Genomic DNA, 144,179 nt, shown 5'->3' with positions numbered 1-144,179 from the left:
GTCTCTTAATCTGTGCACCCCTCTCTCTCAAACCACATCTCTCGGTTATCGTGGCGTAAGACGACCCCCGAGGCCGCGGAGTCGTAACAATTTGGCGTCAACGAGGTCGTTTCACTTCCCATCACAAGGAAGTTGTGTCGGGAAATGTTCGTCCACGTCCAGCAGATGGTTTTGGTGTGTGGTGAGTGAGCCAGTGGCACTTGACGTGGTATCAGCTCAACACAAAGTGTTGCGGTGAGACTAGTTTTATTTTTGTTATTCTTGGTGTTTGCTCTAGGTGTCAGAGTTAACTCTGTGGCCTAGGGCTGACGACGTTTAGAGTTACTTCTATGAAGCCAACGGAACCCATGTTAAGAGGTAATGGTGGCCATAACAATTTAGTTCCAGTGACATGTCCGTTCTGTAATTTGTCTGGTCACGATCTGCTGTGTGCCAGAGGTGTAGCAGCTATTTGTTATATGTAGGCGAATTGATCATATGGTTGTTAGCTGTGCTCAGTATAGATGATTCGTCGAAAGAATGCTTAGATTTTTATGTGTAGGGTGGTTAAACGTGAGGTTGTCGTCCTTAAAGAAAGAAAGAAAGAAAGAAAGGCAGAAGTGCACTACTGGTCATTAAAATTGCTACACCACGAAGATGACGTGCTACAGACGCGAAATATAACCGACAGGAAGACGATACTGTGATATGCAGTTGATTAGCTTTTCAGAGCATTCACACAAGGTTGGCGCCGGTGGCGTCACCTACAACGTGCAGACATGAGGAAAGTTTCCAACCGATTTCTCATACACGAACAGCAGTTGACCAACGTTGCCTAATGAAACGTTGTCGTGATGCCTCGTGCAAGGAGGAGAAGTGCGTACCATCACGTTTCCGACTTTGATAAAGGTCGGATTGTAGCCCATCGTGATTGCGGTTTATCGTATCGCGACATTGCTGTTCGCGTTGGTCGAGATCCAATGACTATTAGCAGAATATGGAATCGGTGGGTTCAGGAGGGAAATACGGAACGCCGTGTTGGATCCCAACGGCCTCGTATCACTAGCAGTCGAAATGAAAGGAATCTTATCCACATGGCTGCAACGGATCGTGCAGCCACGTCTCGATCCGTGAGTCAACAGATGGGGACGTTTGAAACACAACAACCATCTGCACGAACAGTTCGACGACGTTTGCAGCAGCATGGATTATCAGCTCGAAGACCACGCTGCATCACAGACAGGAGCGCCTGCGATGGTGTACTCAACGACGAACCTGGGTGCAAGAATGGCAAAACGTCAATTTTTGCGGATGAATCCAGGTTTGGCGACATCGCGGTCAACGCACATTGGAAGCGTGTATTCGTCATCGCCATACTGGCGTATCACTCGGTGTGATGGTATGGGGTGCCTTTGGTTACACAACTCGGTAAACCTCTTGTTCGCACTGATGGTTCTTTGAACAGTGGACGTTACATTTCAGATGTGTTACGACCCGGGGCTCTACCCTTCATTCGATCCCTACGAAACCCTACATTTCAGCAGGATAATGCACGACCGCATGTTGCAGGTCTTGTAAGACCCTTTGTGGATACAGAAAATGTTCGACTGCTGCCCTGGCCAGCACATTCTCCAGATCTCTCACCAATGGAAAACGTCTGGCCAATGGTGGCCGTGCAACTGGCTCGTCACAATACGCCAGTCACTGCTCTTGATGAACTGTGGTATCGTGTTGAAGCTGCATGGGCAGCTGTTCCTCTACACGCCATCCATGCTCTGTTTGACTCAATGCCAGGCGTATCAAGGCCGTTATTACGGCCAGAGGTGGTTGTTCTGGGTACTGATTTCTCAGGATCTATGCACCCAAACTGCGTGAAAATGTAATCACATGTCAGTTCTAGTATGATATATTTGTCCAATGAATACCCGTTTATCATCTGCATTTCTTCTTCGTGTAACAATGTTAATGGCCAGTAGTGTAAAATGGTTGAAACACGTGCTGCTACTACGACGGGAACAGTCGTTGCTCTAACAGCCAGTGCACACGATAATGCAGGAATTGAAACACCGAAGGAGAGAGATTTCGAACTTAATCGCGAGTTAGATGTTGGGAGAGAGAGAGTAAGGTTCAGCCACAACAGGAGTCACATGAAAGTATGTCTGAACTGAGAGTGCTTCTGTTCCATATGACTCAGCTCTGGTCCCTTTAACGTCACCGCCCATTAATTGGGATTTAATTAATTTACTTGCAATTAGTATGGAACGCAATTTTGAGTTGTGAGCTATTTTTATATTATAATAAAAAATCTATGACATCAACGTTAAAAGAAACTGTGACCTATTCCATTACATGGCTGACTTAATTCCGAACGTTTACGAAAATTAATGCAGTTTCTTCTGAAAGAAGCAACGGCCCACAGTTTTGGCTTGGAGAGGAAATCTTTTGGTAATCTTTTACTGACCGTGAATGTAAATATCTTCTTTCCGGAACTTAGTATTAAATTGATTATCGCACTTCCTAATATTAAAATGATTGCAGTTTCTATCGTATTTCACAATTGAAAGACTACGGCGCATGAAATGGTGCACGCAAACTACAACAACTAAAAGAAATTTTTCCATGTTTAAGAAAACAAACAAAATTACGAACCTGCAAAGGCAGGACAGGTTTGTAAATGAAGTATGGTTAAACTTTAACCGTAAATTTAAAGAAATAGAAGGCAACTTACACGGTTCCACACAGCAAACATTTGACGCCTAATATTTAAAATAAAAGATCCTCTGCATGGAACGCGTGAATTCAGATGCACACACTTTATATTCTGAATACCATTCCAATTGCAAATAATGCTAACAGTCAAAGAAAGATTCATGACCATTTCATCAAATCCGCAGAATTAATTTCGTAACATGAATCAAGCTAACCATCAGAGAGAAGCACAATGGGAAGAGAGTAAAGAGCAAAAGAAGAGAGCAAAAGAGAGCAGTGCCCTTTTTTCACTGCTGTTTGTCCTGTTTACACATTACGATATTTGTATGATTATCGATACATTGTCCAGAGGTGTCTGGCGTAGTTACAGTACTTTGGGTAAATTTCGTGTACAAGTTTGTCACGTTACAAAATGCACCCAAAATGTTGAGATCACCCTGCTATGACTGTTGGTTATCAACATTTAACTAAAGTCACTTCATTTGTTGTTTACTTAGTCCAAGGACATTAGTTCATAGTTTTACATTTACATAAATACATTTTCATTCACTTCAGAAAAAAGTCGATTATTTGAGTACCTTTAAACACTTTAATGTTGCTCTTGCTATTTGACTGAGGCCTATGTTCTTGCTTGTACCTCGACTGCAAATATTTGTCCACTGATTCGGGCGCGGTCCCAGGAGAAACGGGGTAAAAAAAACGAGGTTCAACTGGCTCAAATGGCTCCAAGCACTATGGGACTTAACATCTGAGGTCATCAGTCCCCTAAACTCAGAACTACGTAAATCTAACTAAACTAAGGACATCACACACATCCATGCCCGAGGCAGGATTCGAACCTGCGACCGTAGCAGCAGCGCGATTCCGGACTGAAGCGCCTAGAACCGCTCGGCTACAGCTGCGGGGAAAAAAAGATTTGGGGTGGACGTAGACGTACTATACTCAGTCTAAAATGTTGCAGAAATTCATAAGCATTTTGTCATGTCATTCTGAAAACAGATTAAATTGTGCAGTCCATAAAATGTTCACGATAACACATGTCAAACAGGATTGTTACATAAAATGTTCAGTTTTTAAATAATTCTTTCGTGTAAGCGGCCTGTATCATACAGTATTTCATTTAAAAGTCTTTCTTTATGTGAGTTTGTTATAAATGTTGTTTCTCACAATTAAAAATCATAAGTCCTTACAAAATTGAGTTCGATTAAGAATTTTTCACTGTTTTAAAATGTAGAATACAATGATTTGTAGATGCGATGATAGATGTTGCGACGGACTGCAAGAACGACGTTTCTTACTGGTAGATGGTTGTCGATGCCAGGACCCTCAGATGCGAGAAGGAACAAGGAATACATGCCACGATTTACAGGTGGTTAGGCCTTGGTCTTCCGTAGGCCAGGCATCTCACGTACAGGGTACATAGAATAAAATCGACTGAGCATTAATGTACAAGCATACAATTACTCCGTTTGGCTGAAAATGGCTCTGAGCACTATGGGACTTAACTTCTGAGGTCATCAGTCCCCTAGAACTTAGAACTACTTAAACCTAAGGACATCACACACATCCATGCCCGAGGCAGGATTCGAACCTGCGATTGTAGCGGTCGCGCGGTTCCAGACTGTAGCGCCTAGAACCCCTCGGCCACCCGGGCCGGCCCGTTTGACTGAAAGAGGGTGTATTAGTACATATATTCCTCTATGGATGCAGATAATGATTGTATATTCTGTTGTGGTGGAAGTTTACAGTGCGTTCTGTCCATTTTTCTTTTTTTTTTTTTTTTTTTTTAAGTCTTCTTTGCCGCATTGAAGTTTTGCTTTCTGTGCCGTTGTCTAGCTTATCGTTTCTTTTCGATTACAGCATAGTTGTTACTTGTTTGCAATGAACATTGCAATCTAGTTATTGGAATATTACGCTTTCACTATTTGCGCTAAAAGAGCGTTCATAGCGTAGCGGTGACAAGTCTCCATGTTTTTAAATGCTGCAAGTGCTGGGCGATCACGTGGCTCACACTGCAGCGACAATGCAGATCTTCGAGCAGAATATTGTCGAGATGCATTGTACGTTGCACGCAGTGTACACTCGGTTCGTAACAGTGCGAGTTCCATAGAACAGCTGCTTCTACTGCACAGGATGCTGTTCTACACATTATGCTGCACCTGCACACGTAATTGAACACTTCACTGAATGCGTCAACTTTATTATGTACTTTTCAACACTAGTATCTTTACTGTTCTCACAGACTAGCTCCGTTGCACAGTTTTGTTTATTTGCACACAAAGTTCACATTCTGAGGCTTTCTCTGAAAGTCTTTAATAGCACTGGCTTTGGCATTCGCTTCGTTTCTACTCTGCAACTACATACAGTCTTATGAGTCAAATTACGCAGATACTGCAGCTATGCGTTTCATCTAAGTTCGAAATAGCTTGTTTGTTCGCTGTATGGAAAATCGCTTGATACAGCATCCCTTTACACTACTTGTTTATTATTTACATTCGACCATGGCTGTACATGAACATTAATTATATCAGTATTTGCAAATATCTTTGCAAATTCGCAGTTCCAACTCCGATTCCATTATTTCATCCTTGTGCTTAGTTCGTTTATTTCTTTATTTCAAGGAAAATCCTGTTCAAGGACCATTGTCAATCTTGGGCCATACTGAAAGCAAAACAAGCAAAAAAGCTCTAAAATGTCCGAGGACATCGTAAGTGCCAAAATAAGCACATAGTTCAACTGTACGATAGATGACATGAGCCCTTTACCTGCTGCCTAATGCATTGACACAGGACATAATCATACAGAAAATATGTCCTTTAGTATTTATGTGCATGAGTAGGTCTACAAACAGTATTATGCAGAACTTTTATCTTGAACTTGTGGGACATGTACTTCTGACATTAATAGTACACAATTATTTACAACTAATCAGATATTTTGGAGTCAAAGTACACACATCAAAAAAGTTTTGGATCACTTCGGTCCCGAGAGTTCCGGAACCTGTACAGAAAATTGCAATAGAGATCAACATAAACATCATTTCCACCCTTTTTATTGCTCATCTAACAACACATTGCATTTTGTACCACTATACAGCGAGACCTTCAGAGGAGGTGGCCCAGATTGCTGTACACGCCGGTACCTCTAATACCCAGTAGCACGTCCTCTTTCATTGATACATGCCTGTATTCGTTTTGGCATACTATCTACAACTTCATCAAAGCACTCTTGGTCCAGTTTGTCTCACTCCTCAACGGCTATTCGGCGTAGATCCCTCAGAGTGGTTGGTGGATCACGTCGTCCATAAACAGCTCAAAAATGGTTCAAATGGCTCTAAGCACTATGGCACTTAACATCTGAGGTCATCAGTTCCCTAGACTTAGAACTACTTAAACCTAACTAACCTAAGAACATCACACATATCCATGCCCGAGGCAGGATTCGAACCTGCGACCTTAGCAACAACGCGGTTCCGGAATGAAGCATCCAGAACCGCTTGGTCACAGTGACTGGACATAAAGAGCCCTTTTCAATCCATCCCAGGCATGTTCGATAGCGTTCATGTCTGGAGAACATGCTGGCCATTCTAGTCGAGCTATGTCGTTATCCTGAAGGAAATCATTTACAAGATGTACACGATGGGGGTGCCAATTGTCGTCCATGAAGACGAATGACTCGCCAATTTGCTGCCAATATGGTTGCACAATCGGTCGGAGGATGGCGTTCACGTATCGTTCAGCCGTTACGGCGTCTTCCATGACCGCCAGTAGCTTAACGTTGGCCCCACATAATGCCATCCCCAAAACAGCTGGGAACCTCCATCTTGCTGCACTCGCTGGACAGTGTGTCTAAGGCGTTCAGCCTTACCGGGCTGCCTCCAAAAAGTCTCGGACGATTGTCTGGTTGAAGGCATACGCGACACTCATCGGTGAAGAGAATGTGATGTCAATCCTGAGCGGTCCATTCGGCATGTTGTTGGGTCCATCTGTACCGCGCTGCATTGCGTCGTGGTTGCAAAGATGGACCTCGCCACGGACGTCGGGAGTGAAGTTGCGCATAATGCAGCCTATTGCTCACAGTTTGTGTCGTAACACGACGTCCTGTGGCTCCACGAAAAGCATTATGCAACATGGTGGTGTTGCTGTCAAGGTTCCCGAGCCATAATCCGTAGGTATCGGTCATCCACTGCAGTAGTAGCCCTTGGGGGCCTGAACGATGCATGTCATCAACAGTTCCTGTCTCTCTTTATCTCCTCCAGGACCAAACAACATCACTTTGGTTCACTCCGAGACACCTGGACACTTCCCTTGTTCAGATCCCTTCGTGGCACAAAGTAATAATGCGGACGCGATCGAACCGCGGTATTGACCGTCTAGGCGTGGTTGAACTACAGAGAACACGAGCCGTGTACCTCCTCCCTAATGGAATGACTGGAACTGATAAGCTGTCGGACCCCCTCCGCCCAATAGTCGCTGCTCATGCATGGTTGTTTACATCTTTGGACGGGTTTAAAAATGGTTCAAATGGCTCTGAGCACTATGGGACTTAACATCTGAGGTCATCAGTCCCCTAGAAACAACTACTTAAACCTAAGTAACCTAAGGACATCACGCACATCCATGCATGAGGCAGGATTAGAACCTGCGACCGTAGCGGTCGCGCGGTTCCAGACTGAAGCGCCTAGAACCGCTCGGCCACATCGGCCGGCGGGCGGGTTTAGTGACATCTCTGAACAGTCAATGTGACTGTGTCTGTGATACAATACCCACAGTCAAAGTCGATCTTGAGGCATTCTGGGAATGTGTGTATAAATGAATGATCTTAAAACAAACTATCTACAAATTCTGTTCAGAAGACTATACTACTATTTACCGTTTATTACGTGAGTTGTCTTTATATGACAGGTTTTGGCTTTGCAAGTAAAATGGAGTTAGCGATATGATATGCTAATTTTGGCAGTAATAAATTTTCGTGAGGATACTCGACAGCGGCATCTGATCAATCCAATTGAGACTCTGAAGTGTTTAGAGCTGATCAACAACGCTATGAGAGGCAAAAGGTTAGCTGGCGCTCTTATGTTAGATAGTGGTTACTAACTGACCAGAATTGCTGAGCTGGATGCTTTCATTGCCAGGAAGATCTTAAGTTTTGTGTTAAATATCTCATTGGTGGACTATAGTATGTTTGCCCTGTACAGAATACTACTTACAGAAGTGACCGAAACGGAGTACTTATGTTCTTTATCGCAGCTGATAATCTGTGATGCGAAACAGCAGTACGCGAAGGTGAGTCGCGGGCAGCTATCGTGCAAAGCAGAAGATCAAAGCCCCAGGATACTCCAGGAAGCATTTATACTGCTGTCAAAGTACAACCATCGGATGTGAGAGGCAATAATGCTGCCATATCTATGAGAAGTTCAGGAGGACTGTGTACAGAAGGGACGTGTGACCCATTTTCATCCCACTCAAATGCTTAAGATCATGAGTCCTGGACATGAAGTTTCTGACACGTGCTGACCATAAACTTGTAACCTGGGAAAATTTCATTGATCTCAATAAATTTTAGACAAGCTGGAGGAATATCACTACCAGATAATACACTACTGGACATTAAAATTGCTACATCAAGAAGAAATGCAGATGATAAACGGGTATTAATTGGAAAAATATATTATACTAGAACTAACATGTGATTACATTTTCACGCAATTTGGATGTATATATTCGGAGAAATCAGTACCCAGAACAACCACCTCTGGCCGTAATAACGGCCTTGATACGCCTGGGCAAGGAGTCAAAAAGAGCTTGGATGGCGTGTACAGGTAGAGCTGCCCATGCAGCTTCAACACGATACCACAGTTCATCACGAGTAGTGATTGGCGTATTGTGACGTGCCAGTGGCTCAGCCACCATTGACCAGACGTTTGCAATTGGTGAGAGATCTGGAGAATGTGCTGGCCAGGGCAGCAGTCGAACATTTTCTTTGTCCACAAAGCCCCGTACAGGACCTGCAACATGAGGTCGTGCATTATCCTGCTGAAATGTAGGGTTTCGCATAGATCGAATGAAGGGTAGAGCCACGAGTCTTAACACATCTGAAATGCAACGCCCTCTGTTCAAAGTGCCATCAATGCGAACAAGAGGTGACCGAGACGTGTAACCAATGGCACCCCATACCATCACGCCGGGTGATACGTCAGTATGACGATGACGAATACACGCTTCCAATGTGCGTTGACCGCGATGACGCCAATCACGGATGCGACCATCATGATGCTGTAAACAGAACCTGGATTCATCCGCAAAAATGACGTTTTGCCATTCTTGCACCCAGGTTCGTCGTTGAGTACACCATCGCAGGCGCTCCTGTCTGTGATGCAGCGTGGTCTCCGAGCTGATAGTCCATGCTGTTGTGAACGTCGTCGAACTGTTCGTGCAGATGGTTGTTGTCTTGCAAACGTCTGCATCTGTTGACTCAGGGATCGAGACGTGGCTGCACGATCTGTACAGCAATGCGGATAAGATGCCTCTCATCTCGACTGCTAGTAATACGAGGCCGTTGGGATCCAGCACGGCGTTCCGTATTACCCTCCTGAACCAATCGATTCCATATTCTGCTAACAGTCATTGGATCTCGACCAACGCGAGCAGCAATGTCGCGATACGATAAACCGCAATCGCGATAGGCTACAATCCGACCTTTATCGAAGTCGGAAACGTGATGGTACGCATTTCTCTTCCTTATGCGATGCATAACAACAGCGTTCGCCAGGCAACGCCGGTCACCTGCTGTTTGTGTATGAGAAATCGGTTGGAAACTTTCCTCATATCAACACGTTGTAGGTGTCCCCACCGGCGCCAGCCTTGTTTGAATGGTCTGAAAAGCTAATCAATTGCATATCACAGCATCTTCTTCCTGTCGGTTAAATTTCGCGTCTGTAGCACGTCATCTTCGGGGTGTAGCAATTTTAATGGCAGTCAAAAGCAATCAAGTCACAGACATACTCTTGTGAATAAGAGGGGTCAGGGAAGCTGGCATGCAACTGGAAGCCTATGATAGTGTAGATCAATGGGTGGCACATGAGGATGCAGATCCCAAGTCAAGGGCACACACGCAGATGACGGATGTGAGCAGGGGACGTCTGACTGCGACGCACATAAAACACGAGACAAGTGATCCCAGAGTTCTGCGATACATAAGTGAGGACGAAAAAGCCGCAATACTAAAACAGTATCACAGTTCCCCAGTGGGAGGGCGCCGAGGCAAAGGGAGAACCTCTGATGTATAAGAATTACTGAGTATGAAGTGGCATAAAAAGGATACACCGTAGAGGAGAATATCCAGAAATGGGACAGCTGTCAGAAGAACAAACTCACTTGCCATCACATAAATGTGCCTACAGAGACCAGTAAGACTCTGAAAGATGCATTCGACATGTGTGATGTTCAACTCGTGGGGCGTTTGAAACAGATGGATCGAGGGAACGGGTCGATGCTTACATTTGAGGATGTGCGACTAAGTTAAAATGACAAAATCTGTTGAACGGCAGGATGATGACACAGTAGCTGGAAGGTAGCCACTGTACATGATTGCTAGCAGCATCTAACGTCGCAAGAAGACCGGAATCCGGATGGCCGTGTTGCACTGCCGAGAGGGAAGACCATCATGTTTGGGGGTGTGGGTCTGTCGCATCGTATTAGGGTGCGTCCACACCACTCGTGTACTTGTGAGACCTGCGATCCTCACGAGTAATGTGGACGGAGGTAGGCTCCTAGGGCTCGCCGCGGAACAGGCTTGCGAGCCGCCCGAGCTTATGGCTTGTCTGGCTGCGGCTGTTGTCGGCACATCAAACGGATGCGCGGCGACCTGCGCGAGTGGTGTGGACGGCAACAAAGCACTTACCAGTTGGCTCGCTGCACTCTTTCAGTTTGGTCTTGTTGGTATTATTCATTTTTCTGTGCTGTGGGCATCGGTTTTTCTTTTGAAATGGAGTGGGCCGACGATTTTGTCATTAAATTCATAAATACTTATAAACAATACCCTGTGGTGTGGGATGCAACAAACTCTCAATAAGAAATAAAATTAAAAAAGAAGTGAAGCGTGGGATTCCATCGCGACAGAACTCGGCGTGGATGTGCCGAATCAAAAAAATTAATAAATGACCAGCTTATTAGCCACCTACAGGAAAGTCTGATCCTGGGAAGTATGGCGCTGGGATTGAGGAAGTGAACGCTCCGAACTGGTTCGCTTCCAAAGTATTTGAATTTCTGCACTGCAAATATCAGGCACGGAAGACTATCAACACAGATGAAAGTAAAATATCTTTATTTTTGGAAATGTATAAACAAACTATTAACAAACTTAATGGGGTTCAGTCCCATTTTGTTTCTGTCCCACGGTTATCTAACTTTTTATCTTTCTCAGCTTACATTTGGGTCCCTGCTCATTTGTTAATTATAAATTTTTTGGTGTTATTCCCTTATATATCATTTCTTAAGATATTTTTTCATATTTATTTTAGCTTACTACCATTTCTGTTAGGAATATACCTAGCAATTGACTATAGTTTTCAAACTTAAAAATTAAAAAAAGTTCTAATTGTGATAAAATTATAAGGTTTATGGCAAAATGAGTACTGAACGTCACATAGGGGAAAGGAGGAAATGGAGTAACAGGATTGGAATACATACTGGGGCAACGCTGGGTACTCAGCTAGTAATAAATTAATAATAATGAATAACATTTATTTTTCTAACACAGTATATTGAAACACATGTACATTTATATGTATTTTATTTGTATATTATGTTATTTGAGGAAATAAAAATAATGAAATAGGAATTAATAAAGGTAAAACTTCACATATATAGGTAGTTGAAATGTGTGCAGTCAGGCAGGCACTAGTACGTACGTAGCTAGTAACTGAAAATTCTTTAATAAGTTATTGGCAATCATCTTGCCATGGCAATCTTCCCTCTTCGGAAATGAAATAAGCAGAGAATTCATCTCTAATGTCTTGGGCAGTCTGCTTTGAACATCGTGTAAGCGTTGTAGCAGGAGTGATCTCATTTCTCCATGTTCCTGGCTTTAAATGCCCGTTCTCCTCATGATCCACTGTTCCTACAGGGGTATAAATTTGTCTGGAAACAGTTTCTGCAAGAAATTATGGAGGTATATACAAGTCATAATAACACTTTGGGCTATCTCAGGCTGTAGTAATATAGGCTTTCTTAGTATCCGGAATACGGAAGAAAGTATTCCGAACGCATTTTCCACAGTCCGCCGTGCTCTTGAAAGTCTGTAGTTATTCTTTTCACTGACCTCCGTGGTTGTCCACTATACGGCTTCATGATATGATTGTTGAGGGGAAACGCGTCGTCTGCGACAATAACATAGGGTACTTTTTTCTGTCTACCTGGGAGGGCACGATTGTCCGGAAAAACGATGGTACCATTACTCAAATTCTTAAAAAAAGATGTATTTCGAAAAACAACACAGTCTGAATTTCGACCTTGGCAGCCGACATCAGCATACAAAAAACAATAGTCAGCATCCACTAGACCAAAAAGAACAATACTGAAAAACGTCTTATAATTGAAAAAATCGCTTCCAGAATTAACTGGGCTTTGGATTGCGCATTGTTTGCCATCCACTGCACCGAGGCAAAGAGGAAGGTTCCAATTTCTGTCATATTCCTCTCCTACTAGTAACCACTCTTGTTGTATCTGTCGCATCTGCAAAAAATTAAATAGAAACTTGTGGTGTCACCGCCAGACACCACACTTGCTAGGTGGTAGCCTTTAAATCGGCCGCGGTCCGCTAGTATACGTCGGACCCGCGTGTCGCCACTGTCAGTGATTGCAGACCGAGCGCCGCCACACGGCAGGTCTAGAGAGACGTCCTAGCACTCGCCCCAGTTCTACAGCCGACTTTGCTAGCGATGGTTCACTGACAAATTACGCTCTCATTTGCCGAGACGATAGTTAGCATAGCCTTCAGCTACGTCATTTGCTACGACCTAGCAAGGTGCCATTATCATTTGCTATTTATCTTGTGATGCATGTACCGTCAGACCGATGTTCACCAATTATGAATTTAAGTTAAGTATTCCAGTAATTACTTACGTTCTTTGCTACTATAAATTCCCTTAACTGTTCCAGACCTCTCGCCAGCCTGCGTGAGCTTAAACGCGTGCCTTTCGGCTACCCGTCATTGTGGATTGGCTGTCTTGCCAGTCCACAACAAAACTAATAACTCCTAATAATACAAATAATTATTAATAGCATTGACAATAATGGACATTCTAATAATTATGAACATTAATAATAATTATAATCAATATTGCGTAATAATGAGCAGGTAGTCATTATAACGCATATTCTGCATTTCACTTATCAAATTGACATTGTTCCCAATTTTTTACGATTATTATCGTATATCCCCCTATTGCTACATCCATTCTTTTATTTTTTATTTTACTTGCTTTGTTATTGTTGATATCAATATGTTGTCGTCGCTTTGTTTTAGGAGGAATTTAAGGAGGATTTGGAGGAACAGAGGGTTGCGGGCATGGATACACAGGGAGCACTTGCGAAGAAATTAGTAGTCAAGATGTCGATCATCAAACAACGCAAGGCAACAAACTACCACCCACACCAAACAAACGCACGAAGGTATTTGCATCACCTTTTTTACAAAAAAAAAAAAAAAAAAAAGAGCCGAAGATCCTCGTATACGAGAGGCATATAATGCACTACAAACCTACAAACTGCTTTATCTAAAACTAGATACGAGTTTGACGCCTATGGAGAGTACATAGCGAACGTTCTACGGTCCATGGACAGCAGAACAAGTGCTTTTGTTAAAACAGAGTTTTTCGAGACTTTTTCAGAGCAGAAAGCGGCTGTTTCGAAGATTCTAGACCAAGTTCAACGAACAGCGACTACAGTTCCTCGTCGCATTTACCGATTCCTTCAACTCAACAAGTTCATGCCCATTAGCAGATGAAAAGCAACTTCCAACAGACATCTACTTCTACTTTGACAACACCGAACAAGACTCGCCACATTTTCTGGATGTGCTTGATTTATAATAATTAAAAGTAATAATCTTTGCGTTTAATTGTTTCTCATTCTTTAAATCTAAATGTTTTTACTTCTTTTGCTTATTACCTGATGAATAAAAGTGGATTAATAACAAAATTTGTATAATTTATTAACTTACCTTAACAGACTCCTTCAAGCTGGCAGTAAGAGCTGCACATACTTCAGGAACAATGTTTGATATCACTTGCTTGGAGACTTTAAATAAAAAACTGATGCTGGTGTAGGAATCGCCAGTTGCTAGGTTTCTAGTAAGTGCCAACCGCTCAGCAACTGGTATAGCTTTCCGAAATTTGCTTTTAGCCTTTGATATTTTCGGTCCTACCAAATTTATCAGATATTCAAAATCTGATATGGACATACGGAAAAAGTCTTGAAATGTACGTTTTCAACATCCAAGTCATCCATCAAATCACTTCGTCTCTTTCTGCTTCTGAAAACTGTGGTCACCCACCACCTGCGTTTTCTTGGGACTTTGTAGCGTCTTCTTCTATCCTCTTCCTCAGCTAAAAGGCGCATCACAAGGAAGCTGGCACTTGCTATAACCACTTCGTCCATTTTTAAATTAGGAAACTGGCACTGGTCACGACTGGGAGTACGGTACGGATCCTCAAGAGCCAAAGCCTGGCAAGCAACTGGAGTAGTGTGGACGAAGATAGAAGCAGCACGAGCGCAAGTCAGACAAGTCTGACAAGTCTCCCGAGAGGCGAGTATGACGATCACAAGTCTGGCGAGCACGACTAGTGTAGACGCACCTTTACACCGACAGCAACAAACTGAGGAACATGCATCACAGTTACATAATGAACTGTTACAAATCGGGTACTTCGAGGATAGTTTCGAGACAGACGCTATGTAGTGTGCATTCCACTGACCCAAATCCACTGCCACTGGTTTCACTCGTATCAAATGGGAGCTCTGTTGCGGGGTTTTGGGATGGTCGAACCCGGGACTCCAGATGGCCGAGCTGAAGCCGGGACCCACCGCAGTCTTTCGTTAGGAGGCCGAGCAAGTTCAATAGTGTCAAGGGGCAGTGCAGAGTGATACTGCGGTATTTGGAAGCATTTCTTTTTCATGTAGTTTACAGTGCTTCGCTGGGTGCAGTGGAGCGTTGATGTGTCGCCCACGCGCGAGTCCAGCCGGCTCAGCAACTCTCGGTATACCGACACCGCTGCTGCCGTCTGCAAGGCCGCTCAGCTGGAATTCCGCAGCTCTCGCCCGGTCGCCCTCGCCGAGGCGTAGCGGCTGGTGCCGCGCCGCTGCCCGCTATTCCTGAGACTGCTGCAGTCCCCGGTCCGCGCCGCCCTCCGCCCCGTTTGGCCTGCTCAGTCCGACCATGGGACAAGTGGTTGTACTGGTCACCCATGGCCCTCAGTCGCTGCTGCTCCCTGGATTAGGACAGGACAGGACTCGAACCCGCGCCCTCCTGGATGCCTTGCTGCAACTTGCCACTAGTGGTGCTTGCTTGATGGCAACTCCCGCAGCGCACGCCTCGCCCGGACCCCGGTACGCCAGGTCGGAAGCGAATGTGTCCCGTCCTGGACTCGCTGCCACTGCCCTCCTTCAGGCAGACCGTGCAAGTACCCGGCTGCCGTTCCGTCCCGCCCCAGTGTTGTGTCCCCGGAGGCGGAATACAGCCCGAACAAGTACATAGAAACAAAGTACAGATTTACATAGAATATTTACAACATTGCTGCCACACTGGCCCCTATAACTGTGAACCAGCACAGGTCCGACCCGACTCCCGTCTGACCTGCCACACATTGTCCCACGGTAAAAGTACCTCACTATTTACACTGCCTTTCCCCTCGGCTCTGACGTAGTATCAGAGAGAGTGGCTATGGCAGAGATAAATTCCCAAACGTCAGCCATCTACAAGTCTCTACTTGGCTCTGGTCTAGTTCCTCGCCTCATATCGCAATAACTTCAAGCAACGCTGCCGTTTGCTGCCTCATTGTTGCTTCACACAAAGTAATTCGTGCGCGCAATAGGGCTGTCGCAGCACCGCGCCCGCGATTGCCATGTTTGCATTTCCTGGCCTACTATCTGACGACTGTTTCAACGCTGTGCCAGCGGCCCCAGATTCCATCGTCCAACCGCGCGTTCACTGACTTTAAAAACAGTTTCCTCTTTCCTACGACTAAGACTAATACTAGCACAGTAGCTCATTAGAGGACAAGGTGGAGGTCTGTTGTGTTTTCTGATGAAAGATGGTTTGCGTGGTGCCAGTGATGGCTGTGTGTTGATTAGAACGGGGCCAGTTGAGAACCTGTGTGCTAGATATACTGGACCTACACCTGGAGTTATGATCTGGAGTGCTATTTCGTATGACAGCAGGGGCACTGTTGTGGTAATCCCACGCGTCCCGACTGCAAAACGGTACGTCAACCTGGTGATTCGACATGTTGTGCTGCCATTTATGAGCAGCACTGAGTGGGTGTTTTCCAACAGGATAAGGCATGCTGACATAACGATGTTGTAACCCAACATGCTCTGTACGGTGTCGACATGTTGCATTTGCCTGCTCGATCACCAGATCACTCTCCAATCGATCACTTCAATCTGCTATGTCAGTACCCGAGCTGGCTCGGATGTGCCAGCCGCCGGCTTCCCTCCTGGCGCCTGAATTCAACTGTGCCACTGTGATACAGAGAACAGTTGTTGCATTCTGCTCTGCTGATTTTTTATAATATCCTGTTTGCACTGGTCTTTGGTGCTGACCACATGTGAACACAACACTGTCTTCAGTCAACATCCTTACTGCAAACCGTGCCATGGTCAAAGAAAACCACAGCTGATAGACCACCGGGTTCACTCCTGCTTTTTCCTGTCGCTCAGCCAGAGATGCATGGTTCCGACCGAAAGCGAGCTTACCAAGCTATTAACTCCGTCCTTGATCGTTAAATTCGATATATTCTTTATCAGTCACACTTTAGCGCTATTGCTCTTCCGCTACTACATATTTAGTCACAAATTTACGCCCTTATTCCTGGGAACATGTAAGAGCATAGATTTAGTTCCTCGTTTGCATGAGTTGCCACCTGTCACTTTACAAGAATAATTAATTCTGACGAAATGTGCGCACCGTTCGCCCATTCCTGTCGTCAGTACGACATGGAGTACAGTTCTTGGTTGTAGAGTTATTATTTTTGCTTAGATTCCCTTTTACGTCGCGCTGGCAACACTCAGCTAATCATCGATGTCACATGCAGCTTCTACTCGCGTTCCTTCCGGCGCTTATATGATGCTGATAAAATAACACCTGGTTGATGTCGACTACTCGTCAGTAGCTGTGCTGATTATTCTATGATGTGATCATAGCTAACACTTGGTTCAAGAATCATGAAAGAAGGTTGTATACACGGAAGAACCCTGGAGATACGAGGATTCAGATAGATTATATAATGGAAGACAGAGATTCAGGAACCAGATTTTAAATTGTAAGACATTTCCAGGGGCAGATGTGGACTCTGACCACAATCTATTGGTTATGAACTGTAGATTAAAACTGAAGAAACTGCAAAAAGGTGGGAATTTAAGGAGATGGGACCTGGATAAACTGAAAGAACCAGAGGTTGTACAGAGTTTCAGGGAGAGCATAAGGGAACAATTGACAGGAATGGGGGAAAGAAATACAATAGAAGAAAAATGGGTAGCTTTGAGAAATGAAATAATGAAGGCAGCAGAGGATCAAGTACGTAAAAAGACGAGGGCTAGTAGAAATCCTTGGGTAACAGAAGAGATACTGAATTTAATTGATGAAAGGAGAAATACATAAATGCAACAAGTGAAGCAGGCAAAAAGGAATACAAATGTCTCAAAACTGAGATCGGCAGGAAGTGCAAAATGGCTAAGCAGGGATAGCTAGAGGACAAATGTAAGGATGTAGAGGCTTATCTCACTAGGCCTACAGGAAAATTAAAGAGACCTTTGGAGAAAAGAGAACCACTTGCATGAATATCAAGAGCTCAGATGGAAACCCAGTTCTAAGCAAAGAAGGGAAACCAGAAAGGTGGAAGGAGTATACAGAGGGTCTACACAGGGGCGATGTTGTTGAGGACAATATTATGGAAATGGAAGAGGAGGTAGATGAAGATGAAATGGGAGATATGATACTGCGTGAAGAGTTTGACAGAGCACTGAAAGACCTAAGTCGAAACAAGGCCCCGGGAGTAGACAATATTCCATTAGAACTACTGACAGCCTTGGGAGAGCCAGTCCTGACAAAACTCTACCATCTGGTGAGCAAGATGTATGAGAGAGGCGAAATTCTCTCAGACTTTAAGAAGAATATAACAATTCCAATCCCAAAGAAAGCAGGTGTTGACAGATGTGAAAATTACCGAACTATCAGTTTATTAAGTCACGGCTGAAAAATACTAACGCGAATTCTTTACAAACAAACGGAAAAACTGGTAGAAGCCGACCTCGGGGAAGATCAGTTTGGATTCCGTAGAAATGTTGGAACACGTGAGGCAATACTGACCCTACGACTTATCTTGGAGAATAGATTAAGGAAAGGCAAACCTACGTTTCCAGCATTTGTAGACTTAGAGAAAGCTTTTGACAATGTTGACTGGAATACTCTCTTTAAAATTCTGAAGGTGTCAATCTGTATATTGAGCAAGCAGTAAAGGAAACAAAAGAAAAGTTAGGGGTAGGTATTGAAATCCATGGAGAAGAAATTAAAACTTTTGAGGTTCGCCGATGACATTGTAATTCTGTCAGAGACAGCAAAGGACTTGGAAGAGCAGTTGAACGGAATGGACAGTGTCTTGAAAGGAGGGTATAAGATGAACATCAACAAAAGCAAAACGAGGATAATGGAATGTAGTCGAATTAAATCGGGTGCTGCTGAGGGAATTAGATTAGGAAATGAAACACTTAAAGTAGTAAAGGTGTTTTGCTATTTGGGGAGCAAAATAACTGATGATGGTCGAAGCAGAGAGGATATAAAATGTAGACTGGCAATGGCAAGGAAAGCGTTCCTGATGAAGAGAAATTTGTTAACATCGATTTTAGATTTAAGTGTCAGGAAGTCGTTTCTGAAAGTATTTGTATGGAGTGTAGCCAAGCATGGAAGTGAAAAATGGACGATAAACAGTTTAGACAAGAAGAAAATAGAATATTTCGAAATGTGGTGCTACAGAAGAATGCTGAAGATTAGATGGGTAGATCACATAACTAATGGGGAGGTATTGAATAGAATTGAGAAGAGAAGTTTGTGGCACAACTTGACTAGAAGAAGGAATCGGTTAGCAGGACATGTTCTGAGGCATCGAGGGATCACCAAATCAGTACTGGAGGGCGGCGTGGAGGGTAAAAATCATAGAGGGAGACCAAGAGATAAATACACTAAGCAGATTCAGAAGGATGTAGGTTGCAGTAAGTACTGGGAGATGAAGAAGCTTGCACAGGATAGAGTAGCATGGAGAGCTGCATCAAACTAGTCTCAGGACTGAAGACCACAACAACAACAGTGCTTATATTTTGTTTTATTCGTTAGTGTTTCATTATTTTGATATTTCATTATATTGTGATACATTTCCCACTTTCTGTGGCTCCCGCATTTTATTACGTCCCTATCGAACGAATCTCTTCCGATTCCATGCATTTGATGTGCAGTTGATGCAGAAACATCTCATTAAATTTGCACCGCCGCCCTTTGTGCGATTCCGGGCTGTTCCTTTAAAGATACTGTTGTTTTGCATTCTTGGGACACTGGGAAGGGTGTAAGCAGAACTGATTATCTTGGCTATGTCACTGGTTGCTAACACAAAGGAATAAGACCTGCAGCACCCCTGTGATTGAGCTTTACGTTTTACAGTAGGATCACCCATCCTCGTGTGTAGAGGAATAGCCTTTCAGAAGAATGTTCTTCCTCCTCGCCTGACCTGATGATTTCAAGCTGCACCCCATATTCTGTAAGTTCGTCGCTGAATTGTGGTAATTGAACTGATGTTACTGAAAACCCATGTTGTTTCTGATTCACGACAGTGGTAGCTGTTATGACTTACGCGGTGTTCACCAGTCGAGTTCAAAAACCCACTTTACGAAGAAGCTGTCCATTGTGCCCTCGTAATTTACACCTTTACTGGAATGTGCCGATAACAGCAAAATTACGCAATGTGCAGTATGAAGATTGCCTGTGAAACTATGGTTTGGATGAAAAATGACCAATTCCGAGCCTGTTCGTAAATCAATTTCCACAAAGAAACACCTAACCTAACCTTGTCCTACACTTGGTGCCTAATCGGTTATCTTTACCTCCAGTAAAATTTATGTTAATTGCTAAATACAGCCGGCCGGAGTGGCCGAGCGGTTCTACGCGCTACGGTCGCAGGTTCGAATCCTGTCTCGGGCATGGATGTGTGTGATGTCTTAGGTTAGTTAGGTTTAAGTAGTTCTGTTCTAGGGGACTGATGACCTCAGCAGTTAAGTTCCATAGTGCTCAGAGCCATCTGAACCATTTTGCTGAATACATATCTGTCTATCTTACTGAAGAGCCACTGCCACGCAGCCAGGGCTACTCAATAGGGATGTGATCCTTTCATGGCGTATAACTGTTATTTTGAAATCTGTGCACAGATTCTATTTTGGTTGGGTTCTAGCTTCCCTAAAGTGCAAAGAGTAACACGTAGAAAATCAATCGGAGGGAATTCCCCACCTCTAAATGTAAACTCCAATCGTGAAACAAAATGATGTAATTAAACAAGGAAATTATCGTTATTACAGTAAAGTGGAAAAGAATTATCTTAGTGCTTTATGAACTGCTCAGTTGGAGGCGTTAAAATAGGTTAACCAAATGTTTGCCTTATGAACTAGCAATGTTGCTAATATTTATTATTTCTACAATAATAAAGATCAATATAATGTGTTTCTACTCTTGTGTGTCTATGTGTCTCCTTAGTGACAGATTTTGTAGTGAATATGAAAGAGATAACAATATCCTGCCTATTAACTGAAAAATGTTTTCTAGCATAACTTAGCTTCCTGTGGCGTACAGAATATCCAAGAGCTGGACTGTCATGATGTCAGCGTATATTTTTGAGCTCTATCCTTGTGCAAGTACCATAACGCTTCAGTTAAACTATGACACATGAATTATGCAACTTCACTGCAGCAGTTCCATTTGAAATGTGAGCTGCAACTTTTCTTAACTTTCGTGCTGCATAAAAATAATCATAAGTAATGTTGTCAGTCTCAAGGCATGATTTCAGTGATACCAATCTGTTACTGGTGTCACAACTTTCCAGTGAATAAGGGGGGCTTGTTCATTCTGTCAACATTCCCCGAGTGAACATCAGTTTGTTAGCAGACGTTTTATATTACTCTGTTATGTGTAGAAAGATAAAAGAGAACTGTTTTCACAGTAAGTAGCAACCGATGGTGCTGTGAATATTATACCAACCAGTCACACAGCTCTGTTAATGATGCTTATGTAGGCAAAACATAAACCAACTTAGTATTTATAGGTTGTATTATGTAAAAAGAAAAAAAACGAAGCGAGAGAACAAGTACGGAAGTTGTTCGCACCATTTCCCACAAATAAATAATATACCACCCCCTATGAAGCTGTCATTATTACAATAAGTGCGTACAGATTTTGCCACTTTTGGCTCTGTATAAATGTCGTTCCAAGAGAAATGTTGTTTATATAACACACAAAGAGTTCAAGAACTTAACATAATTTTCTCATAGGTGTCAGAAGTTCTCTTGGTCAGAAGAATTTTTGTATCTGTAAACGAGATGTGTTTTCCTAATTAGTCTATACATTTAGTAATAAGATGTTTAAACACAATTCTTTGGCTCCGGAAGTTAGATAACTGACATTAATCCAATTACTTTTACAAAGACTGTGATAATAACACAGCTACATACACTTCAAACAAACAGACGATACGTTCGAAGCAGTTTATATTGCAGATGCAAAATATCAACCCACGGTTTCAAAGTACGTTTACATTGTATCTATATAACGTAGTTCCAAACAAAATAAATGAGATTTTGAGGTGTCTGATAACCCCATACGTTTCTTCCTTAACCATTAAGCGTAGTACCGTATGGTTACTGTTCTACAGTTCTGTAACCTTCCAGGAAAGGCCAAGTCACAATACCATGCATTACTGAACATCTGTCTTTTTTGAAGGTTCCAGCTGAGTACCGATGTGAAGAAAACGACCTGGTTTAGCTATGAATGATGCAGTGTTAACACAGGACCCTCCAATAGTCTGTAAGTCCTCCATGGAGCACACTCTTTTGAAAACAGTGTGAATCACACTCTTCTGGAAGGAGCAGAGGATACTGGCGGATACAACTTCGGGCAATACCGTAAAAATTTATTGCAATTTTTTTCTTAATGTTAAGACTGTTCTTGCGTTAAAGACTCATCGTGCTGGCAAAGCAAGGCCACCCAGTCACCAGCTAATAACAAGCACGTAAAGCGTCACGTGAGCTGCTGAGGTCGTGAGTCGCCTCCGAACTGGCAAGATGTTTCCTCTCCCCGCTCTTCCGTAACATTATCATAACTCTTCGTCCCGGTCACCGCCTGGCTATTTTCATCAGAGCAGCCCTGTGTAACCCGTACCTCGAAATACACTGAAGTGCCAAATAAACTGGCATAGGCACGCATTTTCAAATACAAAGGTACGTAAACAGGCAGAATACGGTGCTGCGGTCGGCAACGCCTGTATAAGACAAGTGTCTGGCGCATTTAGATCAGTTACTGCTGCTACAACGGCAGGTTATCAAGATTTAAATGAGTTTCAACGTGGTGTTATAGTCGGAGCACGAGCGATGGGACAGAGTGTCTCCGAGGTAGTAAGGAAGTGGGGATTCTCCCGTAGGACCAATTCACAAGTGTACCGCGAATACCAGGAATCCGGTAAAATATGATATCTCCGACATCGCTGCGGCCGGAAAAAAGATCCCGCAAAAACGGGACCAACGACGACTGAAGAGAATCGTCCAACGTGACAGAAGTACAAACCCTCGGAAAATTACTGCATATTTCAATGCTGGGCCATCAACAACTGTCAGCGTGCGAACCACTCAACGAAAGTTGATCGACATGGGCTTTCGGAGCTGAAGGCCCACTCGTGTACCCTTCATGACTGCACGACACAAAGCTTTACGCCTCGCCCGGGCCTGCCAACACCGACATTGGACGGTTGATGATGGAAATATGTTGCCTGGTCGGTCGAGTCACGTTTAAAATTGTATCAAGCGGATGGACGTATACTGGTATAGAGAATCTATAGACCCTGCATATCTGCAGGTTATTGTTCAAGCAGGTGGAGGCTCTGCAATGGTGTCGGGCGTGTGCGGTTGGAGTGATATGGGATCACTGATGTGCCTAGATACGACTCTGACAGGTGACACGTACGTAAGCATCCTGTCTGATCACCTGCATCCACTCGTTTCCATTGTGCATTCCGACGGACTTGTGCAATTCCAGCAGGACAATGCGACACCCCACACGTTCAGAATTGCTACCGAGTGGCTACAGAAACACTCTTCTGATTTTAAATACTTCCGCTGGCCACCAAACTACGAACATTATTGAGCATATCTGTGATCCTTGCAACGTGCTGTACAGAAGAGACCTCAACCCCTCGTACTCTTACGGATTTATGGACAGCCCTGCAGGATTCATGGCGTCAGTTCCCTCCAGCAATACTTCAGAGATTAGTCGAGTACATGCGTAGTGTTGCGGCACTTCAGCGAGCTCGCGGGGCCCTATACGATATTAAGCAGGTGTACCAGTTTCTTTGGCTCTTCAATGTATAACTCTTTTAATCAAATTTCCCGTTTTCTATAAAATTCTACCGCCCACGTGACAAGTCCTGACCATGCAACTCTTCAGAATAGCCTTTCAAATATGAAAGGTGCAGGAAAATAAAGGGCTCCTCGCCTTTCTGTCATTTCCTCATCTCGAATAATGTTTCCTCTTGTAATTGATCGTGCCATGTTACCGTCAGAACTAAGGGCAATATTTTCTGCTTCTCTGCTGAACACCATCCATTACAGTTTTTTGCCACACAAGCAGATTTAAAATCAACATGTCTTCTTTTACCTGTTTCCTCAGTTTTCTCTAACTTTATTTAACACAAAATACATTCAGCGGTTACATAACGTACTTTTGCAGTTTTTTAAAATGTAATTAAAATGATGCTAAAATGTACTGTGAGTTGTTAATTCCTTTATTCTTGCAATTTTCGTTTTTTCGTTAATTATTCACCTGAAATATCTAATCAGAATCTTTAAGTCTGAATCTCAGTTTTATCCATTATGTAAGTGTTACTCAGAACCTATTATCATTTTTATGAAGAATTCAGTGGCTTGAAAAGTACGTTTTCCGATTTTTCATACGACAGGAGAGTCCTTAATGTTACATGAACTTCCTCACTGACAGGACCTGAGTGCAAATCACCACCATAAAAACTCGTTAACACAACAGGTTCCAAGACTCTGACTCGAGCTAGCAAACATTTTGGCTGGTTTTGTTATCTGCTCTGGCTGAACGGACCGGGAGATATATAACGGTATTTGTAGCACAACAGATGGCATAGTGAGAAAGGAAAGTCCTTCGTAAATGAGTGCTGGATGCCAGTTCTTACAAAATCCTTGAGGATTAATAGATTAATAACTGAGAAAGATTAGCTATCAACTGAAATGATAATATTAGTCCACGTAAATCCCAGTTTTATCCGCTCTTTATGTGTACACATCGGCAGAAAGAACACATTAAATCTATTTACAAATACAAAAGAAAGGGGAATACAAGCAGTTAACGGCACCTTAAATCTGCTTGACAGATCGCAAGGAATTGATTCGGTAAGAGTGACGATTATCACATCAGGCCCACCCCTTGAACGCATAAACACGATTGGATGTGTGATAACTGCTCCGATCATACTAGGAAACAAGGTACTGATTTCACACGCAAACATCTTAACTCGCTCAGTTCAAATGGCTCTGAGCACTATGGGACTTAACATCTATGGTCATCAGTCCCCTAGAACTTAGAACTACTTAAACCTAACTAACCTAAGGACATCACACAACACCCAGTCATCACGAGGCAGAGAAAATCTCTCACCCCGCCGGGAATCGAACCCGGGCGTGGGAAGCGAGAACGCTACCGCACGACCACTAGCTGCGGACTAACTCGCTCAGTCATGCGCCCTCTAATACAAGATGTAATATCAATTCACGCTGTCAAATGAAGTTTAGAAGGAACTAAACAAAACCATGTAAACATCCTCCTCCCGTGATACCCCACGCCAGTTAAACTCACCAGAATGGTGCCTCATAACGGCAAGATATGCAACCATTGTTGGCTCCTGACAGCAACATCTCATCTCAGGAACTTATCTACGTATACACTAATTCTTGAATGTGTTCTTGTTTTTCTCCTTAGGAGGCCTCCAGTTTTGTTGCATAAAAGAGACATAAAATTATCTTATCAAGATTCCTAATATTTTAGTATCGCAAGACACATCGGGAACATGTTTTCCAGGTTATTTTCACTTTGTGGCACCCCTCTTCGCCATTCGCAATACTGAACAGTGTGTCTTTTCAAGTCCTGCAAGTTAGTTCGAGTACATGGTGCCCAAGAATAAGTTTTTGACGACTCCCAACCGTCCCTCTGAACTAGTATGAATTCGTCTGACGAAATTACCAGTTCGATTAAGACACATAATTTTGGCGGGTCGATGCCAAGACGATACAGAAGCATTCCGGGATCTATTAGGGTGAGGCCAGACCCCAAATTATTCAAACATACAGAACTTAGTTTCATTGTTCCATATAACTATTCAGACTTTCCTGGACACATTGGGCCATTGATGTTGCAATAAATCCATGTATATGTATTTTAATATGTTTTTTTTTTAAATTTTGCTTGACATCACAAGATGTCTGCATTAATGTTCCCATCCTTTCAGATTTATACTCAAATCTCAGAAGCTATACGATCTAGAAGTCTGCAGTTTTGCTTTGTTATCTTTGGATTTGTTTACCACAAATTGGCTGCATTGGTTATTAAATATTCTTTGGCCATGTGCTCAAAAATCTTTGAAAACGAAGCATATGTTTTGTTATTTTTTCGTCTGCTATGCTTTTAGTGTATTTGTTGTGTGTTGCAGCTGCCATTTTACAAAGATTACACCAAAAGGTGTCTTCAAGAGATGCCAGAAGAAAGGAAACAAGTGTAACAAAACTACACTAGTGTGTTTAGTAATTGTGTAGTGCAAAGTGATAATTGTAGTGGCGAGAAGAATACTGACACTCCTCTCAGTCCACTTGTAAGGCGTCCGGATTTTACGGACCTTACATGAGCTTGATCCATAACGACAGCACAATACAGTATGACATCATCAGAAAATAATAATTATATTACATCAACAAAAGCGATTGCAGTAATCTCATGTACCGAAAACTAACAAAACAATACCTACCAATATATGGACAGGGGCATGCATAAATAAGTTAAAGTGAAACACATTTTAGAGACGATCCGAACAGGTGGTTAATGGCATTGGAAAACCCCCACTTAACAAAAGAACGGCGAGCTTCAGCGCAGAAAGGGATAAGGCCAGAACAACACATTATTCCTTTTAACATAAATACAGCTGGGACCGAGGGTAAGTGGTTGGACAGCTTTAACGCTTTAACGCTAGGCGACGACCTGGCAAGAAAAATAAAACACACCTATAACGAGACGGCGACGCATAAGCCGTACCGGGCGACGCAGATGTGACACAGTGGGGCGATCCCCATTATATAAAATCATTTTCACAACTAAAATTTCAAAAAAAAAAAAAAAAATCTCTCTCGTCTCGCGACGGACCGCCAAAGTGCGTGGAAAATAGCTAGGACTTTGAGAGCTTTGCTTCTGTGAAGTGTGGACGATATGCTTCACGTATCGTGGCGACAGATAGCAAAGAGGTACTTCACTATTCCTGCGGGAATTTCTGAGGGTAAAGAAATTGTGTACGTCGCTCCAACCCTTAGTGAGTACGCAATAGCCATTATTTCGAGTAGGGAAAAATTAACGTTCTATGGAACGCAGGAAAGTTGAGACTGAATGAATTCAGCCATGCCAGAGTAGGGAATAAGCGTTTCACACCCAGCATGGAAACAACGCCGTTGCATATCCTGCTTGGTAAAGTACCATTGTGCATTAGGCCACAGTGAGCGTTGAGTCGAGATATTGCTCACTCTAACTTGCATATGCTTTGACCACTGAATATCAAAAGCTAGGATACTAACCTACTCTCACATTGACTACATGAGTTTTCCATTGGTTTAAAAAGTAAAATTATTCTCCACCAACTCAGTGGATTAACAAGCTACGCCATCGTAGACGTAAGTTAGCTGATGAAGATTTTTAATCATTCTTTCCTGTGATAAAATTTTTCATATGTAGAGAAAACGATTTTAATAATCGTCATTTCAATATTTTGTTATTGTCAAAGTATTTGAGCATGATTGGGTTGTTTATCACTTGACACCTGAAAGCATGTAGATAAAATATATGTAGAATGAAAAAGGGAATAGCTGTTTTGTCTTTGTAGAATAGATCCCAAATTTTCGCTTTTATTAATTCATGCATTCTAGTTAAGTGACAGCAGCATTTCTAATTATTTTTGTTATGATCCGCACCTAATAATAGCTGACTTACAGGGCCAGGTTCATATTCATATAGAATGTCTGTTTAACACCCTGGGCCTGAGAAGACAGTTCAGATGTTTTGTCCATTTGTGTGTCTCACACACTGAAAAGAAAATTACACGCTCAGAGTATAGGAGGTACATACATATCCAAGACACAGTGATGTAAATATAATTGTAGATATAAATATTTTAATATGTGTAGAAACAGATTCTAGCATGGACGTTATGTAGGGGGGAAATAGTGCTTTCTGAACATGTGACTGATAGGAATGGATTAGTCTGTAAACTGAAAATTGTATGCACGAACTGCAGTGCTGATAGATCTCACTCCAGCCAAATGATCAAATAACAAACTATCTAAAGCCGATGTTTGATTATTGTGTGGTGTTAGGTAAACAGAAAAATGTTGTAATCGTGATACACTACATTTGATCTTGTGAATCAATCAAACACACCCACAGAATGCGAGAAGTGCTTCAGAATTATTGGCAAATGCATAGACTTTGTTGCAACAGAATGTGTGAGATCTGCAGCCATGGAAACAGTCAATGAGAATGACAGTGTCACAGACATTAGTGTAGCATTTGATAGGCCATGGCAGAAAGGGAGGCACAGTACCAAAATTGAATTTGCTGCTGCAGCAATTGTTGGTAATGGTAAGGTATTAGATTTTCCATTTTTTACCTAATACTGTCAGGAACGCACCTTAGTAGGTGATAATGAAGAGGAAAAGAGCGTCTGTAGGCAGTCGCATACAATGAACTATGAGGGGTCAAGTGGCAGTATGGAGGTAGCACCTGCCTTCGCCATTTTCCACCACTAACAGTCTGGCTAGCTGTTCGATGTATGAAATATCTGGGAGATGGAGACTTCCAACACTCTTTTAAGAAGAAAACACTATGATGAAGATAATACAAAGCTTGAATACGTAGGCCTTGTAAAGCAAAGCTGTCCTTCGCATGAGAAGAGCAGTGTGGCCTACATACTTTCACAGGCTGTCCACAGATACTAATCTTGCACATAAATTGTGCTCACCTGCACCAGATACAGGGTGCAAGTATAGAGAAGCAGTGGTAGCTGGTGAAGCATATGCACTCAAATACAAACACTCAGTGCCTAAACCACTATATCCAGAGACTTAGCAAATCAAGACTTGCTAACGAACTGCCTCCATGTGAAGATACAAAATGTTAACAAGGCATTTAACAATGTTGCGTGGACTCGGAATCCAAAAAGTATAAAGTCTTTACAGGCATATAAAACTTATCATTCGGCATCTGTGGTGCTATGATATCCTTCACTGAAAGGGATTCTGGAAGAATAAAAGTTCTGGGTCACCTGGGAATAGGTATTGGGCAGAAACTATGGACCGATTAAGAGTGTGGAAGGCTTAAATTTCTGCTCTGCAAATGACCAAGGACGCAAGAAAGAAGAGAAGGAAAAAGTTACGCGAAGAGGAAGAACCAGATCATGAAGCAGGCTGCTTTTAATTAGTTTTTCCAGGGGGAAAATGTATTTACACAGACTTACTGCTTTGATTTTAAATTTCTCAAAACTGTAAACTTTCTTACGAAAGCCTTATTTTCCGAGAACCAATGTACATAATAAACAAAACAATTCTGGAAATTATTCATATAGTGGCTGTGATTGCATAGATCTGCAGTTAGTCTTTTGAAAGTGTTATATTTGATTTTGTGTTGTATAAAACAAAGTTCTGTCTTAAAAACACAGGCATATATTTAAAAAAATTGTATCCCACTTTCCAGTATCTGTACGTTCTCCATTATGTGTCAGTGAACCGTCTTGTAATTTAGTAAACAGTGAGCATGCTGCAATGGAAGAGTGTGCAGCCTGCCTTTGCAGTAAATGCCTATTACATACTGGAAGTGTTGAGGGCACGCATCGAGATTTCGGCTTCATTTCGACATCAGACGGTATGGTCAAGTTTCATTAGCGCACATATTCAACACCTAGGTCAGAAATTTTAAAGCAACGGGTTCTGCATTGGGGAAGCAACCTCAAGGGAGACCCCAAACCACTCATACGGAACATCATAGTGAGGCTGTAAGAACTTCTTTGTAAGATAACCACATTGCTCTGTACAACGTCATACAGTCTCTACAGTTGAGTCATTTGAGTGTTCAGGAAATACTGAAAGTGATTTAAAGTTCAATCTGTACAAGCTGCAGATCATTCAGTAACTTCAACCAATCTGCTAATGCGTATATAATACGCTGAATGCATGTCAGCCAAAGTGCATGCTGACGACAATTTCATTGATAGCTTGTAGATGTTGGACGAAACCCACGTCAGCTTCAGTGGTTTTGTCTACAGACAGAATTTCAGCTACTGGGCTCAGTAAAATCCACGACAGCTACCTGAGCGTCCATTGCACAGCAGCAAGATTACTGTATGGTGCGCCATGTCATGAAGCCGCGTGATTCAAGATGACGGTAACTGCGCAACCAAACTGCCCCAACATTTCATTTCAACACGATGGAGCAACGGCACATATACAGTGGGAGCTGCGCGACGATTTTTTGCTAACCATTTCAAGGCGTGGTGATATTCCATGGGCCCCAACATCGCCTGACCTGACACTGTATGATTTCTTCCATGTCGGGCCACCTTAAGCGTGCGGTTTGTCGTAATTAACTTGATACCAACGAAGAACTTACAGCAAGAATATGAAAGGAAATCTCCAGGATTCCCACTGAAATGTTATGCCGAGCCATGCATAAACTATCATGTAGCAAGAATGTGTGCACTGAGGGGAGCTCATTTATCAGATGTGATATACAAGAAATAAAAATGCTTCTGCCATTCAGTAATGGCATAATCTGTACTATACACGGACATAAACATTTGTAATGTAAGTGTACTCATCCCTTAACCTGTATTCCATAATTTCCCATTCTTTTGAGTCACACTGTACATCCAGAAGTTAAATCGGTAAAAATTTGGTACTGATATCTTCAATAGTTTCAGAAATAATGGGTTAAATGCTGATAGAAATTAGCATTGTCGGTACAGGGGGCTCTGGCCTCACGGTATAGAGTGCACTGACCTCAGATTAAGAGAGGAGAAGTCACTCATTTTCATTTAATGTTGTTATTACACCCTAGACATCAATTTTTGTACGATCACACACTATCAACATGAGCAGACACTGATGGGAGCATGTACATTGTTTATGCATGCGGGATATTTATAGTAGCTCTCCTCTGAATAGTATTTTCTGGAGTTGGAAACACGCAGGCAGTTTGGCTATTTAACAGTAAATCATGTAGTGGACATTTAGAGCTTGGAAACCATATGGAGCCGCCAGGGAGAGGAACATCTCAAAGCATTAGTGGGGACAGAATGCTGACACAAGAATTTCTCGCACCGGTGTGGAGACAATGCTTTAGGCCAAAGAGGTGTGAAGCTGCCTACTTGGATGGCGTTACTGGCCACTGCAGGGGCAGGTGAGAAAGTGGATCGCCTAGAGAGGTGGTGTTCATAAAAATCCGCGACTTTCCATATTCACCTTGCACCAGACATTATGATGGGACCCATCAGGTGGTGTCCCCCCTCTGCCTGCTGAGTTTCTTGGAAAGTCTGAGGCTTTCAGAAGTATTTTAGGACGGAACTCAACATTTATGACGGCTGCGAAATAGTCTGTGTTGGGGAACTAAAGCACTTCTCTTTGTTAAACAAGGTCCGTGGTCAGTCATACTGTAACATTTAGCCCATCAAGATAATGATCTCATAAATGTGCTGTTTCCTCCCTGTGCAGAAATTTACGAATTAGGGATTGGTTGCTTCTCCAGAAAAGAAAATAATATTATTAACTTCGATTATGAACGAACAGAAGGAAGGACAAATGAACTAGAGGGGAGACATGGCGCTCATGGAGTCTTTTGATTGGCACAAAACCCTTGTGGGGGCAGTTGTGTTGGGGCACTTTTCGAGCTTATCGAGGTTTGATGGAAAGGGATAAGTGGAAAAACTGGGATTTCAGATTAAATTCCGGTCTGGAGAGCAGATTCTTGTCTTCACTCTTATTGTGAGTGGGTTGCCGTAGGAGCACTCGTCCAGAGTGTGACTTTGCACTGGCACTGGTCTTTATGGGGGAGCCTGTGGTGAAGTCTTAGCTGTACCGACAGTTTAGACCTGGCCATCTCGGACAACTCGCTATGCCAAGGACAATCGTACTCGTATCTGGTCTGCCTCCTTGACGTTTGATCTCCTTGTGCGCACTGCCATATAAGTGAGTCGGACTGATCCATGACATGATTGGCGAATGGGAGTGTCACATGCTGGAATTTGCCAAGATTTCAGGGCTCCATCTGAGAGTAATAGCGATCTGTCTAACAGGTCGCCTGCGCCCACCTTTGCGTATTTCATTCCTGCGATAACGAATTACAGGCGTCACATATTGCTACTCTGCAGACAGTTGCATCACCTGAGCTGGCTCTACGCATTGTGGAAGGGGAATAGTATTGCGGCTCCGGTTTGTTACGGCTAACAGAATCCCAGTTTTGACCACTTGTTCTCAGCTGCACCAAACTAGTGTAACTTCTGTGTAGAATAGATCTGTCAAAGTCTATTCAGCTTTAAATAATCTCAGATTGTGTTATTCATTTTTTGAGCCACAATAAATAGATTAAAAAGATAATAGTTGTTGCCATCTAAAGGCCGCCCAGTGGAGTGATAACTATTTGTTGCTTCTAATTGTGTGTCCAACAATTCAGGATTTATTTTTCATCTCGCTTAACTTGTGCGTTGTTTGTCCTATTTTGCGATTAATAAACTGTTGTCATTTTTTAATAAAAGATTAAACCCACGTTAATATATTAATCAACCATCAATAGTTGACAACAATACTGACAGGGCCACCATTCCATTAAATTATTTCAGCATTCAAGTTTCATTTAAGATTCTGGCAAAAGTGATAAACCCCAATGCAGATTAGCAACAACAACCACTGTCGGCAGAATAAATTTAGCAGATGCACGGCCAGGTAGGGAAGTGGAAGGCTTACGAGTTACAGTGATTTGGTAGAAAATCCGAAGAAATTCTGGTCGTATGTAAAGTACACAAGCGGCAAGACGCAGTCAATACCTTCGCTGCGCAGTGCCGATGGTACTGTTACCGACGACTGTGCTGCTAAAGCAGAGTTATTGAACGCAGTTTTCCGAAATTCCTTCACCAGGGAAGACGAATGGAATATTCCAGATTTTGAAACACGAACAGCTGGTAGCATGAGTTTCTTAGAAGAAGATGCCTTAGGGGTTGAGAAGCAACTCAAATCGCTTGATACGGGCAAGTCTTCAGGTCCAGATTGTATACCGATTAGGTTCCTTTCAGATTACGCTGATACAATAGCTCCCTACTTAGCAATCATATACAACCGCTCGCTCACCGATAGATCTGTACCTGCAGATTGGAAAATTGCGCAGGTCGCACCAGTGTTTAAAAAGGGTAGTAGAAGTAATCCATCGAACTACAGACCTATATCATTGACGTCGGTTTGCAGTAGGGTTTTGGAGCATATACTGTACTCAAACATTATGAATCACCTCGAAGGGAGCGATCTATTGATACGTAATCAGATTGGTTTCAGAAAACATCGTTCTTGTGCAACGCAGCTAGCTCTTTATTCGCACGAAGTAATGGCCGCTATCGACAGGGGATCTCAGGTTGATTCCGTATTTCTGGATTTCCGGAAAGCTTTTGACACCGTTCCTCACAAGCGACTTCTAATCAAGCTGCGGGCCTATGGGGTATCGTCTCAGTTGTGCGACTGGATTCGTGATTTCCTGTCAGTAAGGTCGCAGTTCGTAGTAATAGACGGCAAATCATCGAGTAAAACTGAAGTGATATCAGGTGTTCCCCAGGGAAGCGTCCTGGGACCTCTGCTGTTCCTGATCTATATAAATGACCTGGGTGACAATCTGAGCAGTTCTCTTAGGTTGTTCGCAGAAGATGCTGTAGTTTACCGTCTAGTAAGGTCATCCGAAGACCAGTATCAGTTGCAAAGCGATTTAGAAAAGATTGGTATATGGTGTGGCAGGTGGCAGTTGACGCTAAATAACGAAAGTGTGAGGCGATCCACATGAGTTCCAAAAGAAATCCGTTGGAATTCGATTACTCGATAAATAGTACAATTCTCAAGGCTGTCAATTCAACTAAGTACCTGTGTGTTAAAATCACGAACAACTTCAGTTGGAAAGACCAGATAGATAATATTGTGGGGAAGGCGAGCCAAAGGTTGCGTTTCATTGGCAGGACACTTAGAAGATGCAACAAGTCCACTAAAGAAACAGCTTACACTACACTCGTTCGTCCTCTGTTAGAATATTGCTGCGCGGTGTGGGGTCCTTACCAGGTGGGATTGACGGAGGACATCGAAAGGGTGCAAAAAAGGGCAGCTCGTTTTGTATTATCACGTAATAGGGGAGAGAGTGTGGCAGATATGATACGCGAGTTGGGATGGAAGTCATTAAAGCAAAGACGTTTTCGTCGCGGCGAGATCTATTTACGAAATTTCAGTCACCAACTTTCTCTTCCGAATACGAAAATATTTTGTTGAGCCCAACCTACAATAAAATAAGAGAAATCAGAGCTCTAACAGAAAGGTTTAGGTGTTCGTTTTTTCCGCGCGCTGTTCGGGAGTGGAATGGTAGAGAGATAGTATGATTGTGGTTAGATGAACCCTCTGACAAACACTTAAATGTGAATTGTAGTGTAGTGATGTAGATGTAGATGATTACTGTCAGGGTGCAAACTTACAGACACTTGTTGTCTTTCAACTGAAGCCAAAAGACCAGTGCAGTCTTGTAGCATTAAAAGAGCTTGAATTTGATAATAATGATCAGCCAGCCTGTAAAAACACTTATAGTAACACAGGCGAAACTACTGCCCACAACATGATCAGCCACGCAACTGGAATTCGAGTATCCGAGAGAGTAATTGAATAGCAGCTGGGAAGATGACAGACAATCACTGAGAAATCAGGCATGCTGTGAAAACAACTGGCATCTCAGAGTTAATTTTCACAATCGTGGAGGTTATTGAGGCAGAAACAGAGACTGTGGCCTGTAGAACCAAAGAAGATACCGAAATGGAAATCATTTTAATCGTAACTGGCATCTCAGAGTTAATTTTCACGATCGTGGAGGTTATTGAGGCAGATACTGAGACTGTGGCCTGAGGAACCAAAGAAGATACCGAAATGGAAATCATTTTAATCGTAAAAGCTCTGACGGAAAACGCTGTCAGAACCGGCGAGACAAAGAAGGCTTAGACCAGGTGGTTCAAATGCCTCTGAGCACTATGGGACTGAACATCTGAGGCCATCAGTCCCCTAGAACTACTTAAATATAACCTACCTAAGTACATCACACACATCCATGCCCGAGCAGGATTCGAACCTACGACCGTAGCGGTCGCGCGGTTGCAGACTGAAGTGCCTAGAACCGCTCGGCCACTGCAGCCGCCCCAAAAAGCTGAAATTATTAAAATCAGACCACCAGATTTAATAATCGAAGACGGGACAGCCCATGACGACTGTGACATGGAATGCAGTCGACAAGTGATATTTTCGCCAACAAAGAAAAAATTTGAACCGACAGAATAAGTACAGAACAACTGTAACACTTTAGGCACACACTGTCAAAGCAGAATGACACATGGTAAAACACTTCAGCTCGTCATATCGTCACCATTTTGGTTGCAAGGGTTTCGTTGTGTGCTGCTTTAAATTCTGGAAATCCTTTCTCTGTTATTAGTGACACAACATTCAGTAAGCGTGAGAAAGTATGAAGCTGTCTGATGCTACCAATACAACGCACAAAGGTAAAAGGAGCTGTTATACAATGGAGTGTTGATGTGGGGAATCAAACTAGTTGCGATTTCGTGTGTCATGGACATAAGTATTTGGGAAATTTTTTAATAGTCCACCAACAAAAATAAGTTTCTGTGTTGATATCTTTCGAGTCTGTAAAGCTGTTTTAATCTTTAATGATGCAGAGGCAAAAAGGGAAGTTAATAGTATGGTAGTGAGCTTGAAATTTTAAGACTGGATTTCAAAGGAAGACGAGGGCAAGAACTGTTAAAGCTTCTTTCTTCACTCAAATCGCAAACGTCATCTCAGTCTTTTTGTAGTAGCATGGTTAATGTAAAAGCATCTTGTTATGAAAGTGAATTATCTATAACATGCTAGAAATGACGTGAGACAAAGCACACAAGATCGCATGGTCCTCTGAAATGGATAAACAGGAACTATTTGAAATTCTACAGTCTCTCTCTTAAAAGTTTCCACTAATAGACCAGGACCTACAAAAAATTTTCCCTGTGAGTTCAGAGCACACACAGATTTTGTACCACCATATGTTATTGCTCTTACATACAGGGAAAACCTAAGGCAATGCATTAAATCCATGATAGCTCACGGAATCGTTGATACAAAGCTCGAACAACAGCTCCCTACATATTGTTAACAAAATGATAAATCCATAAGATTCGTGCTCGATTTCTGACAAATCAATACTATCATTTTACCAGAAACAGATTAGTTACAAACCTGAGCTGAACTATTACAAAATTTAATGGTGTGAGGGTGCTATCTTTTCTTAACTTATGATCCAGCTTTTGACACAATGAAAAACATTCTCCTTGTGGAAAATGCACAGCATCTCTTCGTTTGGGAACATGTTACCAATTTAGTACGTTACCATTTGGTATTAATATTTCATATGCTGCTTTTATCTAGATATTAAACACTGTTCTTCTTGACAGATTAAAGGAAAAGATTACATCTTATTATGTCAATGACATATTAATTACGGAAGAGTATTGGTCTGAACACAGTCACATATTAGACTCATAGTTACAGTTACTTTCAGATTTTTGCTTTAAATTAATATTGAAACATATTATTTCAGCAGGAGGCCTTCAACTGGACCCAGAAAAATTAAAAGTCATTCAGCGGATTCCAGTTTCAATGACTAAAGTGAAGTTAGAGGAATTTTTAGGTCTCACATATTTCTGTCAAAGTTTCATTAATGTGAAGAAATTAACTACACCTAGATTTTGTGAACCTACAGAGAAGGACTAAGACAGGCACAGGCATGACAGGGCCCAGGCCAAATTCCAAAGTTTGAAAGATGCTCTCCTTGTTGCTCCTATCGTAATTTTTGCATTGTGATTGACAATTCAAAAATGGGTCTCAGAGTATACTTATTTCAAAAAACTGAGGAAGATGATATTATTGCTCAGAGAAGTTTAGTACTTGTCATTCACGTTCTATCAAAATCTGAACGAAATTACTCAGTTACAGAGTCAGAAGCATTGGCAGTGTGGTCCTTCACTGACTTTTGTTGCTCTTTTTATGGCAACAAGACTAATGTCTATACTGATCACCATGCACTGCAGTTTTTAATGACTGCTACGTTTATGAAAGAGTGCTTGGCGTGTTAGGCTTTGCAGCTGCAAGGAGTTCATTTCACTGATGTATATATTCCTGGAACACAAAACATCGTGGCTGATACTGTTATGTGCATCAGTTGGGCTCATTAGAGGAAGTGAGAAGGATTGTCATTAAAACAATTTTAGTTTATTATATATTCAGAAGGTAGCATTTGAAGTATACCTGATGATTTGGTTAACAAAATTGTTTGGTACACACATCTCAATTATGGTCATTTACTTCCATGGAAAAGTTTCAACAATTTATGAGACACACGCTATTTCCACAGAATGGCGAAAAGTAGCAAACTGATAACTTAGTCGGAAAGTGAAACCACATACCATTTAGTGCGTTATTTCCTATCATTACATGTAAATTGAAAGAAAGGCTGCCACACTGTTAAATAAATGTGAAGGAGTTATGTGTGGGACAGAAAGTACTGCCAAAATCTCCAACATATATCACATAAAGGAAAATCGCTTAGTCACCAATTTCTCTTAATATACAGTGGTCCGGTCTCCATCCGCTAAATCGCACATGCAGATGCTGCAGAGGTGGAAACTTTAAGGGCTAGTAAGACATGAGGTCTCCACCATTGTTCTGAAGAACAGAAACGGTCGTTGTTCTGAGCTTCAAAGATTGTAATGCAAAATAATGGAATAATAAACTAAATTAGTTAAGAGATGCATAAATTTAAGCTAGCAATTGACACTCAGCAGTGTATCATTCTAGAACCACAATAACGGCTATAAAAAATTGACGTTCTACCAGTGAGACGCATTCTGACATGGAAGTTGTGACGTCATGGTCCAAAAGAGTCGAGATTATGCAAGAACAGCAGCCAGGCATAAGTAGTTGAGGAGCGGTCAGTGGAGAAAGATTGTGAGCCCAGCAGTAATGGGTCGTTTGGTGACCAGCAGAGGTGAAACAACAGCTTCAGTAGTGGATTGTCTGCATCATAAATTCATATAAAGAGTTGCAGTGAAATGTAACAGACCTGTGCAAAAATTACTAATGGTTAATCAACTAATATATATCTGTTTTGCCATACACTTGTTCTGTAATGAATCACGCTCCTTTGGCTCAAAGAAATGTGTGTTGTAGGATTATTTAAAATGTGAGACAGTAAAATTTTATAAAAAATATAAATGATCCCGTGAGGTGCGTGCATCATTTTTATGAACTGGTCAACTCCAAATGTAAATTAAGACTTTCAACAAGACGCTGCAGAACAACACTTGAAGGGAGCAGATAATTACGGCAGCGTGCAGATACCACTAAGAGCCAGAGTATCCGTGACACTTGACTGTTCTAATAGTAACAGGAAGTCTGGCAATTTGCTGTTTGATCCGTTGTGTCAGTTTGTAATCTACACTACGTATATCCCATTATTGACTTACCTAATTGCATGTTGCAAGAGAATTAGTTGTGCTATAAAGAAAAAAGGTGACGAAAAGGAAACCCATGCTGCGTGAATTTGAACAATCCTAGCACACTTTCAAAATTGCTGGAATTCAGGTTTATGGCTTTTATCGTCCAAGTGAATCAAAATAGGATTTGAAACGTATGTTCTCATCCTCAAATCCCAGGGTCAAAAACGAATTGCTATGACTGCTGGCTACGATCCTGTGTGATTCTCACATCCTGCATGATATCTTCTTGAACGCTAAAGCTGGAAAAAAATTAGTACACAAAGGTAAACACGAAAATACCAGGACTACAAGGATACTGCTTATAAGAACATGGGGAAATGCTGATATCGTTGCCCAGAAAAAGAAATTAGATCTAAAACCGATAGAACACTGCTACAAGTTCTATTTCCAACTGAGTCTCACACACCGAATGACCAACGAACCTAGCTTTCGAGTTGCGGAATTTCTCCTGGAAGGAGGTTGTACCTGAAGGAAGAGAAGGCGTGACAATTCTACAACCTGCTTATTAATATGTTTATAGGTGCTATGACGATAGATCTCACAGTCATAGGGCACTGGACCGAAATGAGACTCTCCCTCAACATGCCTATTTTCGGTGGGAGGAACCTCTAACACTTGAGGACAGCTTAAGAAAAAAATGTTCAAATGTGTGTGAAATCTTACGGGACATAACTGCTAAGGTCATCAGTCCCTAAGCTTACACACTACTTGACCTAAATTATCCTAAGGACAAACACACACACCCATGCCCGAGGGAGGACTCGAACCTCGGACGGGACCAGCCGCACAGAACATGACTGCAGCGCCCCAAACCGCTCGGCTAATCCCGCGCGGCACAGCTTAGGAAGAGGTCCATGCCCCCACTTGGTCATATCGTTGACTACTGAGAGGAAGGCAGAGGTTATTTTTCAGATTCACTGTAGTGGAAAATATTTGGAATGTGCTAAACGTTTTGTCCAATTGGCAGACTGGGTTACGGTCATTGTCGGAAATATCTGCAGATACGAGCGAGGGAAAAAAAGATTCAGCTTGAGACACAGTGCCTTGAAGACGTTCTACGTGTTCCGCTGAACTGTAGCACAAACAACTCGTAAACAACTCGTGAACAGGTGTGGTTTACGTTATTTTTTGGGCAAAAACAATCCAGCATTCCGTAATTTTGTGTTCTAGTGTTTTGTGTCGTGCATTATTTATTGCAGTTAGTGGTTTCGGTCGCTGATGAGTAACCATTAATGTAGCAAGAATGTTTCCCAGAATGTGCAGCCTATAGCTTGAATTTCTTGGGATTTCACAGTTGCGATGTGGATGTGGTTGGAATCACTTCTGAGTATATACTACGTACTATGACATGGAACAGTACCGCTTTTACACTAAGTTGCTGAATACAGTGGCTGTGGATAATATGTTACTGAAACGTGGAGGAAACTCGGAGTCCCGCCAGCGGGATCTTCGGTGAGTACTGCAACAACTTCAGATGCCTAGATTGACCACAAGAATCTCCTTTTTTTATTTTTATTACCACCACAAGTAGAGAACTGTGACCATAAAGACGTTATCTCCAAGTATGGCGAGGACGTTTTATCCAAGTATGGTGAGATCAAACCAGGGTTGCAACAAAAAAATGGTTCAAATGGCTCTGAGCACTATGGGACTCAACTGCTGAGGTCATTAGTCCCCTAGAACTTAGAACTAGTTAAACCTAACTAACCTAAGGACATCACAAACATCCACGCCCGAGGCAGGATTCGAACCTGCGACCGTAGCGGTCTTGCGGTTCCAGACTGCAGCGCCTTTAACAGCACGGCCACTTCGGCCGGCAGGGTTGCAACAACTTTCCCCAAGTGAAATTCCATGATTTCCAGGCAAGGTTTAACATTTTTCCCTGGCAAATTTTGAGATATCAAGGGTAAGTTATGTAAGTTGATAATCTGTGTTTGCAGCTATGGTACAATAAACAATAGTGCAAACAAGGAAGTATCTAAAATAATAATAAAAAAACTTGCAAGCAGATGGCGTTTCCTGATGTGAGCAAAAATCTTAACTACTAACATTAACATCTTTTGTAATGAAGTGTTTTTAGATGGAGAAATCAAGCCAAATGGTGTGTGTGTTTCATTAAGACCACTGATGCTATTTTATTTCAATAAAACAAAACACATTAGGTGACAAAACTACGCATGTCCTTGGAGTCGCAAGACGGATTTAAAATACCCTCACTGATTTCAGAAATAACCAAAGAAGAAAGTAGGACTCTTGAAAGACATGTATAAGACAGGGAAGAATTTTTGCGTTAAACAATACTGTAGGAGACCACCAATAAAATGTTAGTTCTGTTATGTTCATTATTGTCGGTTATTACTCACTGTGTTATATCTATCATTTAACAAATGGCTCTGAGCACTATGGGACTTGCCATCTGAGGTCATCAGTCCCCTAGAACTTAGAACTACCTAAACGTAACTAACCTAAGGACATCACACACATCCATGCCCGAGGCAGGATTCGAACCTGCGACCGTAGCAGTCGTGCGGTTCCGGACTGAAGCGCCTAGAACCGCTCGGCCACCGCTATTATTTAACAGCGTATTGTGTGATTTTTCTCTCTTGAAGTGTATAAGTACATAGCTTGCAAACCGCCAGCACTTGGCGCAATTTTCTTCTTCGTATCATCCATACTTTCTAAATGTGTTAAAACAAATGAAATGTCTCTAAAACGCTACACTGTACAACGGACTTGCAGTGAGACAGTCACAATACCTGAAATCCATAGATCATGGCCTCTGGCCTCCTGAGGAGCACCACAGTCCTGGGGGTCCATGGATAAACGAGATACGCCACACACAAACAGACCTGGCCTACGGGCCGATCGGCGAGACTATAACCGAAGAGCAGGACCTGCACGTTAGTGGGAACCGAATGGCTTCAGATCGGCAGGTCCGATCCATTACAGTTACCCACAGAAACTGCCTGTGGCTCTGATCCGTCGTGGAAATCCACTCGTGTGGCCAGTTATTCACGAGCTACAGACATGATACTGAAGAAATGAGACCACAGTGATCAATCCATGCAACAGATAACTTGATCAACTACTCTGAGAAACAATAATAATGATGACAGGTAGCAACTCACCGTAAAGATGATTAATGAGCTACAGACAACACGTAGAAAGGACAATCACACTCTCACAAATAAATTTTCAGCCATAGCTTTTGTCAGAAAACGGGAGCACACGCACACATTCGCACGGTCACTCACACGCAACTCGTGCACACGTGACTGCTGTGTCAACAATCTCTGAGAATCAGATCAAAAGAAAGAGGGGAAAAAAAGAAAAAAAAACACTCCTCACGCCTCCTGCCTCTCATCGGAAGCTGCTTAGCTAGCGGCAAGAAGTGTTGGCACACAGCCAGCAACATTGCATGACACCTCAGTAAACAAACCATTTCATCTACTGAGACAAAAACTAGATTTTTCCAGTGTTTTTTTTTCAAATTCCCGAGATATTTCCCCGATTTTCCTGACGTGTTTGCAATTGCCTCTGGTTTCCCGAACCTATAGCAAACGCATCAGGAATGAACACTTGTCTAGCCTGCAGAAATTACAGTGTTCTGGTACTGTAAGGCCGGTAGACATGCATGCTGAATACAATATCTCGTCCCATGTATTTGTTTCTAGGTATAAGGCTCAAAAGACCTATAGTGGGTAGGGAGAGATATGTCATATACGAGCGAAATTGCACACTTGCATCAGGACAGTACGAGAACGGTCTTTGTTTAAAAAATTGCTTACAACAGCGAAATAAACTAATGTCAATGCAGGCAGCAGCGGCAGACATGGTGATAGATGACTTTGACTCAACATCCAACGTGAAAATGCAGCAGAGTACAACAACGAGTGATCCAGTGTTTCCTCCGTTACCACAAAAAGACATAACAAAACAGACCTCTTTTTAAAGTGTTGCTTCGGATATAACTATCAAAAGAAGACCAACATGCGGTGAGAAAAGGATGGATGAAGAAATCTCTCAAAAGGAACAGGATAAATATAAAGATAGCCGCAAAATCAAAGTTCCGGATTCAGATCCAGGCACATCTCAAGATACAGTGGTACGTAACACAAGTACCACACTCGACCGGTAGCTGGAAGAAGAGAGTCCTTTACCTGTGCTCCAATAGTAAGTCCAGAATCCGCAACAGGCAGAAAGAAGTTGTTGCCTGGGAGTGAAATGAGCCACGTTAGCATGACTTCCAAAATAAACACGATGGGGAAGCGAGTGTAGAGGAACACAGGGATCTAGAGCGACCGCGGGATTGGTGAGCCGCCGAGGTGAAAGCCCAACCAGGCTTGGTTGCGGCAGGTGGCAGAGGGCGAGCTGTAACTCGAAGCCAGCAACGATACCACCCCCCCCCCCTTTTTGCCACGCCCCTCCACCATCAAACTACGCCTTCTGTTAGAGGTACAACACCAGCGGGCAGCAAAGAAGCAAAGTGCATCCGGATGTAAATGTAACGCAGAACAAGTATAGAAATAACGACGACAAACCTAAAGTAAGGGGAGTCATGCAACAGGTTGTCATGTCTAATCGACAATCGATTGGTTCGGCGGCAAGGTGTAATCGACAACAGACTGATTCGACGACTCGGTCTAATCGCAAGAAAAAAAAAAGAGCTCTGAGTGCTATGGGACTTAATATCTGAGATCATCAGTCCCTTAGGGTTAGAACTACTGAAACCGAACTAACCTAAGTACATCACTCACACCCATGCCTGAGGCAGGGTTCGAACCAGCGACCGCAGCAGCACCGCGGTTTCGGACTGAAGCCCCTAGAAGCGTTCAGCCACAATGGCCGGCTGGTCTAATCCCAATGGGCTGGTCCGATGGCACACTGAATTTTAACAGACTTCTAAAATTTCAGGCATTATGGCATTTTATCTACGAATCCGAAATCGACGACAAGAAGTCGTGACTCCTAATCTCAGTACATCTAGTATATACCTGAAAGTTTAGGCTTTACAGCATCTTATCAACGAACTCGGTTCCGACCTTTGTTATTGCAAGACGTCATGACTATTGACTCTACTGACTTTAGAATATCCGGCTTCAAAAGAGTAAGAATACTAGCTCTGGAGGAAGATAGAGGTAGAGCTATTTTGGTCAGAGAAAATATTCGAGTCCCAAGAGATGGAAAGACTAGAATCGATGAGAGGATGAGCTATAAAATACAAGAGGTAACTGCTGTTAAGTTGCATACACTGGAACATTGTAAGCCATATGGCCTGCTTTCTTCCATTTATACTATATTAATCTGCTCCTTGTTACGGCTGGCGATAGCAGGCCACTTTAGTTGCATATAATTAGTCTCATTACTTCGATTTATTACAGGTAAATGTATTTTATGCAATTTCAGCGGTCGTCGGTAAAGGGGCTATCAGTTCCAGTCTGTGAATATGTGAGAAATGCATAGCCCGCACACTGTTCTGAAAGTGACAGCTGGGTCGGGGGTTATCAAAGCTTAGTACTGGTTTGCGTTTGTCAAGTGGCCACCGACGGAAGCTCACGGAACCAACCAGCTTTTTTCATTAAGTTGGGTTTAGTGGCCTGTGGAACATCTCGCCTCTTGACATGGTCGAGGACAACAGTTTAAAGTCCTTGCTAGGACACCACAATTTATGGCGGGGCGGAAAAGTTGGGGCAGTCCACGGTGAGAACACGACCTCCCACAGGGCACGACACGTTGGTTTGACCTCAGGAAATTCAGAATAGTTAAACAACGATCTGATTCGCCCATCGCCGGCTGACGTCAGACGGCAATTTCTAGGTCAAACTAAAGAGGAAGATGTGCTCTGGTTGACCCGTGACTGGCAGCATTCTGGAATGGGAATTTGTAAAACGTGCAAATGACACACTGCTGGCGCAAAGGACTAACATCTTTTTCTGATTAGCGTTTAAGGCCAGGTTCGCGCCAACTGCTGAGTCAGGAGCTGGCGGAAGAAAAAAGGACATTATTGGTTTGATTGTGGATGGTGACGGATCACGGGTTCGAGACATCATGATGTTTGGAGGTGTCCTGAAAAGCGAGATTCTGATTCTCCACTACGACCACCGTCCTCCAACTTGCCGCCACAGCAAACTGGCGAGAGTATACAGTAGCCCAGCACAGCAGCAGATGGGCGTTAATGTTTAGACAGAAGGCGTACCGTTGTCACAGCTTCGCTAAACCTCGTTCATGCCTGAGTATCGTTTGATGTGGTACTCAATCAACTACTTGAGTTTCTAAATTATTCGTTGGGTTGTACCGGATTAACTATTTAATGTGCTGCTACGATACGGTAGCCATTCCTCAGCTTGCCTATTTTGTTAGTTGTCGTCTGAAATTAACTTTCTTTTTCGTAGAACGGTAATGCCAACACTTTGTAATTGTCTAATATAATAAATAAAAGAGTTTATGTCTAATTTTAATTTTTATTTGAAGGAGTACGTAGTTCCCTTTGGTTCACTGATTTATGCTAATGATTAAATGGAAAGTTATATAGTACGATTATTGCAGTTTCGCTTTCCTGGGCTTACATTTCAGCAAGATAATGCCCGCCCGCACACGGTGAATATTTCTACTCCTTGTCTTATTGCTTGTCTTCCTCTTGACAAAACCTACCTTGGCCAACAGGGTCGCCGGATTTCTCTTCAGTTCACAACGTTTGGAGCATTGTGGGCAAACCCATCAGTCATTTACGGATTTTGACGATCTAAAGTGACAGTTGGACACAATTTGACACGACATCCCTCAGAAGGACATCCAGTACCTAATTCTACCGATTAATGTCAGGCCGAGTGAATGCTAGAACAGGCGCGACGGGTAGACCATCGCGTTATTGACTCACTCAACTCGCGAAGGTTTTTGTTTTGAAGAAATCATCCAATTTTTCTGAAATTTTAATAATTTGTTTGACTGTACATTTACATCACATCTTATGATTCCTCTGTGGTAGTTCGTTTTTCTGTCTTAGAGTGTATTTTAAGGAGAAAAAAGTGCGCTTGCAAGATATCAGTAACAATAATGGAACCTGTTCGAAAATTTGAGCCATGATTCTACAGTACGCACTTACGACCTCTTGAATGCACAGCTTTTAAATTTTGCTCGCAGCTGCTGTTAGTCACTCGGTTCGCCAGAGGTGAATGCATTTGCCAAATGTGTTATAAAATTTTGTTCGAGAACACGTAGTGTTCTAAGCGAAAAATAGTATGTAACAATATTCTCATATTGACCTTATGGAGTTCTACACCAGTCAAACAGATCACAGGCCGAATAAGTGTCTGGAGACACCGTGGACAGTGGTGGTATACCAACATACCAAACTGACTGTCGAGCGCCATACGGTCCGACAAGTAGGAGTGATGGTGTAGGATGCCATTTGTTTTCATGCAGTACGCTTCAGCAAGATAATATCCGCTCGTACACTGCGAGAGTTTCTGCTGCTTGTCAAGTTCAAGAACGCCAGATCTCTCCCTAATTGTGAATATTTGGTGCATTATGGACAGGGCATCCAACCATCTCAGGATTTTGACGATCTAACCTGCTAATTGGACAGAATTTGACACGATAGTCCGGTAGAGTTTATGTCCAATTTTTATTTTTATTTGCAGGAGAACGTAGTTCCCATTAGTTCACTGATTTATTCGAATGATTAAATGGGAAGTTATATAGTACGATTATTTCAGTTTCTCATTTTATGATTTTTGTTAGGCCATTTCAAGACCGATTCTGTTGAGTAATTTACAGTTAACTTGGGGTCTTAAAAGGGGTGTGTGAAGGGTCTGGGTAGGTCCATTACTTTGATGGGTTTCACAGCTTCACTCATCGGAACGCTATTTAGTAGCAACAATTGTAGTGTTATAAAAAATATAATGTGGAAGATATAATATCATTTTGTGGGTATCTTGGCAACAGAATGAGAGATTGATTGTATTGTCTTATTGTAACAAGTCACTAGAATGATTATTTCACCCGATAAATATTTTTTAAATACCTGACATTCTTTTGGACATAGAGCAGCAGATTAATTTATTTGGTAGGAAGCAACATTATAATTTCCACGCGTTTTCATGACCGCGATGCAGTCATACCCGTATCGACACTTAGGGACCAAAAGAGTTACTGATTTTAAAAGAAAAACAACACTACACAATTAAAAAGGATTGATTCAGAAATGATTGGAAAACGATAACGTTCATCATGGCTCAATGCTGCGTTCGGTCTATCAGCGTAATCATAAATTCTGGAGATAAAATTACTAACGTTCAACTAGTGAGGAGATGGAGATACTTAAGGATAATCTGTCTAAATAAGCAGACTTCATATATAACACATGTTTTTAATGCTACGTACCTTTTTGTATTATAGTTACAATAGCTGGCGCGTATTAACAAAAGCTTTCCACATAACCGGCAATACTTGAGATTAATGTCCTATTGATGGTGCCTGATCGTAATTAATTACATAAACAAATATGTTCTCTGATTGGGAAGGCAATTAGCACATTTACAGAATATTTTCCACAAATTATAAAATACAGATTGCGGAGCGCAGCAAGTCCGCGTCCGCCTTTTATGAGATCGAAACAGTAAAAGGTGAAGCGCTCAAGGCCTAATTTGTCTTGAAATAACAGAATTCTTTTTACATCATTACTCGACACGTGTACATAGAGATTTACAGCCGCAGCGCAGGAGCGACAAAGATAAAGAATGATAGATTCTGTGGCTGATATGCAACGGTTGATTTCTTTTACGTTACAATTGTTTGGTAACTTCAGGCCATTAAGCGTTTACTACTGAGCGTATACTAATGTTTTTGAGGCGAAAATTACTAATATTACGCTGCCTCCCATGAGGAGGGAAGGAATACCGAAGGTATTACTTTCATCCTCATGCCCACTGGAATATTTGTAATTTTCGGGTGTAACATACAGGTTATTATAAAAGAGTTTTCATTTCATATTCATTCTATAATAAAAGAATTGACGTTAAAATTTGCAATTACTCACCGTTGATCATTGTCAATATGTTCTGTGTTTCTTTCAGTCTTAGCATGGTTTCAGTCTTTCTTGATGATTCTTAAAATTAAAGCAGTAGGTATACACATTTACAAATGTTACAAATAAAAATTTCACACTTCATCTTTCGTCACTGCAAATATAATTTTACAATCACAACTAGTACATAACTTTTTAAATGGTATTCATTATATTTTCATCCTCTTATAAGTTTATTGCTTTGTCGTTTCGCCGAGCTTCATTAGCTCGGCCGCATTTAATTATGCATTTATTTCCGTCGCACATACAGTGTTTATCATAGAGTTTGGATTGTACAGCAGCCACTGCTGATGGATTCGATAAGAAAGTCCACATCTTTCAGTTTCAGGACTTGAGAGCGCCTCTCCGAATTATTTCACATATGAAACAGATAAATATCTTAGAAAAGCTTATTAAACTAATTTTATATACATGTGCGTTGGGATATAGAAAGGATCGGATCATTTGACGTTTTATCGTGTGCCTATTTTCATTTGAATCGTGACCTTTCGTTAAAGTTTGCATTTCAACAGTGTTCTGTCACACATTTATGTGAATGATCAGTCACTAGATTAATTACGCTAATTTCTCTATCTTAGACTGTGTCAGAATGTTCATGGTATACAAAAAATATGTTTTCAGTACTGGTTGATAATGGTTTTGCTACAGGGTGTAGCGCGCAGCAATCGCCGTTGGCGGTTGAACGCTTGGATTATTTCGTCACGCGGTGGTTTTCGGCTTCCAGTGTTGTGAACGGTCTTATAACTCAGTCTGCACACACACACACGTTGCCGGAGCTTACTTGCGGTGCGTTGATATCACTTTTGGTGTGCCGTGCGTCGCTTTTGTTCGTCAGATCGTGGCTTTGTGCTTTTTAAATTGCTGGAGGGACTTCCACTGAAGCTGTGTCACATCTCTTCCTGTCCACTATCCAGTTACGGATTCACAGGTAAGTGATAGCTGTTGCCGCAACCGCAAGTGTGGAACGACACGGGTTATGACTTGTCGCACACATCGATGAACTTTTTCACAATTATTGTGCAGTAGAATATTGCCACTGAATATCGTCGAACTTTACAATTCCACTTGCACTGTGGTGACCGTCTGCGTGAATGTTGTATCGGTGATATTCTCACTTCATAACATTACACTGTGTTTACAAGCTGACTTACACACTAATATTTACAAGAGTTCACTTAAAATCCAGGATTAATTTAATTGGTCACTTTGAATCAGAACAACTGTTTCTTAGTTCGTTTTTCTACTATTTTGGCCAACGGTCACATGTAACCTTTCAAAAGTCTTTTTTCTTTGACTAAATTCATTCCAATCTCCATTACAAATTAATTTCTTTCATAGTAATCTTTATCATGATTGTTTATTCATTTTGAAGATTCAATACGGTTTTAATGCTCATCTTTCTTAGTGACTTGTGAGCAGTGCCTCGTTTATTTCCAAGTTTCTTTCGTGTGCGCTTGTCTTGAAAAAAATCGACGACAGACTTGGAAACAATAGATAGGCCTCTTGCTTTCGTGTAGAAATACAAACACTCCAAAAAGAATAGTCGGCAAAGCAGGCATATTCGCGGATCGTCGACGAAATTTAAATTATTCCTCAAACGGGGTCGAAGATTAATTTACTTTACCCATTGCAAAAGCAATTTACGCTTCGCGAAATTACTTATTTTCATAAGTAGTGCCTCATTTGCCCAGTACACGTGCATCTTTACGAGTTGATCCTGGGGAGTGAATAGGACCAAGGATCTCAAAGGATTTGCACTGAGGAAAGGAATTCATTATTCACATAATCACAGAGAAAACAATTAATATTGCAGTGCGCGCTTAAAAAAAATTTATCACTTCAAGTATGTATATTTAATGTGCACCTTGCTAAGTCAAGTTTATGCATTACACATTTGGATATAAATTGTCATTTGTACATTTATATAAGACTCTCCCTAGAGCGTTGTTGTTCGCTGCTGTGGCGATCTGTGAAGATTGGGGGAGATTCTTATTCTATTTGCTCCTAGCATGCGAGTTTGCAGTTATCGCTGATGCTATATAGTACCGTGAAGTTGCCATAATTAACCATGTTACACATGCATTCTTTTCCTCGGCTTGTTTATAGCTTGGACTCATCCTATTTTGTATTATACAAATAGCTTCCTTTTTATTCCATCACTCTTTTACTTTTGATCAGCGTCAGGACTTTTTAAAATGACTGTGCTGCGTTATCTAACTGTTTATACATAATCCTAGGCATCGGTTTACTTCAAAAGAGATGTTATTCTCTCGCTGGCACAGCACTGTGCTGGAACTTACCAGTTAAATGTAGTGACTGATTTGCGCTAACGGGTGGTGCGTTATTAACTTCGTGTTTTATATTAGGAAATAACCTCATGGAATCGTATCTTTTCACACTACTTTCCTTCTTTGTCTCGACGTTAAGTATTTTCTTTCATAACAGGTCATTGATTTGTCCTCGATTAAATTTCACTTACTAATACTAAGAGCATATTATCATCATTTGCATTTTACTATTTGGCGAGAGAAGTGCATTGTTCGTTCCTTCCTCTTTCCTGATATTAGTAGCTCGGGGCTAATACCTCTCGAGTACACCATTTTCCTTACATACTAACTTATAACTAAAATTGGAAATCGCCTCTGGGACATGTTTTCCTGCTTGGATAAAGTTTATTAAAATAAATACTTGTCTACTGCCTATTCTGTATTTTATTTTTCAGACACGTTATTTTAATACATAAGGTTTCCTTTTAGCACCGGTTAACTACCGTAGTCGGCTCAGTTCAGCTCTTGTCACTCATTGCTTAATCCTGATCTCCAGTACCTTACAATTTTCTTACAGCTTAAATTAACTTAATTCCTGGCGTTATAAAATGTTCTTAAATCATGATGGTGGAACAATCCTTTGATTCTGTTCGTGGCAGGGTCAGATAACAAATAGCTACCTATGAGTGGTTTCCTCATTATCAAAAAAGGTCTTCATAAACGTGTTGCCACTTACTATTCTTCTTTAACAGCAGGGATAGTTTAAAATGAGTCATGACTAATACCCTTTATCCTTCCCTGAAATCGATAACTCTGTTTACTTTCGTATCAAATTCCTTTTTTCGGAGGTTAGCATAAGTTGTCAATGATATTAGAGCTTGCCCGATTTTTGCGTCTAGGTCCGATTCGTTGTAACTTTGGAAGAGGGTCTGTCCACTCATTCCTTTCTTTTGATCTTTACATTAAGTCATGAGGCGTGAATCCGGTCGATAGATAGGGAAGGTGGTTTACTATCTGTTCGAAAGCTGTTACGAAGTTTATCAGATTGCTTATTTGGAATGTATGTCACAAACCTGTTAAATTCTTTGAATATTCTTTCTGTAAGATTCGATTGGGGCCGTAATCGGGATATCAAAATTTGTTTGATCCCATGGCGAGCAAGGAATGCACGCCACTGGTGTGATGTGAAATTTGAAGAATTATCAAATTGATTGACTCGGGAACACGCAATCGTGGGAAATAATCATTTTCAATGCGACGAATTATTGTATTTCACTGTGTACAGTCTTATGTGCTTGGAAAAATTGTCCAAAATTGCTACTAAGTATTCAGCGCCTCCCCTACCGGTGGGCAGTGGACCTGCCAAATCGATCCTAAGAAGCTTGTTTGGCCTTTCAGCAATTATTGGATTTGATGGGATTGAAGTGGAAATATTTAAGGATTTTACCTTTTGACAGATGACAAAGTTCCTCAATAACTGATGGATTCTCTGATGTAGATTCGGAACATAACAGTAAGGCGAGATTTTTCTTCTGCATTTCTCTGGTCCGTAGTGGCCCCATGAAATATGAGTGTACCACAGAAAATGTTCAATGAAATTTCGAGGGATGCACACACAGCATCTTTCAGAAGGCTCCGACGTCTTATGAAAGAGCACTTGGTTATGAACTTCATAAAACTTTGACAACTTGTGGACTGCATTTTCATGAATAATTTGTTTAACCTTGCTCCATTTTCGATATGTATTTTGAAGATTCTGAATCTGCCTACAGAATTGAAGAAAATACTTTCTGTGAATTGGATCTTTCATTAACAACATTTTATAATTAGACATTTGTTCCACCAGTTCACTGGTTTCTGGTAAGGCCACAGGTGAACGAGAAAGTGCCTCTGCTATAATATTATCTTTACCTTCATATATACTATGTCAAAATCGTATTCCTGTAGGAATAAGCACCATCGAGTAAGAAAAATGGTTCAAATGGCTCTGAGCACTATGGGACTCAACTGCGGAGGTCATTAGTCCCCTAGAACTTAGAACTAGTTAAACCTAACTAACCTAAGGACATCACAAACATCCATGCCCGAGGCAGGATTCGAACCTGCGACCGTAGCGGTCTTGCGGTTCCAGACTGCAGCGCCTTTAACCGCACGGCCACTTCGGCCGGCATCGAGTAAGACAGGGACGTTGAAACTTGCATGTGTGGAGAAATAATAAGGCTTGACGCTCTGAATATACTTTTATTTTTCTTCCATAGATATAAAAGTTGAATCGTCTAAAAGCCCTTACAACGGCGAGTGCCTCCAACTCCGTACCTTAATAAGACTTTTCACATTCAGATAATACTCGACTCGCAAAGCTGATCACTTGGGTTTGCTCGTGGCCATCTACTAATTGAATCTGAAAGAGACAAGCGTCGATACCCACAAAGGAAGCGTCAGAAGTAATGCAAAATTCCTTATCCATCTAAGGATGATGGATTATGTTACTGTTAATCAGACTGTCTTTAATTTTCTGGAATCCGCCCTGGCATTTCTTTTTCAAAAGGTTGTGAAGAGCGGGATTGTTCAATACTTGATTGTAAACAAAACGCTTGAAGAATGACATAAGACCGACAAATCTTTTCAGTTGCCTTTTTGTAACAGGGTTTGGAAACTTCTTTCTTGCAGACAATTTTTCCGGGTCTGATTTAATTCCTTCAGGGGTAATGATGTGTACTAAACATTTAAATTCACTTTTCCTGGACTTGGATTTCTTGAGATTTGCTGAAACACCATACTCCATGAATCGTTGAAATACCTTTTCCAAAATGGCCACATGATCTTCCCAACTTTTCGATGCAACAATAACGTCATCTACATAGACTGTTACCTCGCCTACAAATTCAGGACCTAGTACATAGTCACGTTCTTGCTTTAAAAGACAATTTTATGTCTCTTTGATGCACCGGCTTAAAGCGTCACCTAGGGTGAAGAGAGGTGATACGCACGAATATGGTGGTAGTGGTGGTGTGTTGGGGCTTATGGGCGCTCAACATCGAGGTCATCAGCGCCCTGACACACATTAAAAGGACCAAATGTGGACAGACCTAAGAAAACTAAAGCACACACTCAAACAAAGCAGGAAAAGAAGGAAAATGCTACCTAAGAAAGTAAAACCTACGGAAAGGGGAAACATAGCAACAACAATGTCACAGGAAATTGTTATTGGCTGGCCACTTACATAAAATATGGGCGAGCTTGTCACACAGTGAGCAAATTAAAATCCTCTCCCTAAAATCTTTGTAAAAACATTTGACAGGGCACAGAACTTTAAAACTTTAACAACATTCGTCCGAGTGTTGCCTAAAAGAGATGGCAGGTCTGCTGGCAAGTCAGCCGCGACCATCTGGTCAGAAAATAAAACGCAATCCAATAAAACGTGCCGCACAGTGACCTGGACGCCGCAAGCACCACAAATTGGAGGGTCCTCTCGCCGGAGCAGGAAGCCGTGCGTCATAGGGCTGTGGCCTATTCGAAGCCGAGTGAGGAGAACCTCGTCCCGTCGATGGGGCTGAAAGGAAGTACACCACACACGCGTTGTGGGCTTGACTATACGGAGCTTATTGTCAGTCACTTCCAGCCACTCATCCTCCCACCGACACATGACCCGTGAGCTCAACAGCGAGGTGAGTGCGTGCAAGGGGATAGCACACTGAGATACTTGTGGGGCGAGACACGCCTCCTTGGCTGTGAGATCTGCCCTTTCATTCCCAGCAATGCCAACATGCCCCGGAACCCAGCAGAAAGCTACAACCTTCCCCAGTCGCTGTAGTCGGAGGAGGGCATCCTGGATGGTCTGGACAATTTTGTCTGCCGGATACAAACGTTGCAATGAGTGAAGGGCACTGAGTGAATCGGAACAGACAAGAAATTTAGGAGAGGAAGAATGTCATGTGCTCCAGTGCCCGCAAGATCGCAAACAATTCTGCATCAAAGACAGTAAAAGTCTGAGGCAGTTGGACCTTGAGGACACGATATGGAAAAACAACTGAGCAACCAACAGAATCCCCTTGTTTCGACCATCTGTAAAAACAGCTACATAGTCGTGGTGCTCAGATAAAATGGCAGAAAATGCTGCATTAAAAACGGTGGCAGCAGTGCAATCTCTCTTGTACTGCAATAAATCTAAAATCACTCCGGGCCTCTTCAGTAACCAGGGTGGCAGGCGGTTAAAACCTTGGATTTGCGGTTGTACAGACTCCACACCGAGGGACTCTAGTACACGTTGCACACGGATCCCAAACGGCAACGTAGCCCGGGGACAGCGGGAAAAAAGGCGGTCCAGAGGTGGATGGGCAACAAGATGGTGAGCAGGCGATCTGGGAGCTGCAAGAAACTTACAAGCCTGGCGCACCAGCAGGAGCTGCCGCCGGATGGTAAGTGGCGGTTCGCCAGACTCAGCACAAAGGCTGGGTACGGGACTGGTCCGATAAGCACCCGTGGCCAGTCGGATCCCAGCATGGTGAACAGCGTCAAGGATCCGCAAATAAGATGGCCTCGCTGAGGCGTATACTGTGCACCCATAGTCCAGCCGTGAACGAACAAAAGCTCCATAAAACTGTAGGAGACGCGCCCTGTCCGCTCCCCAAGACCTGTGGCTGAGGCACTTGACGATGTTCAGTGCCTTCAGCGTTCTGGCTTTCTAGTCACGTAGGTGTGGCAGTCATGACAACCTGGAGTCAAAAATTAGGCCCAGAAACCGCACTGTGTCTCTAAAATGTAGTACAGTATCCCCCATATGCAAGGCAGGCAAAGTAAAAAGATGACGAGAACGATTAAAATGAACACAAACACACTTTTCGGCAGAAAACCGAAAACCCGTCTTTGCAGCCCACTCCTCTAATCGCCGCACTGTTAGCTGCAACTGACGGCTCACGGTTGCAACACTGGAGGAGGAACAGAAAACAGCAAAGTCGTCCACAAATAAGGAGCACTGTACTGGACTCCTCACTGTAGACGTTATACTGTTGATGGCTATGGCAAAGAGGGTAACGTTTAAAACACTGCCCTGGGGGACACCGTTCTCTTGCTCAAACCGATCAGACAGACAAAACCGTTGAGACAGGAAAGACTGAATGAAAATCGGGAGGCGGCCACGAAAGCCCCATTGATGCATTTGTGCAAGAATACAGTGTCTCCAAGTAGTATCATATGCCTTACTGATATCAAAGAAGATACCGATACAGTGATGCTGACGGAGAAAAGCCTGCTGAATAGCAGCCTCTAGGAGGGTCAGGTTGTCGACCGTGGACCGAAATTTTCGGAATCCACACTGAAAGCGGCTAAGGAGCTGTCTGGTCTCTAACAGCCAGACCAGGCGCTGGTTAACCATCCGTTCCAGGGTCTTTCCGACACAGCTTGTCAAGGCGATACTACGATAACTACCGGCACATGTGCGGTCCTTTCCTGGTTTGAGGATAGGGATGAGAATTGCCTCCCTCCACGAGGTGGGGAACACTCCTGTCTGCCATATGAGATTAAAACATTCGAGGAGGATTTCCTTTGACACCGCTGGCAGATGTCGAAGCATGGAGTACCGGATGCGGTCGTAACCTGGTGCAATGTCAGAAGTCTCAGTAAGTGCCGATTCAAGTTCCCACATGGAGAAAGGGGAATTGTAGGCCTCAGAACTGTTCGACCGAAAGTCCAAGGTCGCTCTTTCGACAGTCGCACGGTAGCGACGAAACGCTGGATCCTGATTTGCAGTGGCAGTACTTTGTGCAAAATGCTCTGCCAGCGTGTGAGCAATGGCTCTGGGTGTCGTTTGGAGGCATTCCTGGTTCAGGACAGCAGCTATTGGTAAACGGCTATGTTTACCAGAAATCCTCCGGATGGCTTCCCATACTCTTGTGGAACAAGTGGAACGGTTGATGGAGTCCAGGAACTCCTGCCATGACCTTTTCTTGCTCTCTTTAATGACACGGTGTGCCCTGGCTCTCGCGATTCGAAATGCGGTAAGATTGACCGCTGTTGGGCGGCATTTAAATCGCCGAAGAGCTGCACGCCTGTCCCGGATGGCTGAACGGCACTCTTCCGTCCACCAAGGCACAAGGCGCCGCTTAGGAGGGCCAGAAGGCTGTGGTATGGACAGGTCAGCAGCATGATGGACCACAAGCGTGATGTGATCTACTTATTCCTGTACATTATTATGGCCGTCAAAGACAGCCAACCGAGTGAACAGTGGCCAGTTAGCCCTGCCAATCATCCACGATGGTGGCCGCTGCTCCAGCAATACACCATCCAGGAGATGAATGCGGATAGGGAAGTGATCACTGGAATGAAGGTCGTCAATGACCTCCCAGTGAACAGAGTCGGTGAGGGTTGGAGAGCAGAAAGATAGGTCAATGGCTGAGAATGACCCTGTAGCAGTAGAGAAATGAGTCGGAGTACCTGTGTTGAGGATGCACAACACTTGAGATGTTCGGAGGCTCTCCAAAATTCGACTTCGAGCGCAAAGAGGAGCCCCACAGGACATGATGGGCATTGAAGTCTCCCAGGAGAAGAAATGGGCGGGGGAGTTGGTCGATAAGATCTGTGAGAGCGTCTAAGGTCATTGCATCCAGAGGGGGTAAATAAAGGGAGCAAACGGTAAGCCTCCGAGGTGAATGAATTTCAACTGCAACTGCTTGCAGGTCAGTATCCAGGGGGAGAGCAGAGGAGTGGTGGTCATTATTGACAAACACAGCGACTCCGCCTTTGGCCCTTTCTCCAGTCAGGTCATCTTTGCGATATGACGTATAGCCCCTTAGTACAGGAGCATCAGCTGGATGTTAAATGCGTTTCCTGTAAACACAAGCACAGGGGGCGTTGCCGTGTTAGGAGGTTCAGTTCCTCCACATGTGCCCGGAATCCATTCATGTTCCACTGTAGAATGGGAGCCATCTATCAGGGTGGGAGTACCTTCATTCTCACTTTCTGTTGGGGAGGAGAGCCCACAACAGGTGAAGGCTCAGTTTTGGGGCGAGATGATTGCCCCAGTCTGACATCAACCTCCATCGCCTCAGAAGAGGAATCGAGAGAGACGTCAGAGAGAATGACATCCACATCAGGAGACTGTATAACTGCAGTCTCCTTTAGTGGGCGAGTCTTCACCTTTGTCTTTGGCTTCGATGTTCTGGCCTGAGGTGGCATTGGAGCCAAAACCTCAGAAGCAGTAGGGGGTGTAGCAGTGCTGGGCAGTGCACAAGACTGGACCTGGGAAGGGGCAGGAAGTTCCATGATGTCAGCTACCACGGCCTGGTCAGAAGGCCGGGGGGGAGCAGCAGGCTTCACAGGAACGGCAGCAGCACACGTACATTGACAAGCGCAGGTGCTAGTGCTGACAGTAGCAACCTCCGTTTGTGTAGCGGCATCGGTTTTCAAGACTGGTTGTTTGAGAACGGAAGAAAAGGAAGCAGCGAACGTGGGCGGCTGCATGGACTTGTAGATTTTCTTCGCCTCACCATACGGGATGCGTTTTGTAGTTTTTAGTTCCTGGATCTTCCGTTCCTCAAGGAAAACTCTGCATTCCCTACTCCACACAAGGTGATCCCCAGAGCAGTTGACACACTTGGGAGGAGAGGAGCAACCAACTCCCTCATGGGCGGCTTTACCACAATTCCCGCAAGTGGCTTCTCCTCTACAGCCGAGAGTAGTGTGTCCAAAGTGTTGGCATTTAAAACACCGCATAGGGTAGGGGTAATAAGGCCGTACACTGAGACGTAGGAAACCTGCCTTCACATGCTCTGGCAATTTGGTGCTGTTAAATGTAAGGATAAATGAGTCAGTCTTTATGAGAGCACCATCCACCCGTTTCATAATGTGTTGCACGTCGACAATTCCTTCCCGGGATCATTCAGCCTTCAGTTCGTCTTGGGGAATGTCAACGAGATCTCTGCAAGTCACAACACCCTTGCTGTAGTTCAAGGTGTTGTGAAATTCAGTCTCTATCGCAAACTCCCCAAGAAATTGTGCCTTCTGAAGGTTCTGGACTTGCTGGAAGCTAGATGTTTCAACCAACAAGGTGCCATTTCGCAAGCGCTTTACAGATTTTAATGTGCCAGCAATACCTTCTAAGCCCTTCTGTATATAAAATGGCGAAACTTTTTCAAAACTCCCATCTTTTCTTTTAATTATGAAAAACACATTCTGCGAAGCAGCATGCATTCTGTTACTACTATCTGAATCAGGAGGACTGGCTACACGAGCCCTCTTGTTGGATTGGGTGTTAGAACCCACCAGCGGTCCACCCTTTCCGCTGGCAGGAGAAGAATAAAAGTTCGAGGGTTCCATCTCGGTACCACGAGCAGCCAGGGAACTAAAAGTCCACCTAGACAGAGCCCCACGTGCCTAGGTAAGCCTTATACAACTGGGGCGCGGCAGGTGCCTCAGAGGTTGCCCGCTTGCGACTGTTCCACCCCAACAGCCATGCATCTTATAGGCGCGCAGCACACCGTAAGATTGAGGGGTTTTTATAAAGGTTTACCTACCTCGAAATCCAGGTGGTCAAGCCAAGATTACCAATCCCCACAGCACACAACATTCCACCGCTGCGCCATGCGGTGGTCGCTGAAGCATGTCCGGGGGTTACGGTGACAGGAGACTGGCGGCGCTGACCAGTCCCCAGCTCAGGTCCCCGGGGTCGCCATGCCCGTACTCAGCAAATGAATGCTGAGCCCCTGGGGGGCTATTAACATCGAGTATAGATTTAAATGTCAGGAAGTCGTTTCTGAAAGTATTTGTATGGAGTGTAGCCATACATGGAAGTGAAACATGGACGATAAATAGTTTAGACAAGAAGAGAATAGAATCTTTCGAAATGTGGTGCTACAGAAGAATGCTGAAGATTAGATGGGTAGATCACATAACTAATTGGGAGGTATTGAATAGAATTGGGGAGAAGAGGAGTTTGTGGCACAACTTGACTAGAAGAAGGAATCGGTTGGTAGGACATGTTCTGAGGCATCAAGGGACCACCAAATTAGTACTGGAGGGCAGCGTGGAGGGTAAAAATCATAGAGGGAGACCAAGAGATAAATACACTAAGCAGATTCAGAAGGATGTAGGTTGCAGTAGGTACTGGGAGATGAAGAAGCTTGCACAGGATAGAGTAGCATGGAGAGCTGCATCAAACCAGTCTCAGGACTGAAGACCACAACAACAACAGTGCTTATATTTTGTTTTATTCGTTAGTGTTTCATTATTTTGATATTTCATTATATTATGATCCATTTCCCACTTTCTGTGGCTCCCGCATTTTATTACGTCCCTATCGAACGAATCTCTTCCGATTCCATCCATTTGATGTGCAGTTGATGCAGAAATATCTCATTAAATTTGCACCGCCGCCCTTTGTGCGATTCCGGGCTGTTCCTTTAAAGATACTGTTGTTTTGCATCCTTGGGACACTGGGAAGGGTGTAAGCAAAACAGTTTATCTTGGCTATATCACTGGTTGCTAACACAAAGGAATAAGACCTGTAGCACCCCTGTGATTGAGCTTTACGTTTTCCAGTAGGATCACCCATCCTCGTGTATAGAGGAATAGCCTTTCAGAAGAATGTTCTTCCTCCTCACCTGACCTGATGATTTCAACCTGCACCCCATATTCTGTAAGTTCGTCGCTGAATTGTGGTAATTGAACTGGTGTTACTGAAAAGCCCTGTTGTTTCTGATTCACGACAGTGGTAGCTGTTATGACTTACGCGGTGTTCACCAGTCGAGTTCAGAAATCCACTTTACGAAGAAGCTGTCCATCGTGCCCTCGTAAATTACATCTTTACTGGAATGTGCCGATAACAGCAAAATTACGCAATGTGCAGTATGAAGATTGCCTGTGAAAGTGTGGTTTGGATGAAAAATGACCAATTCCGAGCCTGTTCGTAAATCAGTTTCCACAAAGAAACATCTAACCTAACCTTGTTCTACACTTGGCGCCTAATCGGTTAGCTTCACCTCCAGTAAAATTTATGTTAATTGCTAAATACAGCCGGCCGGAGTGGCCGAGCGGTTCTAGGCGCTATGGTCGCAGGTTCGAATCCTGTGTCGTGCATGGATGTGTGTGATGTCCTTAGGTTAGTTAGGTTTAAGTAGTTCTGTTCTAAGGGACTGATGACCTCAGCAGTGAAGTCCCATAGTGCTCAGAGCCATCTGAACCATTTTGCTGAATACATATCTGTCTATCTTACTGAAGAGCCACTGCCACGCAGCCAGGGCTACTCAATAGGGATGTGATCCTTTTATGGTGTATAGCTGTTATTTTGAAATCTGTGCACAGATTCTATTTTGGTTGGGTTCTAGCTTCCCTAAAGTGCAAAGAGTAACACGTAGAAAATCAATCGGAGGGAATTACCCACCTCTAAATGTAAACTCCAAGCGTGAAACAAAATGATGTAATTAATCAAGGAAATTCACGTTATTACAGTAAAGTGGAAAATAATTATCTTAGTGCTTTATGAACTGCTCAGCTGAAGGCGTTAAATAGGTTAACCAAATGTTTGCCTTATGAACTAGTAATGTTGCTAATATTATTTCTAACAAATAAAGATCAATATAATGTGTTTCTACTCTTGTGTGTCTATGTGTCTTAGTGACAGATTTTGTAGTGAATGTGAAAGAGATAACAATATCCTGCCTATTAACTGCAAAATATTTTCTAGCGTAACTTAGCTACCTGTGACGTACAGAATATCCAAGAGCTGGACTGTCATGATGTCAGCGTATATTTTAGAGCTCTATCCTTGTTGCAAGTACCATAACGCTTCAGTTAAACTATGACACATGAATTATGCAACTTCACTGCAGCAGTTCCATTTTAAATGTGAGCTGCACCTTTTCTTAACTTTCGTACTGCATAAAAATAATCGTAAGTAATATTGTCAGTCTCAAGGCATGATTTCAGTGATACCAATCTGTTACTGGTGTCACAACTTTCCAGTGAATAAGGGAGGCTTGTTCATTCTATCAACATTCGCCGAGTGAACATCAGTTTGTTATATTACTATGTTATGTGTAGAAAGATAAAGAGAACTGTTTTCACAGTAAGTAGCAACTGATGGTGCTGTGAATATTATACCGACCAGTCACACAAGTCTGTCAATGATGCCTATGTAGGCAAAACATAAATCAACTTAGTATTTATAGGCTGTATTGTATAAAAAGAAAAGAAACGAAGCGAGAGAACAAGTACGGAAGTAGTTTACACCATTTCCCCTAAATCAATGATCTACCACCCCCTATGAAGCTGTCATTATTACAATAAGTGCGTACAGATTGTGCCACCTTTGGCTAAGTATAACTGTCATTCCAAAATAAATGTTGTTTATGTAACAGACAAAGAGTTCAAGAACGTAACATAATATTTTCATACGTGTTAGAAGTTACTCTTGGTCAGAAGAAACGACATGTGTAAACGACATGTGTTTCCCCCATTAGTATTAATGTAGTAATGAGATTTTTACAAAACAATTCTTTGATTCTAGAAGTTAGATAACTGACGTTAATCCAATTTCTTTTACAAAGACTGTGATAATAAGACAGCAACATATACTTTAAACAAACAGACACTCCATTCGAAGGAATTTATATTGCAGAGGCAAAATATCAACCAGGGTTTCAAGATACCTTTACATTGTACTTACATAACGAAAACGAGATTCTGAGGTATCTGATAACCCCACACGTTTCTTTCTTAACCATTAAGCGTAGTCCAAGGCCCACCGCATGGTTATTGTTCTGCAATTCTATAATCTTCCAGTAAAGGCCAAGTAACAATCCTAAGCATTACTGATCCCCTTCTTTTTGAGGGTTTCAACTTAGTACCGATGACAAGAAAACTACCTGGTTTACCTATGAATAAGACAGAGTTAACACTGTACCCTCCTATAATCTGTAAGTCCCCCATGGAGCACACCCTACTGTAAACAGCGTGTGTCACCACTCTTGTGGAAGGGGCGGAGCATACTGGCGGATACAACTTTGGACAATATCGCAAAAATTTACTGCAATTTTTTTCTTAATGTTAAGGCTGTTCTTGCGTTCCGTAAAGACCCATCGTGTTGGAGAAACAAGTTCACCCAGCCAGCCGCCCGCCAATAAAAAGCACGAACGGCGTCACGTGAGCTGCTGAGGTCGCTACCAGACCGCGGAACTGAGAATGGCCTTCTTCTCTCCCTGCTTGTCGCCTCCTATCTGGTAAAATGTTTCCTCTCCCCGCTCTGCCGTAACATTATTATAACTCTTCGTCCAGGTCACCGCCTGGCTACTTTCCCCAGAGGAGTCCTGTGTACCCCGTACCTCGAAAACACTGAAGTTCCAAAGGAACTGGTACAGACAAGCGTATTCAAATACAAAGGTATGTAAACATATTGTATAACTGTTACTCAGAACCTATTATCATTTTTATGAAGAATTCAGTAGCTTGAAAAGTGTGTTTTCCGATTTTCCATACGATAGACGAGCCCATAACGTTACAAGAGCGTCCTCACTGACAGGACCTGGGTGCAAATCACCACCCTAAAAACTGGTTAACATTACAGTTTCCAAGACTCTGACTCGAGCTACCAAACATTTTGGCTAGTTTTGTTATCTGCTCTGGCTGAACTGAACCGGAAGGTATATAATGGTATTTGTAGCACAAATAGAAAGAAAGGAAAGGCCCTCGTAAACGAGTGTTGATGCCAGTTATTACAAAATCATTGAGGATTAATAGATTAATATCTGAGAAAGGTTATTTATCAACTGAACTGATAATATTGGTCCACGTAAATCCCAGTTTTATTCGCTCTTTATGTGCACACAAATCGGCAGGAAGAACACATTCAACCGATTTACAAATACAAAAGAAAGGGGAATACAAGCAGTTAACGGCACCTTAAATCTGATTGACAGATCGCAAGAAATGGATTCGGTAAGAGTGACGATTATCACAACAGGTCCTCCCCTTGAACGCATGTGATAACTGCTCTGATCATACAAGGAAACAAGGTATTGATTCGACATGCAACGATCTAAAGTCGTTCAGTTATCTACTACTAACATCAAGTCGCGCAATCAAATGAAGTTTACAAGGAACTAAACAAAACCATGTAAACATCCTCATCTCGTGATACCCTACACTGGAAGTTATTCTCACCAGAATGACGCCTCATAACGGCAAGATATGCAACCATTGTGGGCTCCTGACAGCAACAGCTCCTCTGAGGAACTTACCTACACATACGCTAATCCTTGAGTGTGTTTTGTTTTTCTCCGTAGGAGGCCTCCAATTTTGTTGCATAAAAGAGACATAAAATTATCTTTTCAAGATTACTAATGTTTTAGTATCACCAGACAAGGGAACACGTGTTTCATGTTATTATGACTTTGTGGCACCCCTCTTCGCCATTCACAATATTGAACAGTCTGACTTTTCAAGTCCTGCACGTTATTTCGAGTACATGGTGCCCAAGAATGAGTTTCAGACGATTCCTAACCGTCTCTCTGAACTAGTATGAATTCGTATGACGAAATTACCAGTTCGATTAAGACACATAATTTTGGCGGGTCGATGCCAAGACGATACAGAAGCATTCCGGGGTCTATCAGGGTGAGGCAAGACCCCAAATTTTTCAGAAATACAGAACCTAGTTTCATTGTTCCATACAACTATTCAGACTTTCCTGAACACATTGGGCCACTGTTCTTGCAATAAATCCGTGTATATGTATTTTAATATTTTTTTTTTTATTTTACTTGACACCACAAGATGTCTGCATTGATGTTCCCATCCTTTCAGATTTATACTCAGATCTCAGAAGCTAGACGATCTAGAAGCCTGCAGTTTTGCTTTGTTATCTTTGGATTTGTTTACCACAAATTGGCTGCACTGATCATTAAATATTCTTCGGCCATGTGCTCAAAAATCTTTGAAAACAAAGCACATGTTTTGATATTTTTTGGTCTGCTATGCTTATAGTGTAACTGTTGTGTGTTGCAGCTATCATTTTACAATGATTACACCTAAAGCTATCTTCAAGAGGTGCAAGAAGAATGGAAACAAGAGTAAGAAGACTACACTAGTTGTGTTTAGTAATGATGTAGTGCAAAGTGATAGTTGTAGTGGCGAGAATACTGACACTCCTCTCAGTCCACTGGCAAGGCGTCGGGATTTTACGGACCTTACATGAGTTTGATCCATAACGACAGTACAATACAGTATGACATCCTCAGAAAATAATAATTATATCAAAAAAAGCAATTGCAGTAATCTCATCTACCGAAGAGAAACAAAACAATATCTACCAACATATGGACAGGGGCATGCATAAATAAGTTAAAGTGAAACGCGTTTTAGAGACGAACCGAGCAGGTGGTTAATGGCTTTCGAAAACCCCACTTAACAAGGGAAAGGCGAGCTTCAGCGCAGAAAGAGATAAGGCCAGAACAACACATTGTTCCTTTTAACAGAAATACAGCTGGGACCGAGGGTAAGTGGTTGAACAGCTTTAACAGGGCTAGGCGGCGACCTGGCAAGAAAAATAAAATGAGATGGCTATTGGCTGAAGCCATACTGGGCGACACAGTGGGGATATCCCCATTACATAAAAGCATTTGCAGAACTAAAATTTCAAAAAAATCACTCTCGTCTCGCGGCGGACCGCACAAGTGTGTGGAAAATTGCGAGGGCGTTGAGAGCTTTGTTTCCGTGAAGTGTGGACGATATGCTTCACGCATCGTGACGACAGATAGCAACGACGTAGATAACTATTCCTGCAGGAATGTTTGCTGGCAAAGAAATTGTGCACGTCGCTCCAACCCTTAGTGAGTACGCAACAGCAATTATTTCGACTAGGGAAAAATTAACGTTCTATGGAACGCAGGAAAGTTGAGACTAAGTGAATTCAGTCAAAGCCAGAGTAGGGAATAAGCGTTTCAGATCCAGCATGGAGACAACGCCATTGCATATCCCGCTTGGTAAAGTACCATTGTGTATTAGGCCACAGTAACTGTTGAGTCGAGATATTGCTCACTCCAACTTGCATATGCTTTGACCACTGAATATCAAAAGCTAGGATACCTACCTACCCTCACATTGAGTACATGAGTTTTTCATTGGTTTAAAAAGTAAAATTATTCTCCACCAACTCAGTGCATTGACCAGATACGCCATCGTAAACGCAAGTTAGCTGATGAAGATTTTTAATCGTTCTTTCCTGCGATAAAATTTTTCATATGTAGAGATAACGATTTTAATAATCGTCATTTCAATATTTTGTTATTGAGAGTCAAAAGTATTTGAACATGGTTCTTGTTTATCACTTGACACCTGAAAGCAAGTTGATAACTTATATGTAGAATGAAAAACGGAATAGCTGTTTTGTCTTTCTAGAATAGATCAAAACTTTCACTTTTATTAATTCATGCATTCTGGTTAAGTGACAGCAGCATTTCTAATTATTTTTGTTATGATCCGCACCTAATAATAGCTACCTTACAGGGCCAGATTCATATTTATATAGAATGTCTGTTTAACACTCTGGGCTTGAGAAGACAGTTCATATGTTTTGTCCATTTGTGTGTCTCACACACTGAAAAGAAAGTTACAAGCTCAGAGTATAGGAGGTACATACCTATCCAAGACACAGTGATGTAAATATAATTACAGATATAAATATTTTAATATGTGTAGAAACAGATCGTAGCGTGGACGTTATGTAGGGGGGAAATAGTGCTTTCTGAAGATGTGACTGCTAGGAACGGATTAGTCTGTAAACTGAAAACTGTATGCACGAACTGCAGTGCTGATAGATCTCACTCCTGCCAAATGATCAAATAACAAACTATCTAAAGCCAATGTTAGATTATTGTATGGTCTTAGGTATGCAGAAAAATGTTGTAATCGTGATACATTACATTTGATCTCGTGAATCAATCAAACACACCCACAGAATGCGGGAAGTACTTCAGAATTATTGGCAAATGCATAGACTTTGTTGCAACGGAATGTGTGAGAACTGCAGCCATGGAAACAGTCAATGAGAATGACGGTGTCACAGAAATTAGTGTAGCATTTGACAGGCCATGGCAGAAAGGGAGTCACAGTACCAAAAATGAATTTGCTGCTTCAGCAATTGTTGGTAATGGTAAGGTATTGGATTTTCCACTTTTCACCTAATACTGTCATGAATGCACCTTAGTAGGTGATAATGAAGAGGAAAAGAGCGTCTGTATGCAGTCGCATACAACGAGCTATGAGGGGTCAAGTGGCAATATGGAGGTAGCACCTGCCCTCGCCATTTTCCACCACTAACAGTCTGGCTAGCTGTTCGATGTATGAAATATCTGGGAGATGGAGACTTTAAATCTTCCAACAGTCTTTTAAGAAGAAAACCCTATGATGAAGATATTACAAAGCTTGAATACGTAGGCCTTGTAAAGCAAAGCTGTCCTTCGCATGAGAAGATCAATGTGGCCTACATACTTTCACCGGCTGTCCACAGATACTAATCTTGCACACAACTTGTGCTCACCTGCACCAGATACAGGGTGCAAGTATAGAGAAGCAGTGGTAGCTGGTGAAGCATATGCACTCAAATACAAACACTCAGTGCCTAAAGCACTATATTCAGAGACTTAGCAAATCGAGACTTGCTAACGAACTGCCTCCATGTGAAGATACAAAATTTTAACCAGGCATTTAACAATGTTGCGTGGACTCGCAATCAAAATAGTATAAAGTCTTTACAGGAATATAAAACTTATCATTCGGTGTCTGTGGTGCTATGATATCCTTCACTGAAAGGGATTCTGGAAGAATAAAAGTTCTGGGTCACCTGGGAATAGGTATTGGGCAGAAACTATGGACCGATTAAGAGTGTGGAAGGCTTAAATTTCTGCTCTGCAAATGACCAAGGACGCAAGAAAGAAGAGAAGGAAAGAGTTACGCAAAGAGGAAGAACCAGATCGTGAAGCAGGCTGCTTTTAAGTAGTTTTTCCAGGAGGAAAATGTATTTACACAGACTTACTGCTTTGATTTTAAATTTCTCAGAACTGTAAATTCTCTTACAAAAGCCTTATTTTCCCAGAACCAATGTACATAATAAACAAAACAAAATGGCTCTGAGAACTATGGGACTTAACATCTGTGGTCATCAGTCCCCTAGAACTTAGAACTACTTAAACCTAACTACCCCTAAGGACATCACACACATCCACGCCAGAGGCAGGATTCGAACCTGCGACCGTAGCAGTTGCGCGGTTCCGGACTGAGCGCCTAGAACCACGAGACCACCGCGGCCGGCAAACAAAACAATTCTGGAAATTATTCATAGATCTGCAGTTAGTCTTTTGAAAGTGTTATATTTGATTTTGTGTTGTATAAAATAAAGTTCTATCTTAAAATCACAGGCATATATTTGAAAAATACTGTATCTCACTTTCCAGTATTTGTACGTTCTCCATTATGTGTCAGTAAACCGTCTTGTAATTTAGTAAACAGTGAGCGTGCTGCAATGGAAGAGTGTGCAGCCTGCCTTTGCAGTAAATGCCTATTACATACTGGAAGTGTTGAGGGCACGCATCGAGATTTCGGCTTCATTTCGACATCAGACGGTATGGCCAAGTTTCATTAGCGCACATAATCAACACCTAGGTCAGAAATTTTAAAGCAACGGGTTCTGCATTGGGGAAGCAACCTCAAGGGAGACCCCAAACCACTCATACGGAACATCATAGTGAGGCTGTGAGAACTGCTTTGTAAGATGACCACATTGTTCTGTACAACGTCATACAGTCTCTACAGTTGAGTCATTTGAGTGTTCAGGAAATACTGAAAGTGATTTAAAGTTCAATCTGTACAAGCTGCAGATCATTCAGTAACTTCAACCAATCTTCTAATGCGTATATAATACGCTGAATGCATGTCAGCCAAAGTGCATGCTGATGACAATTTCATTAATAGCTTGTAGATGTTGGACGAAACTCAGGTCAGCTTCAGTGGTTTTGTCTACAGACAGAATTTCAGCTACTGGGCTCACAAGGGGAGGTCGCCAATTGTGAAATTCAGATTCGATTCATACTGCGCATAATAAAAGCTCATGGCCAGAGGTGTAATGTGGCAAAGCACCAATATGCACTTCTCAGCCGTTGTCGAGGAAATCGCCAATTAAAAGAAACCGTTGTGGTGAAATACTTTCTACGATCTGAAGTTTTCTACAGCGTCGTGGCGCAGCGGTAAGCGCTCGAGTTCGTATTCCGAAGGTCGCCGGATCGAATCTCACGCCATGCAACTTTTATTTTATTATTTGCTTTTTGTAATTCTAATGTACATACACACACACACACGACAATCAGTTGCAAGAATTATGCATATAATAAGTTGTTGAAAGTCGTTTGTCGTGGAAAAATAAAACTTGAAATAAAACACAATATCACAAATAATATTCAAGTGGATACAATTTATTGATAAGTTCAGTATACACTCACACATAATTAACAGTTGGCGACCAGAAGTAGCTGGAGTATCGCACAAACCAGAGTGATAGTTATCACAGAAACATGGAAAGCAGAAAACAGCACGACATCGAGCACATCTGATAAACGATGCGTTTTTACAAGAACAATTGTTTTTTAAATTATCTGTTGGGAAACACACCTGATTGACATTCTGAAAAATTGTTCTATCGTTCGCCAGGTTTGATGCATACCACGCGTATCGTATCATATCGGCAAAAACCGGAGAAGACAATTGGTGGTGGACGATGGATTGGATATATATATATATATATAATGTGTGTGTGTGTGAATAATATGAATAATAATAATACATTTGAATTACAAAAAAAAAAAAAGTTGCATGGCGTGAGATCCGATCCGGCGACCTTTGGATTATGAACCCGAGCGCTTACCGCTGCGCCACGACGCTGTAGCAAGCTGTTAGTCGTAGTGATTATTTCACCACAACAGTTTCTTTTAACTGACGATTTTCTCAACAACAGCTGAGAAGTGCATATTGGTGCTTTGCCACATTACACCTCTGGCCATGAGCTTTTATTATGCACAGTATGAATCGAATCTGAATTTCACAATTGGCGGCCTCCCCTTGTCAGTAAAATCCACGACAGCTACCTGAGTATCCATTGCACAGCAGCAAGATTACTGTATGGTGCGCCATGTCATGAAGCCGCGTGATTCAAGATGACGGTAACTGCGCAACCACTGTAACCTCTGTTCGGTATGTTGTTGTGCTTGAACTGCCCCAACATTTCATTTCAACACGACGGAGCAACGGCACATATACAATGGGAGCTGCGTGACGATTTTTTGCTAACCACTTCAAGGCGTGGTGATATTCCATGGGCCCCAACATCGCCTGACCTGACTCTGTATGATTCCTTCCATGTCGGGCCACCTTAAGCGTGCGGTTTGTCGTAATTAACTTGATACCAACGAAGAACTTACAACAAGAATATGAAAGGAAATCTCCAGGATTCCCACTGAAATGTTATGCCGAGCCATGCATAAACTATCATGTAGCAAGAATGTGTGCACTGAGGGGAGCTCATTTATCAGATGTGATATACAAGAAATAAAAATGCTTCTGCCATTCAATAATGGCATAATCTGTACTATACACGGACATAAACATTTGTAATGTGTGTGTACTCATCCATTAACCTCTATTCCATAATTTCCCATTCTTTTGAGTCACACTGTACATCCAGAAGTTAAATCGGTAAAAATTTGGTACTGATATCTTTAATAGTTTCAGAAATAATGGATTAAATGCTGATAGAAATTAGCATTGTCGGTACAGGGGGCTCTGGCCTCACGGTATAGAGTGCACTGACCTCAGATTACGAGAGGAGAAGTCACTCTTTCACTCATTTTAATTTAATGTTGATATTACACCCTAGACATCAATTTTTGTACGATCACACACTATCAACATGAGCAGACACTGATGGGAGCTTGTATATTGTTTATGTATGCAGGATATTTATAGTAGCTCTCCTCTGAATAGTATTTTATGGACTTGGAAACACGCAGGCGGTTTGGCTATTTAACAGTAAATCATGTAGTGGACATTTAGAGCTTGGAAACCATATGGAGCCGCCAGGGAGAGGAACATCTCAATGCATTAGTGGAGACAGAATGCTGACACAAGAATTTCTCGCACCGGTGCGGAGACAATGCTTTAGGCCAAAGAGGTGTGAAGCTGCCTACTTGGATGGCGTTACTGGCCACTGCAGGGGCAGGTGAGAAAGTGGATCGCCTAGAGAAGTGGTGTCCATAAAAATCCGCGACTTTCCATATTCACCTTGCACCAGACATTATGATGGGACCCATCAGGTGGTGTCCCCCCTCTGCCTGCTGAGTTTCTTGGAAAGTCTGAGGCTTTCAGAAGTATTTTAGGACGGAACTCAACATTTATGACGGCTGCGAAATAGTCTGTGTTGGGGAACTAAAGCACTTCTCTTTGTTAAACAAGGTCCGTGGTCAGACATACTGTAACATTTAGCCCATCAAGATAATGATCTCATAAATGTGCTGTTCACTGTAGACCTTGACAAAAAGTAAAAACACGCTGCCTAAAGTGGCTGTGGGATACACAATTCTGGAGCATGTCTTTTCCTCCCTGTGCAGAAATTTACGAATTAGGGATTGGTTGCTTCTCCAGAACAGAAAATAATATTATTAACTTCGATTATGAACGAACAGAAGGAAGGACAAATGAACTAGAGGGGGACATGGCGCTCATGGAGTCTTTTGATTGGCACAAAACCCTTGTGGGGGCAGTTGTGTTGGTGCACTTTTCGAGCTTGTCGAGGTTTGATGGAAAGGGACAAGTGGAAAAACTGGGATTTCAGATTAAATTCCGGTCTGGAGAGCAGATTATTGTCTTCACTCTTATTGTGAGTGGGTTGCCGTAGGAGCACTCGTCCAGAGTGTGACTTTGCACTGGCACTGGTCTTTATGGGGGAGCCTGTGGTGAAGTCTTAGCTGTACCGACAGTTTAGACCTGGCCATCTCGGACAACTCGCTATGCCAAGGACAGTCGTACTCGTATCTGGTCTGCCTCCTTGACGTTTGATCTCCTTGTGCGCACTGCCATATAAGTGAGTCGGACTGATCCACGACATGATTGGCGAATGGGAGTGTCACATGCTGGAATTTGCCAAGATTTCAGGGCTCCATCTGAGAGTAATAGCGATCTGTCTAACAGGTCGCCTGCGCCCACCTTTGCTTATTTCATTTCTGCGATAACAATTTACAGGCGCCACACATTGCTACTCTGCAGACAGTTGCTCTGAGCTGGCTCTACGCATTGAGGAAGGGGAATAGTATTGCGGCTCCGGTTTGTTACGGCTAACAGAATCCCAGTTTTGACTACTTGTTCTCAGCTGCACCAAACTAGTGTAACTTCTGTGCAGAATAGATCTGTCAAAGTCTATTCAGCTCTAAATAATCTCAGATTGTGTTATTCATTTTTTGAGATTAAAAAGATAAACCATAGTCGTTGCCATCTAAAGGCCGCCCAGTGGAGTGATTACTATTTGTTGCTTCTAATTGTGTTTCCAACAATTCAGGAATTATTTTTCATCTCGCTTAACTTGTGCGTTGTTTGTCCTATTTTGCGATTAATAAACTGTTGTCATTTTTTAATAAAAGATTAAACCCACGTTAATATATTAATCAACCATCAATAGTTGACAACAATACTGACAGGGCCACCATTCCATTAAATTATTTCAGCATTCAAGTTTCACTTAAGATTCTGGCAAAAGTGATAAACCCCAATGCAGGTTAGCAACAACAACCACTGTCGGCAGAATAAATTTAGCAGATGCACGGCCAGGTAGGGAAGTGGAAGGCTTACGAGTTACAGTGATTTGGTAGAATATCCGAAGAAATTCTGGTCGTATGTAAAGTACACAAGCGGCAAGACGCAGTCAATACCTTCGCTGCGCAGTGCCGATGGTACTGTTACCGACAACTGTGCCGCTAAAGCTGAGCTGTTGAACGCAGTTTTCCGAAATTCCTTCACCAGGGAAGACGAATGGAATATTCCACAATTTGAAACACGAACAACTGCTAGCATGAGTTTCTTAGAAGAAGATACCTTAGGGGATGCGAAGCAACTCAAATCGCTTGATATGGGCAAGTCTTCAGGTCCAGATTGTATACCGATTAGGTGCCTTTCAGATTACGCTGATACAATAGCTCCATACTTAGCAATCATATACAACCGCTCGCTCACCGATAGATCTGTACCTGCAGATTGGAAAATTGCGCAGATCGCACCAGTGTTTAAGAAGGGTAGTAGAAGTAATCCATCGAACTACAGACCTATATCATTGGCGTCGGTTTGCAGTAGGGTTTTGGAGCATATACTGTATTCAAACATTATGAATCACCTCGTAGGGAGCGATCTATTGATACGTAATCAGCATGGTTTCAGAAAACATCGTTCTTGTGCAACGCAGCTAGCTCTTTATTCGCTCGAAGTAATGGCCGCTATCGACAGGGGATCTCAGGTTAATTCCGTATTTCTGGATTTCCGGAAAGCATTTGACTTCTAATCAAGCTGCGGGCCTATGGGATATCGTCTCAGTTGTGCGTCTGGATTCGTGATTTCCTGTCAGGAAGGTCGCAGTTCGTAGTAATAGACGGCAAATCATCGAGTAAAACTGAAGTGATATCAGGTGTTCCCCTGGGAAGCGTCCTGGGACCTCTGCTGTCCTGATCTATATAAATGACCTGGGTGACAATCTGAGCAGTTCTCTTAGTTTGTTCATAGATGATGCTGTAGTTTACCGTCTAGTAAGGTCATCCGAAGACCAGTATCAGTTGCAAAGCGATTTAGAAAAGATTGCTATATGGTGTGGCAGGTGGCAGTTGACGCTAAATACCGAAAGTGTGAGGTGATCCACATGAGTTCCAAAAGAAATCCGTTGGAATTCGATTACTCGATAAATAGTACAATTCTCAAGGCTGTCAATTCAACTAAGTACCTGTGCGTTAAAATCACGAACAACTTCAGTTGGAAAGACCACATAGATAATATTGTGGGGAAGGCGAGCCAGAGGTTGCGTTTCATTGGCAGGACTCTTAGAAGATGCAACAAGTCCACTGAAGAGACAGCTTACACTACACTCGTTCGTCCTCCGTTAGAATATTGCTGCGCGGTGTGGGATCCTTACCAGGTGGGATTGGCGGAGGACATCGAAAGGGTGCAAAAAAGGGCAGCTCGTTTTGTATTATCACGTAATAGGGGAGAGAGTGTGGAAGATATGATACGCGAGTTGGGATGGAAGTCATTAAAGCAAAGACGTTTTTCGTCGCGGCGAGATCTATTTACGAAATTTCAGTCACCAACTTTCTCTTCCGAATGCGAAAATATTTTGTTGAGCCCAACCTACATAGGTAGGAATGATTATCAAAATAAAATAAGAGAAATCAGAGCTCGAACAGAAAGGTTTAGGTGTTCGTTTTTTCCGCGCGCTGTTCGGGAGTGGAATGGTAGAGAGTATGATTGTGGTTCGATGAACCCTCTGACAAACACTAAAATGTGAATTGCAGAGTAGTCATGTAGATGTAGATGTAGATGATTGCTGTCAGGGTGTAAACTTACAGACACCTGTTGTCTTTCAACTGAAGCCAAAAGACCAGTGCAATCTTGTAGCATTAAAAGAGCTTGAATTTGATAATAATGATCAGCCAGCCTGTAAAAACACTTATAGTAAGACAGGCGAAACTACTGCCCACAGCATGATCAGCCCCGCAACTGGAATTCGAGTATCCGAGAGAGTAATTTAATAGCAGCTGGGAAGATGACAGACAATCACTGAGAAATCAGGCATGCTGTGAAAACAACTGGCATCTCAGAGTTAATTTTCACAATCGTGGAGGTTAATGAGGCAGAAACAGAGACTGTGGCCTGTGGAACCAAAGAAGATACCGAAATGGAAATCATTTTAATCGTAAAAGCTCTGACGGAAAACGCTGTCAGAACCGGCGAGACAAAGAAGGCTTATACCAGGTGGTTCAAATGCCTCTGAGCACTATGGGACTTAACATTTGAGGCCATCAGTCCCCTAGAACTACTTAAATATAACCTACCGAAGTACATCACACACATCCATGCCCGGGCAGGATTCGAACCCACGACCGCAGCGGTCGCGCGGTTCTAGACTGAAGTGCCTAGAACCGCTCGGCCACTGCAGCCGCCCCGAAAAGCTGAAATTATTAAAATCAAACCACCAGATCCTTTTAATAATCGAAGACGAGACAGCCCATGACAACTGTGACATGGAATGCAGTCGACAAGTGATATGTTCGCCAACAAAGAAAAAATTTCAACCAACGGAATAAGTACAGAACAACTGTAACACTTTAGGCACACACTGTCAAAGCAGAATGACACATGGTAAAACACTTCAGCTCGTCATATCGTCACCATTTTGGTTGCAAGGGTTTCGTTGTGTCCTGCTTTAAATTCTGGAAATCCTTTCTCTGTTATTAGTGACACAACATTCAGTAAGCGTGAGAAAGTATGAGGCTGTCTGATGCTACCAATACAACGCATAAAGGTGAAAGGAGCTGTTATACAATGGAGTGTTGATGTGGGGAATCAAACTGGTTGCGATTTTGTGTGTCATGGACATAAGTATTTGGGAAATTTTTTAATAGTCCACCAACAAAAATAAGTTTCTGTGTTGATATCTTTCGAGTCTGTAAAGCTGTTTTAATCTTTAATGATGCAGAGGCAAAAAGGGAAGTTAATAGTATGGTAGTGAGCTTGAAATTTTAAGACTGGATTTCAAAGGAAGACGAGGGCAAGAACTGTTAAAGCTTCTTTCTTCACTCAAATCGCAAACGTCATCTCAGTCTTTTTGTAGTAGCATGGTTAATGTAAAAGCATCTTGTTATGAAAGTGAATTATCTATAACATGCTAGAAATGACGTGAGACAAAGCACACAAGATCGCATGGTCCTCTGAAATGGATAAACAGGAACTATTTGAAATTCTACAGTCTCTCTCTTAAAAGTTTCCACTAATAGACCAGGACCTACAAAAAATTTTCCCTGTGAATTCAGAGCACACAAAGATTTTGTACCACCATATGTTATTGCTCTCAATACTATCATTTTACCAGAAACAGATTAGTTACAAACCTGAGCTGAACTATTACAAAATTTAATGGTGTGAGGGTGCTATCTTTTCTTAACTTATGATCCAGCTTTTGACACAATGAAAAAGATTCTCCTTGTGGAAAATACACAGCATCTCTTCGTTTGGGAACATGTTACCAATTTAGTACGTTACCATTTGGTATTAATATTTCATATGCTGCTTTTATCTAGGTATGAAACACTATTCTTCTTGACAGATGAAAGGAAAAGATTACATCTTATTATGTCAATGACATATTAATTACGGAAGAGTATTGGTCTGAACACAGTCACATATTAGACTCATAGTTACAGTTACTTTCAGATTTTTGCTTCAAATTAGTATTGAAACATATTATTTCAGCAGGAGGCCTTCAACTGGACCCAGAAAAATTAAAAGTCATTCAGCGGATTCCAGTTTCAATGACTAAAGTGAAGTTAGAGGAATTTTTAGGTCTCACATATTTCTGTCAAAGTTTCATTAAGGTGAAGAAATTAACTACACCTAGATTTTGTGAACCTACAGAGAAGGACTAAGACAGGCACTGGCATGACGGGGCCAAGGCCAAATTCCAAAGTTTGAAAGATGCTCTCCTTGTTGCTCCTATCGTAATTTTTGCATTGTGATTGACAATTCAAAAATGGGTCTCAGAGTATACTTATTTCAAAAAACCGAGGAAGATGATATTATTGCTCAGAGAAGTTTATTACTTGTCATTCACGTTCTATCAAAATCTGAACGAAATTACTCAGTTACAGAGTCAGAAGCATTGGCAGTGTGGTCCTTCACTGACTTTTGTTGCTCTTTTATGACAACAAGACTAATGTCTATACTGATCACCATGCACTGCAGTTTTTAGTGACTGCTACGTTTATGAATGAGTGCTTGGCGTGTTTGGCTTTGCAGTTGCAAGAAGTTCATTTCACTGATGTATATATTCTTGGAACACAGAACATCGTGGCTGATACAGTTATGTGCATCAGTTGGGCTCATTAGAGGAAGTGAGAAGGATTGTCATTAAAACAATTTTAGTTTATTATATATTCAGAAGGTAGCATTTGAAGTATACCTGATGATTTGGTTAACAAAATTGTTTGGTACACACATCTTAATTATGGTCATTTACTTCCATGGAAAAGTTTCAACAATTTATGTGACACACGCTATTTCCACAGAATGGCGAAAAGCAGCAAACTGATCACTTAGTCGGAAAGTGAAACCACATACCATTTAGTGCGTTATTTCCTATCATTACATGTAAATTGAAAGAAACAGCAGCTGTAGACCTTTTTGGCTTAGGCCAGAAACAAACTATGTTTTTTCGTAGTTTTTGTAGCATTTCTTTTAATTTACTCCACCGTGAAAGGGAACCACAAAGTCGGTGTCTGCAGCTATTTTTCAAAATTTATTAAAGAAAGTTGGCCATATTGTTGCAACCAATGGCCCCCAATTTCGTCACATAATTCCTTACACACTTTACAAAGTAGGCAGATTAATCCATTTTTTATCTCATGTTGTTACTCAACTCAATTCCCTCTGGAAGCATCACAAAGGAAATGGAAAATCTTTGTACACTGTACCGTTATTACCAAGAAAAAACTTGGGCTAAGTATTGAAACATAGTTGAGGATATATTAAATGAGCCACCTAAGGCTTTCACATCGTGATCTCCACTTGCAGTACTGAAAAAGAAAGCCCCACTAGATCGTGTAAAGGTAGTAGTACCTATACCACCAAAGTGATGCCTACTTCACCATGATGCAGTCAGTTTGGCTCTTACAACATCAAGAATGCAGCAGAGAAAAGAAAGGCTGCCACACTGTTAAATAAATGTGAAGGAGTTATGTGTGGGACAGAAAGTACTGCTAAAATCTCCAACATATATCACATAAAGGAAAATCGCTTAGTCACAAATTTCTCTTAATATACAGTGGTCCAGTCTCCATCCGCTAAATTGCACATGCAGATGCTGCAGAGGTGGAAACTTTAAGGACTAGTAAGACATGAGGTCTCCACCATTGTTCTGAAGAACAGAAACGGTCGTTGTTCTGAGCTTCAAAGATTGTAATGCAAAATAATGGAATAATAAACTAAATTACTTAAGAGATGCATAAATTTAAGCTACCAATTGACACTCAGCAGTGTATCATTCTAGAACCACAATAACGGCTATAAAAAATTGACGTTCTACCAGTGAGACGCATTCTGACATGGAAGTTGTGACGTCATGGTCCAAAAGAGTCGAGATTATGCAAGAACAGCAGCCAGGCGTAAGTAGTTGACGAGCAGTCAGTGGAGAAAGATTGTGAGCCCAGCAGTAATGGGTCGTTTGGTGACCAGCAGAGGTGAAACAACAGCTTCAGTAGTGGATTGTCTGCGTCATAAATTCATATAAAGAGTTGCAGTGAAATGTAACAGACCTGTGCAAAAATTACTAATGGTTAATCAACTAATCTATATCTGTTTTGCCATACATTTGTTCTGTAATGAATCACGCTCCTTTGGCTCAAAGAAATGTGCGTTGTAGGATTATTTAAAATGTGAGACAGTAAAATTTTATAAAAAATATAAATGATCCCGTGAGGTGCGTGCATCATTTTTATGAACTGGTCAACTTCAAATGTAAATTAAGACTTTCAACAAGACGCTGCAGAACAACACTTGAAGGGAGCAGATAATTACGGCAGCGTGCAGATACCACTAAGAGCCAGAGTATCCGTGACACTTAACTGTTCTAATAGTAACAGGAAGTCTGGCACTTTGCTGTTTGATCCGTTGTGTCAGTTTGTAATCTACACTACGTATATCCTATTATTGACTTACCTAATTGCATGTTGCAAGAGAATTAGTTGTGCTATAAAGAAAAAAAGGTGACGTAAAGGAAACCCATGCTGCGTGAATTTGAATAATCCTAGCACACTTTCAAAATTGCTGAAATTCAGGTTTATGGCTTTTATCGTCCAAGTGAATCAAAATGGGATTTGAAACATATGTTCTCATCCTCAAATCCCAGGGTGGAAAACGAATTGCTATGACTGCTGGCTACGATCCTATGTGATTCTCACATCCTGCATGATATCGACTTGAACGCTAAAGCTGGAACAAAATTAGTACACAAAGGTAAACACGATAATACCAGGATTACAAGGATACTGCTTATAAGAACATGGGGAAATGCTGATATCGTTGCCCAGAAAAAGAAATTAGGTCTAAAACCGATAGAACACTGCTACAAGTTCTATTTCCAACTGAGTCTCACACACCGAATGACCAACGAACCTAGCTTTGGAGTTACGGAATTTCTCCTGGAAGGAGGTTGTACCTGAAGGAAGAGAAGGCGTGACAATTCCACAACCTGCTTATTAATATATTTATAGGTGCTATGACGATAGATCTCACAGTCATAGGGCACTGGACCGAAATGAGACTCTCCCTCAACATGCCCATTTTCGGTGGGAGGAACCTCTAACACTTGAGGACAGCTTAAGAAAAAAATGTTCAAATGTGTGTGAAATCTTACGGGACATAACTGCTAAGGTCATCAGTCCCTAAGCTTACACACTACTTGACCTAAATTATCCTAAGGACAAACACACACACCCATGCCCGAGGGAGGACTAGAACCTCGGCCGGGACCAGCCGCACAGTACATGACTGCAGCGCCCCAAACCGCTCGGCTAATCCCGCGCGGCACAGCTTAGGAAGAGGTCCATGTCCCCACTTGATCAGATCGTTGACTATTGAGAGGAAGGCAGAGGTTATTTTTCAGATTCACTGTAGTGGAAAATATTTGCTAAACGTTTTGTCCAATTGGCAGACTGGGTTACTGTCATTGTCGGAAATATCTGCAGATACGAGCGAGGGAAAAAAAGATTCATCTTGAGACATAGTGCCTTGATGACGTTCTACGTGTTCCGCTAAACTGTAGCACAAACAACTCGTGAACAGGTGTGGTTTACGTTATTTTTTGGGCAAAAACAATCCAGCATTCCGTAATTTTGTGTTCTAGTGTTTTGTGTAGTGCATTATTTATTGCAGTTAGTGCTTTCGGTCGCTGATGAGTAACCATTAATGTAGCAAGAATGCTTCCCAGAATGTGCAGCCTATAGCTTGAATTTCTTGGGAATTCACAGTTGCGATGTGGATGTGGTTGGAATCACTTCTGAGTATATACTACGTACTATGACATGGAACAGTACCGCTTTTACACTAAGTTGCTGAATCCAGTGGCTGTGGATAATATGTTACTGAAACGTGGAGGAAAGTCGGAGTCCCGCCAGCGGGATCTTCGGTGAGTACTGCAACAACTTCAGATGCCTAGATTGACCACAAGAAACTCCTTTTTTTATTTTTATTACCACCACAAGTAGAGAACTGTGACCATAAAGACGTTATCTCCAAGTATGGCGAGGACGTTTTATCCAAGTATGGTGAGATCAAACCAGGGTTGCAACAAAAAAATGGTTCAAATGGCTCTGAGCACTATGGGACTCAACTGCTGAGGTCATTAGTCCCCTAGAACTTAGAACTAGTTAAATCTAACTAACCTAAGGACATCACAAACATCCATGCCCGAGGCAGGATTCGAACCTGCGACCGTAGCGGTCTTGCGGTTCCAGACTGCAGCGCCTTTAACCACACGGCCACTTCGGCCGGCAGGGTTGCAACAACTTTCCCCAAGTGAAATTCCCTGATTTCCAGGCAAGGTTTAACATTTTTCCCTGGCAAATTTTGAGATATCAAGGGTAAGTTATGTAAGTTGATAATCTGTGTTTGCAGCTATGGTACAATAAACAATAGTGCAAACAAGGAAGTATCTAAAATAATAATAAAAAAACTTGCAAGCAGATGGCGTTTCCTGATGTGAGCAAAAATCTTAACTACTAACATTAACATCTTTTGTAATGAAGTGTTTTTAGATGGAGAAATCAAGCCGAATGGTGTGTGTGTTTCATTAAGACCACTGATGCTATTTTATTTCAATAAAACAAAACACATTAGGTGACAAAAGTACGCATGTCCTTGGAGTCGCAAGACGGATTTAAAATACCCTCAATGATTTCAGAAATAACCAAAGAAGAAAGTAGGACTCTTGAAAGACATGTATAAGACAGGGAAGAATTTTTGTGTAAAACAATACTGTAGGAGACCACCAATAAAATGTTAGTTCTGTTATGTTCATTATTGTCGGTTATTACTCACTGTGTTATATCTATCATTTAACAAATGGCTCTGAGCACTATGGGACTTGCCATCTGAGGTCATCAGTCCCTTAGAACTACCTAAACGTAACTAACCTAAGGACATCACACACATCCATGCCCGAGGCAGGATTCGAACCTGCGACCGTAGCAGTCGTGCGGTTCCGGAATGAAGCGCCTAGAACCGCTCGGCCACCGCTATTATTTAACAGCGTATTGTGTGATTTTTCTTTCTTGAAGTATATGAGTACATAGCTTACAAACCGCCAGCACTTGGTGCAATTTTCTTCTTCGTATCATCCATACTTCCTAACATATAAACTACTTTTGAAGTGCCAAAATGTGTTAAAACAAATGAAATGTCTCTAAAGCGCTACACTGTACAACGGACTTGCAGTGAGACAGCCACAATACCTGAAATCCATAGGTCATGGCCTCTGGCCTCTTGAGGAGCACCACAGTCCTGGATCCATGGATAAACGAGATACGCCACACACAAACAGACCTGGCCTACGGGCCGATCGGCGAGACTATAACCGAAGAGCAGGACCTGCACGTTAGTGGGAACCGAATGGCTTCAGATCGGCAGGTCCGATCCGTTACAGTTACCCACAGAAACTGCCTGTGGCTCTGATCCGTCGCGGAAATCCACTCGTGTGGCCAGTTATTCACGAGCCACAGACAGCATACTGAAGAAATGAGACCACAGTGATCAATCCATGCAACAGGTAACTTGTTCAATACTCTGAGAATCAATAATAATGATGACAGGTAGCAACTCACCGTAAAGATGATTGATGAGCTACAGACAACACGTAGAAAGGACAATCACACTCTCACAAATAAATTTTCAGCCATAGCTTTCGTCAGAAAACGGGAGCACACACACACATTCCCACGGTCACTCACACGCAAATCGTGCACACGTGACTGCTGTGTCAACAATCTCTGAGAATCAGATCAAAAGAAAGAGGGGAAAAAAAAGAAAAAAAAACACCCCTCACGCCTCCTGCCTCTCATCGGAAGCTGCCTAGCTAGCGGCAAGAAGTGTTGGCACACAGCCAGCAACATTGCATGACACCTCAGTAAACAAACCATTTCATCTACTGAGACAAAAAGTAGATTTTTCCAGTGTTTTTTTTTCAAATTCCCGCGATATTTCCCCGATTTTCCTGACGTGTTTGCAATTGCCTCTGGTTTCCCGAACCTATAGCAAACGCATCAGGAATGAACACTTGTCTAGCCTGCAGAAATTACAGTGTTCTGGTACTGTAAGGCCGGTAGACATGCATGCTGAATACAATATCTCGTTCCATGTATTTGTTTCTAGGTATAAGGCTCAAAAGACCTATAGTGGGTAGGGAGAGATATGTCATATACGAGCGAAATTGCACACTTGCATCAGGACAGTACGAGAACGGTCTTTGTTTAAAAAATTGCTTACAACAGCGAAATAAACTAATGTCAATGCAGGCAGCAGCGGCAGACATGGTGATAGATGACTTTGACTCAACATCCAACGTGAACATGCAGGAGAGTACAACAACGAGTGATCCAGTGTTTCCTCCGTTACCACAAAAAGACATAACAAAACAGACCTCTTTTTAAAGTGTTGCTTCGGATATAACTATCAAAAGAAGACCAACATGCGGTGAGAAAAGGATGGATGAAGAAATCTCTCAAAAGGAACAGGATAAATATAAAGATAGCCGCAAAATCAAAGTTCCGGATTCAGATCCAGGCACATCTCAAGATACAGTGGTACGTAACACAAGTACCACACTCGACCGGTAGCTGGAAGAAGAGAGTCCTTTACCTGTGCTCCAATAGTAAGTCCAGAATCCGCAACAGGCAGAAAGAAGTTGTTGTCTGGGAGTGAAATGAGCCACGTTAGCATGACTTCCAAAACAAACACGATGGGGAAGCGAGTGTAGAGGAACACAGGGATCTAGAGCGACCGCGGGATTGGTGAGCCGCCGAGGTGAAAGCCCAACCAGGCTTGGTTGCGGCAGGTGGCAGAGGGCGAGCTGTAACTCGAAGCCAGCAACGATACCACCCCCCCCCCTTTCTGCCACGCCCCTCCACCATCAAGCTACGCCTTCTGCTAGAGGTACAACACCAGCGGGCAGCAAAGAAGCAAAGTGCATCCGGATGTAAATGTAACGCAGAACAAGTATAGAAATAACGACGACAAACCTAAAGTAAGGGGAGTCATGAAACAGGTTGTCATGTCTAATCGACAATCGATTGGTTCGGCGGCAAGATGTAATCGACAACAGACTGATTCGACGACTCGGTCTAATCGCAAGAAAAAAAAAAAGAGCTCTGAGTGCTATGGGACTTAATATCTGAGATCATCAATCCCTTAGGGTTAGAACTACTGAAACCGAACTAACCTAAGTACATCACTCACACCCATGCCTGAGGCAGGGTTCGAACCAGCGAACGCAGCAGCACCGCGGTTTCGGACTGAAGCCCCTAGAAGCGTTCAGCCACAACGGCCGGCTGGTCTAATCCCAACGGGCTGGTCCGATGGCATGGAAGATTAAAAAAGACAGTCAAGGTCTTTAGGAAACTGATGCAGGCGTATAGGATACTGACACTGAATTTTAACAGACTTCTAAAATTTCAGGCATTATGGCATTTTATCTACGAATCCGAAATCGACGACAAGAAGTCGTGACTCCTAATCTCAGTACATCTAGTATATACCTGAAAGTTTAGGCTTTACAGCATCTTATCAACGAACTCGGTTCCGACCTTTGTTATTGCAAGACGTCATGACTATTGACTCTACTGACTTTAGAATATCCGGCTTCAAAAGAGTAAGAATACTAGCTCTGGAGGAAGATAGAGGTAGAGCTATTTTGGTCAGAGAAAACATTCGAGTCCCAAGAGATGGAAAGACTAGAATCGATGAGAGGATGAGCTATAAAATACAAGAGGTAACTGCTGTTAAGTTGCATACACTGGAACATTGTAAGCCATATGGCCTGCTTTCTTCCATTTATACTATATTAATCTGCTCCTTGTTACGGCTGGCGATAGCAGGCCACTTTAGTTGCATATAATTAGTCTCATTACTTCGATTTATTACAGGTAAATGTATTTTATGCAATTTCAGTGGTCGTCGGTAAAGGGGCTATCAGTTCCAGTCTGTGAATATGTGAGAAATGCATAGCCCGCACACTGTTCTGAAAGTGACAGCTGGGTCGGGGGTTATCAAAGCTTAGTACTGGTTTGCGTTCGTCAAGTGGCCACCGACGGAAGCTCACGGAACCAACCAGCTTTTTTCATTAAGTTGGGTTTAGTGGCCTGTGGAACATCTCGCCTCTTGACATGGTCGAGGACAACAGTTTAAAGTCCTTGCTAGGACACCACAATTTATGGCGGGGCGGAAAAGTTGGGGCAGTCCACGGTGAGAACACGACCTCCCACAGGGCACGACACGTTGGTTTGACCTCAGGAAATTCAGAATAGTTAAACAACGATCTGATTCGCCCATCGCCGGCTGACGTCAGACGGCAATTTCTAGGTCAAACTAAAGAGGAAGATGTGCTCTGGTTGACCCGTGACTGGCAGCATTCTGGAATGGGAATTTGTAAAACGTGAAAATGACACACTGCTGGCGGAAAGGACTAACATCTTTTTCTGATTAGCGTTTAAGGCCAGGTTCGCGCCAACTGCTGAGTCAGGAGCTGGCGGAAGAAAAAAGGACGTTATTGGTTTGATTGTGGATGGTGACGGATCACGGGTTCGAGACATCATGATGTTTGGAGGTGTCCTGAAAAGCGAGATTCTGATTCTCCACTACGACCACCGTCCTCCAACTTGCCGCCACAGCAAACTGGCGAGAGTATACAGTAGCCCAGCACAGCAGCAGATGGGCGTTAATGTTTAGACAGAAGGCGTGCCGTTGTCACAGCTTCGCTAAACCTCGTTCATGCCTGAGTATCGTTTGATGTGGTACTCAATCAACTACTTGAGTTTCTAAATTATTCGTTGGGTTGTACCGGATTAACTATTTAATGTGCTGCTCCGATACGGTAGCCATTCCTCAGCTTGCCTATTTTGTTAGTTGTCGTCTGAAATTAACTTTCTTTTTCGTAGAACGGTAATGCCAACACTTTGTAATTGTCTAATATAATAAATAAAAGAGTTTATGTCTAATTTTAATTTTTATTTGAAGGAGTACGTAGTTCCCTTTGGTTCACTGATTTATTCTAATGATTAAATGGAAAGTTATATAGTACGATTATTGCAGTTTCGCTTTCCTGGGCTTACATTTCAGCAAGATAATGCCCGCCCGCACACGGTGAATATTTCTACTCCTTGTCTTATTGCTTGTCTTCCTCTTGACAAAATCTACCTTGGCCAACAGGGTCGCCGGATTTCTCTTCAGTTCACAACGTTTGGAGCATTGTGGGCAAACCCATCAGTCATTTACGGATTTTGACGATCTAAAGTGACAGTTGGACACAATTTGACACGACATCCCTCAGAAGGACATCCAGTACCTAATTCTACCGATTAATGTCAGGCCGAGTGAATGCTAGCACAGGCGCGACGGGTAGACCATCGCGTTATTGACTCGCTCAACTCGCGAAGGTTTTTGTTTTGAAGAAATCATCCAATTTTTCTGAAATTTTAATAATTTGTTTGACTGTACATTTACATCACATCTTATGATTCCTCTGTGGTAGTTCGTTTTTCTGTCTTAGAGTGTATTTTAAGGAGAAAAAATTGGGCTTGCAAGATATCAGTAACAATAATCGAACCTGTTCGAAAATTTGAGCCATGATTCTACAGTACGCACTTACGACCTCTTGAATGCACAGCTTTTAAATTTTGCTCGCAGCTGCTGTTAGTCACTCGGTTCGCCCCACCGCAGCTCCGTGTTGCCAGAGGTGAATGCATTTGCCAAATGTGTCATAAAATTTTGTTCGAGAACACGTAGTGTTCTAAGCGAAAAATAGTATGTAACAATATTCTCATATTGACCTTATGGAGCTATATATGCGAGTTCTACACCAGTCAAACAGATCACAGGCCGAATAAGTGTCTGGAGACACCGTGGACAGTGGTGGTATACCAACATACCAAACTGACTGTCGAGCGCCATACGGTCCGACAAGTAGGAGTGATGGTGTAGGATGCCATTTGTTTTCATGCAGTACGTTTCAGCAAGATAACATCCGCTCGTACACTGCGAGAGTTTCTGCTGCTTGTCAAGTTCAAGAACGCCAGATCTCTCCCTAATTGTGAATATTTGGTGCATTATGGACAGGGCATCCAACCATCTCAGGATTTTGACGATCTAACCTGCTAATTGGACAGAATTTGACACGATAGTCCGGTAGAGTTTATGTCCAATTTTTATTTTTATTTGCAGGAGAACGTAGTTCCCATTAGTTCACTGATTTATTCGAATGATTAAATGGGAAGTTATATAGTACGATTATTTCAGTTTCTCATTTTATGATTTTTGTTAGGCCATTTCAAGACCGATTCTGTTGAGTAATTTACAGTTAACTTGGGGTCTTAAAAGGGGTGTGTGAAGGGTCTGGGTAGGTCCATTACTTTGATGGGTTTCACAGCTTCACACATCGGAACGCTATTTAGTAGCAACAATTGTAGTGTTATAAAAAATATAATGTGGAAGATATAATATCATTTTGTGGGTATCTTGGCAACAGAATCAGAGATTGATTGTATTGCCTTATTGTAACAAGTCACTAGAATGATTATTTCATCCGATAAATATTTTTTAAATACCTGACATTCTTTTGGACATAGAGCAGCAGATTAATTTATTTGGTAGGAAGCAACATTATAATTTCCACGCGTTTTCATGACCGCGATGCAGTCATACCCGTATCGACACTTAGGGACCAAAAGAGTTACTGATTTTAAAAGAAAAACAACACTACACAATTAAAAAGGATTGATTCAGAAATGATAGGAAAACGATAACGTTCATCATGGTTCAATGCTGCGTTCGGTCTATCAGCGTAATCATAAATTCTGGAGATAAAATTACTAACGTTCAACTAGTGAGGAGATGGAGATACTTAAGGATAATCTGTCTAAATAAGCAGACTTCATATATAACACATGTTTTTAATGCTACGTACCTTTTTGTATTATAGTTACAATAGCTGGCGCGTATTAACAAAAGCTTCCCACATAACCGGCAATACTTGAGATTAATGTCCTATTGATGGTGCCTGATCGTAATTAATTACATAAACAAATATGTTCTCTGATTGGGAAGGCAATTAGCACATTTACAGGACATTTTCCACAAATTATGAAATACAGATTGCGGAGCGCAGCAAGTCCGCGTCCGCCTTTTATGAGATCGAAACAGTAAAAGGTGAAGCGCTCAAGGCCTAATTTGTCTTGAAATAACAGAATTCTTTTTACATCATTACTCGACACGTGTACATAGAGATTTACAGCCGCAGCGCAGGAGCGACAAAGATAAAGAATGATAGATTCTGTGGCTGATATGCAACGGCTGATTTCTTTTACATTACAATTGTTTGGTAACTTCAGACCATTAAGCGTTTACTACTGAGCGTATACTAATGTTTGTGAGGCGAAAATTACTAATATTACGGTGGAAGGGAAGGAATACCGAAGGTATTACTTTCATCCTCATGCCCACTGGAATATTTGTAATTTTCGGGTGTAACATACAGGTTATTATAAAACAGTTTTCATTTCATATTCATTCTATAATAAAAGGTTGACGTTAAAATTTGCAATTACTCACCGTTGATCATTGTCAATATGTTCTGTGTTTCCTTCAGTCTTAGCATGGTTTCAGTCTTTCTTGATGATTCTTAAAATTAAAGCAGTAGGTATACACATTTACAAATGTTACAAATAAAAATTTCACACTTCATCTTTCGTCACTGCAAATGTAATTTTACAATCACAACTAGTACATAACTTTTTAAATGGTATTCATTATATTTTCATCCTCTTATAAGTTTATTGCTTTGTCGTTTCGCCGAGATTCATTAGCTCGGCCGCATTTAATTATGCATTTATTTCCGTCGCACATACACTGTTTATCATAGACTTGGATTGTACAGCAGCCACTGCTGATGGATTCGATAAGAAAGTCCACATCTTTCAGTTTCAGGATTTGAGAGCGCCTCTCCGAATTATTTCATATACGAAACAGATTAATATCTTAGAAAAGCTTATTAAACTAATTTTATATAAATGTGCGTTGGGATATAGAAAGGATCGGATCATTTGACGTTTTATCGTGCGCCTATTTTCATTTGAATCGTGACCTTTCGTTAAAGTTTGCATTTCAACAGTGTTCTGTCACTCATTTATGTGAATGATCAGTCACTAGATTAATTACGCTAATTTCTCTATCTTAGACTGTGTCAGAATGTTCATAGTATACAAAAAATATGTTTTCAGTACTGGGTGATAATGGTTTTGCTACAGGGTGTAGCGCGCAGCAATCGCCGTTGGCGGTTGAACGCTTGGATTATTTCGTCACGCGGTGGTTTTCGGCTTCCAGTGTTGTGAACGGTCTTATAACTCAGTCTGCACACACACACACGTTGCCGGAGCTTACTTGCGGTGCGTTGATATCACTTGGTGTGCCGTGCGTCGCTTCTGTTGGTCAGATCGTGGCTTTGTGCTTTTTAAATTGCTGGAGGGACTTCCACTGAAGCTGTGTCACATCTCTTCCTGTCCAATATCCAGTTACGGATTCACAGGTAAGTGATAGCTGTTGCCGCAACCGCATAAGTGGAACGACACGGGTTATAACTTGTCGCACACATCGATGAACTTTTTCACAATTATTATGCAGTAGAATATTGCCACTGAATATCGTCGAACTTTACAATTCCACTTGCACTGTGGTGACCGTCTGCGTGAATGTTGTATCGGTGAAATTCTCACTTCATAACATTACACTGTGTTTACAAGCTGACTTACACACTAATATTTACAAGAGTTCACTTAAAATCCAGGATTAATTTAATTGGTCACTTTGAATCAGAACAACTGTTTCTTAGTTCGTTTTTTTACTATTTTGGCCAACGGTCACATGTAACCTTCCAAAAGTCTTTTTTCTTTGACTAAATTCATTCCAATCTCCATTACAAATTAATTTCTTTCATAGTAATCTTTATCATGATTGTTTATTCATTTTGAAGATTCAATACGGTTTTAATGCTCATCTTTCTTAGTGACTTGTGAGCAGTGCCTCGTTTATTTCCAAGTTTCTTTCGTGTGCGTTTGTCTTGAAAAAAATCGACGACAGAGTTGGAAACAATAGATAGGCCTCTTGCTTTCGTGTAGAAATACAAACAGTCCAAAAAGAATAGTGGGCAAAGCAGGCCTATTCGCGGATCGTCGACGAAATTTAAATTACTCCTCAAACGGGGTCGAAGATTAATTTACATTACCCATTGCAAAAGCAATTTACGCTTCGCGAAATTACTCATTTTCATAAGTAGTGCCTCATTTGCCCAGCACACCTGCATCTTTACGAGTTGATCCTGGGGAGTGAATAGGACCAAGGATCTCAAAGGATTTGCACTGAGGAAAGGGATTCATTATTCACATAATCACAGAGAAAACAATTAATATTGCAGTGCGCACTTAAAATAAATTTATCACCTCAAGTATGTCTATTTAATGTGCACCTCGCTGCAGCTTGCTTACTGCTCCTTGTTCATTTCTTAGACTAAGTCAAGCTTATGCATTACACATTTGGGTATTAAGTGTCATTTGAACATTTATATAAGACTCTCCCTAGAGCGTTGTTGTTCGCTGCTGTGGCGATCTGTGAAGATTGGGGGAGATTCTTATTCTATTTGCTGCTAGCTTGCGAGTTTGCAGTTATCACTGATGCTATATAGTACAGTCAAGTTGTCATAATAAACCATGTTACATGCATTCTTTTCCGCAGCTTGTTTATAGCTTGGACTCATCTTATTTTGTATTAAATAATTAGCTTCCTTTTTGTTCCATCACTCTTTTACTTTTGATTAGCTTCAGTACTTTTTAAAATGATTGTGCTGCGTTGTCTATCTGTTCATTCTTAATCCTAGGCATCGGATTACTTCAAAAGAGATGTTATTCTCTCGCTGGCACTGCACTGTGCTGGAACTTACAAGTTAAATGTAGTGACTGCTTTGCGATAACGGGTGGTGCCTTATTAACTTCGTGTTTTAAATTACGAAATAACCTCATGGAATCGAATCTTTTCACATCACTTTCCTTCTTCGTCGGGACGTTAAGTATATTCTTTCAAAACAGGTCTTTGATACTAAGAGCATATGATCATCATTTTCATTTTCCAATTTGGTGAGAGAAGTGCATTGTTCGCTCTTTCCTCACTTTACTATCTCGGGGCTAATACCTCTCGAGTAGACCATCATCCCTACATACAAACTTATAACTAAAATTGGAAATCGCTTCTGGGAGTTATAAGTTTTGAAAACATTAAGACAAACATTCACACATTTTCTGAAAGGTAACTGTACCCACAGACAGTTTGGTTATACCTCTCCGACCAGATGCGATAATGGGGTGGCGACGTTAAAGGCGTCAGGTGAGCGTAGTTCCTAAACATGCCTATCCCGTGTACAGGCGGGACAGAATAAAATGGAAGAGAACCATGCTACTAAATGTGATTAAGACAAGAAAACGGCTATAATCCTTGGTTATAATGATAAGAGGTTCCTCAATGCGATATACCATACACATCATCTTTCAGAAATCCCTGTCACATAAACCAACTACCCTTTTTTTCCTTTGAAATTTTGTGCCGTTTGTTTAAAACACCATGTCTTTAAGCCAACATTACATTGGTCCTTAGAGAACTGCCTTGTGGACTTGTTTTGTGTCTCAAACCCTCAAACAGCGCTGATAGGTCATGATGGAGAAACATCAGCAGAATACCAAACGTTATTTTATCGTCACGCTAGAGGATTTGAGGGCTTCAGACAGAAAGCATATTCTGTAATAACAACAGGTTTATTGCTTCTGGATGTACAATCCACAGATATATAAGAATTATGTGGCTGTGCAAGGTTTGTGATTACAGATATCGTATGTATGTGGCATTCAGGGAACAAGAAGCCCAACAAGTGATACAACACGGCATTTTTATCATGTGGAAGGTAGAAATGGGTGTCCGCACTCAGTTACGAAATGTAGATCTTATACAAACAGTAAAAATCAGGCAATCAAGTTTCATTTTGAAGCGTAAACTCTCTTCAGGTTTAAAGTTCAGACAATCTATATGCACTGTGAATATTCAACAGTGGGTGAGGAAAAAAAATACAAGAAAGAGAAAATTTTAGGAAAAGTAATGCATGTTATTGCTAGAAAAGGCAATTTTATGGATCTCCGATCCATCACCTTAAAACGTCATATAGGGTGAAGATTGGTGATATGCACGAATGAGCCTATTCCTTAGACACCTTAGAAAAATGTGTACTGTATACTCCTGAGAGCTATTTCTTAACGATTGGAATATGTTAGAATATAGGAAAGAAGTGGACAGCGATTATGTAGAGAACGATATAAAAATTGTTACGAGGTCAAACAATTAGCTCGACCACCTTTAGAGTTACGAGCTATGTAATGCCAGCCAAGGCTACGTAAGAGCTCAGAGAATTCTACACACGCAGGAAAGAGTTGAAAGAGATACCGATAAAAACTACCAAGGCACACAAGTAGATATACGATATGCTGAAGTACTAAACCATGCCATATATTACTGTATTCCACAGAAAATAGAGAGAGTTATAAAAGTTCACTCTTTGCAATGATGGTAATTGAAATGAGGCTATACGTTTGCACAACAGAGCGTAGCACAGCAAAGAAAACGTATGAGTTGTTTTCCACACCACACAATGATAGAAGATACCCGCCTGCATAGCCGTGTGTCTTGCGAACCGCTACTGGTACTTGGGTTCGGGCATATACCATGGACTGAATCCGACAGGCAAATTAACGACGAGAATCAGTGTGTCAGCCAGCCTGGATATGAATTTTAGGTGGTTTTCCCGTATACCGGCTGCTGAATATCAAACAGGTAGCCAAAGACGTGTGAGTTATAATTTTTAAAAACATTAAGACAAACATTCACAAATTTTCACAAAGCTAACAGTACCCACAATCAGCTTGGTTATACCTCTCCCACCAGGTGGGATAATGGGGTGGAAACATTAAAGGCGTCAAGTGAGTGTAGTTCCTAAACATTCCTATCCCATGTACAGGCGGGACAGCGGAAAAAGAACGAGTACCATGCTACTAGATGTGATCAAGACAAGAAAATCGCTTTAATCCTTGTATATAATCCTAAGAGGTTCCTAAGTGCCATATACCATACACATCATCCTTCTGAAGTCCCAGTCACATAAACGAACTACCCATATTTTTCCTTTGAAATTTTGCATAGTCTGTTTATGACACCACGTCTTTAAGCCAACATACATTGGTCCTTAGAGTACTGCCTTATGGCCTTGTATTCTGTCTCAACCCTCAAACAGCGCCGATAGGTCATAATGAAGAAACATCAGCAGGATACCAAACCTTACGTCATCCCCACGCTAGAGGATTTGAGGGCTTGAGACAGAAAGCATATTCTGTAATCACTACAGGTTTATTGCTTCTGGATGTACAATCCACAGATATAAAAGAATTGTATGGCTGGGCATAGGCTGTGATTACAGACATTGTATGTATGAGGCATTCAGGGAACAAGAAGACCAACAAGTGATACAATACACCATTTTTGTCATGTGCAACGAACAAATGGGAGTCCTGCGCTCAACTGCGAGATGTAGATCTTAAACAAACAGTAAGAATCAGAGAAACCTGAAATAAGTTTAATTTCAAAGCGTAATTTGTCTTCGACTTAAAGTACATAGAAACTGTATGCATTAGGAATATACAGCTGTGGGTGAGGAAAGAGAATACCAGAAAGAGAAAATTTTACAGCAGGGCTTAACAACTGGCCGGTTTTGAGCGCGAGTACTCGCGTCTGCTCAGGCACGTGCTCGCGAGCAGCTGCAAGGTCGTGGAGTAGGGAAGGAGGGGAGGGAGGGGAAATGCGCGCGCACGTTTGAATAGGGCCGCAGCGTGCCTATTGAATTCGCGCCGACTGTGTAACGTTTAAAGTACTACGATCAGTTCTTAACAGTCACTTCGCTGGTTAAGAATCATGTGAAGTCGCCGTTGTATAACCCCAACCATACTTTCGCAGTTCAACCCCCATTGGGAGAAACTGTATCTGTTTACTGAAAAAGATGGTGTTGCAATATGTTTAGTATGTCACAAAACGCTGAATTCTTTTACGAAATTTAATTTGCAGCGACATTATATGTCGTACCACGCGAAAGACTACGAACGTGGAAAATGTGATTGACCAGATCGTGCACATGAAGTTATTAAACTTAAAAGGAAGCTATCCGAAGAACTGGACGACGAAGAAAAATCAACTGAGGCAGCTCTCACAGTGGGTTACAAAATTGCTTTGCTTTTAGCAGAATCCCTGCGCCCCTTAACTGATGGCGATTTAATAAAAGAATGTTTGGTAGTTGCAGCGGAACATTCGTGTCCATCTCAAGTTGAACAGTTTCGGATTGTGCCATTATCTAACATGACCATTATGCGTCGCATACAGGACATGGCAGACGACGTCCAGAGCCAGCTTGCAAATATCTGTAAAGATTTTATGGGGTATTCTCTAGCTCTGGACGAAAGAGTTGATATCACTGGAACAGCGCAGCTTCCCATATTTATTAGAGGTGTTAATAGAGATCTTCAGGTGAGGGAGGAGCTCCTCGATGTAGTAGCCATGAAGAACACTACAACCGGAGGTGATATTTTAAGTAGTGTTGAAGAAAGTGTTGAAAATATAGGATTGTCGTGGAATTCTTTAGTTTTAGTGTCTACAGATGGTAGAGGCATACACTAAGCTAATGAAATTATGTGGCACGTGTACATTCTCCTTTATTTGTTTCATTTGTAGCAGTAATAATTCGTGAGTGATATCCCTGCAGGTGGCCGCGGATTTACATCGACTGGCGGCAGCTGTTGTGTGCCCCACGTGACTCTCCCCACTCTCCGCTCTGGTCTGGTAGTGGGGGTAGCGTCCTCGCGCTGCTCCGTGCTCGCGCCTTGCTTCGCGCCTTGCTGCTCACAGCTTGCTCTGCGAGCATGTATGTTGTGAAGCCCTGTTTTACAGTATGTCACTTTGTTGCACCGGCTTACAGCTCCACCTAAGGTGAAGAAAGGTGATATGCCTCAATAAGCCTATTCCTTATATACATTAGAAAAATGTGTAATGACTACTCCTGAGAGCTCTTAAATTACAACTGGAATATCTCAGATACTAGGAAAGAATTGGAATGCGATTATGAAGAGATCGATATAAACACTGTTAGCATTACGAGCTACGTAATGACAGGGAAGGTTATGTAAGAACTCAGAGAATTCTACACACTCAGGAAAGAGTTAAAAGAGATACCGATAAAAACTACCAAGACAGACAAGGAGATATAGAATATGCCATATATTACTGTATGCCACAGAAAGTAGGGCGAGTTAAAGAAGTTCACTCTTTGCAATGATTGAAATGGGTCTATACTTTTGCGCAGCAGAGCGTAGCACAGCAAAGAAACCACATCAGACAATGACAGAAGATACCAGCCTGCATAGCCATGTTTGTTACGGCACCTGTACTCGTACTTGGACTGGGTCATCCGCCATGGACTGAATCCGACCTGCAAATCAACGACGGGGATCAGTGTGCCAGCCAGCCTAGATGTGGTATCTAGGCGGTTTTCCCGTATACCAGCTGCTGAATATCAAACCGGAAGCCAAGTGACGTGTGGGATACTGGGGTGGCGACGTTAAAGGCGTCAGGCGAGCGTGATTCCTAAACATGCCTATCTCCTGTACAGGCGGGACAGAGGAAAAAGAAAGAGAACACTGCTACTAATTGTGCTCAATTTTCTAATCCTAAGAGGTTCCTCAGTGCGATATACCATACACATCATCTTTCAGAAATCCCTGTCACATAAACCAACTACCCTTTTTTCCTTTGAAATTTTGTATCGTTTGTTTAAAACACCACGTCTTTAAGCCAACATACATTGGTGCTTAGAGAACTGCCTTGTGGACTTGTTTTGTGTCTCAAACCCTCAAACAGCGCTGATAGGTCATAATGGAGAAACATCAGCAGAAGAACAAACGTTATTTTATCGTCACGCTAGAGGATTTGAGGGCTTCAGACAGAAAGCATAATCTGTAATAACGACAGGTTTATTGCTTCTGGATGTACAATCCATAGATATAAAACAATTATATGGCTGGGCAAGGTTTGTGATAACAGATATCGTATGTATGAGGCATTCAGGAAACAAGAAGCCCAACAAGTGATACAACACACCATTTTTGTCATGTGCAAGGGACAAATGAGAGTCCTGTGCTCAATTACGAGATGTAGATCTAATACAAACAGTAAGAATCAAGGAAACCTGATATAAGTTTCATTATAAAGTGTAGTTATTCTTCGACTTACAGTACAGTGAAACGGTATGCACTAGGAATATTCAACTGTGGGTGAGGAAAAAGAATACCACGAAGAGAAAAGTTTAGGGTATGTTACTCTGTTGTACCGGCTTACAGCTGCACCTAGGGTGAAGAGAGGTGATATGCCTGAATGAGCCAATTCCTTATGTACATTATTAAAATGTGTAATGACTACTCCTGAGAGCTCTTTCATAACAATTGGAATATCTCAGATACTAGGAATGAATTGGACTGCGATTATGAAGAGATCATTATAAACACTATTAGGTCGACCACCTTCAGAATTACGAGCTACCTAATGCCAGAGAAGATTACGTAAGAGCTCAGAGAATTCCACACACGCAGGAAAAAGTTGAAAGAGATATTGATAAAAAGTACCAAGGCACATAAGTAGATATGCGATATGCTGACGTCCTAAACCATGCCATATATTACTGTATACCACAGAAAATAGGGCGAGTGAAAAAAGTTAACTCTTTGCAATGACGGTAATTGAAATGAGGCTATACTTTTGCACAACATAGCGTAGCACATCAAAGAATCCACATCAGACAATGATAGAAGATTCCAGCCTTTATAGCCGTGTTCTTGCGAACCGCTACTGGTACTTGGTTTCGGGAATATACCATGGACTGAATCCGACCGGCAAATTAACGACGGGAATCAGTGTGCTAGCCAGCCTGGATGTGGTTTCTAGGCGGTTCTCCCGTATACCAGCTGCTGAATATCAAACAGGAAGCCAAGTGACGTGTGAGTCATAATTTTTGAAAACATTAAGAAAAAGATTCACACATTTTCACAAACCTAACAGGACCCACAGACAGTTTGGTTATACCTCTCCCACCAGGTGGGATACTGGGGTGGCGACGTTAAAGGCGTCAGGTGAGCGTAGTTCGAAAAACATTCCTATCCCGTGTACAGGCGGACAGAGGAAAAAGAAAGAGTACCATGCTACTAGATGTGATCAAGACAAGAAAATCGCTTTAATCCTTATCTCTAATCTTAAAAGGTTTCTCAGTGCGATATACCATACACATCATCCTTCGGAAGTCCCAGTCACTTAAACCAACTATCCTTATTTTTCCTTTGAAATTTTGTATCGCCTGTTTAAAGCACCACGTCTTTAAGCCAACATACATTGGTCCTTAGAGTACTGCCTTGTGGCCTTGTTTTGTGTCTCAAACCTCAAACAACGATGATAGGTCGAATATGAAGAAACAGCAGCAGAAAACCACACGTTATCTTATCGTCACGCTAGAGGATTTGTGGGCTTCCGACAGAAAGCATATTCTGTAATAACTAAAGGTTTATTGCTTCTGGATGTACAATCCACATATATAAAAGAATTATATGGCTGGGCAACGGTTGTGATTACAGACATTGTATGTATGAGGCATTCAGGGAACAAGAAGCCCAACAAGTGATACAACACGAGAATTTTTTCATGTGAAAGGTAAAAATGGGTGTCCTGCATTCAGCTACGAAATGTAGATCTTATAGAAAGAGTAAAAATCAGGGAAATAAGTTTATTTTAAAGTGAAATCACTTTTCAGGTTTAAACTTCAGACAATTTGTATGCACTGGGATTATTCAACAGTGGGTGAGGAAAAAGAATACCACAACGAGAATATTTTAGGAAAAGTCAGCCATGCTCTTGCTTGAAAAGGCAATTTTATGATTCTCTGATCCATCAGCTTACAGCGGCATATTGAGTGAAGAGTTGTGATATGCACGAATAAGCCAATTCCTTATACACCTTAGTAGAATGTTAATGTATACTGCGGAGAGCTATTTTTTAACGATTGGAATATGTTAGAACATAGGAAAGAAGTGGACAGCGATTATGTAGTAAACGATATAAAAACTGTTACGATGTCAAACAATTACCTCGACATCCTTTAGAATTACGAGCTATCTAATGCCAGCCAAGTTAGGTAAGAGCTCAGAGAATCCTACACACGCAAGAAAGAGTTGAAAGAGATACCGATAAAAACTACCAAGGCACACAAGTAGATATGCGATATGCTGACGTCCTAAACCATGCCATATATTACTGTATTCCACAGAAAATACGGCGAGTTAAAAAAGTTCACTCTTTGCAATGATGGTAATTGAAATGAGACTATACTTTTGCGCAACAGAGTGTAGCACAGCAAAGAAATCATTTTAGGTGTTTACCGCATCAGAGAATGATAGAAGATACGGGCCGGCATAGCCATCTGTGTTACGGCACCTGTACTGGTACTTGGGCTGGGGAATCCATCATGGACTGAAACCGACCTGCAAATTAACGACGAGAATCAGTGTGTCAGACAGCCTGGATGTGCCTTCTAGGCTGTTTTCCCGTATACCACCTGCTGAATATCAAACTGGAAGCCAAGTGACGTGTGAGTTGTAAGTTTCGAAAACTTTAATATAAACATTCACACATTTTCACGAAGATAATACTATACACAAACCGATGGGGTAAACATCTTCCTCCTGGTGAGATAATCGGGTGGCGACATTAAAGGTGTCAGGTGAGCGTAGTTCCAAAAACATGCCTATCCCATGTACAGGCGGGACAGAGGAAAAAGAAAGAGAAGCATACTACTACATGTGATCAAGACAATAAAATGGCTTTAATCCTTGTTTCTAATCCTAAGACGTTCCTCAGTGCGACATACCATACACATCATCCATCTAAAAACCCAGCCACACAAAACCAACTATCGTTGTTTTACTTTGAAATTTTTTATCATATGTTTGAAACAGCCGCGCGAGATTAGCCGAGCAGTCTAAGGCTCTGCAGTCATGGACTGTGGGGCTGGTCCCGGTGGAGGGTCGAGTCCTCCCTCGGGCATTGGTGTCTGTCCTTAGGATAATTTAGGTTAAGTAGTGTGTAAGCTTAGGGACTGCTGACCTTAGCAGTTAAGTCGCACAAGATTTCACACACATTTGAACATTTTTGTGTGAAAGAACATGTCTTTAAGACAACATGCATTGGCTCTTTCAGTACTGCCTTGTGGCCTTGTTTCCTTTCTCAACCCTCCAACCCCGCTGATAGGTCATAATGAAGAAACATCAGCAGAACAACAAATTTTATCTTATCTTCACGCCAGAGGATACGAGGGCTTGACACAGGGAAGCATATTCTGTAATAATTATAGGTTTATTGCTTCTGGATGAATAATCCACAGGTATAAAAGCATTTTATTGCTGGACATTTTTGTCATGTGCAAAGAAGAAATGGGTGTCCTGCGCTCAATTACGAGATTTAGATCTTATACAAACAATAAAAATCAGGAAAATCTGTAATAAGTTTCATGTTAAAGTGTAATATTTCTTCAGGTTTAATGTACTGAGAATCTGTGTGCACTGGGAGTATTTAACAGTTGGTGAGGGAAAAGGATACCACAGAGAGATAATTTTAGGAAAAGTAAGGCGTGCTCTTGCTTGAAAAGACAATTTTAAGTCTCTCTGATGCACCGGCTTACAGCGCCACCTAGGGTGAAGTGAGGTGATAGGCACGAATAAGCCTATTCAATAACTACATGAGCAAAATGTGTACTGTATACTCCAGAGAGCTCTTTCTCAACGACTGGAACATGCTGGAAAAAATTTTACTGCGATTATGTAGAGAACGATATAAAAATTGTTACGAGGTCAAACAACCAGCTCGACGTTCTTCAGAATTATGTGCTATGTAATGCCAGCAAAGGTTGAGCAAGCGCTCAGAGAATCCTACCACATGCAGGAAAATGTTAAACGAGACACCGATAAAAACTACCAAGAAAGACAAGAAGTTACGCGATATGCTGACATCCAAAACCATGCCAAATATCACTTTTTTCCACAGAAAATAGGGAGAGTCAAGGAAGTTTACTCTTTTCACTGATCGTCCTCGAGATGAGACTAAACTTTTGCACAACAGAACGTACCACAGCAAAGTGTGTCTGTGGTTTGGGAACGTATGGGCGCCCTGACATTGATGAAAACAAACAAAGGTGGATAAGAACGAAAACCGCCGTAGAAACATACACAAGAAACAACCACACAATAACTATCGCACAGACACTCTTACATGCATTAAAATCAATGAGGAGGCAAGAAAGCTTATCAAGAAAGTAAAGGAGGGAAACAAACCACAAAAGAGGTAAAAGAACAGCACAAGGAAATGAGACTGGCTGACCACTTACGAAGAAATTGGGGTGAACCAGTCACCCCGTTGACACATTAAAAATATCTCCCCAAGATCTTGTTAAAAATGTATGACAATTCATAGAACTTTAAAACCCGAAACACATTCATTTGAGCATTGCATAAAATAGACTGCAGATCCGCCAGCAAATCCGCTGGTCACCAAATAAAATGCAGTCCAATAAAATGTAGCGCACCGTGATCTGCACGCCACAAGCACCACACATCGGAGGGTCCTCTCGCCGGAGTAAAAATCCATGTGTTATATGGCTGTGGCCGATGCGTAGACGAGTAAAGATGACCTGGTCCCGTCGACGTGATTGGAAGGAAGTACACCACGGCCAAGTTGTGGGCTTGATCACACGGAGCTTGTTGGTCACTTCTAGCCACTCATGTTCCCAACGACACAGGACTTTATACCTCAACAGCGAGGTGAGGGCATGCAGTGGGATAGTACACTGAAAGACCTGACGGTCACGACACGCCTCCTTGGCTCCTCAATCCGTCCTTTCATTCCCCAGAATTCCCACGTGCCCTGGTACCCAGCAGAAAGACACCTGCTACCCCAATCGCTATAGTTGGAGGAGGGCGACATGGATAGTCTGGGTTCCTTTATCTGCTGGGTACAAACGCTGGAGAGTGTAAAGCGCGCTCAAAGAAGCTGCACGAGAAATTTAACACTGGGAGAAAGTCTCATCAACTACCAGACTTTATACGAATTTGTATCAGTGTCTGCTCCCTACACACCCATGTCATCCACGAGCCCTCCAAGGAATTTTCCGCAACAGTCACCAGACCAAAACATAGCTAGATACCAACATTTCGGAAACATCAGTAGATACTGAAATCGATGCCCTGACAAAGGAATTAGTCTTCAAACAAGAAAAACATTGAGAAAGGTATCCAGAAAAATCTCACATACCGAGAGAGCAACAAAACTAGCCACCTTTTATTGGACTGCATTTTATTTGCTGACCAGCGGACTGCAGCGGATTTGCTGGCGCTCAGAATGCGTGACGCTTAACGAATATGAATTATCTATTGAAAACTTCCATATTACCACTTGGTAGGAGTAAACACTTTTTCGAAGAACAGAGGCGTTGTTTTTCAGATTCACTGGAATCTGCTAAGATAATGTGCAGTTAGAAATAATGGTTACACTCACTCATGGAAATTTTTACAAAACATGGGACGGAAAAGTTTCCGTTTTAGGTGCTATCCTGTGGGGACTTACTACGTGTACAGTTAAGCCACAATGTAAACAAGTCGTGAACAAGTGCTGTTTAGTTTGTGGTTCATGTAGAAAGAGTCGAAATCTTCATGTCTTCGTGTTATACTGGTTTGTCTAATGTCCTATTTACTCTAGGCGGTGGTTTCGGCCTCTGAGTACCCAAATTCTCAATATGGAAAAAACATTTCCCAGCAAGCGCTCACTACGGTGTGAATTTAACATGCCTAGTCGAAGTATTCAGTCAAGCTTCTTACAGATACACCATTGGGTTCTGGATATAATTGGAATCACGTTTGACGTAATTGGAATCACTTTTGATCAAACACACACTATGTACTGTGATATGTAACAGTACTAATTTTCCAGAAAGTTGCTGACTCATTTTCATCTGGATAAAATCTTGATGAAACAAGTGGGAAAGATAGATTTCTGACTGTGCACTGGAGTACTGTAACAACTTTCAATGCAGAGATTGACCGCAAGACTATCCGTGTCTTCAGTTTGCCAACAGAAGAAGAGAACTGTTTTCATTAAGACTTTTCATCCAAGTATGGTGAGCTCAGACAAATTGGGATTGAACACTGGTAATCAGCACAAATTATATTGTTCTGGATATGTACTGCAAGTACACATGCATGTTCGGAACAATAATCTGCGGCGTGTATTTGTTTGTGGGAATAAGGCTCAAGTCACCTACAGTGGGCAGACATGGACCTGTCACACATGTAACGAAAGTGGACCCTTGCTTCAAATCTGTCGGAGAAGGACATCTGTTTTGAGTTCCTTAGAGCAGTGAAACAAATTACTCTTAGCAGCATCAGCCACTGCACTCGAGGTGATAAATAGTGTAGAGTCGGCCCATCTAAATGCAACCTAATCATGCAGGTGAATGCGATAATGAGTAATGTCAGGATCAAACGTCACAGAAGAGGATCCTTTTAAAAGTGTTGTACCGATTATAACCAACAAAAGGAGACCATCATACAAAGTGAATAGAACATTTATTCAGAACAGAATACAAATAAAGATAACAGTCAAATCGCGTGCGAATATAAATTTCCGAATTCTGATCTACGCTCTGTCATGAAAACAGCCCAAGGACCGGTAGTACACCTTATCCGCAGCTGGAAGAAGAGGGTCCAATACCCGTAGTGCAATCAAAAATCCAGAATGCGCAACGAGCAGGAACAGATTGGTTACAACAGCTAGTAAACGCGATAAGGTAATGAGGGAATGTAAACAGAGCCGAGTCAAAAATAAACAATCGAGTAGAGGTGAACACGGAATGTGAAGTGATCGCGGGAGTTGTGTCGGAGAAACGGCAGCCAACCGAGGCGCTGCCGAGGGGAGGGAGGGAGGGAGGGGGGGTGGGGTGGACGAGCAGGACCTCCACTTTAGTCGCAAACGCCACAGAAAATGAGCCTTCAGCTGAAGGGTTCACTACCTGCGGGTGGCGAAGAAGGAAAGTACATCCGAACGTCAACGCAGCACGCAAAAAGAGCAAAAAACAAAGACGCCTGAGCTCAGTGTATCGGAAGACACGCAATAGACGGCCAGATCTAATCGTCAAGGAATTTATAAAAGACAGTAAAGGTCAGCCAAGAAACTGCTGCACGATTATGGGACACTGGCACTGGATATTAACAGACTTACAACAGACGTAAATGTTGCAGCTGCACAGCAGTTTAATTATGAATCTTGTTGTTACAAGAAGTTGTGAACCTGTCTGGAAAGCTATAGTAAATTTAGCTCTGAAAGACAGTACAGCTATTTTGCTCAGAGAAAGTAGTCTAGTTCCAATATATTGAGTAACTTGCATCACAAAGAGGCATAGGCTGTAGACTATGTGATTGATATAGTTGTTTTATACAACTGCTTACGAAAACACGGCAGTACCTCCTATTTCATGGTGACCCTTGCTGTGCACTGAATACAAAAGACCATCATTGAAACTTTAATCATTTCCAGATGTTATATGACTTTTTGAAAACCATTACATTTATAGATGTTTGAGAATAAAATATTTCACCTTACTGAGATATTCATTCCTTGCTTTAATTTTGTGCAATCATCTTCATCATAAGGTCATCTTGACCAAGTCTATGTAACTGAAAACATCTGTGATGGGCGTCCTTGCAACTGACGTAATTCCAGCCGAATTTCCTGACAACGGTGTGTGTTCCGTAATCATAAACGTAGACAAACAGCCCACAAAATTATACTGAAACCGTCATATATTAAGCATTTTTCTTCTAAGATATAGGGAACTGGATGACGCCAGTAAGGACTCGTGGACAACTTCCTTACGTTCACACAACAGGTATACATCTAAACTGGATGGAGGATCAATGTAGCAAAAAGAAGACCAAGGCAATGTTTAATAGCTTATGAGAGAGAGAACCGGAGCAATAGATAAACCACAGTACTACCCCATTCTAAGAAAGCGCAACTGCAAGTCTAACAAGACAATCAGGCATTAGTAACAAATAAAAGAGTTTAAAAGTCAGTATTTTCAGCATCAATGAGGAACAACTGTTAAGTACTAAAGATCAGGTAAACTCTAGTCCAACTGTAGCAGACGTTCATCGATGAGCTGTTAGTAATTGAACAAACTGTGTAAAAGTACACTCTGCTTTGTTGCCAGATTTCCCACAAAGTGTTCGACCTATGTGAATCCCTCCCCCATCACCATGCATTCTAGGCTAATTGCATGGGGTATAAATGGCGCGATATTCAAAAATAGTAGAAGAGAGACGGTTCGATTCACAGCGGATATGACCACAGGTTGCATACTTGCCAGATTTCTGGGGCCCTTATCGCTATAATTTAATACCATCCTCATCTTAATTAGCGTTACTTACGTTTCCCAGAATTTTTTCCTGATCACTATATGTTATCCTTATCACTGATATTTGTGACCCAATTAATGTAATTATGAGACAAGATGGTGTCTAAAATGGTGAAACAGTGATGTCAGTATCGAATATGGGTGCACAAGATGTGGATACGTAAACCACCCACCCTGACCGAAACAGTTCCAATTCCGACAGCTCCATACCAACGCCAGGCATTCATACTGTCGGAGGCTCACTAGTGACCCGATGGTCTCGACACTGCAATGCATGGTTTACTTATTTAGGACAGTTTCTAGAATCTTATGTCAAAAGGCAGCCAACAGACAAGGCAAAGCAAAAAAGGAAGTCGTCAGCTACTCACTTCATAGTCTCAACGGAATCACAGGGAGCATCATGTCAAGGTTGGCTCAAATGGCTCTGAGCACTATGGGACTCAACTGCTGAGGTCATTAGTCCCCTAGAACTTAGTAGTTAAACCTAACTAACCTAAGGACATCACAAACATCCATGCCCGAGGCAGGATTCGAACCTGCGACCGTAGCGGTCTTGCGGTTCCAGACTGCAGCGCCTTTAACCGCACGGCCACTTCGGCCGGCCATCATGTCAAGGAATGAAGCTCAGTCAAGTATGGAATCAGAAGCTGAGGAAAACACCCAGCTCAATAGCAACTTCGACGCAGATGATCACATCAACTGGTTTAGGTTGGAGGAACGTAAGTTACTTTCTTTCTCTCATTTCAATGAGTCCATTATCTACCATGCCATGAGCTTTTACAAAATGGCTCAAATGGCTCTGAGCACTATGGAACTCAACATCTGAGGTCATCACTCCCCTAGAACTTAGAACTACTTAAACGTAACTAACCTAAGGACATCACACATCCATGTCCGAGGCAGGATTCGAACCTGCTACCGCAGCGATCGCGCGATTCCAGAGTGAAGCACCTACAACCTCTCGGCCACACCTGCCGGCGACCTTTTACAGAACTAAAGGCAATAACATAGCCACCTACAAGCATCTTCCAGGAGATAGGAGCTCTATGGCGGATACTTTAAACCCACTGACCGTACTGTTACGCTATTGGAAGGCAGAGACAGCTTATGGCGAGAAACTCAAAACTGTAGCGAAAGAACTTTTAGACATTTCCCCTACATAGACGAAATATTAGACGCCATGAAAGGAAAAACGTCTGATGATGACACACCTACTTAAGAGAAAGTAGGAGGATATTTTCAACATCGCAACTAACAGACAAGCCCAAAGAGCTAATTTCCCTTTCTAGCAGTGTACATAGTTTCATTAAAGATGAAGACCGATAAAGCCGACATAAATACTTATGAGTATTTAATGCATCAGCGAGGTACTGTCTCCTACAAAAATGTGTGTGATTATAGATATCCTATGTATGGCTTATTCACAGAACCAGAAGCCCAACAAGCGATTTAGCATGCCATTTTTGGCATGTTCAAGGAAGAAAGCGGTATCATCAGCGCAGTTATGGGATGCAGATGTCGTACAACTAGAGAAATTCAAGGACTCTGTAGTTAGTTTCATTTTAAAGTGGGATTTTCACCAGGTTTTAAGTACAGAGACAAGTGCATCTAACCTATATGAACTGGGAACATTCGACTGTGGGTGAGGAAGAAGGGTGGCACGAAGCGAACATTTTCTGGGAAAGAAAGACATGTTCCCGATGGGTCTTGCGTTCTCAAAACATTATGCTTTTGAAAACAATTTTATATCTCTTTGATGCACAGACATTTGATGTGACCATGAAGGGTGAAGAAAGGTAACGTTAAAAAATAAACCTATCCTACAGATATATTAGGAGAAGTCTAAAGTATACTCCTCGGAGCACTACCTTCACGATTTGAGTATGTTAGAGATTACGAAGGAATTCTAAAGTGATTTTGTAGCGAACTATGCAAAATTGTTAGAGGATAAATCACTAACTGGAATTACGAGCTGTTTACTGCCCGCAAAGGTTAAGTAACCACTCAGCGAATGCTACCACTAGCAGAAGGGTGTTAGAAGGCATTTTGGGAAGAATTACACCGAAAGTCAAGGAGATCTGTGACATGGTGGCGTCACAAACCATGCCAAATATTAGGAAATCGTTGTTATCCATTCAAAACAGGGGTAGTTAAAAATCTTCACTCTATACCATTATGGCCCTGAAAACGAGGTTATACTTTTGCGCTACTGAGATTACCATAGCCAAAACAATAGGTATATTAGATATTTCCCACAACAGACAATGATACTAGACACCGGCATGAACTGTCGCATGTGTTAACGCACCATTTTTAGGATTCAAGCATGTGCGCTAGATTCTTGACTGACTCTGTCTGGGAGATTAATGATAAGGGCTGGGGTTTTACCCAGCATGGATGTGGTTTTTAGAAGCTTACCCACACCCAACGTGGTAAATACCAGACTCCTTTCATAGTCTCATCTCAGTTAAAGATTTGCAAGAATTTAGAAAAACATTCGCACATTTTCACATGGCTGACACTATACAGAGACAGTTACGATATACATTCACCTCCTGGGAGTCATGTGGCGGTGACAGGAAGAGGAGCTTTTTAGCCGTTAAACTTTTTGGGTGCCAATCAGTTCCCAGTTGTAAGGACCACGAAGATAAGATACAAGAAATTGCGGCTCATACGGAGGCATCTTGATGGTCGTTTCTCCCTTGCTCTTTTTGTGGATGGAACAGGAAGTGACTACTAGTGGTACAGGCTACCGTCCGACACGCACCGTACTCTGGCTTGCGCATTATCTGTGTAGATGAACATGCAGAAGCATGCCGACCCAGTGTAGATGAGGGACAAATGCAGAAGAAACTTAAGAAGCAGAACAAGAACAAGACCATTATACTAGATGACACCTTGTTAATAAAATGACATCTACACTTCTCTGATCCTGGCTCGAAACCTAACTGATTCCTCAGTATCATACACCATTTAGATTTTGACTCCTGGAATATCTATCACACATTGTCACAGTACTTCCTTTTCTTTGAACTTCTGAATCAAATGTTTGAAACACCGGCTATTTACGCCGATACTCAGTGTTTCCTACAGTCCTACGAAGGTCGTTCAATAAGTAATGTCGCACATTTTTTTTAAAAAACCCATTAATAAGTATAGATAAACGTACTTGGCAATTCACATCTGATGTTTGTTCTGTGTGCCACTGAAGTTTCGAACGGTTTTCACAGATAGCAGAGCCGTAGTAAAGCGTCAAAATGGCGTCTACGTACGACTCACGTCACAATCAGCGTGTTGTTATTGAATTCATGTGTGCAGAAAAAGAAAAATTCATAAACGTTTTTGTGCAGTGTATAGCGATATTGCAGTTGATGGGAGTACAGTTGGGCGATGGGTAAAGGAAATTACAGCCTCAGGAAAAGCAGAAACAGAGCTCCATGATCAGCCACGCTCGGGACAGCAGACATGCTGAATCGTGCGGATGCCATTATTCGTGCAGATCGCCGCATCACAACTCGACAATTGGTTCTACAGTTGTCGGTCAGCATTGGAATTGCGTCTGCAATGATCGAGACTCTTGCATATTAAAAGAACTGCTCACGACGGGTTCCGCGTATGCTAGCAGTGGACTACAAGATTCGAAGAAAGGGCATTTCATATAAATTGTTGGAGCGTTATGAGAACGACGGAGAGGCCTCTCTGTCACGGATCGTTACGTGAGACGAAATCTAGTTGCACCATATTGCTCCATAAACAAAAAGGCAGTCCATGGAGTGGCATCACCCTCATTCACAACAAAAGACGAAATTCAAGACAACCCCTCTGCCGGAAAAGTCATGACGACAGTCTTCTCGGACTGTGATGGCATCATCCTCGAGGATGTGATGCCAAGACGTTCAACCATCAATTCAGAGGCATACTGAAGACCCTGAATAAACTGAAGACCCGACGTGTTCTCTCAGGCAACAATCAAGCTCAAATCTTGCTCCAAAACGATAATGTACGCCCACATACAAGACTGAGAACCCAGGAACATATCGGCAAATGTGATGGACATCATTGCATCATCCAACCTACATTTCAGACCTCCCACCCTCGGACTTCGGTCTCTTTACGCCTACAGGACAAGAGCTCTTACCACCAGGGGATACATGCTCTTCCACAACGTCGGCGTACGACCATAGAACGTGAAACAGACTACGTAGAAAAATAAGACGTGGACAAGGCGTGTTGATTTATATTGCCACCCAATTCTGATTCTTAACAACAAATATGTTCTGAGAAAAAAATGTCGGGCGTTACTTATTGGATGATCCTCGTACATAGTGCCCTGGGCTCAACCTTCTAATAACGCCAAAACACTGTCCTGAAGAAACACCAGCAGAATGACAAATTTTATGGTACGATCATGCTGGAGGCTTTGAAGGCTTGAGGCAGAAAGGATAGACTCTAATAACGATTGGTTTACTAGTTCTTGTTGCACAATCCACAGGGGGAAAATTTATATGACTGGACAAGGGGATAACCAGGTGTGCAAGTTACTGTTGCCAATGGCTGGCCATTCTCCAGGTCGAGAGCCCTGCTTGATAGGAGGCCAAGAAGATATTCTTGCATGAATGTGAAGACTGTTTCTAAAAGCCTTAACCAAAGAGGGATTAATACTGCGACAAATTAGGGAACCTGACCTATGTTTCGTTAAGGTACCAGAAAGAAATAGAAATTATTGTTTTGAACACGTAACATAATGACGGATATATTCCCAGTGGGGTACTGAATCTCACAAATAGGTGTGAGATTATAGATATGTATGGCTTATTCAGAGAACAAGAAGCACAACAAGTGATTTAACATGCCATTTTTGGCCTGTTCAAGGAGAAAAGCGGTATCCTGAGCACAGTTAACGGATGCAGATCCCGTATAACCAGAGAAAATTAGGGACTCTGCAGTTATTTTCACCTTAAAGTGGGATTATCACCGGGTGTTAAGTAAAGACACAAGTACATAGGACCCACATGAGCTGGTAACGTTCAACTGTAGGTGAGCAAGAAGGGTGCCAAAAAGCGAACATTTTCTGGGTAAGAAAGACGTGTTCCCGATGTGTCTCGTGTTATGAAAACATTATTGTTTTGAAAAGACAATTTTGTATATCTTTGATGCACAGACATCTGACGTCATCACCATTAGTGAAGCAATGTGGCGTGAACAAGTAAACCTATCGCTCTGATATATTAGGAAAAGTCAAATGCATGCTTCTCAGAGCACTTTCGTCGGGATATGAGTATATTAGAGATTAGGAAGTAGCGATCTATACAAAATTGTTAGAGGACAAATAACTAGCTACGAGCTATATACTATAGCTACGAGCTATATACTGCCCGCAAAGTTTACGTAACCACTCAGCGATTGCTACCAGTAACAGAAGAGTGTTAGAAGGCATTTTCAGACGAATTACACCGACAGTCAAGGAGATCTGTGACATGGTGGCGTCACAAACCATGCCAAATATTGGGAAATCGTTGTTATCCATTCCAAACAGGGGTAGTTAAAAATCTTCACTCTTTACCACGATGGCCCTGAAAATGAGGTTATACTTTTGCGCTACTGAGATTACCATAGCCAAAACAGTAGCTATATTAGATATTTCCCACAACAGACAATGATACTAGACACAGGCATGAACTACCGCATGTGTTAACGCACCATTTCCAGGATTCAAGCATGTGCGCCGGATTCTTGACTGAATCTGTCTGGGAGATTAATGATGAGGGCTGGAGTTTTACGCAGCGTGGATGTGGTTGCTAGAAGGTTCCCCAAACCCAAGTCTCGTCTCAGTTAAAGATTTGCAAGTATTTAGAAAAACATCCGCACATTTTCATATGGCTGACACTATACAGAGACAGTTACGATATACATCCACCTCCTGGGAGTAATGTGGAGGCGACAGAAAGAGGAGCTTGTCAGCCATTAAACTTCCGGGTGCCAACCAGTTCCCAGCTGTAAGGACCACGAAGATAAGATAAGAGAAATTACGGCTCATTCGGAGGCATATGGATGGTCGTTTCCCTCGCTCTTTTTGCGAGTGCAACAGGAAGTGACTGGTAGTTATACAGGGTACCTTACGCCATGCTCCGTAAAGTGGCTTCCGGATTATCTGTGTAGATGCAAATGTAGAAGCATGCCGACCCCATGTAGATGAGGGACAAAAGCAAAGAGAAACTGAACAAGTAGATCAAGAACAAGACCATCATACTACATGAGACCTTGTTAATGGAATGGCACATATACTTCTCTGATCCTGACACGAAACCTAACTGATTCCTCAGTATCATACATCATTTAGATTTTGACTCCTGGAATATCTTACGGACAATGTCACTTTCATTTTCTTTGAATTTCCGGATCAAGTGTTTGAAACACCGGCTATGTACGCCGATACCAGTGGTTCCTACAGTCCTACGAAGGTCGTTCAGTACGTAATGCCCCACATTTTTTAAAGAAATGATTAATACACATAGAGAAACGTCCTTGGGGCTCCACATTTGATGTTTGTTCCGTGTGTCAGTAAAGTTTAGAACCGTTTTGGCAGATAGCACAGCTGTAGTACAGCGTCAAAATGCCGTCTACATACGACTCACGTTACAAGCAGCGTGTTGTTATTGAATTCTAGTGTGCAGAAAAAAACACATCATAACCTTTTTTCTACCGTGTATGTCGATGCTGCAGTTGGGCGATGGGTAAACGAAGTTACAACCCCAGGAAATGGTTCAAATGGCTCTGAGCACTATGGGACTTAACTTCTGAGGTCATAATTCCCCTAGAACTTAGAACTACTTAAACCTAACTAGCCTAAGGACATCACACACATCCAAGCCCGAGGCAGAATTCGAACCTGCGACCGTAGCGGTCGCACGTGCCCTTCATAGCACCTAGAATCGCTAGACCATCCCGGCCGGCCTCAGGAAATGCAGAAACAGAGCTCCAAGATCAGCCACGTTCGGGACGTTCTGTCACAGCCACTGCTGCACACATGCTGAATCGTGCGGATGCCATTATTCGTGAGGACCGCCGCATCACAACTCGACAATTGGTTCTACAGTTGTCGCTCAGCATTGGAATGAGTCTGCAAAAATCGAGACTCTTGGATATTTAAAGAGCTGCTCGCGATGGGTTCCACGAATGCTAACAGCGGACCACCAGATTCAAAGAAAAGGCATTTCATATAAATTGTTGGAGCGTTATGAGACGAAAAAGAGAGGCCTCTTTGTCCGATCGTTACGGGGGCGAAATTAGGGTGCACCATTTTGCCCCGGAAACAAATGGCAGTCCACAGAGTGGCATCAGCCTCAATCACTACAAAAGAAAAAATTCAAGACAACCCCATCTGCCGGAAAAGTCACGTGACAGTCTTCTGGGATTGTGATGGGATCATCCTCGATCAGGTGATGCCAAGAGGGTCAACCATCAATTCTAAGACATACTGTGGACACTGAATAAACTGAAGACCCGTTTCCGACGTGTTCTCTCAGGCAACAATCAAGCTCAAATCTTGCTCCAACACTATAATTTACGCGTACACACAAGCCTGAGAAACTAGGAACACATCGCCAAATGGGATGGACATCATTGCCTCATCCACCACCCCACGTTTCAGACTTCCCAACCTCGGACTTCGTCTCTTTGAGCCGCTTACAGATTCTCTATGGGGAACACGCTTTGAAGATGACGAGAGCGTCATTGATGCAGTGACAACATGGCTACGCCTACAGGGCAGAGCTTTGACCAGTAGGGTATTCATACTCTTCCACAACGTCGGCGTAGAACGTGAAGGAGACTACGTAGAAAAATAGGACACGGACAAGACTAGTTGATGTATATTGCCACCAAATTCTGTCTCTTGACGATAAATATGTTCTGAGGAAAAAATATCGGGTGTTACTTATTGAATAACCCTCGAACATAGTGGATTGGGCTTCCCATCTTAATCCTCCAGTAACACCAATACATTCTTCTGAAGAAAAACCTGCAGTATCCCAAATTTTATGGTACGATCATGCCGGTGGTTTTGAAGGCTTGAAGCAGGAAGGATAGTCTCTAATAAGAATTGGTTTACTAGTCTTGCTTGATAGGAGGCCAAGACGATATTATTGTATGAATGTGTAGACTGTTTATAAAATCCTTAATCAACCAAGTATTAATACTGTGACTAATTGCGGAACCTGACTTACTGTAATAGATCACTGTCCATGAAGGTATCACTAAGAAATGCAAATTCCTTGTTTGAACGCATACTTTCTTGATTTACGATTTGTAGGGTGTCAAAATAATTGTAAATAATATTTCGTGCATGTAGGACATCGGCAACCCGTACCAACATGTACTGTTAGTACTTTCTAACTAAAGCCAATGGGTGATAACACGTCGATGTGTTTGCAATCACATGTAACACTGTTAATAGGTAATAGATTGTTTTCATTCGGCGAACATGTCACTAAAATTGCGCAGTAGATGTAAAAAGGCAGATTTTAACGCCAGGCGTAAAACACTAAAAAAGGTTTCAAAACTGCTCTCCAATGCGCAAGTTATGGCAGTTATGTTTTATAACATCTCTGAAGCGAATTTCGCTGTTAATGGAAGTGAAAATCTCTCAATTCGTGAATGTTTTACCTTTCAACAAAAGGATACCTAACAGATAAAAAAAAATTGTACAAAAAGTCGTGAAACGTGCATGAGAGTTGTCGACAAGACATTGTCAATACTTAGATAATTGATATGACACTGCACACGCCGATACGCTACAGTTAATTAAAATAAGTGGAGATAGAAACATCTTATAGCGACAGAGCAAGCCAGGTCGGTCTGTTCGCTTACCTGGATTGGACAAAAACCTGGTTGACAAAGAGGAAAGGGAGTACCTGAAAAACAATTGGGGAAGAAAAGCGACCTGCTAAATATTTTGCCACACTAACTCCTTCGACATTGTCTCATGAACCGTTCCAAAAACAGTCATCTTCTGCTCATAATGAAAATGGCACGCATTTACAACACGATTTTCTAGCCCTGATCGACAACATACTACCCGCAACCAATGAGGCAACTACATGGAAAAATTTCATTACTCCAAAATTAGTAGCAGTACCAGTTATGTATCAAGCGTGAGACATTCATTGTTTGTTCTTGAAGTTACCGTGCAGGGACTTTGGTAGAGTACTTACAAATCTTCCATAAGTGAGTCCTCGATTCAGAGAATTCGTACGGAAAGAGCGTGCAAAAGCCGAAATAGTTAATTCTCAAAATGTTGTGACTTGTTCAGTGGGACGGCAAACTGTTGCCTACCTTAGGTGGTCTGAAATCACAAGAAGAAAGTCTTTCGATTCCTATTCCATTTAAAAATAAGGAACAACTTATTGCTATGCCAAGGTCTGAAAGCTCTTCAGGATTTAAACAGCCGCAGTCTGTTTGGAGCGCGATTGTAGACTTTAATGCTGACGATAAAGTGCGTATTCTTTGTTATGATACTACAGCTTCACATATAGGTCATATCAATGGTGCCTGTGTGCTTCTTGAACAAAAATTAGGTACTTGCATGTAATTAGTTTCCTGACGTAAGTCCTCATCACAGGTGAAGTCATGGATGACGGATGAGGTACTTAGTCTAATGGAGGGAAGGAGATTAAATAAGGGAAACACAACGGTATACAGGAAGATAAATAAGTATATCAGAACAAAATAAGGGAGGCAAAAGAAAATGAAGAAGTGGAGCAATGCAAGGAAAACGAGTTTTACCAAAGTAAATATAGTATTTTCAATGTAGATATGAAAGTCAAAGAAATAACAGGGAAGTACAGGAAGCTAGTGGAAAGCTAGCAGACGAAGCAGGGAATTTGATGGTTGAATTAGATGACAAGAGAAAGACGTGGAATAAATAATATAGCTAATTTATTTCCTGACACAAGATGTGCTTTTAACTCAAGTACAAATGAAATAAGTGGTACAGATATACTGGAAGTAGAGGTTCAAACCCACATAAATCAGATAACGGACAGAAAGGCTGTGAGACCAGATAAAGCTGAGATAAGAGCTCTTAAAACTGATAGATGAAAACGAAGTGAAATGGTCAACCCTAATTTTCAATCAAATTTATGCAACATTCCAGTAGAGTGCGTGAAATCAGAGTTCATCACTCTGCCAAATGCAAAACAATGCGGAGATTATCGTACGATAAGCTTAATGTCGTAAGATAATCTCTGCAAACGCGTGGTTCCTGAAGAGGGGCAGCAGCCTTTTCAGTAGTTGCAGGGGCAACAGTCTGGATGATTGACTGATCTCGCCTTGTAACACCAACCAAAACGGCCTTGCTGTGCTGGTACTGCGAACGGCTAAAAGCAAGGGGAAACTACAGCCGTAATTTTTCCCGAGGGCATACAACTTTACCTCTTGGGTAAAATATTCCGGAGGTAAAACAGTCCCCCCTTCGGATCTCCAGGCGGGGACTACTCAGGAGGACGTCGTTATCAGGAGAAAGAAAACTGGCGTTCTACGGATCGGAGCGTGGAATGTCAGATCCATAAATCAGGCAGGTAGGTTAGAAAATTTAAAAAGGGAAATGGATAGGTTAAAGTGAGATATAGTGGGAATTAGTGCAGTTCGGTGGCAGGAGGAACAAGACTTTTGGTCAGGTGAAAACAGGGTAATAAATACAAAATCAAATAGGGGTAATGCAGGAGTGGGTTTAATAATGAATAAAAAAATAGGAGTGTGGGTAAGCTACTACAAACAGCACAGTGAACGCATTATTGTGGCCACACCTACTACAGTAGTACAAGTTTATATGCCAACTAGCTCTCTAGCTCTGCAGATGATGAAGAAATTGATGAAATGTATGATGAGATAAAAGAAATTATTCAGGTAGTGAAGGGAGACGAAAATTTAATAGTCCTGGGTGACTGGAATTCGAGAGTAGGAAAAGGGAGAGAAGGAAACATAGTAGGCGAATATGAATTGGGGGTATGAAATGAAAGAGGAAGCCGCCTAGTAGAATTTTGCACACAGCATAACTTAATCGAAGCTAACACTTGGTTCAAGAATCAGAAAAGAAGGTTGTATACATAGAACCAGCCTGGAGATACTAGAAGGTATCAGATAGATTATATAATGATAAGACAGAGATTTAGGAACCAGGTTTTAAATTGTAAGACATTTCCAGGGGCAGATGTGGACACTGACCACAATCTAGTGGTTATGAACTGTAGATGAAAACTCAAGAAACTGCAAAAAGGTGGGAATTTAAGGAGATGGGACCTGGATAAACTGACTAAACCAGAGGTTGTACAAAGTTTCAGGGAGAGCATAAGGGAACAATTGACAGGAATGGGGGAAAGAAATACAGTAGAAAAAGAATGGGTAGCTCTGAGGGATGAAGTAGTGAAGGCAGCAGAGGATCAAGTAGGTAAAAAGACGAGGACTAGTAGAAATCCTTGGGTAACAGAAGAGATACTGAATTTAATTGATGAAAGGAGAAATACATAAATCCAACAAGTGAAGCAGGCAAAAAGGAATACAAACGTCTCAAAAATGAGGTAGAGAGGAAGTGCAAAATGGCTAAGCAGGCATGGCTAGAGGACAAATGTAAGGATGTAGAGGCTTATCTCACTAAGGGCAAGATAGACACTGCCTACAGGAAAATTAAAGAGACCTTTGGAGAAAAGAGAGTCACTTGTATGAATATCAAGAGCTCAGATGGAAACCCAGTTCTAAGCAAAGAAGGGAAAGCAGAAAGGTGGAAGGACTATATAGAGGGTCTATAAAAGGGCGATGTACTTGAGAACAATTTTATGGAAATGGAAGAGGATGTAAATGAAGATGAAATGGGAGACACGATACTGCGTGAAGAGTTTGACAGAGCACTGAAACACCTGATTAGGCCCCAGGAGTAGACGGCATTCCAGTAGAACTACTGACGGCCCTGGGAGAGCCATTCCTGACAAAACTGTACCATCTGGTGAGTAAGATGTATGATCCCAAAGAAAGCAGGTGCTGACAGATGTGAAAATTACCAAACTATCAGTTTAATAAGTCACAGCTGCCAAATACAAACGCGAATTCTTTACAGACGAATGGAAAAACTGGTAGATGCCGACCTCGGGGAAGATCAGTTTGGATTCCGTAGAAATATTGGAAGACGTGAGGCAATACTGACCCTACGACTTATCTTAAAAAATAGATTAAGGGAAGTCAAACCCATGTTTCTAGCATTTGTAGACTTAGAGAAAGCTTTTGATAATGTTGACTGGAATACTCTCTTTCAAATTGTAAATGTGACAGGGGTAAAATACAGGGAGCGAAAGGCTATTTACAATTTGTACAGAAAGCAGATGGCAGTTATAAGAGTCGAGGGGCACGAAAGGGAAGCAGTGGATGGGAAGGGAATGAAACCGGGTTGTAGCCTCTCCCTGATGTTATTCAATCTGTATATTGAGCAAGCAGTAAAGGAAACAAAAGAAAAATTCGGAGTAGGTATTAAAATCCATGGAGAAATAATAAAAACTTTGAGGTTCGCCGATGACATTGTAATTCTATCAGAGACAGCAAAGGACTTGGAAGAGCAGTTGAATGGAATGGACAGCGTCTTGAAAGGAGGATATAAGATGAACATCAACAAAAGCAAAACAACGATAATGGAATGTAGTCGAAGTAAGTCGGGTGATGCTGAGGGAATTAGACTAGAAAATGAGACACTTAAAAGTAGTAAATGAGTTTGGCTATTTGGGGACCGAATATCTGATGATGGTCGAAGTAGAGAGGATATAAAATGTAGACTGGCAATGGCAAGGAGAGCGTTTCTGAAGAAGAGAAATTTGTTCACATCGAGTATAGATTTCAGTGTCAGGAAGTCGTTTCTGAAAGTATTTGTATGGAGTGTAGCCATGTATGGAAGTGAAACATGGATGATAAATAGTTTGGACAAGAAGAGAATAGAAGCTTTAGAAATGTGGTGCTACAGAAGAATGCTGAAGATAAGGTGGGTAGATCACATAACTAATGAGGAGGTATTGAATATAATTGTGGAGGAGTTTGTGGCACAACTTGACAAGAAGCAGGGATCGGTTGGTAGGGCATATTCTGAGGCATCAAGGGATCACAAATTTAGCATTGGCGGGCAGTGCAGAGGGTAAAAATCGCAGAGGGAGACCAAGAGATGAATACACTAAGCAGATTCAGAAGGACGTAGGTTGCAGTAAGTATTGGGAGATGAAGAAGCTTGCACAGGATAGAGTAGCATGGAGAGCTGCATCAAACCAGTCTCAGGAATGACCACAACAACAACAACAACAACAACAACAAGCTTAATGTGCCATATCATCAAATTGGTTTTGAGGGTGATACACAGAAGAATACATAGACTGTGCGTGGAACAGGTAGCCCCTAATCAGTTTTGGTTTGTTAATGCCATGGGTACGAGAGAAGCTTTGTTTACTGAATAAGTATTGTTACAGATGAGATGTAAATAAAAATGAATTTGCTTGCCTAATAGATTACCAGAAGGGTAAACACGAAAAATTGATGGAGATTTTGAGAAATATTGGTATGGAAGAAAGAGATCTGCGAATCATCAACAAGTTGCAGTATCTAGGGCATCATACGTAAGACAAATGGATATGATTTGATATAAAAAATACTTGAAGGGAATATCAGCAGCAAAAGAGGTCCTGGAACTAGACGAATCTCTTGGTTTGAGAACCTTAGATGTTGGACCAAGATGTCTTGAACAGAACTATTCTGTGTTGCTACCAACAAGAGAAGAATAGTCATCATGATAGCCAGCATCCGAACCGGATAGGCACTGAAAGAAGAAGAAGAAGATATAATATGCTGAGCTAATTTTGCATCAGAGGAGAAGTGGGCGTGAAAGCACTGGGAGCAAACATGACCACCTTTACAGCGTATATCTCGCCGGAAAGGAATGCATGGACTCTGAGAGCTTTAAATTAGTTTGCTTATTGTTATATCTGTTTGAAGTCATAAAAAATAATAACTACTAATTATGTAACATACTTTTGAAATAACTTCAAAGAAAACATAATGGATAAATAATTCATTCGTTATGTGAAATACTTTGTTTGACATACATACAATCTTTTTTATTCTCAGTTAGGTAGTTGAGAAAAGCTGCTACTGTTTGCGGTTGGTGGGAAGTTGTTATACTCCGCGTGTTATGTTGAAATCTGGGTTTCGGTACTACGTCAACGTTACAACAGTGATGTGTCGGAATACGGAGAATTAAACGATCTATATGCCTAAGACACATTATTTTGCGTACATATTTTGAACAGAACACCGGAATATCCTCCTGCAAGCAAAAGAATACCTCTAAACACTGAGCAACAACAAAGATGTCGAAATATATCGAATGAAGACAATATATGAAGTAATGAAAATTACCATATCAATTTTATAAGCATCTTCATTTTATGAATAAATCTACCTGTGTTCGTATTTGTTGGCGGTGGCAGAACGAACTAGGTAAACATACGTAAAAAAGTTATTTACAAGGTCTGTAATTAAGTATTGCAGACAAATCTACAAAGGTTATAAAATATTCATCCGTGATATAAATAAATATACGCATGTACGGTAATGAAATGATATACATGTAACAGAAATAAAATCAAAGAAAATACAAATACTGTTCAAACTGGGAAACGTGATTTAAACAAAAGATGTGTCCTGTTGGAGAACAAATGAACTGGAATCGAGCTGACAACAGCAATGACATATTTACTCATGGGTTATTCTGTGCAGTCCCCAAAGGTGAAATCGCTGTATAAAACGTATATGAACATTAAACATGGATCGTGACACTTCAACGGCCGACTGTTCAAACTTAAAAGCACCAAACAAGCAGAGAGCCCACAATTGATGGTAAAATCCATGAACTTGCTAATAAACGTTTTGCTCTTTGCGAGCACACCCCAGTGCACAAAATACGTCTAAGAAAATCACCTGCTTCATGGTTGACAGCAGCATTACATGAAAAGTGATGAATAATAGGTACGCTGATCATAGACGTTTCAAGACAAATTCAAACAATTAATGTTAAAAATGAAGAGCATCCAAAATTTAGGAAATAATTAATTATTCCAAATCTTGAACAGTCAATGCATCAGAAAGCTGCAAGTCTTGAGTAGTCATTGTCACAGGAAATTCAAAATCTTGGAGAGAAAATAGAGGATTTGGAAACCACAGTTGTGGTTGTAGAAACAAAACTGTTAGAAGCAGCATCTAAGCCGAGTAGTCAGATCAAAGCATTCAAAGATAAATCAGTTCTTGATAAGGAGAAAAAAAATTCTTGTGGTAAATGTTTGTACTAAAATAAGAATTTAGTTGAAATTTAAAAAATTGTGATACAAATCCAAATAGTAATGTTGAATCACAGCTAGCTATTGTTGAAAGAAAATATTACGAAAAGGTTACTGTAGTTTGCCAAAGAGTAAACTCAAATGAGATATTGAAGAGAACCAATGCATCAAACATGGAAAATTCTATTTCTGTGATTCCTAAAAAAACTTGAAGCTGTAAGTAATGATGTAGTAAACAGAAATGTTTAAGTAGCTCATGTGCCATATTGTCTAATATTCCAGTGAAAAATTTTTCACGTGGGGACAGTTTACTTCTGGTTGACATTGTACAGCATGGTAAAAAATTTTCTCACCAAATGAACGTGACAGTACAAAAATTAAGCTTGTTAAAAAATGTTTGAGGGCCAACTTTTCTATGGATGGATCAAAATTTTTCAGTAAGCATATCATATGCAGATTTTAAAAAAAAGTTTCTTAACTAATTTCTGGTCTAAAAGGTGTATTTTTGAATGGATCGAATTATAGGGAAAGACATGATAGAGTGAAAAGATGTTGTAAAAACGAGATAAAGGAATTAATCCGTTAAGAAAGCATTTGATAACATGACACAGACGAATGGTTTAAAATGAAAATTGTCATTTCCAGTTCAATGGAATGTAGTACATAATCCAGAACATCCATTTTTAAAATATGTGGATAAACCTAAAATTATAGATAAAATAAGTACATAAGATCACAACAATTACAATTACCAACAGAGTGGAGGAAATCAAAATTGGAGATATGCTTATCATGAATTAGGAAAACGTAATAATTACAATGGTTATACTTTCAGGCAGGGGGACACCAAATAAATTATTGAGATAAAATGGGAATAGAAGCATTGACAACAGAAACAGAAATTGACATAGACACCATGACACAAAGAGGCAAAAACGCTCAAAAATCCAGGTATACCATAGTGGAAAATCATAAGAATTGCTCCATTGAGGGTCTGAAATTTAGGGGAAAATGAACAGGATAATAAAAAGATCAAGAGCAGCAGTGTAGAACATTAAAATGAGTTCAATAATCACCAACTACTTTAAAAATGCGAACTATCCTATTAATGTTATTTCTGTGGGAAACAAACATGTCAACCAATTCAGCTGATAGATACGTTTAAGGACAATGACCACATACGTATGAAGTTTTTGGAAAACCAGTTTTTACGAATGGGTAGAAACTTATCACTTGTCAGAAACCAAAATGCTAACTAATTTAAAAGACGATTACGAATTAAAGACCTAATGAAAGAAGCATGTAAGTAAGATGTGACCGCCATGAGTATTCAGGAAAATTTAAATGTAATCAGGTATACAAACAACGCTGAGTGAGAAGTGAATACGCTGCTGATTATCGTGGGGTCAATTCTAGTGTTCGATTCCACCCATCAGCTTTGACCAATAATGTAATGTGTGGTGTTATTTTGAATATGTCGCAGATCATAGTTAAATGGTTTCTATGGATTTCTTCATAATGCGCGTATTTTAAAACTGCAATGAACATTGTTTTGTTTTCATATCGTAATTTGTTTTCGGTGTCTTTTGTTGATGATCCTCACTCTGGAAACAATGACCACAACCATAGGTGGAAGCACAAGTAGCCAAAGACACTACTAGCTAGGGCATAGCCACCTATAGTAAACTAGCATACACCAACAAGCGACAAACTTCAGCAAGCCCCTGCATATCAGCAACACTGACTGGTAATTACCAGCTGCTATTAGAGCCGACCAATAGGCCACAGCAGGAACGCCGACGAGCTTGCCCACTGACGCACAAACAATACGCCAACATCACCCTCCAGTGTGCATCCGATATATGACCTATCGGACACAAAAACGATGATTAACCTAAACTGTTGCAGGTTGCTGACGCTGAACGAGAACTCTACACCGGCACCCAGCGGCAGCCGCCGAGCAACACCACCGCCCATACCCGCTACTAACAAAGCCTACCCTTCCTTGCATGACCTATCGCAGGCAGCAAGACATCCGCTACTGCTCTTACCACCCAACCTAAGTATTGCAGAGGTTTTTTCTCCTCAGCTCTTGCCTTGGCACTTTTTTGCCTCTGCCCTTCAAACCGCTACCCTTCGTTCTACTTCGACCCAATCTATCTCAAGATGAGCGCGTATTAATGGTTAACATTAACCAAGCGTACACAAACAAACAAAAACATCAGTTGGCGATTTTATTCTGTAAATACAGTTTTGCTTTTACCAAAATTCCAGGGAGTTGAAGGGTATCAAGTACTTAATAATTAAAGTCATTTAAACCATTTTACATGAAACCATATGGGGTATCTATAGCTAAAAAAGCTGCTTTTGAGAAGGAGTTACAAAAACTAAAAATGTGAGGTACTCTTGAGAGACGTATCAGTACATATAATAATACGTTTGTGGTTGTGACGTAAAAGTATGCAGGAGTGAGATATGTATTCTAGACATTTAATAAATTTCTGTATAGCGAAACATATCACCCTGAGTGCAGTGACGCACTGCTAGATAAATTCAAAACCATTCAGACTATCTTTAGTTCAGATTTAACATTACGTTTTCATTGGGTTCCATTAGCACCTAATTCCAGAAAGGATATAGCTTTCCTTTGTGGTGGAAGGTGTTACCAATATCCTGTGGTATTTTTCAGTCTTAACCTATTACAGAGTTAGACTACGTACATGGGTAGGAACGTATACCTAAATTAACAGCATACTGTGTGAGGATTGAATGTTTGAGATGAGACATGTATAAGAAAAACTTAAGGCCAGAGAAGATGACGCTGAAATAGAAAATGTAAACAGGTTAATAAGCAGTATCTGAAATGAAATATTTACCATGTGGAAATCACTGAAAAAGGGACACTGTCACACCATAAACAAATTAGAATTATTTTTTCCTTTAATCGCTTAAATAGTTTTTACAGAAAATTCATAACTGATGATAGTCTAAATACACTTTGTCTCATCAATTTGCTTAAAAGAATACTGTTTGGGTATTCAATAAGGAATGCCAAAAAATCTTTAGAGAAAATCAAGAAAGAATAAAACAGCCACATTCTGTTATACAGATTTGATTTTGGTTTACCATTCCGTGTACACACTGACAGTGGTAATTTTCGATTCGACTGAGAATTACGTCCTCAAAAGTATGTTCATTGAGAAACTATACAATGTAAAATAACATTTACAAACAAGATGTTTTTAATACACGAAAAAGTTTACACAGCCATTGAGAAGAATTGTTGCAAATAGACAGGTCATTCTCAAAACATAGAACTTATTTACTAGGACACAAGGTAAAACTGTTTTTCGATCATACAGACGTTACCTATCTTCAGGAGTGCAGCCATTATCATAGTAAAGTGGCAAGGTGGGTGGAGATGCACTTAGAAAAATTTGACTCTGAGATCGAGTACATTAAAGGTTCTGAGAATGTTGTTGCAGATGGTTTGTCGAGGTTACCATTGAGAGGAAACAAACTTTTGACCAAGATGTAGAATAAGATTTCAAAATAATGTACGTGAAACATGTGCATTATGAAAAAATTATTAGGTATATGTGCAACAGAATTAGGAGGATTCGATTATGCAACGGACAATGCAGGACTGGTAAGGTACAATCACTGGCTCCAGTTTGGACAGAGCCAAGAACTAGTTACTGACTTAGTTACCATTCAGGGAATCCTGCCATTTGAAGTATCGGGAAGCCGCGCGGGGTAGCCTTTCGGTCTGAGGCGTCTTGTCACGTTTCGCTCGGCTTCCCTCCCCTCCCCCCTCACCCCCCCGCCGTTAGAGATTCGAGTCCTCCGTTGGGCATGGGTGTGTGTATCGTCCTTAGGGTAAGTTAGATTAAGTAGTGCGTAAGCCTAAGGACCGATGACCTCAGCAGTTTGGTCCTATAGTCCTTACCGCAAATTTCCGATTTCCAAAGTAACGACAGTCTCAATGTTGTAAACATCCATTTGAGTTTCCTTTGATTGGATGGACTAATTTTGCTACAATTGAAATACAAAGACAGACTCCGAGATGCCACTTGCTACAAATGGCAAGACAGAAAATATTGTGGACACAAACATACAGAAATAACTTACTGATTTAGGGAAACCAAGGTTCACATCTGATGAACCTTAGAAGGTCAAATACCTGTGATTTATATTAGCTTGAAAATACTAAATGTTCTTAAATTTAACCCAAACGATAAAGGTACAATAACCAATATGAACCTAAATAGCCACCGTGCCACTATTCTTTTTGTCTGTCATGCACTCTTCCAACTAAGGACAGCCGACAGTCAGTGAGAGGAAAAGGAGAAATCATCAGCTAGGGACTTCACTGTCTCAAAAGGATGGAGCATCACGACAAGGGATGACGTCCATGCAAGTGCCAAGTGTGGAAGCAGAAGTTCAGAAAAATAACTTGCCCTTGATCAACTTTGACACCATGACCCTAAAAAGCGGTTTAGGGTGTATAACTTGGATTATGACATACCAAAATCCCTACAAGAAAAGGCGATGACTCCACTGAAAGATAGATGTTACTTGATGTGCCTTTCATACTCTTGATGCTACGATGTATCTCTCATAATGTGGAGATTAGTACCGTGTGTCCTCCGTACATTTCATTTCTGAACTGTTACGGATTTATACTTAATCTTTACACAGGCCACATCGTTATGAAACATATTACTCTTGGGGAACTATTTCTAATGGAGAAGTTATTTAATTTCAGTGTTCTCATGTGACTACTGAAGTCAGCGGCCTCATTGCTTTCAATATACCAATTCCTTACGCAGCCACTTCAACTTACACAAAATCAGTAACATGCCGTCTTTGGAAAGAGTTTGAGGCGATTACTAGTTGCTTCTTCGCCACAACTGGGACAAGCCTTTCTTTGAACTATACAGGGGGGCAGCGAGCCACAAATGCGGCAACATATTTTCCCACCTTTATTAAAGCCTAGTCATTCAATTTGTGGGGAGGAGGTCATGTAAAGAACGTTCCAGAGGGTACTAGGAAGTCCTCTCTCCTCGAGACACGTAAGCCGCTAGCATCCTGCGCTTTTTGCAGTCACTCGGATTGTCTAAGTGGGGTGCATTGTGTAGTGGGCGTTGCAGACTGGTCGAAACCGCCCCACCTCAAGATATTTTGCTCTACACGCAGCATCCAGCGAGATATGTTAAGTTCTGGGGCGAAACACTGCTGTTCCTAGCTTCGAAGAGTGCTGACGTTTCTGCTAGAAAGTGCTTCTAAGCAGAAATTCTGATGATATTAACACCTACAAGGAGTAAATCACTGTATTCGTTTTTCTAGTGCATTTCGATCATTTCGTGTGAAGTCTTAGATCTAGCATGCGGATCTTGTCTTGGTTATGAGCGTACATGGGGGGGAGCTTAGAGCGGTAGTTTCCCGCTCAGATCACGTGGCTGGCGGTTGCTACAGAGCCATCACGAGCGGTTAGCGTGTACGCGGCCTTGGAAAAACCCGAGCGGAAGCCTGGCAGGGGCGTGTGTGGCTGTGTTTTGGCCGTTGGAAGAATGTATATGACGGAGAAAAATTGATGTAAAACTAGATTATCGAGACGCGCCACAAAAATATATAATATTTTAAAAGTTATTGTTGTCTTAATAATTGTAAATTTATTAAAGTTCAGACGCTAATATCTCAGCAATGCTTTGGCCGGTATGAACAAAATGTTTACAGATACAGCTAGTAGAGCTGCATCGAGCAATCGTAGCCGATTAAGCAAAATATGTACTGCTTTTGAATGAGAAGTCGGAATATGGGAATGGACTGAGAGAAACTGAGCTTTTGGTAATAAATAAATTTAGAGAGACGAAACTAGGGGCAAGTTTAAAGAGGTAGGTGGGAAATGAAGTACGTATTTTTATTTGTTTGTTTATGTTTATTATTAAAAATGTGCGAAGAGCAAAATCGTGACACAAGAACATAATTTGTGAAAAAACGGCGGCAGATACAAAAAATTTAACTTTAGATTGTCATTGCCCACCCGCCAGGGTAGCCGAGAGCGCTAACGCGCTGCTTCCTGCACTCGGGTAGGCGTGCTGGTCACGGATCGAATCCGCCGGGCGGGTTAACGACGATGGCCGGTGTGTCGCAAAACATGGATCTGGTTTTTAGGTGGTTTTCCACATCCTACTAGGTGCATACCAGGCTGGTCCCCACGTCCTGGCTCAGTTACAAGATTTGCAGACATTTGAAACACATTCACAGTATTTCACGACTTACACTAGACGCAGTCAGCTGGGGTACACTACTTCCGTCCGAGGCGGTATGGGGTGGCGGTAGGAACGGCAAATGGACACCCCTTAAAATTGCCAATTCCGTACTTAACCCTCCCGACCCTGTGCACAATGCAGGATAAAGGCAGTAGCAAAAGAAAGAAAAAAAAAGAAAGATTGTTATTGCCCGGAAAATTTCCTAAATTTCCTTATTTTCCAATGTATCATAGGTGTTTTTGTGTCTAGTTTTAGAATATTCATAGTTTTTTTTTTGTCAAACATCGTTTTGAGTTAGGAAGTCGTTTCGAGGGTGCATAGGGCTGCCATCTTTGAGGGCAGTGGAGTCCGAGCGACGCTAAGAGCCGGACGTACCGCCAATATGGGGGTAGTATTGATTTGGTAGCCTCGATTGGGGACAAGTATGTATGTAGCGACGTTCAAAAACGATCAAGTTGAGCGCAATATAGTGGTTTAGGATAGCAGGTAACAGTGTATTTTGTGAACTGTGAACAGACTGTCGAGTGCTGCTATCGCGACATAGGAAGTTTATAGTAAAGTGTTGTAGCTTCGGTCATTAACTGCCGCCCTTATATAAAAGCCGCTAAACTACATTTTAAGTGTTTAGTCAATATATTGAAGACCATTTGTGGAACAATAGAAATAAATTACTTGTTCAAATTATAAATCAACGTGACTCAATATCTTTAAATTTTACCGCAGTACCTGCTGTATTGTTTTTTTTTCTTAATATTTTATTTCAGCTTGAAAATTGAGTTTACGACATGTGTGAGCCGGCACAGTATCACCCAAAACGCAGGCAAACATTGAGACCAGTCACTCAAATACTAACCATGCAGTCATACTAATAAGTTAGTGCAGCTTCTGACACCAACTGTTTTCTTTGGTTTCTCAAACACAGTTAGAGTCGGGAAGCGCTCACTCTACAATAGTTCTGGAATTAACGTCAGGAGGATCTTTATTTGTTCTAAAATGGGGCCGCTCACCTCGTGATCAAGGCATGCGATAGTAACGGCTATAGTTCACGCTTTTAAAGTGTGCAATGGCCTGCTAGTTTTAAGAATGCCAATTTGCCCCATTGTAGATACTTTATTCACAGTCTCATTGTAGTTAGTCGGATTTGATGATGAAACCATTAGCTATGTAAAAACGGAAGCTCGGAGCAAATCGAGAAGATTAAAGCGAAATGGAGACATTGAAAACAGTAGACGTCACTCACAATGGCGCCAGGTTAGGTATATGGTTTGTAGCGCAACAACATGTACAAGTCTGATGCTCCGCGTACGTTAAGTCATTGTCTGCATGGCAAGAAATGGCCGGAACGACTCAGAGTAGAACACCTGTTGATGGTGTTTTGGTATCACGACATATCTCAAAGGCATATATTACCTTCTATACACTGTCTAGTCACATTAATGCAACCACGATTCACAGGCATGAATGACGACCTTTTGCAGTGTGCACCATTGCGAGATGTGTAGGAACAGAGTCACTGGTGCTCTAGAAGGTACCTACGGGGTCTGGAGCAATGGCAACTCCAGTGACGTGGCCATATGCACTTGGTTGAGAACTCTTGGCACGTACATCCTGATGGAAATGATCGCACACATTCTCGATTGAGTTTCTAACTCTGGAGTTTGGTGGTCAAGGGAGTGTGATAAATTCATCCTCATGCTTTTCAAACTATGCAAATACACTGCTAGTTGTGCGACAGGTTGCTTTGCCATGCTGTTAGCTGCGATCGTGCAGAGGAAAAACAAACTGTATGCAGAAGTGAATATGGTACTAAGGATAGATGCTGACTTCTGTTGATCCATTATGCCTTCCAGACCGACGAGATTATGCAGGAAATGCCTTCCGGCCTGGATCGTTGTGACTATTATTGCAGGGTGTTAGGATTCCGACATTTCACGCCATACACGCCAAAGTCATTTGTGCAATGGAGCATTAATCTCAAATGGCCACCTGTTGTTACAGTGGACCTCCATTTGCCGTACCGGAGTGCAAATTCCAGTTGCGGTGCTGGAGTGCAAATCCCAGCCTTCATCAGCGACGAGCAGCAGTCAGAATGGGTGCATGAACCAAGTGCCTACTGCAGAGTCACCTAAGCAGCAACGTTTGCTGAATGGTTGTCGAGGTGACACTGGTGGTAGCCCTCTGGTTCATCTGGGACGTCATTTGCCCAACAGTTGCGCATCTATTCACCTGGACAAGTATTTGCTGCCTTCGTTCATCCCTGTCATCTATGGGCCATGGTGCACCCGAGTTGTCTCAGCGTTGGTGAATTAGAGATCAGTGGTTTTACTCACATAGGAAGACTGACGCAAGGAAGACGATTTCTCTTGTGTTCTGTGGCTGAACTTGGGTAGCAGTAGTCTGAAGAGATTAATCTGTGATGTAACTTGTCCAGAAGTGCTGATGTGGTGGAGAAGATGGGGATTTATTTATTTTTTTCCCAGGGAACAAGGACGCACTACGCAAGTTCTGTAAACTGAAGATAAATGAAAATAATGACTATATTAATGACGCAAAGATAGTGAGTGGTGCTATATGTGACACTTCGCCGGGAATTGTTGCAGAGATTTTCTCTAATGATGAGCTGAGCATAATAAATGTACTCAGACTCAAGGAGCCCATTCCATCATTTTGACTGCAGTAGTGGTCGAGTCCTGTGTGTCACTTGAAAGTAGGAATGGGTACTACTATGAACCTTTGACAAGCCAAAGTGGAACGTAGCCATCTCAATAGATGCTGTAAAGCAGCCACAGAGGTACTTATAAAAGGTTGTAGAACTTTTGAGAGGTAAGAGGAAACCTTTGGCAAACGAAATGTGGATTGGCTAGGCAGAAGACGGTTTAAGTTTTCTCGTTTCTTCCTTCGGCTGAGGTTTTGTAAGTATTTACTTTCATCCTTCTTCTTTAAGTGTTGTGGATTGACAGTATGAAGTGATGAACCAGCGTGTGAGTCAATGTATATAGGCTGATCAGTGCTACTGAGACAGGGTCAATGAATGTATGAGCGATGAGCATCATGTTAGTTGCAGACTGCTCATGAAAATCTTGTTCATGTGTGTTAGTTGTATGAAGATGTCGTGAGGTGTGAACCATCTGAGCAACCCCAAGTTGCTTCGAGAAAGAACAAAGTATGGCAGTTGGCGAGACATAAAAAGATAAATTGTAAGGATAACGTTGGCTTGATTGTAAGTTTTTGTAATTAATGGGAAAGCATTTCGAATATAAGAGTGGGGATTCTGTGGGTAATGTAGATAGACGTTAACGGATGTGTAACTTTCCGTTGCCCTAGTTGGACATTTTACTGGTAACGAAAGGTTTAGTAACACCTATTTGTTATGATCTTGTAGCCGTTACGTGAAATTCCAGCGTCAAATACTGATTGCAAGTCATTTGCCTTGTGAGCTTATTGAGGGAACCGCTAAACGCAAGGAATGCTCCGATCTTTATTTTGTGGTGAGAGGGAACACTCGAGGGACCTGAACGGGAATTACACGCTAATGTTGAAAAATTAGTTATTTTCGGAGAGAATAAACGGTTTCGAAGTCGCTCGGGAGAAGGTCTATGAGGAACTGACAATGTGCACCAAAGGACAATTTTGCAGCACCATAGCACAAGAGCTGAGTTTGAAGCCGGACTTACGGAGTGAGAGTCCAGGAGGTTATAAGGGGAGAATGACAGTAGAAATCAATCGCTATTTCTAGGAATAGCAACCGAGCAATGACAGGTGTGTCTGCGCCACTATCCAATCTAACATAGGCAGTACGTATTTTATCTATCACTATTCGTGTCTGTTTAGAGAGATCTATGGCATTTTCTTTGAAACTGTGTCAGAATCATAAAGCAGATCAAACTTTGAAGAAAAACTGCTTTCAAAAGCCAAACATTTCAAGAGAGGAAAGGAAAAGCCAGGCACTGACGTTGGTTACGTTGAATGAACTGAGAACATGCTGTCAACGGTTGGTAATGACGGAAGAGACTAGCCGGAAGAGCTAAGAATGAGAAGTGCAGATAGAAAAGGAACAGAGTTTTTCTATCAAATCTTGTAGTATTTTAGTAGTGAATTTATTTTAGTATATTGTATTTAGATGAGCATCAGTTTTCTAACGGAAACACGTGACTATGATATAATGGCACAGGGAATGTCACGACATAGTATGTGGATTTATTGCTTACATTCTTATGAGAGGATTGTCTTCCTATTGGCAAGTGTTTCGAACATTTGTAGTTAACACTACCCGATGACGATTATACACGGTGGCATTATGGGTAGCTAACAATGAGTTTCCCAGTGCAAATACGAGCCACATATTGTAATTCCAAATCTAAGGCGCAGCTTCCGTATTAGTGCATCGCGTATTTCATGATAGCGAAGTACACACATCAAAAAAAGTTTAGCATCAACCCAGTTCCCAGAACTCCTGAAGATAGACGTTGAAATTGTATCACAGATATAGTCTCTTTGACTGTTCACAGATATCATTAAACGCGCTCAAAGATGAAAACAACCATGCATGAGCAGCGCCTATTTAACGGAGGGGTCCGACAGCTGATCAGTTCCAGTCATTCCACCAGGAAGGAGGTATTCGTCTCGTGTTGTCTGTAGTTCAACCATGTCTAGACGGCCAATACCGCGTTTCGTTCCCGTCCGCATTGTCATCATGTGCCAAGAAGCGCTTTCAACAAGGGAAGTGTCCAGGTGTCTCGGAGTGAACCAAAGCGATGTTTTCGGACATGGAGGAGATACAGCGAGACAGGAAGTGTCGATGACATGCCTCTCTCAGGCCCCTAAGGGCTTCTACTGCAGTGGATGACTACTACCTACGGATTATGACTCGGGTGGAACCCCGACAACAACGCCACCATGTTGAATAATGCTTTTCGTGCAGCCACAAGACGTTATGTAACGACTCAAGCTGTGCACTATGGGCTGCATGATGCGCAACTTCACTCCCGACGTCCATAACGAGGTCCATTTTTCCAACCACGAAACCATGCAGCGCAGTACAGATGGGCCCAACAACATGCCGAATGGACCGCTCGGGATTGGCATCACGTTCTCTTCACCGATGAACGTCGCATATGCCTTCAACCAGACAATCGTCGGAGACGCGTTTGCAGGCAACCCGGCCAGGCTGAACGCCTTGTCAAGCACGTGCAGCAAGGTGGAGGCTCCCTGCTGTTTTGGGGTGGCATTGTGTGGGGCCGACGTACGCCGGTGGTAGGCAAGGAAGGCACTGTAACGGCTGTAAGATACGTGAATGCCATCCTCCGATCTATAGTGCAACCATATCGGCAGCATATTGGCGAGGCATTCGTCTTCATGGACGACAATTTGCAGCCCCATCGTGCACGTCTTGTGAATGACTTCCTTCAGGATAACGACATCGCTCGACTAGAGTGGCCAGCATGTTCTCCAGACATGAATCCTATCGAACATGCCTGAGATTGACTGAAAACCAATCTGAGGAATCTACGCCGATTCGCGGCTGAGGAGTGGGACAATCTCGAGCAGCCATGCCTTGATGAACTTGTGGATAGCGTGCCACGACGAATACAGCCATGCATAAATGCAAGAGGACGTGCTATTGGATATTAGAGATACCGGTGTGTACAGAAATTTGAACCACCACCTCTGGAGGTCTCGTTGTATTGTGGTACAACATGCAATGTGTAGTTTCCATGAGCAATAAAAAGGGCGTTAAGTACAAACTTAAGAGCAGTACTCCAAGTGTGAGAAGAATAGACATGTCGGAGCTCACCGAGGATGGCCACGAGCGACAAGCAGTCGCCCCCCCCCCCCACCCACCGGCGATCTGACTGAGAACTCCGCTGAAGAAGAAAAACACTGATTTTTAAAGAACACTGGCGGCGCATCATTTCTCCATCTGGCGAGTCGTTCTACGCCTCCATGGTGTCTCTAGCTACCCACATTCAGATTCCCTCCGTACTCTTATTCGGTAGGTAGGGATGTTTCTGGATATTAAATTAAAAAACTCCAAATTTTGTATCAACAGAGTTCAGCTGAAAGCTAAAAGTCACAGCCACTCCTATCATGGCCAGCAACAACAGTGTTTTACGTCACTTGGTCCCGCCCTTCTGTGGGTGGGGACTGCTGCAGTAGCACTCTAACCTGTGTAAACACACTAACGTTGCAGTTCTCAGCAGCAAGTATGTAGTTTTCTGCCTCTGCTAAGACGTGCCTGTTTGTGGACATCTTCAGTAGTAAAAAACTGAAATGAAATGTTCGGATGGCATTGTTTCCCGCCATGTCCCATTCGGGTTCGGCCGCCAAGAGCAAGTCTTATTCCGGTTGGTGCCACATTAGGTGACTTGCGGCCGAAAATGGGAATTAAATAATGATGAGGACAACACAACACCCAGTCCCCAAGCGGAGAAAATATCCAATCCGGCCGGGAATCCAACCCAGGCCCACTGCATGAGAGGCAAACCCGTTACCACTGAGCTAAGCGGGCGCACATCTTCTGCAATGATGCCTTACGACAATGTCCAGGCGGTGGATGGAATTGCCATTTAATTCTTTCAAGTGAAATTTCTCCCCTGGGACAGCTGCGCAGAGAATCTGCAATTTGCACTGCTCTAGTATTACTATTTACCTCAGGTAACCTAAACGCTACCACTCTTGTCTGCTCCTTGCATTGTGTGTCTGATTTTTCCTTGGAGTGCCCTCTATGGCTACCAACAGCCTTAACTGTAACAACGTACAAGTCATTACGTCGTCAATATATGACAACACCAGTACACTTTACCGTTGTCTCTGACGAAAAAGTAATCAAAACAGCAAATTTTGACAGGTGAAGCGATGTAAAACCACGCATACTTGGTGCGACACTACACTGCACTTCGTCTAGATCTACTCTGTGGAGGGCAGTGGGAGATGGCTCTGGTCAGCTGATTCTTCTTCACCCTCCCTGCCTGGTCCACCATTCTGTACGAGCTCCGCTCCACTCCCATATGTCACTTCTGTCAGTTTATCCAATTGGACTCGGTTTGATGAGTCAAATGTCCGCTCTACCTGTCACTATTCTGTTGTGCTTGCTCAGTTCTGTCGAGTAAAGCTATAAAATCCATGTGCATCAAGTGCTCGTTTGTTGTGTACAATTGCTAAAATTACTAGTTATTTGAGTAAAACACCTAAAGAACAAAAACTAGGCGAAGAAGTAGAAAAATGCCCGACGCAATCAGTGGAAAAGTTCAAACGGGGTTACCAGTGCCTGCTTCATCCAGCGTCACTTTATTTTCTTCTGCTGATGACGTCAAAGAAGGTGATAAACATTTGCCAGACAGTTTAAGGCTTTAAGGCTTGAACAGAAGACCGAGATTTGTATAAAAAAAAAAAAAAAAAAATGTTGCCTTATTGCACTCAAGAAAGACCGAGCTGTGAGGTTTGAAGAAAAAAACGGAAAGGAAAAAAGACTGATATGTAAATGTCTAAGCAATGGACTGAATGTGATTAGCTTCGGGGAAACTGGATCCCCGCAACAACGCAACAAACAGCGTTCAGCAAAAAGATATTTGATCACGATGCCAGTGCTCCTAACGCAGCAGGTGTAAAAATTTTAGTAGAGTGTTAACAATAAACATTGGAAAATGTCTGCTTGAAAACCATATCAAAAGAGAAAGAAGTTATAGCAAGAATCTTTCGCTTTGCCTACACGATGCGAAAGAGAACCAGTCTTTCGACAACTTCCAATCAGAAATCGATGATCACGAGGTCACTGCATTAAATATGGGCCGAATTCTTGATTCCAGTAAGGCGCGTGTGAATATCATTAACCACAGCAGTCTAAAAAATTGTAGAACGTATACAGGAATCAGTACAAGTGGACGATACGTTTGCAGTCATCATCGACGAATCAATTACTTTAAGCAAAACATCAAATGTAATTTTGAAGATCAGAGTTTGTCTTAGAAAATTCAGTCGAGAATGTTATGTAAATTTACTTTTGGACCCACTTGAGCACGAAAGTGTGGCGTCTCCGGCATTTTTCATGCTGTGTTTCAGTGTCTTGAAGCCCACAAATTAGATGAATAACGTTTAGAGAATACAATAATTCCTGTGGCATGTGATGGAGCTGTAGCCATGATCGGATGAAAATGTGAGATTAACTATGGAGGGCGGTGCGCCAGCCAGATAGGATGTGGTCAACAGGTGGTTTCTAACATCCCACTACATGAATAACAGGCTAGCAGCAAGTCCTGTCTCATTTATACGATTCGCAAACATCCAGATAAACATTTCTGAAGACATATAATTTCAATAAGGATAGAAGCTGAAGCAATGAACTAAAACTTGTGCTACAGCTAGGACTTTACCTAAGGTGTCCTAGTTACTAGGCATCCGAGCTGGGGTGCTATTCCAGCGACGCGCAGCCTCGGCAACAATGACGACAAAAGAATGGGAAAATGAGCTGAAGTTGTGAATCAAAGTTTGTGTTAGGAACAGCAATGAAGAAGAGGAGGCAGCGCAGCTGGGGTAGCACACGTTCCTAGTAAGCAGCTCTTAAGTCCTAGCTGTGGCACAAATTTTAATTCGTTGCTTCAGCTTCTATTCTTATTTAGAAAACAAGGTTCACACCATTTCACATGGCTAACACTGTAACTGTAGGAGTATACATCTTTCTCCCAGGGGGTCGGGAGTAGGAGAGGATGGAGAGATAGCTGATAGAAAGCGCCTCGCATACCTTCAGCCCTTAACTTAATGTTGCCGAATCAGTTCCTAACCATGCCGACTACCGAGGCAACATGAAAAAAACAAGAGGGAGACCATGACACTAGACGAGACCGAATGAATAATAAAGGAACTCCCGTTTACCTTTGATCCCGGCTGAGACCCTATCAGGTTTCTCAGTGCGATATACCACGTAATTTTGTCTGCTGGAATCTCGGTAACACAAAGCCACTGCTTTCCATTTTCTCTGAATTTTTGAATCAATAGCTTGGCGCACCAGTTGTTTACGTAAATACCCACCGTTTCTTAAGAGTCCTACATTGTGGACATGACTTACACCCTCAACATACCAGTAACGCTTGTAAGAGGACGATGACTCAGGAATTTATTGCTAGCGCACTCCAGCAGTTGTAATTTCCATGGATTGCTCACGCGCTGCCTGCGATATGTACGCTACAATAGAATCGCAGAGCAGAGAGCAGTGTCGGCAGCAGTACTAGTAATAGCACGCAGTCGGGCGTTTGGCTCAGGTCGCTCTCAGAGAGCAGTTGTCTAGTTGAATAGCTCACAGAGAGCACTTGTGTTCTATATGGAATTACCAAGGGCGGTCGTGGAGAACGATGGCGTTGCCTGAGCGACGTAGTATAAGGTAAAAGCAAAATAATTATTATCTATTGCCGCGGGCATATATTTATTGCTACAACCCATTTTGTATACTACTGTTATATCAAAGTCACATGTAAATATTTTTAATAATAATCTCTTTTATAAAGATAAGTTTTGACAGTAATTCATCTGAATTTAAAGTTTATAGTAATTTCTCCTATCCATAGTCTTAGCAATTATCGTAAATAAAATCAGTTGTTTTTCATATGTAACAAAATCTAGTGGCCAGCATTGCACTGAACTGTCCCAGAACTTTTTTTATAGGAGCAGATATATGGACGTTGTCTGGTAACATAACTGAGGTAAGAATTTTCAGTTTATTCAGAATGACTTATCAGGGCCATGACGCAGCACTGCTGACGTCCAGGTTTACCGGTTTACATCCAGAGTCAGTTAATTATTGAAATGTTATATATGAGTCACATTTTATTAAAAGGTTAGTTACATTTTTATTTATTGCGAGGTTACGGAAGAAACTGTTGGGAGGTTACACTAGTCGACAACCGGCCAGGATGGTATTTTTTGTGAATTTCTGAGAAGTAGTCAGTTATGTATCTGTTCTTATTTACCTGATGTTAAATGTAGTTTGCATCTGCCGCAACGCATCTACTAATTTGTCAGTCCTTCGTTCACAGATCATCGGCAATTTATCACTCCTTGTTGTCAATGTATTTGATACATTTTTGCTTTGTCATTGTTTGATTTTGTGCCTACCTTTGACTTGTGAAAAGCCCGCGAAAAACTGGCAGCAGTACATCGAAATGCGTAACGAATGAAAAAGCCGACTTGAATAATTTGACTGATTATATCCACAGTAATTTTAACAACAATTGATGACGCTGCACGTTCCGCTACAATGAACGCTCTTCACGATGTTTAATGAGTACTGAGGTCGCTGATGTGGAATACCTGGCAGTAGGTGGCAGCACAATGCACCTAATATGAAAAACATATGTTTTTGGGGGTGTCTGTATACTTTTGATCACATAGCGTATCTCATTACTGAGCAGTTAGAATGTATGGACAAGATAAATATATTCTGCTATAGGCATCAATATGCTGGGAAGAAGGTAACCAGATCCAGTGCTCCTCATTAGAAACCCATGCTCTGTGAATCTGAAGAATCCTCTCACTATTTCAAATTCCTTGAAATCCAAGTTGGAGATTCTTATTTTCCAAGTGACTCAAGTTAAATGCAAGACGATATGCGAATTCGTATGGCTGGGTGCTGTCTGCAAGCTAGTGCCTTCCACACTTCCTGCTTAAAATCTACTGCAACACTGTCAATAGAACAAAACTGTCAAACACAGCTAAAAACCAGAACTGCAGGACCACGTGAATACTGTTTATGAAATTAGAACACTGCTGAATTCAGTATTTCCAGTTGGAGAAAGCGTCCAGCACAACCCCACACCACGAATGAGCAACAAATCAAGGCAAGAAATTAAGTTACTTCTACTAGGAGGAGGTTGTACCTGAATGAACACAAGACGTGACAGTTTCACCCGCTGCTCACCAATTTACCTATAGATGGTAAGCACAGAATGTCGATAGAACTCACAGCCCTAGGGCACTGGGCAGAAATTAGTTCTGCAAGAGCATATCCTTTTTAAGAGAGACGATCCTTTAACGAATATGAACATCTTACCAGTTTCATTCCCTACTTTTTAGGAACAAAGACCTCTGAGAAAAAGGCAGGGGTTTTTCTAGCTTGCTATAGTGGGCGACACTGGAATTTGCTGAGATATTGGTTCAATTAGCAGACAGGGCTCCCATGATTGATTTAAATCTTTATAAGGTACGGGAGGAAGAAAATTCCCACCAGAGCTGCTGTTCCGTGAGGACTTACTACGTGTATGGGTAAGCGTCACCGAAAACAAGTAGTGAACATTTCGTGTTTATTATGCGTTTCGCGTGAAAACGTTGAAAATGTCCGTGCCTTCCGAGTTATAGAGGTTCGTGCGGTGTATTATTTATTGTAGTTGCCGGTTTCGGCCGCTGAGTAGCCTAATCCTGAAGTGCTCACTACAGTTTGAATTTGACAACTTCTACTGAACAATCCACTCTAGTTTCTTATAATTACACAATTTGTGGATATAATTGGAATCACCTCTGATGAAGCACACACTGCGTACTATGGTATGGAACAGTACTGATTTTCCAGCAAATTGTTCAGTACTGTGAATCTGATTGAAATTTTACTGGAACAAGGAAAAAAATCAGATATCTTATTCTGCAGCGGGTACTACAATATTTCTAAATATAGAAATTTGCAAAATTTTAAATGTCGACATTGAAATGACCACGACAATGTACATGTGTTTAATTTGGCTCCCGATTGGCTCAAATGGCGCTAAGCACTGTGGGACTTCACATGTAAGGTCATCAGTCCCCTAGACTTCAAACTGCGTAAACGCAACTACCCTAAGGACATCACACACATCCATGCCCGAAGCAGCTTTAGAACCTGCGACCGTAGTAGCAAAATGGTTCAAATGGCTCTGAGCACTATGGGACTTAACTTCTGATGTCATCAGTCCCCTAGAACTTAGAACTACTTAAACCTAACTAACCTAAGGACATCACACACATCCATGTCAGAGGCAGGATTCGAACCTGCGACCGTAGCGGTCACGCGGTTTCAGACTGTAGCGCCTAGAGCCACTCGGCCATTCCGGCCGGCCCGTAGCAGCAGAGCGGTTCCGCACTGAAGCGCCTAGAACCGCTCTTCCGCAGCGGCCGGCTTGCCGCCAGACGTTAAGAACTGTTTTCATACAGACGTTTCATCCAAGTATGGTGGGGCTAAATAAATTAGGGATGACTGCTGGCCTAGTCAGCACATACTACAGTGTTCTGTTTGTGTGGGTCGGTAGACATGCCATTTAAGGCAATTTTTTTTTTTTTTTTTTATCTCAAGGTATTTTCTTGTGGGTATAACAGACAACTCACTCACAGTGCCCAGACAGGGACCTGTTACATACATAACCAATGTGTGTACTTGGATCGGAACTGTCCGCCGTAATTTTAAGAATCAAGCAGAACATCTATAATGTCTTAAGATCAGTTCAAAAACAAGCTTTCTGAGAAAAGAAGACACAAACATTAACATACCATCTCATTAAACACACAACAACACCTCTATAAACACCAGTCAAATTGCTGGTGGACATTCATAGATAGGCTGTAAATAACGAAAGGTGTGTTTTTCCAACCATAATGAAACAACGCAAGAAATACAGCAGCATTGTGAGACTTTGTACTCCGGAGAATTCGTTGAGGTGGATACCGTTCTTGAAACTGTACAGACACTGAATAGAGGTGCTGCTTATGGCGATTATAGCGAAATTTCTGTTGATTTTGATGAAGACGATGTTTTAGAATTACTCTTGAAATCACCAGAAAATATAAATCCTTGGCCAGGAGGAGCGCTAAGAATGTTATCGTAAATTTCTCAACTTTATAAGCCCTACTCTCACTGCGTTTCTGAATAATAAAACGAATTGAGGGGCCGCACCCACATGTTTAAACCAAAGCAAAATCTTATTGACGTCCAAGAAAAAAATGTTCAAATGTGTGTGAAATCTTATGGGACTTCACTGCTAAGGTTATTAGTCCCTAATAATTCGTAAACGAAGAAAACACTGTATTATTTTTTGTGGCTGGATAGAATTTTGTGTCTGGTTACGGTGATGTCATCTACATATAGCTTGTTTCTGAAGATCTTGTCAGTGGAGCACTGGCCTTTCTTATCCATCTTCAGTTTTCCAGGAGTCCAGTGCAAGTTATCCTGTCGGCAACGAGTCTGTAGCTCGAAGCAAATACACGGACATTGTCGTTTACAGGGCAGCTAGTGCGTGGCACGCAAACTGGCGAGGCAGTGAATAGGGGGATTTTGTGGTACCAGCGTTCGGTCATTATCTATCACATGAAACAAGCAGCTGTCTGGCCTCAAGGCAACTGCTGGATTGTCATCACGAAATAAATCCGGGACCTGCCTTATAGTAAGGTAAGCTGAGTGTTCGCTAACCTACAGGTGATCAGTAGCAGTCTCAGAGACAGTGCGTCCTTCTCTGGTGTGGTTCACTTGGTCAGGTAGGAACGTCAATATTTGTCAATCTTCGGATCTTTCTGTAAAATAATGAATAATAAAGAGTATTGAGTTGTAGTAGAGCTATAAATTGTCTTGTTTAACGTGGAAACCATCACGATAGAGCAGCTCTCAGATCGCGTCCAGTCCATCTGTGACTGCAGCCAAGCGAACACTTGCCTCGTTTATGCCAAATTGTAGACCAACTCCCGCCAATGATTTGATAGTAATGGAAGAAACTGTGTCCAAGTGCTCTCTACGTTTTTGCCAGATTTCCTACTAGGTGTATGGTCCCCCATTCCCATGCATTCTAGGCTAATTTCTTGCGGTGTAAGTGGCGCGATATCCAAAAATAGTAGATGGGGCATGACATGGATATGATCACCGCCTTCACAGTTGGCAGATTTCTGGACCCTTATCGCCATAATTTAATACCCTCCTTATCTTAATTAGTATTATTTATGTTCCCCAGGTATTTTCCTTGACTCTTTTCATTATCAGTATAATTTATCCATATCACTCATATTTATGGCACAGTTAATACAATTTATGATACAAGATGGTGCTCAAAATGGTGGGACAACAATATCAGTATCAAATATGGCTGAACAAGACGTGGATACATAAAGAACCTACCCAGTCCGAAATAGTTGTTCCAATTTCCATACTGCTGCAGTCGCATACCCACACCACACAACCATAGAATCTTGGCTCGCTATCCACGTCATCGACTTGTCACTGCAGTGCATGGTTTATGTATTTAAGAGTGTATCTGGAATCTTACGACAATGGGCAGCCACAAGACAACGCAAAGCAGAATGGTAAGTCTTCAACTACACACTTTACCGTGGCACTGCGAGGACAGGGAGTTTCATGTCAAGGGATGACTCTCAGGCATGTGTGGATGCCTCACTACAGCTTATAAACACAGACTATCGCAACAACCACAATCGGCTGGACAGAATATAAATTACGTTGTAAGTAAGGTTCCAGTACTACTGCTTAAAACATTTATTGAGTATAATGACAGCTGTTTCGGAAGATTCCCATTTTGAAGTACCTAAGTATAAAATGCCTGAGAATTACAACGAGCCGTAGTTTTTAAGGAGTTTTAGAATTCATTTTATAAGTGAACAATTTCGTGAGTCATCGAGGTGTAAGAGAAACTGCAGTCATTATTTCCAATAACACGAATTACTCTTTTTGTGTGAATATATACCTAAAGTTCTTTCAAAACATTCAACTGTAATACTTTTTGTGGTTTAGGTAATATTGCTTGGGCAGTTTCGATGTTTTGTACTGAGTGGTATTTGGTTTTTAGTTGTAGACAGAAAGTTAACTAGTTGTTTTCGCAGACTCTTTATATATTCACGGAATCGTGTGATGACATTACATCCTGTCTGGTCGATGTAAAAGTTGTCTTCACATGTCATTTTGTAAATTGCTGGTGCTGAGTATTGGGAATTTCTGGTATTTGTACAGTGTAGTTGCGTTCCTAAATTGTTGTTAGTGCGAAAGGATAATTTAACTACGGCATTTTTGAAAAGTGCATCAATTTTGTCGAAAATGCTGCCTAAATATACTGTGGGTATGTATTTAACTCTAGTGTGTGTTTTTTTCCAGATAGGTGATTAGTTTTATCCGTTTTTTGTAAACTTGGGTGACAATTTTAGGGTCAAAGTCGTTTTCGTGACATTTATATTCTGGTATTTGAAGTTATTGATTAATTGCTTCTTTACTTAGTGGAAAATTTATTTATCTACTGATCATGGAGTTGAACTATGCAAATTTATGTTGAGTGGAATAATTGATTCGGCATTTATGTTAGAATCGATGGTCGTAGGTTTTCTGCATATTTCAAAGTTGTGTTCAGTGTTACTGTCTCCTACAAAAAGGTTCGTGATTACAAATACCGTATGTATGGGTCACGCAGGGAACACGAAGCCCTACAAGAGATATACAACGCCATTTTTTGGCATGACAAAGGACGGAATGGGTGTCCTGCCCTCAATTACATAATTTAGATCTTATACAAACAGAAAAAAATCAGGGAAATCTGTAATTAGTATCAATTAAAAGTGAAATTTTTCTTCCCGTTTCAAGTACAGAAAATCTGTAAGAAATGGGAATATCCAGCCGGTGGATGAGATTGGCTCTGAGCACTATGGGACTCAACTGCTGAGGTCATTAGTCCCCTAGAACTTAGAACTAGTGAAACCTAACTAACCTAAGGACATCACAAACATCCAAGCCCGAGGCAGGATTCGAACCTGCGACCGCAGCGGTCTTGCGGTTCCAGACTGCAGTGCCTTTAACCGCAAGCCACTTCGGCCAGCCCCGTGGGTGAGAAAAAAGTATACCAAAAAGAGATAATTTTAGGAAAAGAAAGACATGTTCTTGATTGCAAAGCAAATTATGTTTCTCTGATGCACCAGCTTACAGCGCCACCAAGGGTGGAGAGCTGATACGCATGAATAAGCCTATTCCTTATAGACATTAGGATAATGCGCAATGTATACTTCTAAAAGCTCTTTTTTAACGACTGGAATACGTTAGAATTTAGGAAATAGTTGGACTGCGATTATGAGAACGATACAGAACTGTTAGGAGGACAAGCAATTAGCTCAACCTACTTCCGAATCACGAGCTATGTATAGCCAGCAAACATTAATTAAGCACTCAGAGAATCCTACCACAAGCAGGAAAGTGTCAAAAGAGACACCCATAAAAACTACCAAGAAAGGCAAGGAGATATACGAAACGGTCAAGTCCCAAAACAAGCAAAATGTTACTGTTTCGCACAGAAAATAACCAGAGATAAAAAAGTTCACTCTTTGCAATGATGGTAATCGAGATGCGCCTCTACTTTTGCATTGCAGAGCGTAGAACTGCACAGAAAACTTATTAGGAAATTACCATACCTGCGAAGCCATGTGTGTGTGTTACGTCACTGCATCTGGGTTGTGGGCTGGGGCACCCACCATGGACTGAATCCGACGGGGAAATTAACTAGGAGAAACAGTTTGCCAGCCAGCCCACATGCGGTTGTAGCCAGTTTTCAAACACACCAACAGCTGAATATCAGTGGGTGAGGAAAAAGGATATCAGTGGGTGAGGAAAAAGGGTACCACAAAGAGATAATTTTACAAAGGTAAGCCATGTTTTTGCATCTACAGAAAAGTTATGTCTCGCTGATGCACCGGCTTACAGCGCCTACTAGGGTAAAGAGAGGCGATACACATCAATAAGTCTATTCCTTTTAGACATTAGGATACTGCACAATAGATACTCCTGAGAGCTCTTTTTTTACGATTGGAATACGTTGGAGTTTAGGAAAGGATTGCAACGCGATTATGTATAGAACGATTCTAAACTGTTAGGAGGACAAGCAACTAGCTCAACATCCTTCCAAATTACGTGCCATGTATTGCCATCAAAGGTTAATTAAGCACTCAGAGAATCCTACCACAAGCAGGAACATGTTAAAAGAGATACCCTTAAGAACTACCAAGAGACTCAAGGAGATATGCGATATGGTGACGTTCCAAAGCATGCCAAATATCACCTTTTTGCATAAAAAATATGCAGCGAAAAAAAATTCACTCTTTGCAATGATGGTAATCGAGATGCTCCTCTACTTTTGCATAACAGAGCGATGAACAGCAAAGAAAACTCATTAGGAAAGTTCCATACCTGCGAAGCCATCTGTGAGTGTTACGTCACTGCTCCTAGGACGTGGGCTGTGGCACCCACCATGAACTGAATCCGACCGGCAAATTAACTAGAAGAAACAGTTTGTCAGCCAGCCCGCATGCGGTTGTAGGCAGTTTTCAAGCACACCAACAGCTGAATATCAGTGGGTGAGGAAAACGAATATTAGTGGGTGAGGAAAAAGGATACCACAAAGACATAATTTTACAAAGGTAAGCCATGTTCTTGCTTCTAAAGAAAATTTATGTCTCGCTGATGCACCGGATTACAGCGCCTACTAGGGTGAATAGTGGCGATACACATCAATAAGTTTATTCCTTTTAGACATTACGATACTGCACAATATATACTCCTGAGAGATCTTTTTTAACGTTTGGAATACATTGGAGTTTAGGAAAGGATTGTAATGCAATTATGTGTAGAACGATACAAAACTGTTAGGAGGACAAGTAACTAGCTCAACCTACTTCCAAATTACGTCCCATGTATTACCATCAAAGGTTAATTAAGCACTCAGAGAATCCTACCACAAGCAAGAACGTGTTAAAAGAGATACCCATAAAAACTACCAAGAGACTCAAAGAGATATGGGATATGGTGACGTCCTAAAGCATACCTAATATCATCATTTTGCACAGAAAATAGGCAGAGATAAAAAAGATCACTCTTTGCAATGAGGGTAATCGAGATGCGACTTTACTTTTGCATCACTGAGCGTTGAACAGCAAAGAAAACTCATTAGGAAATTTCCATACCTGCGAAGCCATGTGTGTGTGTTATGTCACTGCTTCTTGGACGTGGGCTGGGGCACCCACCACGGACTGAATCCGTCAGACAAATTAACTAGGAGAAGCAGTTTGCCAGCCAGCCCGCATGCAGTTGTAGCCGGTTTTCAAGCACTCCAACAGCTGAATATCAGTTGGTGCGGAAAAAGAATATCAGTAGGTGAGGAAAAAGGATACCACAAAGAGACAATTTTACAAAAGTAAGCCATGTTCTTGCTTCTAAACAAAATTAATGTCTCGCTGATGCACTGGCTTACAGCGCCTACTAGGGTGAAGAGAGGCGATACACATCAATAAGTGTATTCCTTTTAGACATTAGGATACTGCAGAGTATATACTCCTCAGAGATGTTTCTTAACGATTGGAATACATTGGAGTTTAGGAAAGGATTGTATTGCCATTGTGTATAGAACGATACATGACTATTAGGAGGACAAGTAACTAGCTCAACCTCCCTCCGAATTTCGTGCCATGTATTGGCATCAAAGGTTAATTAAGCACTCAGAGAATCCTACCACAAGTAGGAACATGTAAAAAGAGATACCCATAAAAATTACCAAGAGACTCAAGGAGATATGCGATATGGTGACGTCCTAAAGCATGCCTAATATCATCGTTATGCACAGAAAATAGAGGGAGATAAAAAAGTTCACTCTTTGCAATGATGGTAATCGAGATGCGCCTCTACTTTTGCATTACTGAACGTAGAACAGCAAAGAATACTCATTAGGAAATTTCCATACCCGCGAAGCCATGTGTGTGTGTTATGTCACTGCTTCTTGGACGTGGGCTGGGGCACCCACCATCGACTGAATCCAACCGGCAAATTAACTAGGAGAAACAGTTTGCCAGCCAGCCCGCATTCGGTTGTAGCCGGTTTTCACGCACACCAACAGTTGAATATCAGTTCGTGACGAAAAAGAATATCAGTGGATGAGGAATAAGGATACCACAAAGAGATAAATTTACAAAAGTAAGCCATGTTCTTGCTTCTAAAGAAAATTTATGTCTCGCTGATGCACTGGCTTACAGCGCCTACTAGGGTGAAGAGCGGCAATACACATCAATAAGTCTATTCCTTTTAGACATTAGGTTACTGCACAATATATACTCCTAACAGATCTGTTTTAACGATTGGAATACATTGGAGTTTAGGAAAGGATTGTAATCGGATTATGTATAAAACAATACAAAACTGTTAGGAGGACAAGTAACTAGCTCAACCTCCTTCCGAATTACGTGCCATGTATTGCCATCAAAGGTAAATAAAGCACTCAGAGAATCCACCACAAGCCGGAACATTATAAAAGAGATACCCATAAATACTACCAAGAGACTCAAGGAGATGTGCGATATGGTGACGTCGTAAAGCATGCCAAATATCATCGTCATGCACAGAAAACAGGGAGAGATAAAAAAGTTGACTCTTTGCAATGATGGTAATTGAGATGCGACTTTACTTTTGCATCACTGAGCGTAGAACAGCAAAGAAAACTCATTAGGAAATTTCCATACCTGCGAAGCCATGTGTGTGTGTTATGTCACTGCTTCTGGGACAAGGGCTAGGGCACCCGCCATGGACTGAATCCGACCGGCAAATTAACTAGGAGAAACAGTTTGCCAGCCAGCCCGCATTCGGT

This window comes from Schistocerca americana, chromosome 1 (assembly GCF_021461395.2).
Source record: "Schistocerca americana isolate TAMUIC-IGC-003095 chromosome 1, iqSchAmer2.1, whole genome shotgun sequence".
In the NCBI taxonomy this organism is placed as follows: Eukaryota; Metazoa; Arthropoda; class Insecta; order Orthoptera; family Acrididae; genus Schistocerca; species Schistocerca americana.
Note: the sequence above shows the minus strand (reverse complement) of the source record.